Consider the following 104,034-nt stretch of genomic DNA (forward strand, 5'->3'; position numbering starts at 1 on the left):
TGGGCAAAGAAGAGCTTCTTTAAATAAAGTCATTTTAAAAGTTAAATAGGGCTTTTCTGGCTTAGATCTTTCCACAGGAGCATAAAACAATATATTTTATGCTGTTGTGCTATTTTTTAAATGAATTTGTAAATACATTTCACAGATGCACTTAAATCAAGCATTGGACTTCAGCTAGTTGGGCCATATGACATTCTTGCTGGAAAACATAAAAAGACAAATAGATCAGCAGATGTGAACTTCAATCTTCACTGGAGGTTTTTTTATGATCCTCCTGAATTCCAGACTATCCTTGCTGGAGACAGCAAAATGCAGTATCATATGGGATATTTTAGGTAAGTAATGTGTCTACCTTGGAAAAATGGTTTACCTAGCACTTCTATTCCTGTCATTGCCTTAAAATATACATTAGGCACTGCTGATTATTACTTTCAAGTAGCTCTACCCAGAATAGGATATGAGGCCAAGGACCAATTCCAGCACAACATTTGGCCATTTTGATGATAATCTTTCACCAGTATGTGTCTACAGGTGGAAAAGTGATATCAGAGTGTGTTGTCCATATAATTGGGCAGGAGAGGCAGTTTCCAATAAATATTGCATCTAGCAATCTTGTCTGCATAGACTGTTTCCATATGCATTTTCCATGCAAAGTTTCGCTGGAAGTTTTCAGAAGCTCTCAGGTTCATGCCAAATTTTGTAATCGTCCTGTAGTCTCATGTTGGCATACAAAGGCATCCCATAGGACGAGGAAGAGAAGTTTTTAATGTTTGATGTTTTATTGTGTTTTTAATATTCTGTGGGGAGCTGCCCAGAGTGGCTGGGGAGGCCCAGACAGATGAGTGGGGTTTGTTTGTTTGTTTATTATCTGAGAACTGTTTATAAGGAACTTAGGGAACTTATTCATACTAAAGAAATAAATTTATATATTCAGCAGGTGGCTCCATACAGTAATTTAGGCAAATGAAAACCACCTGAGAAATCTTGCTTACTTGCTGATTAATTTTTATGGCAAGCATAGGCAGGAAGGCCATTTTCAAACTGAAAGTTAGAATTCTTGATTTAGTGTTTAAATTGGATAAGTGTGTTTAACCCAGTAAGTGTTTTTAGGATCCTAGGCTTAATCTGTATACAGTCATACTTCAGGTTGCTAACACTTCAGGTTGCTTACTTTTGGGTTGCGTACTCCGCAAACCCGGAAGTAAAGATCACCGCGCATGCGCAAAATGGACACTTGGGTTGCATACTTCTCAGGGTGTGAATGGCACCCCAGAACGGATCAGGTATGTAACCCGAGGTACCACTGTACTGTTTAAATTCATTATACAAATTAAGGCTAGGATCCTAAACACACTTATTGGGGAGTAAGACCCATTGAACACAGTAGGATTTACAATTATAGGGTTGCAGCATGGACATGCTAAAAAAAATAGTCAATATTTTGAAGTTTTAATAAAATTCAGTACACTTTTAAAGCCTATTCTAATATGTTTCTGTCTTGACTGGGTCACAGAAGTCTGAAATCTTAAGTTATGAAGAAATTAAATTTCCTACTCACAGAGTGAAAATTTGAGAGGCTATTGTACAGTCCTCAGAGAAACAAGAACTCATGCTATCACTTTTAAAGCCTATTCTAATATGTTTCTGTCTTGACTGGGTCACAGAAGTCTGAAATCTTAAGTTATGAAGAAATTAAATTTCCTACTCACAGAGTGAAAATTTGAGAGGCTATTGTACAGTCCTCAGAGAAACAAGAACTCATGCTATCACTTTTTTAAATACTATTTTGGGTTGGGAACAATCTGGATTACCTTTGTAACACCACAAAGAATACTGATGTAATATGTTTAACTTTAGGACTTTGTATGTGAATTTTTAGGGATATGCCGGATGAACTGCCTGTGTGGGTTGGTGAAAATGAAGCCAAGAAGGGCTGCACAATTACTCAAGTTGGTGACAATGTATTTGCTGCTGTAAAGTAAGATTTAATACTGGATTAAAAGCAAACATGAATCTGGACCAAATTAGATGAGACAGGAGAGCAATTTCTATGTTTATGCTGGTTGTTTTTTAAAAACTGAAATGTAGTTGCAGGGCAAGTGCAAATTCGACTAGAGCAGTATGTATATATGTTCAGATATTTACCCACAAGCCATTTTCCAGTAAAAAAATGCACCACAGCTATGTTTCTTGATGGAGCAGAACAGGTACCTATTTACTTTGATCTGTCTAAAGTGCCCCTTGCCCTCCTGAACAAATTCTCCTGCATTTGTCACAAGACTAGTGTGGGGTGCAATATATCCTAGCCGCTGTATCATAAGCTTTGGTATACTTACTTGTCCTCCAGAAGCTCCATTTCAGTTTTTGTAAAAAAAAAAAAATGGCAGACCAATCACATGGCTTACCTAGTTTGGTTCATAGAATTTCTAATTTGGCCACTCCAATGACATTTAGTGTGCAATCCTACACATTCTTACCTAGGGAATGAGTCACAATGATACAATGAGGCTTACTGTATTTTCCGGCGTATAAGACGACCCCCAACTTTTCCAGTTAAAATATAGAGTTTGAGATATACTCGACCGCAGATTCTCCACCCGGCGTAGAAGACAATCCCCGACTTTTGAGAATATTTTCCTGGATAAAAAAGTAGTCTTATACGCCAGAGTATACAGTACTTATGATGATACAGTATCTTGTATCTGTTAGTTACTTGCCAGTTGCTCTTGTATAGCTGTGTGTTTCAGCTTTTGTGAACATTACACTTGATTTCCCCCCTGATTATTGTAAGCTAGCAAAATTTCCTAAACACTTTAAAGAGCAAGAAGGTAGTCACTTTCCTATCAAAGTTTTCTGTATACCCTGTATTATTGTTCATATTATGATTCTTAGGAGTCTAGGAAGGGGTGGGGGAAATAACATAGCTGTCATTTATAGCCAAGTTTCTGCTTCAACAGCAATATTTGAGGCTGCCTTTGAATTATCATTTTCAAGTCATTACTCTTTGTAAACACTTTATGCATTTTCAAATTGTTAGCTCAGAAATACCTTCAGCCATCCAGTTCAGTAGTTTTATTGAAAATTATGCATAATAAAGGGGTTGATTAATGTACCGTGACCTGTTCAGTTTGCACATATTGAATGTGATTTTCTTTTTGACTAAAATAAAACTGAAGCAAAATTGTAAACTTAGTTTAAAAAGCCAGTAGCTAAACAATACTGAAATCAAGATTCCCCATGCAGCTGTTGTTTTTATCTGTTTCTCTTGAATTGAGACAACTTGCTTGTTGAAACTTCTACCTTGTGTGACAGTACAAAACAACACCTAGTCTATTGAATAATCCATATTCTGGCAATCAACTGAAAGGGCTGATTGTGGGACTATTTTGATGTGATCTTTGTACATTGATACTTCTTTTAAAAGTGATCATGTGAGCATTTCCACATGAAGTAATTACGTGGTGGCTAGTAATCCATAAATACAGCTGTTTAATCAGTGAGCAAGACTTAATAAAATCCTTTGGGAGAGGTTATATTCCCCACTTAATTGCTGCTTTCCCATGGAGGCACTTGTGATCATTTCAAAAGCCTGTCTCTCAGCACCAAGCCTGACTCCAAAGTAGTCCTTTGGAATATTTACAGCTAAAGTTGGTTAAAAGTCATAAACATTCATTCATTCATTACTATGTTTTGCTTTGCTGATTAAATCCATGCTAGATTCTTTGGAAGACTTAACTTTTCATGCTTTTATCATTCTAGAGCAGGGCTGGGGAACCTGAGGCCCTCCAGATGTTGTTGGACTCCAACTCCCTTCATCCCTCATTATCAGCCTAAGCTAATGGAGTCCCAACAGCATCTAGAGTGTCCCAGGTCCCCCGTTCCTGTTAGAAAGAAAAGTGGATGATACATGTAACACAAAGTTTTCTTTTTGTTTCAGATTACTTTTGTCTAAAAGGCTTAAGGAATTGACAGACAAAAAGAAAATCAGCATTCTGAAAGATATAGATGAAAAACTAACCAAAACAGCAAAAGAACTTGGTTACTTGCTTGAGCAAAAAACCATGAAGATGAAACAGAGAGACAAGAAAGTATGGCTTGATTTCTTTCTAGGTTAATAAAGAACTCTAATGTATAGGCCCGCTCCTTTTTTTTCCTGCTCAAGGCCAGCTTGTGTTAATTTTCTGTAAGTTTACAAGGTAACTTATCCTAGGAAATAAGTTCTCAATGTTTTAATCACCTTTTTACTGTGAGGAAATGTTGAGTTGCTTTACGTATGCTTAAAGTTTGATCGTTGTTGAAAGGTACGAAGCTTTGCTTGGTTGTAGGTATTTTTAAAGTTTTAGGAGCCGTAATAAATTATGTTCAGAACACAGAAACATATTCTTAATGGCATCTGACAGCAATGCCTTTTTTATAAATTACAGCATCAACACTCTTCATGGCAAAACATGAGATAACCACTAATGTATACTTTAAAGATCCAAAGAACTTAAATAACAGAACAAGCGGAAACAATATGGAGGACATAGAAGGAAGTGTCTCAAGCTCAACCCATAAACCAAACACATCAGGAATGACATAGATTAAGACTTAATTCTAAAACATGGATTTAGAATATGAGACATGTTTGTCCAAGTATGTTAACTATAACTAAACTATGTTCACCAGCTATAGGCTATGGATGGAAAAGTGTTACCTTAAGCAACCAGGATACCAGTTACTTGTGCAACAGTCTTATGTTTTGGAATGACAGGTGCAAATTCTGTTCATATTGATCTATGAATTTTCAGAACATTTTTATCTTTAAAAATCTTAAATTTAATTTGGGCAAGACAGGAGCAAGTTATAAATTCCCCTTCCCCCCAGTTGATCAGGAAACAGCTGAACAGCCTCAAAGAGGGGATTCCTTGAGAAACGGCCAATTCAAAACATTGTAGGTGCCTGGTGGTGGTAACCTCCAATGGAACTGGCTTCTCTGTCTTTTCCCAATGGAATCACCACTTCAAGAGGAAGGAGGTGGAGCACTGTTTTCAATGGATTGTCTTAGTGCTCTGGAAGATTACATGGATGAGGAGCAAGGAACACTGAGCAATGCTCTATAATCATTGCTGTCACACAAAAAGGTAGGGAGCTGTCTACTTGGTACAAAAGGTTTTAAAGGCTGGTTAATGATTCAGTTAAATGTAAATACTTGTAGAAAAATAACTTGTCTTTTGAATAAATGCAGAATTAATATTTTAATTCAGATGTGGTTCCGTGTAGTTTGACAGGCCTAGGCTTAATTGTATTTGTCTCTTTCTCTTTTCAATACAGGTAGTAACCAAGACATTTCATGGAGCTGGTCTGGTTGTCCCCATAGATAAGAATGATGTTGGGTACAGAGAGCTTCCTGAAACAAATGGTAAATTAATTCTAGTGTTTCTGTTCTTCAAAAAAGAAAATTGAATTTTGCTATTAGTAGTAGAGTGCATTTAGATACGTCACTGAAGTCTTGAAAGAAAAATGAATAAACAAGTCTTGAAAGAAAAGAATAAAAATTTGTATAACTTATACTACAGGTAGGCTTCATCTTACGCCAGGCCTCAAGCCAGAACAGTCTTGCACAACCTTCCCCTGACCCCGTAAAGTATAGTGCTTTTTAAGCCCCCTGCCTTGCTTAGTGGACTCTGGGACAGTTGCATGAGGGCTCCTGCAAGATCTCAAAACTGCCCTTTCAATGTTTTCCAGCTGCCCTCCTACTCCTTTTAATTTATTGTTTGGTGATCCATATAAAGCTGCAATCACAGAAGTGAAATCAGCTTAAGATGTGATCTGTCTGTATCCGTTGTTGAACTAGATGGTTAGATATCTGGTAAAAACAATAGAGTACAGTGGCACACATTTAAGACAAATGATTTTATGGTGACTTGATTTTCATGCCATATAAAATAAGTTAATATGTCACAGGACTCTTGGTCTAAAGCAAAAAATATGTTTGCCCTTTTGGGATTCATTATCTCTTGGAAAAGGAGTAAGTCATGTTTCAGTTTTCTTGAAGACAGCTTGTTAAATACATAAACATCTTATGTGTACTATCTGATGTGTTCTTCCTTAACTTGAAAATACTGTGCTGTTTTCTGTAATGCAGTTTTTAAAAGAAAAAATAAACTTTTGTGTTGTGGAAAATAATTATAAGTTATGTTGAATCCAGACTTTTGCTCCTAGTAGCAGGAGTATTCCCTGAGTGTAATTCCACCCATGAGATGCTCCCACTGGAAGTAGGGAAAGGTCAATTTTGCTGGTTCTCCTCTCCTTGGGTGACCTCATAGAACAATGGGAGAGGTCATAGCAAGGGCTGCAGGGAGGGGGAACTGGGGAAAAAAATTGCTTAACAACCGCTTTCACCAGTGGAAGCATCAGAGTCCAATTCCATAGCTGTAGTGATCACTAATGAGCAACCTGTCTGCCATTACTGATATTCTTATTGAGAAATCTCTGTTAAGTTCTGAGGAATCCTAGGCAACATACAGTAAAACAGACAAAACTGAATGATAAAGGAAACTTGTTCCAATTTAGTTCTCATGTGAACTTTCCTCTGCAGCTAGTCTCAAAAGAATCTGTAAAGCCGTTGTAGATGCTCCCAATGATGACCAGAGACTGAAAGCCTTTGCCCCTATTCAGGAAATGCTAACTTTTGTACAGTTTGCTAATGATGAATGTGACTATGGAATGGGATATGAACTGGGAATAGACCTCTTCTGCTATGGGTCACATGTAAGTAAAATAATTTTCTCTGCAGAAACTCATTCATTTTGTGAATGAACCAGAAAGAACAAATGAGCTCAACCAAGCAGCTCTCGAAACTAACTATATAGGAAATGTTTGACATGAAAAACTGTATGAGTGTGTAATACCAATTTCAGTGAGATAATGCGTTCTTTTAATCTTTTCTAGTATTTTCACAAGATTGTTGGCCAGTTGCTGCCTCTTGCTTACAACTTGCTGAAGAGGAATCTGTTTGCAGAAATCATTGAAGCTCATTTAGCTAATAGGAAAGAAGAGAATGTAGACCAGCTTGCAGCATGAAATAGTGTCATTAAGTGAAGTATTGAGTCGCCTTGTTTCGGGGTATTTTCTTGTTTTTTGGTACTAAACTGGTGTAGTTTCTATGTGAGATAAATAAACTTGTTTTGCTAAAGAGTAGCAGCTTATTGACCGGAGTGGGGGATCCAAATTATATTTCCACTTTCATTTTGCACCCTACATTGCCATACACTGTAATATTATAAGATAATGAGTTGCAAACCATGAGGTGGCCTTCTAATGGCAGAAAAGCTGTTTAAAAAAAATACAATGGACTATGAGGAAAGCTCTGGGCTGGTGGGAGGTGAAAAACCTACTTTCTGTGTTACCTAAGCAGTAGAGTTTCTACTACCTTCACAGTTAACTCCTACCCCATCCTCAGCAAGTGCAGGTGGGCATAGACCTGCCTTCTGAATAACTTGGTCAGAAGCTATATATGCAATACTAGGCTACTACAGAGGTGACAGCAAACATGCCATAAAGGCTAGGGATCAATCAAGCCAGTCTTTCAGGAGGAAGAAAACTTACAACAAACCAGGAGTTAGAAATATGTAAACTTGCTTGCTACAGACAAGAGAACAAAACCAATTTTATAAACAAACGTTTGTTCCAAAACAGCCAATATAATTCCTGCATTTTCACATTTGATGAAGTATTTACTTAATGTGGTTATCCTACTTTTTTAGACTATTACTATCTCGAAGCAGCTCATGTCAATTAAAAAAGAAACTCACTGCCATCAGACTATGGAACATACACACAGAGGAAGCAAAAAAAGGTAGAGAAAAAAGTTGTTCTTTAATGCCAGAACAAAGTTGGTGGTTCTTTTTTCTTGGGTCCCTTTATTTACATTTTGCACTCTACTCTCTCTTATCCCAAGTAGTTCACAATTTAAAATCAAGTCTCTGTTAAGGCCCTAATGAAGAAGCCAAGAAGCTTACACCTACAAAATTGGGGAAGCAGTGGAGGGACAGATCCAGCCAACAAAACCTCTTCAACAGATGGCAAATGCTACTAAATGCCATTTTTTGCAGAGTAGTAAGTAAAGAATTTTTTAGCATACCTTTCCAACAAACAAAAGTTACTGATGGCAGATTGTGTTAATGTAAAAATACTCTACTGAATTTCCGTGACATTGTGCTGACTTTGCTTTTGGTCACATTCAAGGTTTTGCCTCATGGTTTTTGTTTTCACCTGAACCTTGTTTATGTGGAAGAAAATGGAGGACAGGAATCAAATACAAAAGGGTAGTTTGCAATTGATTATTATAGAGCTAGATCAATCTGCAGTATTGTTCTTCCACTTCAAAAAAGGTGTTTGTGCCCTTTCTGCTCATTCACTAAGCAAATGCAAGAATGGAAAAAGCTGTGTTTTAACATTCTTCTATTCTGGTATGTTTGACAGTACCTCCCAAATCTTCAGATAAAAGAAATGCATATGTACTTTGTATAGGCAATGGTTAATTAAGTAATGAAAAAAGTCAAAACCAAAATGGTCATACAGAAAAATTTAATACATTTTATAATGAAATCATCACAGTAATGGGTTTTTTATTTTACTGTAATGATATGCAACTATATCACACTAGTATAAATAAAAACATTAGGATTAATGTTTAATACAGGTCTAGGAAATATCACAGATTAACAAACTATGCATTCATGAACCAACTAAACTGCTATAAACAAAACAAAGATGGCGATACCCTTAAACACCACATCCTGTTCAACTTGAATAAGGCCCTGCAAATTTTTACATTAGTATATACCCTCTGCTTTTTTGCGCAATGCACAGGCACACTTAGTTCAGTTCCAGAATCTCTTAATACACCATGACAAACAAACTCAACATGTCATGTGCTAGTGAGGAAAACTGAGCAGGTAAGAACAGCAAACAGTGCATTAGATCGGCACAGTATAGATGTGAAGTATTCAAGGTGAAGGTCTAACACAGGCATCTCCAAACTGCGGCCCTCCAGATGTTTTCGCCTACAACTTCCATGATCCCTAGCTAACAGGACCAGTGGTCAGGGATGATGGGAATTGTAGTCCAAAACATCTGGAGGGCCGAAGTTTGGGGATTCCTGGTTAAGTAAGTGATCTGGGACATGAATTAGTATCTTTTCACTTCATGCTGCAGCAGGTAGTCTGAGGGCACTGAATTTATACCCCCCCCCAAAAAAAAATCATGTTAAAGCAAGTAGCTATATGAAAGTTTCATACTGAATAGGACAGGATATTTCAAATTAAAGCATGTTACTTAGAGAAAGTAAGTTTAATTTAGATATACATGATAAGAACCAGGGCAGAATTTTTTCAATTGTTTTTACTTTTAAAGAAAGTGTTAGAAGCATAAGTAGTCTCCTGAACTATGTCTATACATTAGTCAGATTCTGTTCAGTTAACACTGATTTACACAATAAAAGGCTCCAAAGGAACAAGTGTTTCAGTTTAATACCCAGGCAAGTAAACAAAGATCTCAGTACTACCAATTTTAAAAACAATAGCTTGGACCCAAAGTTTTCCTTTCTCTGACGGGGCTCCTGTCAAAGGCTGGAAATCTCTGGATTCGGCCCAATGTACTGTGCCAAAAGTATAGCTTTGGCAAAGATTCAGCTCAGAGTTCAAAGCAAAGCTTCAAAGAGTTTCTAAATCACATTGACCAATTGGGCACTGCAAAGAAATATTAATTATCGATTTTAAAAGCTATGCCTAAACGATTATTAGTATTTGGACCACTTAGCAAAGCACTTGTTTACAGTTCTTAGTTGCATTCCTACCAACTTCACCAAATTTACTCTGGTATTCCTTTGGAACATGTTTTCCTCAGACAAGATACTCTAGTGTTGAATGATTTGCAAATAAAAAATAGCTTACTCAAGCAACAGGCCTGAGATACACAAACACACCTGGTGTTACACAAACATATATGCAGTAGGTAGGGCACCTGGTTCTTTTTATTAAGAGATGCTTCCTTGGCTACCTTACACACACCTTGTGAAATTTCAATGTTTCCAAATGGGCTTATCAAGTGAGGTAGGGGATCACTGGGCAAAGTCAGGCGCTACACTGGGCAAACAGTTTACCACACAGCCCTCAATCATTCTGACAGTTTCATGCTCACCCATAATGCGTGAAAAGTAAATGCCGGTGTGATCAGGAGACATGATGCTCTGGAATGTTCACCTGCCAGTCACATCTCTAAACTCTCATTTATGTGTCAGTTTTTTATGGTCAAAACCCCCAAAGTAACACCTCCAAGTCTTTGGCCTGGTTCACACATGATAAACCAGTTTGGCTTAACTAGACTGTGCTCCCAGAGCAGCTCACAGCCTGAAGCCTTGCTCTTTCCCAGTCCTTTTTGCTGCTGCAAGCTAAGCCAAAGTTTGGCTAAGCATCTTGTGCAAATGGGCCTCATGGTTAAGCTCTCTTCTCACTGACCATGAGCTGCTCCCAAGGCCAACACACTAAGCCAAACGTTGACTTGGCTCACTGAAGCAGCAAAAAGGACCAGGGAGTAAGAGGATGTTGTGCGAACTAGGCTACTGTGGTAGTGATGTTTTGTGTAGAATACAGTGTAGACATTCCAAATACAAAGGATTGTATATTATTGGTGTCCCGCTGCTGAAAGAAGGCTATTGGATCCAGCGGGTGCTTCCATCAGCAGAATAGAGATTGGGGCAAACTTCAGTGATTTCCCTTTCCTCCTACAACCTCCCTCCAGTCGGTTCTGGAGGACAGAAGATCATTAGAACAATGTGGAAAGTGGTGCAGGGGGCTGCAGGATAATGGGCAGGTCATCAAAGATCGCTTTGATCCCCCTTCCACTGAGACAAGGCTCTGCTGCATCCAAGAGCTTTTTCTCAATTACGGGACACCAAGTGGATACAACCCAGAAATTTCTAATTGAGACAAAGAATGTTCCAGTAAATTATATCTGTTGTGGATAGGATTTAAATCCAACATAGTTGCAGTAGGAATCAATTGTTACTTGAAAAACTGAGTTATCACTTCAGCAGTTGTGTTCCAAAGCTACTGAAAATCAAAATCAAAATGATAACAGGTTTATAATTAAAATAATTGTTTTTAAATCCTGCAATATTTACAAATATTGGGTCTTTTATTTCTGCTTTGTTTAAAAACAAACAGTAATTTAAGATTATGGCCATCAATCAAGTGGCAGGCTGCAATATAAAGAAATATTAAACACTTCCCCCATTGATAAGCTTTTGCCTAACCCATCTTTGCTCATGGAGGTTTCTGAATTACTGTATAAAAAATACATTATAAAGGTAAAATTAACTGTGTCACTGTTAACTAATTTTATTTAGTATATTTTAATTCATAAAAATATAAATAAAATAATGCTCAAATATCAGTGTATATCTAGTGCAAAATATGATTACATCTTTGTAGGAACAGGGAACAAAAAGTGATGGGTCATAATTCTGAGGCAGGGGAGGAAATCTCCAGTGTTTGAGCATGCAGTTGTTACCAGACACGTTTATATAGAATTGTTCTTAATAGAGTAGCAGTATTTTCCTTACACCGCACAACATTGGTATATACCTTAGTGTTTTTAATAATACAAAAAATTGCATAAGCCCAGGTCATGTTATCATCTTGCAACAACATTCTTTTTGAGACAGGTTTTGGCTGTTTAAGCTGCAGCTCAAAAGCTACAGGATTTCGAACATGCTTCATACAATTTATTTTACCTGCTCAATCTGCTTCTGTTGCAGTAGATCAGAACTGCCATAATAATTTCATGATATACAATCTCAAGTTTAAATGGCACAAGAAATACTTCTTTCTTGTGAACAAACTCAGCAGGTCACAGTACATCTCAATATGAGAAACTACCATTTCAGAAGGGCACATCAATTGTAAAGAGGCTCTGTTAGGGCTCAGGAGAGAGAAATAAAAGCTCTTTTGGAATGTAAAGAGGTGATATAATAACTATGCACTTAATGAGTTAACACAACAATTGTCTGTGGTAAAAAGGGCAAAATCTTCCAGTATTCAAAAGATGGCTCAATTCAAAATGATCCCTCCAGAAACAGGGACTAGTAATCAGTTTCTTCAACGCTAAAGCAGCAGGGTACAGAATGGAGCCTTCCATCTTCTGACACAACTTTGTTACTGCACTATCATGGCAGATCTAGCAACTTAGAACGCATCCAGTGCAAGATTGCAGAACTTCGCTCCTACCCCTCTTTGTTACTGTGAGGACCATCCTTTTTCCAACTCTGCGCTTTATCCTAAATCAACTCCTGAATTCCAGCGGCATGCTTCCCCAAAAATCCAGCTTTCCTCTTGCACTGCAAAACAATGCCTCATGCTAAAGTGTTGTGCTATTCAACAAATGAACCTCCTCTTCACTTTCCTCTCTCTCCTCTGTTACTGAATTCAGTTGAACATTATTGATGCGGGGTCTTGGTTTGCCGTCTGGGCCATATGACGGAGGATATCTTTTTTTGTTATGATGCCAAGGAGGCGCCTGGAAAGAGACACATAGAAGATGGCTAATTAAATACACGAGCCAGAAGAAATAGCCACGCTAATTTTATAGCCAAATCCTTTTTGTTGACAGGAACAGAGTGCAGTAAAGCCTGATTTTCTTATTCCAAGAAACACATTTTGTTGCCATTAAGCAATCATTTTGTTTAAAACAACAGCAGTATTAAGGTACTAAAGAGGGTAGTCACTAAACTGTAACCCATTTTCAACTTCCAAGTAAAGAAAAGCCAAGCCTGTGCCCACTAATAGTTATTTTTTTGTTGCTGATTATTATACGCCAACAAAAAAGTAACAAAGGAGGACAAAGAAAAAACAAACGTGTGAATAAGTGATACTGATCCCATTACCAAAAGAAATTATGGTTGAATATAGCTGGACTCAAAATTGTTTGACAGTTCAATTTGAGGCTCTGTCCAGCATAACCTATTAGTTTGGGTGTCTTCATAAGAGCACTTGCACATACGTTTGAAGAAGAGATGATCACAGATTAATTTATTTCAGGTTCAAATTGGAAAAAAACAACATTTAGGCCCCCCTTTTTCTTATTAGAAACAGTGCTCTTATGATACAGGTTTTATTACTAATATACCAAGGAGTGAAGCTGTCCTAAAAAGGTTTATCACAGGAGAGGCAGAAAAAAAGAATGAGCTTCTGACCTTGTCATTCTGGTTAGTAGTTTTTTGCTGTAACTTTTTTTAAGAGGATGCATGAAACACTTGTGAAGTATTAGAATAAAATGCAAGTTCAATTCGCATGTAAGCAGCCAAACTTGGGATACAGGTTTTAATAGCAACTACTGCAGAGCAGCACTAGAATCTAAATAGCACACAATACAGCAAGAAGGACAAATGACAATTTCTATCACTGCTGATGTTATCATGAAATAAAGTGCCTTCTAGTAGTCCGCTCCACAAAGTGCTGCAACTGGGCAGGAAATAGTTCTAAGCTGAAATATGTCCTAGTTCAGATGTCAAAGACTACAATGAAGTTTGCATGCTGATTGGCAGCTCTTGTTAAAAATGAAACCCCAAACCTACAGTTTTTGTGGCACATGCTTATTTTACACAGGTCAACAAAACTTGTCAGAAAACGGATGAACCCTGGAACCTTTGGGAATAGCAGAATTGTCTATCATTGAATCGCTAATCCACTTTCTTACATAACGTTCACTTTTAATTAACAGTGAATGTTCAAGCTCGTGTCTTCATGTTAGCATATTTTCCCACAAATGGATTTGCTCACATTTCAATTCATAAGGCCTATATACTTGTTTATGGAGGTTTGCTGTTGTTCAGCTGTTTATAAGAGAACACTGGAACAATTCACAAGTTTCATGCTTCCTGATGTCTAAAGTGTCCTAATGAGGAGATCTGATATATCTAATCACCAAGGGGTCGACGTGCGGCTTTAGTTTGCTCGAGATGCTCTAATATGTTCTTCTTTGTGATGATCCCCAAGACAATCCGAAACGATCATGTTATGCTAATACTGTGTGTGAAATCAAACAAAAGAGCTCCAATCATAATGAAAGAAGTTAGGGGGGAAAGTAAAACGAAACATGGACTGCAGAAATGCTAATAATGGAAGGTTAACTGAAAAAGTATTTGAAGGCCACTGCATCTTCTCTCAATTCATATTAAACTTTAGATATAGACCCTTGTTGCACACTGACATCTAGATGTTTTACCATTATTACAACCAAATCTTTCCACATTTCCTGCCATTATAAATATAAATGCAAAACAAGCTTAACTGTTTACTCCTACGGAGGCACATTTACCTTCTTAAAAACATCTGATGGTCAAAATATTAAGTCTGCCTCTGCCTCTATTTAATCACATTAACAGTCCTTAAGGGCAGGCAGCTAAATGCTACTCCATACCCCTCTCCCTGAATTCTGCATCTAGAATAAATTAGATCAGTATGTTCACGTATACTTAGTTGGGTTTGTTTGTTTAAGCATAAATGGTAGAATGAAATAGGCAAGAATGGGGAAGACGGGATAATGTCTTATAATAAAACCAGGGAGTAGCTGAAAACAGCAGATGGCAAGATGTTAAACAAGATGGCAAAACCCCACATTCTGACTCCTGGTAGTCCTACTTAGTTTCTTTCCATTACTTTAGATTTCACCAACACCTGTTTCATCTTTACATTTTTCTTACAGGCCATCAGAACTGGAAGCTTTTTAAAAATAATATTAATAATAATAGTAAGATTCTAAGCATGCCACACACTGGACCAATACTAAATCCTGCACATGTACACAATTCCCTAGAATATACACAGCCGCCATAAAAAGCAACAGAACAATTAAGATACAAGTAGTATCACCAAAATGCAAAACAAAGAAACCAGAGCTTTCCTTCCAAACCGCAAATAATTTTAGAGAAACATCCTAGCAATCTGCTTTTCAAGGTCATGAAAATTAACAAATCTTTTGTAAACCAGCTTCTTAATATAAAAGGGTGATATCGTAGTAGACCAACTGAAATCAATGACTTGCTTAATGGGTCCAATCTGAATATCACTACACTGGCTATTAGGCAAACTGCTTAGAATTGTGTTGGGGGTATAAAAACTTGTTTTACTGTTCCAGCTGCTGTGACCTCTTTCCTAGGAAAGGAGATTGAAATTTCCAGTCTGCATACACGTTTCCTTGACTGATGCAGTCACATGCAGCAAATATACAAGTCTGCTTAGTGATCTTGATAATTTGGGTGTATGCCCCCAACTGACAAGTGGAATGAGATCTGGCCACTGTTAAATTATCAAATGCAAAGTAACATTAACAAGCTGAAGCAAGGAAAACAAATACAGACATTACACAGCTGCAGATTAAGAGCAAGTAACTTTTGCTATGTGTTCACTTAATAATTCATTAAGAAATATAATAGAGTAATTCTACATTGTTAATAATCACCATTGGAAAATGAGGGACTTCCAGTTGTAGAAGCATATTTTGCTACACTTCAGATCCATTCTACAGAGGGAGCATCAGGCCTCAACAATGCTTTTAAGTGTTATAAAAGCATTTTCTTGGAATGCTATAGTGTACTCAACCCCATACATGCATAGCAGTTTAGCTTTCGGGATGCAATCCTACTTACCTGGGTGTAAGTCTCACTTAGCCTAAGGAGACTTACTTTTGAACATAGTTTTGTTATTTTAATTTGGGCTGAAGGCAAGTATAAATACTTCCCCCTTAAACTCTATTTAAGGCAGCAAATTTAAGTACCGGTAGTTTATTGCAAGATCACATAGTGATGTCCAGTCTCTAGAGTCTAATATACATTAATAATCTAAAAATATTAGACGGTATCCAGCATTGGTCATATTCTGGGTAAACTCACTGCCACTGATTTAAATGAGCTTCTCCAGAAAATGGGTATCACTCATGATGTATATAGTTTTAAAGTGGAAATAGTTGTAGTTATTATTGGTGTTATTTACAGCTTATTGGCATGTGCTTTGCATGCAAAAAGATCAAATTCTATATTCAGCATCTCCATATAGAACTGGGAGAGGACAATGTCTGAAATCCTGGAGAGCCACGATATTGCCTATATTGCAAATAAACCACACTGAGTTATATCATTAGTCTGATTCAGTATAAGGCCGCTTCCTAGTCATGCACTTGGCATGAGTAATGTCATATCAGAGGGAAGGCATGTAAATGCAACAGAATGGCACCTGTGCTGTAAGCAGGGATTTTCTGTTTCAGAGTGTTGGGAGGTTCATGGAAGCTGATGTGCAGTTTCATAAACCTCCAACACTGATGTCATGCTGCTCACTTGAGTAGGCCACTCCCATAAGCAGTTCCATGTGAAAAGTTCCATGTGAACCAGCTCTAGGACCCAGTAGTTTCATGGGTCATTCTGAGAAGGCAAGTATGATTAGGCTATGAGAAAGCAGAAAGTGGGGAATGAGCTCACCATGGAGCTTCAGCTGTTGGGGGCAGACTCATGTTGCTTGCAATATGCAGCCCCTTGCTCATTTGTTTGAAGGGTATACAATCAGTTGAAAAGGAGGGAAATCACAACAAGAAGAGCTGCAGAACTAGTGGCAATGTAGCTTTCATTATCATAACTGCACAGAGACAATGCAAACTATGATAAAGCTGCTAGGGCCATTTTGTGACATGAGGGCTCTTGCAAAATGCAAGAGGGGAGGAGGCACCACTTCCAAGAAAAACACATATGCTGAAGAACAGGGAGTAGTGTTCAGTGGTGTCGATATCTTAACTGGAGGCAGAAGTATATACATCCATTCCATATTATGGTTTTATACACAAGCAATATGGAACCATTCCCATATCTTAAGAACAAAATATAACCTCCCCAAAATCATGAATTTCTGTATGGCCCTCTTCTCATGGTAAACCAGTGAGAACAAGAAACCTTCTAGTGTTATGAATTATCCTCAAATGATTCTCAGGACTTATTTTGGGCTGCTGGGAGAAGATAGTGGGAAATCTGCAAAGGGCTGTGTTTGCTTTGAAAAAATAAAATAAAATTAAGAGAAAATAACTTCTAAGTCAACACCCTGCTATACAGTTGCCTCATGTTTAATACTTGAACAAGTGTTAGGGTGTTAAGACTTATGAAGGAGCAACAGGACAAAGATAGAAAAACAAGCAATTTCAAACCTTTGTGATACAAATAGCAGTTCCCATCATTGGACTCACCCATTGTGTGTTACAAGGCACTGCCTCAGGCCCAGTTTGCGGAAAATATCAACCACTATCTCCATTGGTGTGTGATCCGTCACAGTAAAAGGGCTCATATCAAGAATGCTTCTAAGCTTCAAAGGTCGAGGGCTTTCTGCTGGAAGTGATGGGGTATGCTGGGCAAAACAGACTCTGGAACTGCCAACAATGCCTTCTTGCTTCTTCCTGGCACTTTCTTTAATCAGGACAATAGAAGACAATTATGCGAAGGAGAATGAATTATTCCCTTATGTCTAAAACAGTGAAAACTATATTTAAAAAGAAAAAGAAAGGACTATACATGGTGGTGTTCCTCACCCCCCCCAAAAAAACCTAACTACAAAAGATTATTTTCTCTATTAGTAATCCCCATGTTCATTTAATAATCCTAAATAAGAAAAAGATATATAATCCTACAAAATTGTTCAATTCAGGAAACACACTGTAGCATTTCAAAACACTAAAAAATGGTAGAAGGGGGTGCAACATTTTGTTATTAAAATATTTTTAACCTGCCTTTTGACTAAAAGTATCCAAAGCAGCTACCACTAGAAACACTTAAGCACAGTTCGAAGTTGTACCAAATTTTAAAGTTAGCAGGACAGTAATCCTTAATGCAGAAAAAAGAAAGGAAGCTAATCGGGGCAACCACAAAAGCCTTCCAGAAGAGGGTTGTCTTAGTCCAGAATCAAGAAAGAAGTACAGACAACTCACAATTTGTGCAAGGGTGAGATGCCAAGGACTGTGTGTAAAGCTGAAATCGCATATAGCCAGAACAACCCCTGTGCAACCATCCCCACCTTTCTGAAACCAGTGTGCAAAGTGGCGCTTGTGCCCCAGGAAAGGTGGAGAGCTTAAAAGCTCTTTCCACAGTGGGAAAAACTGGAAAGCTATCTACAATTTACAGGTCAACGGTAGTGAGTTCCACAGCTCCAGTGCCATAGCATAGCCCATTACTCTTCAATCAGTGGGGGGAATACAAGGAAAATCATAGAACACAAGTAGGTTCAAAAGAGAGTAACCAGTCCTTGAAGTATCTTGGGCCCAGACATTTCAGAATTTAAAAGGTCAAAACTTTAAATTGGGCTTGGGAATCAAGAGGAAGCAAAGTTATGTGTGTCCTGCACCCTGCACCACTCAACACTTTAGCATCTGCATTTTGAACCAGCTTGTTTCCTAGGTGGGTGTGTGGGTGTGTTCATTCTTGATTTATTCTCCAAACAAACAAGGGGAAAAACCCAGCACACACATAGTAATGTTAGAAATAAGAAACTGTGCACAGGTCAAAGTCAAGTGACAAGAGAAATGTGGTGGATCATGTGGCCATAAATTAGTCCAAAATGATATTTATAACCTTAAATGTTTAAAATCAGAGTGCAGCTTATCTACATATTGAGTGTATTAAAGAGGTCCAATCTAGATGTAACTAAGGCATGAATCATCATGGCTAAGTCATTCCTCCTGCAATCCAGCCTATGTAAACTCCTGGGTACTGCCTCACCTGAATATCCAGGGGTAATATTAGATGCAGGAGTTCCTCCAAACTGCAACCCTGAGTTTTCAAGTTATCCTATCCTTACACTGGATATACTCCTAATCATCAGTACTTTCATCTGGCCTGGATTAAGTTTCAGCTTGTTTGCTCACATTCACTGAAGCATTCCAATGTTTAAATCCACAAAAGTAATGCAAGCAATGCTGCTTCTCTACACAACTATACTGCAAAATTATATTCTAGGTCTTCAAAACTGCCCCCGAGCCATATCTGTGTGACAATCTCCTTGATGGTGGAGGGGGACACACAAAGACATTTTCAATCACAAAGATTCATGTAGCACGCCCCTATTGCAATAATTAAGTTGTGCCTGCCACAAACTTCTAGATATCTGGACTTAAAAGTGGCAGTCAAACATAGTAACAAGGTACACAATAAAATTCACTTGAATCTTACTAGGTAATTATGCTGTGGTATAATTTCGTATCAATCAGTTCTGGAATTTTATGCCTTTCAAATCTCTGTATGACAAAAGCTGCAGTAAGTGTTTCATTTGGTCTGATTCCCCGTCTCACTGCTCCCAATGCTACTCTGCAGTGATAGAGCTTCCATATTTGGCTACATAGGAATGTTAAGAAGAAGAAACACTTCACTGTAGGATTCTCTTGGTGTGAAAATGGAGAGCCTGACGCTGCTCTTCAAGGATCACGCCCCCATTTCTACCTCCAAATTCATGTAACCCTCAGATTTCTCCTATGATTGCTGTTGAGCTAATGCTTTTTTTGGGGGGGGATATGGGGGAGGACAACACACTCAGAATACAAAAACGCAATTACCTATTGCAATAGTCAAATCTCTCCTTAGAGCAAATCCCACTAGCCTCTGGGATTCTTTGGACATTATAACAGGAAAACCGTTATAGCTGGTTTCATTGATCATATTTTCTATATCATCCACCGTCATATTATCTTGTGTCAACACTGCCAGGGGTGCATCATTTCTTCGAGGTCTCATGACATCAGCTGCCAATGTTGTGTGGGTAAATTCTTCCTTGGCATCCAAGAAAGGATATCCATTCAGACGAATGTGTGCTTCATAGATACCTTCCCTGCCAAAAGCATCTCCTACCCACTTGCTTGTCATTACTGCAGCCATGAGGGGCACAATGTATTCTAGCCCACCTGTCAACTCAAATACAATAACCACTAGAGATACAGTCATCCTTGTCACACCACCTGAAAGGTGAAAAAAGAAGGTTATTGATCAGTATGTCCTTGTGAAATAATGTATCAATGTGGTGTTCCCTGGCCACCTAGATAACATTAGGTGCCAGCCAGGTATTAAGTCAATGACCACAAGACTTCAACATGGAATTAGCAGCACATAACTTTGAATGTATATTAATGCTACACAATAATAATAATATAATAATAATAATAATAATAATAATAATAATAATAATAATAGTCACTGGGACAACCCACAAAAAACCCAAAGGTATAGTTATCTTAAAGGAGGGGAAATGATAGACTGGTTTTATGATAAATAATAATAATAATCCCCAAACTGCAAACTAACATTAGCTGGGAGTAAGTCCCATTGAGCTCAACAACTCTTACTTCTGAGAAGACATGCCCAGAATTTCACTATTTTTAAGTTTCAAGATTTAATAATGTGCTTACGTGGTACTGATAATTTCAATAAACAATTTAAATAATAATAATATGCAATCAGATGGTTTGAAAAATCAAACTGGAATACAAAAAATGCTAACTTAGCACACTGGGAAGGAAAATCGAAACTGACTGATCCTCCTTTTTCACAGCTTCCTTCACCAGAAGGAAGACTTCTGTTACTAGTTTTAACATTTTTCCAAAGAGGAACTGACTAAAGCCTGTCTGATCGTTTACTCAAAATTTAATCTGCCAAAACTAGAAGTGGCAGCACCAGTTGCCAAGAGTCATCTGGTAGTAGAGCCAATTTGCAACTCTAAGTTTGTATTCGTAAGGGGTTTTATTATCTTCCACATCATGATTCCCAATGCATAAATAGCTAAATCTATGTTCATATATCAAAGTCAGGGCTGGGAAACAGCCCAAGGATGTTTGTGGATAAGTATTTCAAGGATTACCATACTTTTAATCAATACTAATTCCAATTAACATTCAAACTTTTAGAGATGAGGGCTGATTTTTTAAAAGTGGTGATTAAATACAGCATTGCATGCCCATAAGATGGGCTTATGGAAACATAGTCATTGTGGTTTTAATTAATTTATCTTTTCAGTACTGTACATGTTTCCAGTTCAAAGCAACATGCTCTTCAAGCATTGGGCATATCCATTTGTTCTGCTTTATCCCTTTATAACTTGCCTATTTAAGCAGTAAAAAGGGACTAATCCCTTTCATTTACTGTGTTCTGATTTACCGGTAGTTACCTAAGCATGCAGCAGCCAACCATAGCATAGAGGGGGTTATACAGTCTGCTCCAACTTCACACCACTCCTTGAAGATAAACCAGTCATGGTGATAATATGCAAGTTGCTCCACAGCAATTCCCACGATTCTCCCAGCTATTGCTCCAATGGCCATACTAGGTATGAACAAGCCTGATGGCACCTAAGAGAAAGAGAAACCCAAGGAAGACTGTGAGCATGTAAAGGAAATGTTTCCACCTTCTAGCACAGGAATAGGGAACCTGGGTATCTGGACAGCAACAGGTTCCCATCAGCAGTGCAGCCACATTAGAGCCACAACCCCACACAAAGTTTGGATTCAGCTGCCTCTTTCCTCCTCTATTATGATGGGATGGGAAGTTTACTGAAGAAGTGTGAAAGCCTCTACTTCCCTACCCTGAATTCTAAGCTAACTGAGGCTCTACTAATGTCTGGGAATAATCACTAAACTGTTGAGGCTTCATGGTGGGGTAGATACTACATGAGGTGCAGCTGAACCAAGGGCAGTGCATTTGGAATGCCATTTTCGGGGAGCACAACCCAATAGATACAATACAGCTCTCTGTAGCCATGCAGACACCATCATCGTTAGCTCTTGATGGGAAAAGCTGTCAAAATCCACTTCCTTAATTACACAGATTCTCTTCCCATCCCCGACATGGGGGCAGTCAGTGCTCCAGTATGTTTACCTCCTCCTCACCCCCTGCCCCAGTTCTTTTCACTGCAGTATATCAGAGTCAGTGCATTACTGCAGCATACTTTCCCACAGAGGCTGCCACAGCTGGCAACAATCTTTCTACTGAATAACGAATTGTTTCAAAGACAAAAAAAACCCTGCATTCAAAATATTCTTAAAGTCATATCTAACATTACATCAAGTCTGTGCTGCTTGTTTATTTCTTCAAGTTCCTAGAAACCAGCACACACATCTAAACCTGGTTTCCTTCTAGATCAGGCATGTCCAACAGGTAGATCATGATCTACCGGTAGATCACTGGTAGATCATTGGCTCCCTCCAAAGAAGCTGAACAACTGTGGCTCCCCTAAAAAAAGCTCAACATTTTACCTCCTCCCTGAAAAAAACTCAACAACTTTGACCTGAACCCCCCAAAAGGGGGTAGATCGCTGCCAGTTTTTAACTCAGCAGATCGCAGTCTCTTGGGAGTTGGCCACCCCTGTTCTAGATGATGCAGCCTACAATCCAAAATAGTACATGATCCCTATAGAATACTGTAATATAGCATACTGTAATTTGACGCAATGCTTGTCCATGTATCTAACTAGGCCTTCAGAAACCTGGAATACACCATTTTAATTTTTAATCTTATTAGCCAACAAAAGAACTAATGCATGCACGGAAGATATGTGCAATGTCTAACTGAACATTAACATCCATTCTTGCTTGAGTTCAACATTTATAAGCAATAAAGAATTTTGCTTCTGAAAATAAGCCTTCCCATCCCACACAATTGTGCAAGAGAACACATCCGTGTTTGTCCTCCTTATTTGGAATCTCCAATTACAAATTTCAACATGTTTGTATTCCTCACTGAACAAGATATCATTTGTGTTCGTACTAAATTAAACTTTGCTGCCTATCTTACTAAAAGGCACTTGCAATACATCAAGATAGGCTTTCTCAATAATGTACCAGCTAAGAATAGGGGGGAAAGGAATAGAAACCCAGTCTTTAATGAAACTTTAATTATGTAGCGCTCTTTCCTTCTAAATTGTATCTACCTATATATATTAACAGCACAATCCTATGCTTGTCTACTCAGAAGTAAATCCTATTGAGTTCAGTAGGACTTACTGTCAGGTGCGTATAGGATTGCAGTGTAAGAAAGAGAGAGCTCAAGATTTGAACATGAAAACAAAAAGGGCAATGGCCAGAGAAATATTGCTTGTTGTATCTTACCTTGATACCGAAGGTGAAGACTGTCATTATAATCTTAAATATAAGGGCTAAACACAGCTGCCATATAGCTGAATACACTCCTGTGCCTGCTGGACGATCAGGAATATCATCTACTATTTTACTGACATTCATGTCATTTCTGTAATCACAAAGGGAGGAAGATTCCAAGGGGCCACAGTCTGTGAAGAGTTCTTTAATAAGCTCACTGGTGTTGACTCTGGTGTATGGATTTGGAAAAGCAATGACAGCGGTTATTGCTGCTACAATAATGACCTCCAGAACTGGGTATTTTCCAAATTTTGTTGATTTGCGTCGGCGGCACCAAGCGATGTTTGCACGGATGAAAAATGCTCCCCACAGCCCACCAAACACCCCCAGAAGAATGAATGGCAACAGTTCAAACAGGTACCATGGAGTATGGTATTCAACATAGAAAAGAACTAGGCGACTGTTACCAAAAGGATTGATTGATCTCAACACAAATGCAGCCACCAAAGCAGCAAAAAAAGATCTCCACAAAGTTTTCAGTGGAAAATAATAACTGACCTAAAGGAGACAAAAAGAGAATAAATAATACAAATGGATCTATTGTGCAAATCTGCTCATTTCACTAAGCTTATAACAGGTAAGTGAAACTGTGTATTATCAACATCAGCAGCTAATGCTGAATGCTACTTTATGCTTTGTAATAACATAGACATCACTTCAAGCATTGAGAGAAATGACTGACATTAGAATATTTTAAACTAGAGCAATGTTTTAGCAGTCAGGATAATGGGTTAGACATGCACAGATTCTGCACCAATTTCTACAGACGTATATGGCAGATACAGGATAAGCCTGACCTGAAGCAGTTTCACTATTGCTTAACTGTATGTCAAGCCCAAGAACTGTCCACAAAGCACCTCACATTACCAAAGTTACCGAAAACAGCATAGTGGTGTCACAGTAAAGATAAGACTGAATTGCAAGCTAAGGTGCATGAAAAACCACCTAGCTGCTACATCATGAGCTGGATTCTGTCAACCCATGCATGTCTGCACCACTTTGGCGTATCTGGAATGCGCTATCAAGTTCACACCAAGCACTGCCTGCAATGAGTAGAGCTTCACTGAAGACAGGAAGAATGGAAACATTACATGCAGAGAATTTCTGAGGAGCTTCTAGCTGTTTAGGAATAATAGCAATAAACAGCTACTTGCCTAGTACCCTATAACAAGTAGAATTTGGCTCAGGTGACTAGGCAAAGGAAATTTTATAAATCAGAAAGGTTATTCTTTCTTTTTGTGAACATGCCATAAATGGCTAACATCAGGTTTAGGCAGTGAATCTAGCAGTATCTTTTGTTGGCTAGTAGTAACATCTGGTCACCTTATTTGCAAGGGTTGTACTACAAAGTTAAATTTATCTCTCATTTACCACCAAATAGCCCTGTAATAAGTACACATTGAGTGAAACTGTTCTAAGCTTAGGCCTGCATGGTTATGTACGTAGAGAGACTGAGTTTGAGTGGGTCATGTAAGATTACAGTAATAACGGAATACACATTTTTTTCCAGAGATTTTTATACGTACTTCTTCTAGGCTGAAAAGGACTCCACCAATGGGGGCACCAAAGGCTACTGATACGCCAGCTGCTGAAGCAGCTGATAATACCTGCAGAAAGGATTACATAGCTTTAGATTGTTTGAAATAAAATCTCAAATGTAAATAGTTCACTGTTATGTCTTATCCACAAACACTGGGCATATATAAACACCATAGCAGCAAAAACCATCTTTCATAACTGATTGGGGTCATGTGGCTTCTTCTTAACTTAAGATTGGGAGATGTTGCTTTCTCTAAGCTAGTCACAACTGGCCATGTGTTCGAAAACCGCTTTTCCCAAGACCAATTCTAGAATTCAGAGAATATAATTTAGGAAGAGCTCTATTATCTGACCAAATGTGTTTTTAAGAATGTGCTCCTGAGGAAGGGAAGACTGTGGCACTGGAATCCCAGAGTCTGGTCTTATGCACTCACATAGTTACGATATATATGTGCCAAAAAATGTGGCATAGCTGTCAAATTGTGTTCCAGGTTTTTTTTTTGGGGGGGGGGGTCTATTTAAGGCGCCTTGCTGCACACTTTTGCAAGAGCGAATTTATACCAGCAGCACTGAAGGCACAGGGCCATATACACACTCCATAGGTTGCTGAACCCTCTTTGCATCAATGAAAGCTCCTTGTGCCACATGCAGGCCTTTCCTTAGAACCAGATTACACCATTGGGATGAAGCAGCCTGAGGCCCAATCCTATGCTCTTGCCACTGCAGAACAGCAGACTGCACTGGGCCCTGGAGTTCATACTGCCAATTTATTACAAATATGAGAGCAGTGCAAAATTCTACATGAGGTAAGACCCTGAACAATTTCAAAACACCAGTATTTCTAGAATTAACCTCTTCATTTATTCTCTGTAGCTTACTACTTTATTCTATTAAGAAAAACAGCAATTATTTTAGCCACAATTATTTAACGGCAATTGGATTAATAAACATGTTTATTCACTACTTCCTTTTCATAAGAATGAATTATTATAAATGTATATTTTTGTAAGAAAGACACACCTCCCTTTTTTTTGCTTCATTTGTGCTATACTTCGGAAAGAGGTAGGAAAATATATTTCCACAGCAACAGGCAACATGTACTAGAGGACCCTCTTTTCCTAAACTCAAACCTGAGGCTACAGCCAAGACTAAAGTGACTGTTTTTATCATCAAGGTCCACTTGCCCAGGTATCCTCTAATGATGAAGCCACTCAATATAGTTTTGATCTAGAATAGAAAAGAAATAGACATTAAAATAATAATCTAGACTTTTCATGAAAATTTTGAACACGTCTCTCAGAAACATAACTTTTTTCAAAACTTAAATTACACAGCTGCTGGAACAAAAATAACCGCTCTAAATTTTCAAATCCATTTTTAAAGTCTTTTAAAAGCCTGAAATATATTAGTTTGTGATCCTGCACAACTACCACACTGATAATTATTCAGATGCTTATATTGTATTGTATTAAACTTTCTACATGCAATTTATTCACTCAAAATATAATTAAGTGTGCAAGTTTAACCTAATAAAATTAATTTCCACAGCTGTTTTAACTTCTTTTCTATATCTAGTCCTAGATTTATATTCCCCCACCCCCACCCCGTTTTGGCTATTTCACTTTGTGCTATGATGTTTAAGATTTCAATCACCTGTATCGGCTATATAACCTAATATAAATGTTATAGTTGGCATAGGCAAAATATAAGCTGTCATAAGTGGTCATCATATTTCTTCCACTCTGTTTCAGATCTATCTCCAACATCCAAAAAGGAACACCAATGTTTTCTTATGGCCCTTGATACCCCTTCCCAGGGGTCACAGAACTGCAGCCTTAAATACACAAATTAAGTCCTGAACCACAATCAGAGTCCCAATACTTTATTTTGTACATTTTTATTTATAAACATGTAGTTAGTTCTATGTGACAGCATTCCTCTCTTTACCAACTTTCCTTAAACACTTTTAAGGATAATTGTAATGGAAAGCCTACCTCTGGAATCCCAGAGCCACATGCATAAGGTGCAAACACCTTCACCAAAGAAACGGCTAGGAAAGCAAAGCTCAAGGCCCAGAAAATATACATGATGTAGTTCATGATGTAAGAGCCTGGGCCCTGAAAGAAAGCAAACAGATAAAAACTATTAACAAATTTTAGTTAGCTACCACATAGTAATTTAATTTGCAGTGAGTTTTGACACAAAATGTCTTTTCTTTTTAAGAGAAGCAATTACAGCAAACAGGATAGGGTGAGGTGGTCATTGGCTATAGTACAAGCCTACATGTCAGCACTCTTCTCCCATAATGCCAACAAGTTATTTCTGGATACGAAAGGGACTGCCAGAAGAAGGGAAACACTGGTACAACAAACACACAGACACACACCAGTGATTAAAGCAGAGGTGGAGAACCTGTGCCCCACCCCCACCCCCGAAACTTGCTGGACTGCAGCTCTCATCATCCATGGTCCTCGCTGGCTGTGGTCCTAGTGTAAGTTGTCACAGGTTCCCTCCCCCTGCATTATGGGATCACTCTGAAGTTCAAGGTCTTTTTCAAACACATATAACAGATTGTGCACAAAAAAAACCAAACAGCAACAACAGCAGTAACTGGCAGCCAGACATTTAGGATATTTTCATAGTTTCTGCACCTACAGCTTTCATTAAGTCAATTTTGTAATTTCATTGAAATATTATCATGCATACATGTTTCGGCCTGAATTTCTGAAAAATGCCAAAAATCCCCAACTCCCACTCTCCATACCCATCAGCATGTGCACAAGGCACTGAAATGTTCTCTGAACATAGGATGCTCCTTAATCTTTCGTTACATGTTAAATCATTACCATTTCTGTTTTTGGATAAAATACCATCTGCAGGCATTCATAGACAGGTTAAGTCAGTAAAGAAAGAACAGTGAAGAAAAGTTGAAGAGCTATACTTGCCTCTGCTTGACCAATTATTAGTTCTGCCCACGTTTTCCATAGAGGACATTTGTCTCGCTCTTCAAATGTTGTTTCATTTGAGGCCCAGCAACACTGTTCATGGTTGAACCACAGGGCACTAAGACAAATGCCTTCCTTTAAATCAGTCATCCAGTCTGCAGCAATATCTATCAACCCAGCCAATGCACCTATTTCAGTAAGAGAGATGGCTTAGCATTTTTAAAACCCCTAAGTAGACAAAATCACCATCAATTCATGCAGAATGTAATAAAAACTCAATGCATTCAAAAACAGACCTAGCTGAGATTAATCTTCTATGTTTTGAAGAAGAGTAATGTTAACAAAATCAATCACTTCACCCAGAATGCTAACATAACATAAATGGTGTCATTAATTTAGAAATTTCCAACACAGTTTTACATTACTGACTTAGGGAATTTTTTTCTTCACACTTAACTTTGCTTTTCAAGATTAAATCTGTAAGATGAAGTCACTGACAGCCTGATCTTTTCAAGATAGGCATGCACAGCCTTCAGGAGCTCCTCTTTGAAATGCCTAACAGTCTCTAGGGAGTCGGATATTAATCACATTTATTTAATAATAATAATAATGATGATGATGATGATGTTATTTATACCCCACCCATCTGGCTGGGTTTCCCCAGCCACTCTGGGCAGCTTACATATCTAAAAACATAATAAAAACACCAACCCTTAAAAACTTCTCTAAACAGGGCTGCCTTCAGTTGTCTTATAAAAGTCAGATAGTTGTTTATTTCCTTGACATCTGATGGGAGAGCGTTCCACAGGGCGGGCGCCACTACCAATAAGGCCCTCTGCCTGGTTCCCTGTAACTTCGCTTCTCGCAGTGAGGGAACCAGCAGACGATCCTCGGAAGAGGACCTCAGTAGGGAGAGATAGGGGTGGAGACGCTCCTTTAGGTATACTAGGCAGAGGACGCTTAGGGCTTTAAAGGTCAGCAGCAACACTTTGAATTGTGCTCAGAAACATACTGGGAGCCAGTGAAGATCCTTTAGGATCGGTGTTATATGGTCCTGGCGGCCACTCCCAGTCACCAGTTTAGCTGCCGCATTTGGATTAGTTGCAGTTTCCGAGTCACCTCCAAAGGTAGCCCATGTAGAGTGCACTGCAGTAGTCCAAGCGGGAGATAACCAGGGCATGCTCCACTCTGGCAAAACATTCTGTGGGCAAGCAGTGTCTCAGCCTGCGTACCAGATGGAGCTGGTAAACAGCTGCCCTGGACACAAAATTGACCTGCACCTCCATGGACAGCTGTGAGTCCAAAATGACTCCCAGGTGGTGCCCCTGGTCTTTCAGGGACACAGTTACTTGGTTCAGGACCAGGGAGTCCCCCATACCCGCCCACCCCATCCCCCCAAAACAGTACTTCTATCTTGTCAGGATTCAACCTCAATCTGTTAGCTGCCATCCATCCTCCAACCACCTCCAGACACTCACACTTTCACTGCCCTCAATGGTTCAGATTTGAAGGAATGATAGAGCTGGATATCATCTGCATACTGGTGGACACCCAGCCCAAACCCCCTGGTGATCTCTCCCAGTGGCTTCGTGTAGATGTTAAAAAGCATGGGGGAGAGGACAGAGCCCTGAGGCACTCCACAAGTGAGAGCCCAGGGGTCCGAACACTTATCCCCCAACACCACATTCTGGACACAGCCCAAGGAGGAGGAGCGGAACCACTGCATAACAGTGCCCCCAGCTCCTCTAGACAGTCCAGAAGGATGTCATGGTTGATGGTATCAAAGGCTGCTGAAAGATCCAGCAGAACTCGGAAGCAGCTTTCGCCTCTGTCCCTAGCCAGTCAGAGACTAGTGCGACCAAAGCAGTTTCAGTCCCATAATGAGGCCTGAATCCCGACTGGAAGGGATCCAAATGGTCCACATCCTCCACGCATGCCTCGAGTTGTCCAGCAATCACCTTGCCCAAGAATGAAAGATTTGAAACTGGGCCATATCGGCTGGGTCCAAATATGGTTTTTTTTAAAGAATTGGTTTAATAACTGCCTCTTTCAGTGACTCTGGGAACGCATTCACCACCCTGCAGAGCCCATCGTCCAGCCCTTCTTGGCTCACTTTTATATGCTAGGATGTGCTTCTTGGGAGGGGGGAAGACCAAGTTGATATATAATGGAGTCAGCAACCAGGCTTTGCTGAAAACACAAGCAGGAGTTGCTGTCCCCTATTTTATGTCAGCAAAAGTTCCATCTACACTCGCCTAAAGAAATCTGAGTGGTTTGGAGCCCTGCAGAATTTTACAACTGCTTTGTAAGCAGGACTTAAAACTAGTTTCCACATTTTGATATCACAGAAAATTGTGGTTTAAGAAACATCTCCTCCGAAGCTCAGCATATGTAAAGGAAAAGGAAAGGAAACAGGGTGAAGAACTCAAGCTCATTGCTTGCTCATGCTCCAACTATCCGTATTTTGTTGGATTGGGAGTGTTGCATTAGGACTAGGCCATAATCTAAAGGGGATGATTCTCAAAACCTTTAATAAAACATTCTTTACACATTCTTTTAGTTCTAAAAAATAAAACAAAACGTTTATAACCAGCTTGACTTGTTTCGTACAAGGAAGGAAAATTTCACTGTTTCCCGCATGTGTGTTAATATTTAACTTGGCAGGGCAACCAAAGAATACCAAGATCTTCAAATGTTTCATACTCTGGAATATTCCAATATTTGATGTTGCACTCAGGAAGTCAATGAACATTCATCTAGGTGAAGTGAGTAGAGACACAAAATGGTCTGGATTTATGAGGTGGAAGGGTGGCATATGTATGACTTACTGCACTGATCATAACTTTCACCTTTACTGCTGCCTCACATACTGTAGATTGCCAATATTATAGTGATCAAAGGTGAGAGTTGCACTCCTGTACCCACTTGTCTGCAAGTAAGCCCTGCTGAACTCAATGCAGACTTATGTCTGAGTATACATATATATATGATTGCACTGTAAATAACACAAATTTCACCAGGAGTTCTGCAAAAACTGGACAGCTCCTTCAAGTTGTCCCTACCTGATGCTAATCCAGTTAGTGTTACAACCAGCCATCCTGACCATGCATCATACAAACTCTTTGTCATCTCCCAGGCCGATTCTTTCTTCTTGCTATTGATCTGTAGAAACAAAATATTACCCTGGTATATTACAAATTACAAATTATATGACAAGTTTGTGTTCTGCTGCTGAGCTATGCCCTCTTTCTGAATTGTGTGGGACAGGATCCTGAACGCTGTCATGTTCTAATGCCAATTATAAAATGCTTTTTTCAAGTTGTCCAATGATGTCCTCTTAGACCTTTTGTTCCAAGGCTGAGGCCATTGACCCCCTAAGCAGAATTCCTCCTTTCCTGTTCATCTGCTACCCCCACTGCTCCAACTGTGTCGTCCCCTGCCCCAGCAACAGCCTGATATAGAGGGAGGCAAGTGTTCCTACATCTTATGCTCAGAAGAACACTCAAGAGAATAGAATTTTTTAAAAAAAATGATCCAGCAATGAATCATTCCAGTGTCAGCTACTACTGTGACTCAAAATTCAATTTGCACCAACACACTACAGATGACACCTCTCCTGTACATTTATATAAATAACCATTAACCTGATCAAACAGTATGTAAAAGCAAAAGTTAAAAAAAAACAACCAGTGCCCTAGAGTTTTTACCCGTCTGTGTCTTTCTCTGTCCTTGCACTTCTCTCGCACCCAATCAATGGTGTGGAAGTCATCGTATGTTCCAACCCCAGGAATGGGCTCATCCAAGAGGTCCAGTAAATGTGTAGTACTGTTAATGCTTCCTCCATTTGTCATTGTATAATGAGTTCCTGCTGTGGAAAGATAATTATTTATTTTAGTTTCTGTACAAGAAGATATCTATTTAACTTATGGCTGCTGCCATTCTAAACTTAAATGAAATAAAATCCTTATTATATCGTAGTCTGGATTTGAGATGATACAGCACACTGCTCATCAGGACAAATCCTGTGGGCTCATCCATGATTCAATGGCTATATCAAGAGCACCTCAAACTTGTGTATCTACAACGTACCTCTTTCAACCGTCTATATAAGGCTTACTCTACTACTACTACTACTACTACTACAACTACTATTTCTTAAATTTCTATACCGCCCTTCATCCAAAGATCACAGGGCAGCTGACAATATAAAAACACAAAAAGGTCTAGGCCCTCCAACTGTTAAATATGATATCCGTATCTACAGTGCATGAACTGCCTTTTTCACTGCTACAGAAAATGGGTTTCTACAACAACTCCATCTGTGCACATCTCCACTCCATATGCCTCTCCAACGTCCCTATATTTGGCAGCAATGCAGGTAAGAAAGCATTCACCATGTCACCTGTGATGAATGTATGCCTCTAGGAGCCCATACACACACCCAATTCCCAGTTAAGCTTCTTTTTGGTAGAAGAAAGCATGCAAGGCACAAACCCCTGCTGTGTTCACACACCTGGGAAAATACCTCAAAGCTAACTTCCTGCACTTATTCTTTCTCCCTCCTACACTTAAAACATGAATGTAGTTGCTACTAGTGTTGGGTCACTACACAAGCTTTACCAAATACTGCCCATTCTTGGTCTTCTGGAAGCTTAGGGCAGGGATGAAGATGAGCCCTGAATCAGAGTAGGGAGGAATCAGGAAAACACATGTCTTTGTTCATATCACTTATTTCTACTGTAGTAAGATTTGCTGTGCCAAATTAACCCACTGTATGAATCTAACATGAGACAAGCTCTGCCTCAGTCACATCACCATAGTTCAATGTTCAGAAACTAGATATCATCTAGATTAACTGGGTCTATTTTCTGGGTGGGTGTCTGAAAAAACCTGAAGTCCAGATTCATTCTCAAGCAGACTGTGATTCCGAGTCCCCACTCACTTAGCAGAACACCCCCACAACTTACTGAGGAGACAGCAAGGAGAACTTCCAGGAATACTACAACAAGGATTGAGCTTCAAACTCTTATCAAGTGCATGTTTGCTAGCCCTCTTAGTATGCTGGAAATAATGAGAAATATAGTTCCCATCTCCCTGGCCCCTGCCACACATGTTTGACCCATACTCTTCTATAAAGTGTGTGTTGTGGGGGGGGGGGGTGGTGTGAACACTGTGGCAGAAACTGGAGGCAAATTATTTATTTATTTCACATCAACAATAACTCTGGAGAGTCAGGAGTCTGATCCCAAATAAATTTGTGGTGCCTAAAATTTGGTCTCTGAAGCCCCATTTCTGATAGCTGACTGATAGCTGCAAGCAATCTGTAAATGATATCACAAGGTCAAAAGAGATGGCTGTAAACACCTGAAGTATATGTTTTAAATAAACAGAATGGGTGTACAAATTTTCAAGAAAACATATTCATGTAGACTAAAAACCCTAATTATTATGATCAGGCTGCAAATAGCAGAATTGTAACCCTGTAACAAGCAGTGTTTTCTTTGAACAAATGAGATCTATAAACAGATTTAGACATCTGTTGCAGTGTCTCAACAGTACTGCATTAAATATGGCCCAGCTATGGCACAGGCACCAATCATTTCCTGCCACACATCTCAGTTACTCTGATCTAATGTTCTTACTCTGAGACAGGTCTCTTCTTCGGTGGAATATTGAGTAACTTATCCAAATATCATATGGAGGAAGTATTCCTATTTAACAGGTACGGTAAATCCTGATTGCTGCTTTCCATCCAAATGGGATGACTAAGAGCTGCAACAATACCAAATTGCAGCTACCAAAAAAAGCCCAAGTCTGGATTCAAAATAATAAATTTCTGAAATACAATTTCTCTTTCCCCCTTATGTTTCAGAATTTTAGCACAAGTGACATCACATTTGCAGCACAACTGTAAGTTCAAGAAATACAAATAATTAGGAAAATGTCCATTTAAAAATATTGCTCAACGTTTGCAGTTGTTTTAAAACCCGAAGGCAAATGGGTTAGAATGTGGTCAAACAGATTCCACAAACCACCTCAATTCTATTACAAACTTATAAGCAGATTATTTTTACTATACTCAAAAAAAGATATCAGGGGGATTGAAAAAAGGATGTCTTATCTCACAATTTGTTTTAATTTGTTTTGTGTTCTGTAATATCACTTATGTAAATATTCCTCCTATTTCCCTGCATATTTCAAGCAAACCCCCTCAATTCTATGTACAGAACTTATAAGCAGATTATTTTTACTACACTCAAAAAAGATATCAGGGGGGTTGAAAAAAAGGATGTCTTATCTCACAACGTGTTTTAATTTTTGTGTTCTGTAGTATCACTTATGTAAATATTTCCTCCTATTTCCTGCATATTTCAAGGTCCACCCCTCCCCCCCAAAAAAATCCCACACAAATAATTGCCTTCCATTCACCACTATGCTATTAGCAATTCAGTATAGCTTGAGGAATGTTGTGAAAATGTCCTTGGGGTCATGACTACACTATGAAAGTAGGTCACGCTGCAAGTATATTAACTAACAAGTTCAAGTAACACTTTTTAAAACAGGAGTGAAGAGATACAGTTCAACACCTTAAGACACTGGGTTTTTCTGTTTTTGACCAACCACAGCTGCTTGTGGTTTTTGTCCAAACTGGGCAAAAGGTGGGCAATAGTAATAAGGTTGCTTCAAACAAGCCAACTTAAAGCAATGGTTTATAAATCTACCTTGTTTCAACAGGGCACTGTTAAGAATAAACCAGCTTATAGTTTGGGTGAAATCAACAATGGAAGTGAAAGCTTCCATCCTCATCCTCACAGCAAAGAGAAAGAGGAGTGAAATGGCCAGGAGGCTCGCCTTTGTAAGCAATGGCAAAGCACATGCAAGGTTTCATACTTCAACTGGTGCCCTAAAAAGATAAATAAACTCCCAAGTAACTGCCAGTGATATACCAGTAGTCTTTCTATTAAGGGCAAGTAGAAGCCTAGCTGCTGACAAACAATCAGGAGCCTTAATTTCTGTACCCAAATGTTCCTTGGCAAACCTGCTGTCAATGCTGATCAACTGATGGGCAGTGACAGCAAGTCTATTGGAATTAGCTGTGGCTACAAAAGTCCGCATCAGGATCTGTCTAGTGTGCCTACCTCTGCCAAAAGCAGGGCCTGAAGTCAGCACCAATCAGCAGACTGGGTCAGTTAAATAAAAAGGTGAGTTGCTGCAGCACATGGATAAATTTTCTGGTGGGATCCTAAAAGAGCAGACCACCTAGTGGGGAAGACTGAACAATGTTGAAATGTGACATGCATCCACATCTGATAACAAATGTTGGAAATGCAAAGAAAAAGAAGGGACCTTTTACCACATGTGGTGGATGTGCCCCAGGATAAGGAATTCTGGGAAAAGATTTATAATGAGATGAAAAAAGTGCTGAAAGACACTTTTATTAAGAAACCAGAAGCCTTTTTAACTGGGAATAGTAGGAGAAGAAATACCCAAAAGAGACTTAACATTCTTTTTGTATACCACAACTGCTGTGAGGCTACTACTTGCCAAGAATTGGAAGAGCCAGGAAATACCACATAGACGAATGGCAAATGAAGATGATGGACTTTATGGAACTTGCCGAACTAGTGGAAGAATCCGCAATCAGGGAGAAGAGACGGTCGAGGAAGATTGGAAGAAAGTTAAAATTTGAGTAAATATTATAATATTTAGTGTCGCCTTAGGAGGTAGCAGTGGTACCTCGGTTAAGAACTGAATTCGTTCAGGAAGTCTGTTCTTAACCTGAAACTGTTCTTAACCTGAGGTTCCACTTTAGCTATTAGGGCCTTCCCACTGCCACCGCGCCCACTGCCACACAATTTCTGTTCTCATCCTGAAGCAAAGTTCTTAACCCAAGGTACTATTTCTGGGTTAGTGGAGTCTGTAACCTGAAGCATCTGTAACCCGAGGTACCACTGTATAGGTTTTGCTATATTCTTTTGAAATAGAAGAAGAAGAGGAGGAAGGAGTTTGGATTTGATATCCCGCTTTATCACTACCTGAAGGAGTCTCAAAGCGGCTCACATTCTCCTTTTCCTTCCTCCCCCACAACAAACACTCTGTGAGGTGAGTGGGGCTGAGAGACTTCAGAGAAGTGTGACTAGCCCAAGGTCACCCAGCAGCTAAACGTGGAGGAGCGGAGACGCGAACCTGGTTCACCAGATTACGAGTCCACCGCTCTTAACCACTACACCACACTGGCTAATTATATGTTTTAGAAGTATAGTGGTTAAGATGTTAGTTATAGAAACTGTTAGAGAATATTAAGGAAATGAAATTAAGATGGGGGGGGGCCGAGGGAAGTCATCCAATAATGTGATGCAAGTTATGTATGTAAGAAGAACCTATTGTTCTTTTTTTTTCCTTTTCTTTTTTATCTTTTTTATCTTCTGTATAAAATGTAGTATGATGTTACCCTTTTTATAATCTTACAAAACTAATAAAAATTATTTTAAAAAAACAAAAGAAATGTGACATGCACCCAGTTGTAAGGGAAAACTCATCCATTCCTTCCCAAAGGCCAATTAATGGTGGAATTATAAGTGCTGTCTGTACTAGATAAATGGAATATCACTAGAGTATCACTCTACACTAGATACTGGAGTAACTCTCTCTCTCTCTCTCTCTATATATATATATATATATCCCCACTATTGTAAGCCTCAGAATGTTATAGCTTATTTAAAAAATGCTTGTTGAGCTATTAACAATACTTTTTACCTACCTGATGAGGTCTATGAATGTGCCGGCAAGTTTAAATGTGGTGAAAACTCTGGTTTTAATACAGGAATATCTTACCTTTCTTTTCAATTTTGGTGAAAACTACAGATGCAGCCTCGACAAGCCTGAATTAAAGTATGCTTTCATAGCTTTGTTGAGTTCTGAGTGTCAGGGCAAAAGTTATTAAGATGATTCTGCCCCACTAAAGCATATGGTAGCAAGTACTGGCAAAATAATGTAGTGCATGGGCAGTTTAAATTTTGAAGCCAAATTTCACCAGCACTATAATGTTAGCAGAGGGAGACATATAGTGGATGCTATGGTGCCTATTCATTTTGTTATGCAATATGGTAGTGTGGTGTGCTGACTAGACAAGGATTTGCCATCCTTTGAGGGATAATTCACACATTTGGAAATGTGAAAAAAATGTGGACACCACCCACCTCATCTCACAATAACACAGCATGCAACTGTCAAACCATAACATTTATTTCTTTCAATGTTCAAAAATATGATGCTATGCAGTTACTGTTTTGTAAACTACTCAAGATAATTTTTTAAAGTAATAAAGCACTATATAAATTTAGTTAAATAAAAATAAAACAAACATAGGATCTAGCCCAAATGTTGTGCACGTTTTTGCTGTAATACTGTGAAATGCAACTGAATTTGTTGTATGCAGCTATCTGAACAGGTTGAAATGCAGTGTATACCTTGGGTATGAATGGAAGCACATGTATAATACAGAACTTCCAATTATATTCTAATATTACCTTAAGGTTAACAGAACCTAATATTTTAATACAGGGTAATTCACTTATTTATTTTTAAGAAACTCTGCTAGTTAAAGCACTTCCTAGCTGTAGCTCATGTTTATATTCATTTTGGTTATAGCCTGCCCTAAACCTTTTGATTTGCAGGTTGCTATTATTTATACATTATTTATACATTCAAAACTATTAGTGTGGCAAATAATATTTAAAAATAATAAAAAGAAAACCATCTAGATCAATTTTAAAGCAACTAGGTCACAACCACATTTGGAACAGCTTTTCTAGAACATGTGTTGCATATATAACCAAAGCAGCACATAATCTCAGCCTCCAGCATAAGATGACACTACCAAAACATTTATAAATCCAAGTAACTGAGAATGAAGATATAGTTCCCTTTACCCTATGAACAACCCAATGCTTCTATGCAATCAAGCTGCACAAGCAGTTTTCATTAAGAATTCCCCTCCCCCCTCCTGATTTTGTTTTGTTCTTGGGCTGTAGAAGCAATGGGGATGTAATTCGATTTTAAAGTAACTGTAGAATGTCAGTAGAATAGGATAGAATGGATTCTGACATATAGTACTGTGGCAAGAGAAAAATGGTACAAAGGCAAACTAAAAGAACCTGAGATCATGCATTCAATGCATCATTTATATTTAATAACTGAAGAATGCCATTCATGTCTACCAACTGTTAAGAGGAAACTTGTTCAAGTCATGCTTGCTAACTGGATCTGCTATTTGTTATTATTAAACCCATCACAGTACTTTATCACAGTACTGTTGCAATATTCAAGAAACCTGGAGGGTTGGATTTTCAGTTCTTCTAAAAGTTTGTTCCAGATTAAAGCAAGCACAAAGTGCAAGTAAATAAATAGGTACTGCTCTGGTGGGAAGGTAAACGGCATTTCCATACACTGCTCTGGTTCACCAGAAGCGGCTTAGTCATGCTGGCCACATGACCCGGAAGCTGTACACCAGCTCCCTTGGCCAGTAAAGTGAGATGAGCACCGCAACCCCAGAGTCATTCGCGACTGGACCTAATGGTCAGAGGTCCCTTTACCTTTAATATGTCATGTGACATTTAAAGAAGGAGAAATGGGTTCAGTAGATCTACTTGCAGTAGAACAAGTAAGAAAACTATGGATGGATCTATTCTGGGAGCTTGAGATCCCATGTATCATTGTTACTGAAACAGTGAGCAGTCCATTCCTAAGTGGACCCAGGAAGGAGGTACTAGGAAACCACTAAAATGTATGTGGGAGAAACAGTGGTAAGTGAAGAGGAAGAGGCTCAGCATGTCAGACAGAGAGGCGTAGCACGGTCGATGGGGCCACAACTGCCTGTTGTGGAATAGGGACATAAGGACACCCACATTCAGATGGAGCCATTACTTTAGACTCAGAGAAGGTGGTGCAGAAAACCATGGCACTGCTAGTGTCCCCAAAAAAACAAAGGACAGGCTCCCCTATGATTAAGCATGCCAGTACAAGAGAGACCAAAGAACAGCATTAGAAGAGCATGCAGCTCCTTACAAACCATAATTATTCTTCCCCATATTCTTTGGGAAGTCAGCATGGCATTTCACTGAATTTGGCTTTTTAAACACTTTACAGTGGTACCTCAGGTTACATACACTTCAGGTTACATACTCCGCTAACCCAGAAATAACGCTTCAGGATAAGAACAGAAATCGTGCTCTGGCGGCGCAGCGACAGCGGGAGGTCCCATTAGCTAAAGTGGTGCTTCAGGTTAAAAACAGTTTCAGGTTAAGAACGGACCTCCGGAATGAATTAAGTTCTTAACCCGAGGTACCACAGTACATTATATAGTTTAATGAAGAAACAGATTCAGGTATCCCTTTTAGTCTATTGCTGCAAATACTAAGAGTCTTGTGGAAAGCTCTTGAAGTACCACAATGTCCTTTGTTCATTTTAATTAGAAAAATCCTTTAATATCAACTAAATACACTTTCGCATCAGATAAGTCAATAACCACTACAGGGAGACAGTTAGCACCAACCATTAGCACCTGCTCCTTAGTATGGATGTACCAGCAGCTCATAGGTATAATGTTTGGAATATACTGAGGAATGTCTAGCAACTAATGCAAGAATGCAACCTGCAAGAACTGGTAGCTCCATTAGCTTTGTAAAGGCTAATCATGCCAGCTGAAAGATATCGCAAAACCAACATAATCTAGCCTTGACTTATAAGAATCTTTGGGATCAACAAAAGTAGCAATTTAAAGAGCACAAAAGAGTTTTGTGTAACATAGATGTTAATCTCCAGATATAAGTGCAATACTGGGTATAGAGTAACAGATCCAGGTGCATCTAAAGAAAAGGCCTTCCCACCCTTCCAGTTGAGGAACCGGATTTCTCTCCACCCATAAGCACTTTATACAGACATGAGTTTTATGACACTGCTTTTAATGTCTTATGACACCTGCAAAAGCTGAAATACAAGAAATTTCCTGGTCCTTTTCCAAAGACACTTATTTGAATAGATATATATATTATAACTTGCTTTGGAGGGCCATTTTTATAACTTCCCATTTCTTAATTTAATATCCATGTGACATTCACATGAACGACCTATTTAAGAAGTGGCTCAATAAAGGTGTAATTTTGCCAGTTGTGTTAGGCTTAAATTTGAACCTTTGCAGGAAAGCTAATGAAGTGACTTATTTTTAAAAAACATGGAATAAACAGTGGAAGAATAAACTTTAGTTGCTGCTAAAAATATTCTTATTTTGAAAAGCCTACCTAAATGTTTAGAAAGATGATGAGAGTTTTAATTCATTTTCAGTCTATTATTATTTTAACTTTTCCAAGGTCTTAAATTATTGTTGTCAATGTTATTGTTTTGTCTTTTCTTGTAAACCTCTTTGAGGTTTTTTTACAATCAAGCCGTGTATAAATTTTAAGAATTAATGAATGAACAAAGCTTTGTTGAATATTTCACTTCAAATTTGTGACAAAATTGCTGAATGTAGTTAGATTACTAAAATAACTTGAGCAACAACTGGAGTTTCCTGAATGCCTTCCTTTCTTGTTAACATTCCCTAAAACACCACCCGCCAAGTTTACACTCCCTAAGAAGATCAGTTTCCTTAAAGCCTGTGTAAAGTTGCATACATTTTGTGCCAATCAGAGCCTTCTATAAGAAAAATGTGCTCAGTAGAGAAACACAGAGCACCTGACTGCGAGTGAATCATAAGATGGAATTTCTGACTTCAGATTTATGTTCTACTCGCTTAAGGCAGGCTGCTTCTGTGCCTCACTGCAAAATTAATACACCTCAACAATCTGAAAGCTGTCCTCTTTATACATGTTGAATGCACCAGATCAGCACTTTGGACACCTCAAAACCCCTTTGCCAAAAAACAATCACGAAGCCCCATTCTATGCATATTACTCAGAAGTAAGTTTCACTAGGGGAAGGGCCATAGCCAAGTGGTACAGCATCTGCTTTGCATGCAAAAGGTCCCAGGTTCAATCCCTGGCATCTCCAGGTAGGGTTGGGATAGAATCCTGTCTGAAATCTTGGACAGCCACTACCAGCCAGTATAAATAATAATGAGCTAAATGGACAAATTATCTTCCTGTGCTCTCATTATGTTCAGTGGCACTTATTACCAAGGAAGTGAGCAAAGACTACAAGCTTAGTTTCAAAGAACATTTTTTGAAAATGGCACGTCAGTGTGTATTTATGGAGATAAAGCTATTTTTAAAATGTATTATTTACTAAAGATTTCTTGGTTTACAAAATATGTGCCATGTCTCTTTTTTCAATTTACATTTTCTACAGATCAGTTTCATTTGTTGAGACATTAGTGTTACATTAGGAAGAAAAGGGGGTAGAAGGTGGAGGGGGCCATGGTGAGTGGGGGTGGAGTCGGGTGGCGATGTTTCTATTTTACTCAATGTATGTGTGGGGTTTTGTGGCAGCTTCACTTGTGTGGGTTCTCTTTACTATTCACCTGTGTTCCTTTGGTGGTGAGAGCGGTTGGGGTTGGCCTAGGGTGCAGTTGTTTGTTTGTGATTGGCTGTGGTGAACTTTGTTTTCATGTGTGAGTGGGCTGGGTGGGTGTTTTTGAATCAGGTTAGCCATATTGATTCGTATGCTGTTGGCAGATTCTTGTTGTTGTCTTGTTGGGCTGTGTATGTGATAAAAGGGAGCCATACCGGGGTGAAGGCGTTTCTTCCATTTGTCCCCGTGTCAGTTTCAGTTTACTGGTTAGTTTTTATAATAAGGCTGTTTCCCATACTATTTGGTAACATTGGTCATGCTTACTCCTGACAGGTCTGAAAAAGCTGCTACTTGTGAGTAGCCTAGCCTCAAGCTCCCAAAACACAGTATCTGAAACAAAAAACACACTGACAACATTCTATTTTTAGTTCTGTGATGGATTTAGAGAGGCTTGAATGAAAATTATCTAGTTCGGTATATATAAATAGAACTTCAGGGCAAACTCAGCTTTCAAGTAATAAATATTTAAAAATTAATAATAGATTCCTGGCTGTAACTGTATTTACACTGTATGCTTTAGTACACTTAGTGTCTTCGGTACAAAACAAAATTCTGATTTAAACTACATTCAGACAGCAGCCCCCGACATACATCCAGTTCTAGGATTCACTGATAAATGGGAGAGGAAGCAGTACGACAAAACAGAAACACGAACTTGTCTTCCGTTTTGCACAATACTTCCTTAGCAATGTCTCATTTAGTGTGTGTCACCCATACTGATTCTACAAAATGCACGTCTGCCATTTGGACTAGTGGTGGTGAAAAGCATAGTTCCTGGATAATTTTCATTATGTTGGGTGTACTGATTTAGCAGTCAATACCCCAAAACATCTTGAAAACAGGCTATATCCCTAAAACACCTGAAAGCACCTGCAATTTCTCTGAACATGTACACATTTGCATGGGGGGAAAATTAATGGACAGCATGTAATTGTGATACTCTTCCCTTAAAGGTATCTAATTTCCTGTGAATTGAAATGTAACAAATATAGCTATTATATTTTTAGATTAAAATGGCTGTTTTGAGTCATGCAGTAAATTCATTGCACCAAGATTGCAGAATGCCATGAAGGAGTTAACTATAAGAGCAAACACAGAAACTTCAAAGCCTAGTACAAACAGCATTCTCCTTTAAGTTCTCTCAAGAGAAGAAACAGCTTCCTTAATTAATTCTTGTCAGTCAAGCTATGAGCAGCCATTACTACAGAGCTTATTTCATGACTAACATAAAAGAGAAAGGTTGGGTTTTGCGCTCTTTAAGAAGAATGCCAGATAGCGAAGATGGAGTCACTAGCCAGTGTGATCTGAAGCAGAACTAATCTGTCAATTTTAAAAAAAATGCTGCCAAAGGGTCAGTACTGCCTGTTCTCCACCCCCACCCCCACCCCCGGTATAAAACATATTGGAGGGGCTTGACAAATCAGTGCAGCATTTAATAAGCAATTAATAACTCATCTCTAGATCTGAAAGCAACCTGCCACACACACACACACACACACACACAAGAAGGCATACAAGAAACTGAATCACAACATGAATCTGATATACCTCTTTTATGCAACTCTCGCAGTGGAATGCCGTCTCCTCCCCCATCGTACGGTAAATAAGGATCAGAAGATACTTCCATGAGTGTAATAGACAAACAGAGGGCTTCTAAGATCCGAACGACCGAGTCATTTCTTATAGAACAGCAGCAGACTGGGAAGCTGCCATATTCGATCAGGATTTGGACTGTGTGCTGGCTTGTTGCAGCAACTCTGTTCTTCCACAATCGATGATGTCATCAAAGGGAAATTATTGCAGCCTGGTTGCTACTGGCTACAATCTAGGAGTGCTTAAAGGTGGAACGGCAGACTTAATCTAAAAAGCCTGCTATTTCTGAAGGTGACTACACTTGAAGTAAAACAGAATGAACTGGTTTAGGAGAATATAAACTAAACCCAGCTGCCCAAGCTAACACTAATGTAAAAATAGCAGCACTGAAAAGGCAGCCATGTTTGCCCTTGTGCTTTTTTTTGACAAACCAAATACTTAAATTTAATTGCTCAAAAAAAAAACGAAGTGGGGTGGGGGAGAGAAGACTTATCTTACTCAATTCACAGTCTTTTATTTTAAATACACAGATCCATAACTGATATGACCAGTAATAATAGCACAAATCAGACGAGTAGCTTAGAAACAGGAACATTTTATCATACCCAAAAAGGAGGGAGGGGAGAGTCTCTCAAATTACAGAGACAGATTTAATGCAGTTTAGCCTTTCTCGCATCATTACATTCACTTCGACAGAAATGTTATTAAAAGCCGATATCGTTGGCACACTTAGAAATCCAATTGAAACCCGTGAGATTTACTTCAAAGTAACTATATGCAGAACCAGGCTGCCTATTATCTTCCCATTTGTATCTCATTCAACATGGATTGCCATTTGGTTCATGGATGTCCCAATACAGTGGTACCTCTGGTTACATACTTAATTCGTTCCGGAGGGCCGTTCTTAACCTGAAACTGTTCTTAACCTGAAACACCACTTTAGCTAACGAGACCTCCCACTGCTGCTGCGCCGCCACAGCATGATTTCTGTTCTTATCCTGAAGCAATGTTCTTAACCTGAAGTGCTATTTCTGGGTTAGCGGAGTATGTAACCTGAACCTGAAGCGTATGTAACCCGAGGTACCACTGTACACTGACTTAGCAAACTGCCACTGTTCTACAATAAAATGATCATATTGAAACACATAATGTAAGGATTCCTGGAGATTTAAGAATGAATTTGAATGCTGTTTAAAGTCTACTCTTCATCAGAAAGGCTATATATAATACATGGTAACTGATTTTAGTGAAAATTTTGATTCTCTGGATATGGAGGTTTGACACTAATTTTTTGTCCAGAAATAAATACTAACACATTCTGACTTGTGAACATCAAAACTAGCATTAATTTGCTCTGGGCAAATGCTAATAAAATAAATAAATAAATAAATAATAATAATAATACCTTTATTGTCAATGTACAACCTGTGTACAATGAAATTAACCAAGCCTCCCTCCCCTGCCATATAAACACTCAATCTGTTGTCCTGTTGTCAAATACTTGTCCTGTTCTAGCTTCTGAAGCACAATCTTGCCCTGACATCCACAAATTGGTATACTTTCACCTTAAAAAATGATAATATTCTGAAGAAAAAAAAATGCAGATTGCTGGGTTTGCAGTGGACATGCAGGCCGCATGATGATTTGGTTGTGGATGATGTCACTTATTGTAGTTGTGGATGTCACTTTTTGTATATATAGTCCAGTAGATAGTGCTGGGGAGGAATCAGTGGTCATGATGTATGTTGACACCAATCACATGTGGAAGTATGTATGTACAGTCCTAAAGCAAATTTTAGGTTGCAAGATACAAGGTTGCAAGATAAAATTTTCAAGGTAGCTTTCTCTGAAATCTGCCTGTTTCACACACAGGGTCAGCTAGACAAGTGCAGCTGAACAGTCTCAGTGAATGGATGAAACATGGACATTGGGAGATGGGATTTTGATTTGTTAGGCCAGAGCTTTCCAAACTGTGTGTCGCGACACATTAGTATGCAGGTGTGTCATGCAAATGCTTCCTGTGCTCCTCTAGGGGCTAGAAAGGGGTTGGTTTAATCTCCAGTTTGCTAGTAAAACTGAATTACTGTGTCACAAAATTATGCATGTCTAAAAAGTGTGCCATCAACATGAAAAATCTGTAAAGCTTTTCATGAAGAATACAACATGGTTACAGGGGTGTGGGGCATAACATAACATGGCTGTTGTGGAGGGCATGGGTTAACACAAAATTACCCAAGGATGTAAATGTGTTAACTGTTATTGGCAACTTCAAAAACATAGCACTGAAATCTTCAGCCACGCTTTAACCTCCAGTCATTGCCTCCTGGATTAACCTGAATATAAGTAAATATTTATTTTATTTACATACTGCTCTTCATTTTTAAAAATCTCAACGGAGAAGATCCAATCAATTATCTCATGTAAAAGACATTGTTCTTCCTATAGCATTGGTACTGACAAAAGAGCATTCCCTGCCATGTTTGTTTTCTTAATTCAATATATGGTACTCTACACATTGAGACAAGTTTTTAATTTCTCTGAGTTCAAAACAGCACCACATATCTATGCATGATTGCAACAGTTTATGGTTGAACAATATAAAACTAGAATGCTGGAAAATAAGGAGACCATTGGGGAACCAGAAGTCTCCATAGCAGCAAGTACTTCTTCCCCGCAGGTAAGCACCCATGCCCAGCATAATGATTCCCTTTCCAAACATGGCAGGAAACTCAGAGGAGAAAGGGATGTTTGTACTAAATGAGGTAAATCAACTCTGCACCCCTTCCCATTTTTCTGGCATGCCCCCAAAATAGGATAAAAGCATATCTCACTTTGCACAGGAGATATCTCAGAAGAAAGAGCAAGACAAACAGCAGACACGTACACGCAGGCCCAGAATCAAATTTCCACCACAAAAGCAAAGGATCTGAGATCTAAAATACAGTGGTACCTCGGTTTTTGAACAGCTTAGTTCCCAAACAATTCGGAACCCCAATGCTGCAAACCCAGAAGTAGGTGTTCCAGTTTCCTAAGCTTCCGTTTTCACTGTTGCGCAGCTCATTTGAGTCCCCCGCATAGTAATTAAGGTTTTTTTCATCCCGTGTTACCCTTGCACAGCAAATTTAAGTCCCCCCCCCATCATGATAAAGGCTTTTTTCATCCCTTTTGTATCCTTGAGCAGCTAATTTAAGCCCCCCCCCCAAATCGTAATTAAAGCCTTCCATTTATGTTTGCAGTGTTCTGAGGTGATATTTGGTGCTTTTGTTTTTGCTATTTTTTGCGTTTTTGTTTGTGTGGCTTTTTCATTTTTGTGACTGTGGCTTGTTTTTTGTTTTATGATTGATTGCTTGATTGAATTGATTGTGTGACTGCGGAAATGGATAAAAGCCCCCCATCCAAACAATGACTATCATCAGTGCAAATAAGAAAAAATAATAATTTTTATTTTTATCATCTACAATACTGTCTTAATTTATAGTACAGGACATTGATTATTGCTTTCATTTTATGGATCAATGGTCTTGTTGGATAGTAAAATTCATGTTAAATTGCTGTTTTAGGGGGTTGTTTTTAAAAGTCTGGAACAGATTAATCTGTTTTGCATTACTTTCTATGGGAAATGCGCCTTGGTTTTGGAATGCTTTGGTTTTGGAACAGACTTCCAGAACCGATTAAGTTTGAGAACCAAGGTACCACTGTACTGCTTCTCTTCCTAGTTAGTACATATGAGGAAAATGGCTCTATTCCTCTCAATACAGAGAACAGAGATTGGCAGGACAGTAAGGATATGACAAGGCTAGATAAAGCTCTGATGGGTTAGGGAAAGAATTTATAAAGAGTGATTTTGATGGACAGGTGAGCCAATGAGCTTGAACAGTGTGAAAAATAATATTAAGTATCAGGAAAACTAGTACATCAAAATAGTGGCCTTTTTGACTGTCCATTCTAGGAGTGGGGAGGAAAGAGAGGCCTGATACTTACTGGAAAGTTTCATAAGCTACTGCACTGCAACCTAATATATACTTAACAGAGGAAATATCCCCTTTCAAGTGCCTACTACTTAAATCAGGGATTGCCAATGCAGTGCCTGCTGGCACACATTTGCCCAGAGAAGTTTTCCCTGGTGCTTGCAGGGTCTCTTCCTACTGAAATTAAGACTTGAAAGAAGCACGTCATTGTAGTCAACAGAATAGGTTGCGATGCAGTGCCCACAATAACCCCAAGTATGTTGTTGACCCCTGACTTAAATTACAACTAAAACTGCCAGTGTGTGCAGTTGTTAAGCAGCTGTTAAAAGAATCAAGCTTTGTTATTAATAGTTACAGTTCTATTCCAGAGATTCAAGTCAACTATAACATTTTAAATGTGTGGCACACATATGATGATCATAATCTTCAGGGACATTATACTCCTTCACAAGTTTGGAAAGGTATTTACTAACGGCTCTGATTTCTGCAACTAGTTCCTTCACTATATGAATGTTTGTGCCTTATTTGCTAAAACGAATTCATCTCAAGCTATTGTTCTTTGACAAGCCCTGACCAATGTCCCATTATTTTCCTTGTTGATATTTCTAGGAATAAAAACAATTTAGCACAAACACAATGTCCTTCAACAAATTAACACATTTTATCTTTCCCTTTAAAGCTTTTCTTATTAAAGCTTAAAAAGAACAGATTTGCACATTTTCTTCCTGCAATTTATGGACAGCTAATTTAGTCACGGCAAGTCTCAGTATTCATCCGTTATTGTTCCCGTATATTTTGTTCCCAAATAGCCTCAAGAAGCATCTGTGCTTCTTGAATCATGGAGTAATGTTAGTCATTAAGTTATGTCAACCATATTTAATGAAACTGTAAAAAAATTAAAACATGTTAGCTTTGAAAAGCTAATAATACAGGCAGCCCCATTTACACGTGTTCAATATGTACATGACCATGCATCGCACCAAACTCGGAAACATCATAAAGTCATCACTGAAACATCTAATGAGAAAGTCCTTTTACAGTTCACGACACTCTGCAAGAACATACTATACTATATTAAAGTCTAGTTCAGGTATTGCAAAACCATTGTTTTGTTGTTAGGGTTGTGCCTTTGGCTCATGTGCACTGTTTATCCCTGCACCATTCATCCTCCACCACCTCCTTGCTACTTACAGTTAAATTTTATCCTGCTCTTCCTATTGTTGCTGTGTCCAAACTGGGAAAACTATAGTTACCATACCATACAAATCCAGCTGAAACCCTGGGGCAAGATTCAGCACAGCACAAGCAGGCATCAGTTTGGGCAATGGGGCCTCTCCTCCTCACTGCAGCCCCCACCCCTAAAGATGCCCTGGATGGTTGGGAGACCCTCCTGAGCAGATATGAGGGGGGAAAGAGGAATGGAAGGGAAGAAGAGAAACCAGAACTCTCGTTGCATAAAGAATTCTACAGTGTGAGCAGGCAGACATCAATGAACGTTGTCCATGGCTTCCAATTGGAGTTTGGAGGCAAGCTATGGTTTGCAGTACAACAGGAAGCAAGGGTGAGAACTGAAATGAATCAGCCCAAGGTAAGGCCTCAAATGCCAAACTATAGTTTGGTTATGACAACTGAACTGAGATGAATTTTTGTTTTTATGCTCAAAACACTAAAAGCATGTTGCAATGCCACAACATGAGGATCCTAAAAGCCCAATCTACCAGCATATAAGTACAATGAGTTAAAAAGAAATACCAGTGGTTTACTGACTTACCAATACATGCATCACCATCTAACAAATTGTCATCTTCAGAGGTCTGGAAGTCCATGATGACACCGGCTCCATCTAGAAGTTCTTCATCACTGCTTGCACTAGTTATGCTGTTGTAGCTATTTCGGTAGTAACCTCTATGGAACAACTGCTCAGACTCCATTTAGCTGCTTTAATTACCTGAAGAAGAAGAAATACAAAGTTACAAAGCATTGCCCAAGTACACAATTCACATTAAAGTGAAGAATACAAAGATTTTTCTTGAAGTATTAGGAAAATTCATTATAGCTCAATGAAGGTGCAACTACCATAAATATAACTCAAAAGCAGCAGCAACTACCCATGTAAAAACACTCATGGTTTGTGTTTAATTCTGAAAACATGCATGCTTTTGAAGCCAACCTACAATCTTTATCATAGTACTATAATATTTATTTTTCATTATGAAAACATTATGCTTATGCTACCTCCTTTTTAAGATATGAACTTAAGCAGACGTTACAGTTAGATAGGATGATGTGACTTCAAAACTGAAGCGTTTATTAATAAAGGGAATAAGAAAGGACAACTACCTCATGCAGTCAGTAGCTCAAAAAGCAACCCTACGGCTTCCTATAAAGGCAACTATAAAAAGTGGGTAGCATATGACCAAGTCACACTCATAATAGACCCACCAAAATCAATGAACTTAAGTTTGTCAAGCTCTTTTATTTCAATGGGTCTGCTCCATGTATAACGTAGTTGGCTACAATCTGTAGTTCCTTTTGTGGAATGGGATGGTGGAAAGCATAGAAGAAATTAAGTGTGAGAAGAGCATGTGGGAGAAGAGGTAAAAGCGTGAACAAAAGGCAGTCTTTCCAATAACCCTGGAACATCCATTCTGCACCTCAGGCGATTATACCAATTCACCTTTTCTCAGCACTGCATCTGTATACCTATGACAGGCTGCTTATCTTAATGATACACAGTACTAACTACTTCAGTTAGACATAATGGCTGGGACACCAAACTTGTACTAGCAGAAAACACTTCTTACAGGTCTTGGGGTGCTGCTCCAGAGGGCCCTTCAATCTGGAGGAAGAAGTTGAAAGTTGATGTGTGTGTGGAAAATACTGCACATGAAGCTGTGGATCACTTCTAGTTTACAGTATAATTGTCTATTTGCAAAACTTTTTTTAAAAAGCCAGTTTATAAAAAGCAGACTGTTCATGTTAAGCTTACGATAAATATGTAGGTTTCCTCATGCTGATCCAAAATTTATTCATTCAGAACTATTATTTATTAATCATCTGATTTATATCCCACCCTTCCTCCCATAGGACCCCAGGATGGCAGATAGAACAATGCTAAAACTTTTTTTAAAATCTAAAAACAGTTCAAAAACTTCATTTTCACCAGTGATCAAGGCTTCTATGAACAGTGTCTTTCAGCCATCAAATGTTTAAGTAAATAGGAACGTTCATAAGTTTCTCTTGAAGGTAAATGATGAGGGAGACAGATGTACCTCACTCACAAAGGAGAACATTTCCCAGAAAAGGCTCTGTCATGGATCAATACCAACCAAGCAGCCCCACATGGTGGCATGACCAACAAGACTTCATCAAGATAGGGTGCAAGATGCTCAGTACTAAGGAAGGTGCTCTTTTCAGTACTTTGGTCACAATACTGAGTCATTTATTGGCCAGTAACTTAGGTTACACAAGCACAGAATTTCAATTTTAGTAAAGAGTACGTACAAGCCATGTTTAATCAAATTCATATAATAAAAATGAATAGAACTGCCTAAATAATGTACAGGAGAACACAAACCACAAAAATCACAAATGCAATGATTTGATATCTCAGTGACAATTTTATATGTGCTGATATAGGAGTTAAGTTCTACTTAAGCCAAAGATCCACTTCTAAATAATGTGCAAGACTAAGGCAGGATAGTACGGTAAGTATTTTAACTTCTACAGCCATATCGTTAACAATTTAGGTAATACTTCAGACTTCTTTATGAAATCAAGAAAACTTTAGGTATTATATACCACAGAAATGGTTGTTTTACCTGTAAAACCTTTTTTTTTTTTTTTTGGCTAAAAATATACCAAATCCAATGCCTGTATTTTATGGTGCCTTCATTCACTATTCTTTGGTCTTGAAATTAAACTTTCAGTCTTCTTATATAGAATCACAACTCGTGCTCTGAAGTCATATGACTTTTAAGAACTATGGAACCATTATGAAATTTTTTTGTATCTTTGGCACGGCTAACAGCGGAACTACGGGAATGTACCATTGATGCAGGATAGCTGGGAGGATTCACGGCAGGAGGAAAGGAGGGAATCCTCTCTCTATGGCCATTTCTCTACCCACCTATTTTATTTTAGCAGATATTCTCTTGAACAGCAAAGCAATGTGCAATCATTTTTATCCCAGCTAAAATTAAATGAGGGCCCCACTGGGGGCAGTGGAAGGAAGAAGAGAATGGCTTGTGGAAGACAAAAGAGGTTCAAGACTATCTAAATGCCTTTATTCCACCCTGGTTCCCTCCTTACAGTTGATCCACTTATAGGAACTGCCCTCTAGAGATCCTGAAGATACAGGGGAATATGGAAAAAAATCAAATTACAATACTCCAACACTTTCATTAAAGCGGCTGTCATCTCTGTCATCATTATTTAGAAAAATATTTAAAATCTACTGCATGCTTTTTCCTAAGATGTATGGGTTGGAGCACTGGTTCCCAAACTTTCCTGCTTGGGTCCATAAATTCATCCCCAGTGCTCCCTGCCCTACACTATAAAAGCTTTATTCAGAATAGTTGCTTGCACGACCTGCGAAGGAACACAATAATGGAACTCCCATCCAAAACATTCACCTTGCCTAGCTCCCAGACCTGGGGAACCACAAGTCTTGTCAAGATTCAGTTTCAACTAATTAGCTCTAATCCAGCCCACCACCGTGTTCAAGCACCAGGTTAGGACCTGTTCAGCCACACCCAACTCAGATGTCATAGAAAAATAAAGTTGGATGTCATTCATATATTGGTGGCACCTTGCTCCAAACCAAATTAGTATTAATGACATTCAGTTTAGACGACTGTAATATGCTTTAAGTTTGAAACAGAAACTGCTACTACAACCAAAATGCTGCTGCCAGAATTCTGACTGGAACATGGCAATCAGACCATATTTCACACATTTTGTTTGATCTACATTGGTTCCCAGTTATTTCTGGGGCCACTTCAACGGATTGAAGCCTTAAGCGGTTTGGGACCTAGGCACTTAAGAGGACTGCCTTCAAAGTGCTCCACTGTATTATCTGAGGTATCACTCTGGATCCATTGGTGATAGGAGGCCTGCAAGCAGCAACAAGGGCAGTCAATAAATCCAGAGTGGTGCCTTCAGTTTCCAAACTGGTAGAACTGGAAGAGTGGAGATAAACAGATTATAATGAGGAAAAACATCTGAAATACAGTGGTACCCCGCTAGACGAATGCCTCGCTAGACGAAAAACTCGCTAGACGAAAGGCATTCGCTAGCGGAAGGCTGTCTCGCAAGACGAATTTTTCAATGGGCTTGCCTCGCAAGACGAAAAAATTTCCGATTTTTTTTTTCTTTTTTTCGTCAAACCGCTATTCTCTCGTTGGTGCTTCGCAAGACGAAAAATTCGCTATACGACAGCACTCGCAGAACGAATTATTTTCGTCTAGCGAGGCACCACTGTATAGGGTTGGTGGGACAAGGCGATGGGTAGATTTAAAAGTACAGTAAGGACAAAATGTTTGTGGTGGTCACAGAAAGGGAAACTTGTGAAAGGCTCTTGATATAGTGCAGGCACATCCAACAGGTAGATCACTGGATATCTGTGGTAGATCACTGCCCCCCCAAGAAGCTCAACAAGTTTGGCTCCCCCCAAAAAAGCTCAAAAATTTTGCCCTGGACCCCTAAAAAACATGGCTTTACCCTCCCTAAAAAAGCTCAACAACTTCAACCTGAAGCCCCCCAAAAGTGGGTCTCCCTAAAAAAAGCTCATCAACTTTGACCTGAACCCCCCAAAAGGGGGTATTGCCAGTTTTTAACTAGACAGTAGATTGCTGTCTCTTGGAAGTTGGCCACCCCTGATATAGTACAACAAATAAAGGGGTGCCCCATCTCTCCTCTGCAGAGTAGGAGACGTTCTTGTATCACACAGAGCTTTTGTACAGGCAGAAACTTCATTTATTCCAAAACTCAGCAAGGAAGGACAATAAGTTTTCTACAGAGAAGAATTTGTTATTTGGCAACTTGTGTTGCAAGTCCATTTGGGATACATGAAGCTTAGCTTCCAATAAAAATATGTTTAGGTAAGCAAAGGCTCATTAAGATAGTGAGTGAAACTTCTTAGAGCAGACTTTCCCCCAACCTGGTGTTGACTAGATGTTATAGACTACAACAGTCATCTGCCCTGACCAGAGTTACTAGTCCAAAACATTTAAATGGCAGCAGGTGGGGGGGGGGGAATCCAGCTGCCTTTGTGAGACTTAGGATGAGACTTGTGAGAACTTCAGGCCTCTGTAAGTGTATTTTTCTACCCGCCAACAAGTTAATGACAGCCATTGCTGAGGAGTACAAATCAACGCATACTGGTAATTGCCACATACTGTATTAATGTTGCAATACAAGCTGCCAAACATCAAGGCCACAGATTTGCTTGGGAGTAAAGAACACTACAGCACTTCCGAGTAGGCATGTATACAAACCCATCGCAGAACCAACTTAGCTTACAGTTGCCTGTGCAACTTTGGTGATTTCAGAAGGGCACTGGACTTCTTTGCTCAGAAGGAAACCCTACTAGGGGGCCATGCAGCTGGAGGGCAGCACCATTGGGCCAACTTGAGGGGGAGCCTTCCCTTTGGCAAGAGGCAGCTTCCATCAATAGAAACGGGAGGCGCGAACGCAAGGAGGGCGGCCTGGCCATTCTCCTCGCCCCATGGATACCCTCGGGCCGATGGAAACTGCAGGATGCGGCATGACGCTTCCTTTTCCCGGCCAGAGGCGAGGGGTATAATCCAAGGGCTCGCCCCCTCAGCGCAGACGCCTCACCCTCTCGCGTCCTAGCGGGCGCCCCTCCGCCTCGCCTCACGCCACAACCACCTTCCCGCAGCGGAGGGAGCGCGTGAGGCGAGAACCGCGTCCCGCATCGCCCGCCCCGCTCCCCCGGCCACTCAGGCGCCGCCTCGGCTCCCTCGCCTCAGCCGCATCCCGCCCTACCTGGCCGTGTGGCGCCGCCTGGTGATCCCAGCAGAAAGGCTCACGCATCCTCCCTCCGTCGGGCTGGACGGAGAGACTCGGCCGCCTCCCGCCCAACTAACGCGGGGCGGCGGGGGGCGGGGCTTCACGCGCAGCCCACGCCTCGAGGTCACGCCTCAGCCAGCCAATCAGCGTCCAGAAATCGGCGCTCGGCTCAGCGGAACTCCGCCCTTCGCCGGCGAAAGTGGGGCGGGGGGAATAAGTGACTCCGCGGCCGCGCAGGCGCAGCCGCAGGACCGCCAGACTCCCCGTGCCGGGGACGCGAGCGCTTTAACTGGGCGGTGTTAAAGGCAGGTGGGCTCGGGCTCCGCGCGTGCGCGCTGTGTACGAGGTTGTTAGCGCTGCTCGCTGGTTTTCGCAATGTCCACAGGAATAGAGCTCTGAGTTTAGGTAGAGCTCGGCTGAACGGGACTTTCAGCCGCCTTAAGTCAGCCTCAAGTTTTGCCAAGTGACAGGACTGAGCCTTGCAGTTAGCAAAGCTGGTGTTCCCCGCGGCATTTTGAGTTTTCAGTCTTAACAGCCGCGTCGCGTGATTTGTGGTGCTTGTAAGGGTTTGGGACTTTTTAATTCTGTGTGGTACGAACGGTAATCATACATGTTTCTTTATTTTAAATGTATATATACTACCGGTATGCATCTAAAATAGGGAAAATATAGAATACTCCTTGCCCGCTTTAAGGTGCAGTTCAGATTACCCACTAATACAACAGTGCTGCTCTTGTCTACTCAGAAGTAGGCCCTATTAAGTTCACAATGAGCCTTAATGCCAGGTGACTGTATATAATATGTAAGATTGAAGCCTTACTGCACGGTTCCTGAAAAGTAAATCTTAACAAGAGTTATGTGGACATTTGTAGCAATAGGACATTTTGGCAGCACACACTTTGGTTGTAGATTATTATCCCCATCATAACGGGGAGGTACTTCAGGCCTCTCAAGCAATGACTTTAGCAATGCCATATGAAAGGGGAAGGCGGATTGAATAAGAGATAATCTTCAAAATAAGCATGTGTTCAGGCAACAATTTCTTTTTTTATTAAAAAAAACTGTACTAGAATATGTGTTTAATGCAGTTACCCAAACATAAACGAGGTGGCAATGCAGGTGGGAGACAATGAAGGAAGATTCGGCCACATACTAGCATAGATAGATAAGTGGAAAATGCTTATGCAGGTTCCGTGTACTGTGTTCCACCATCCTCCCTCTCTTTCTCTACGGGTGCTCGGACATTAAGCAGGCCGGGAAAACATTAATTGTACGCAATAATAGGCAGGAGTAGCCGCATGCATTGACGGGCCTCCCGCAGCTCACCCTCCTTCCCCATCAGCAGCTCGGCTTGGTACTAGGGTCACGTGACCTTCTCTCTCTCCCGCGTTACCAGGGTGAAGCTGTAAGCAGGCGCTGACGGCGCTCCCTCTGTGGTGCATCCGAACCTTCAGGGCCCCGGCTTCGCCCAATGGCAGGGCGGGGGTTTGATGTCGCCGTCCTATAGCAACGCGAAAGGGGTGGGAGCGGAGCTCGGGTTCGGTTGGAGCTGCTGGAAAAAGGGTGAGGTGGGCTCGGGGTTCGGCAATGAGGTGGCGGGGCCGGAGAGTGTGAGGGTCGGGAGGGAAGAAGCCTGAGGAAGGGGGCCCCCTGGCGCTTTGCTGGCTGAGGGAGGGGCGCAAATGTTCCTTTCCCAGCTCGCTTTGCAACAGCAGCAGCAGCGGTGCCTGGCTGGTTCTCCTCCCTGCTTCCCGTGCTTGAGGCGCCTGCTGAGTAAGTTGCCTCGCTTCGTGCCTTGCTCTGCCCTGTTTGTTTGTCGTCGCCGACGCTGTTGCTGCAGCGATGGGTGTGTCGGGGGGCCGCAGTGGGGAGGCTCCCTCCTCGAAGGCCCCTGGGTGTAGGAAGGTGAGCCCCTTCCTTCCCTCCTGGGACGCTGCGGCGCAGAGGTTCATGGAGCGGGCTCCAGTTTTTAAATGCGGGGTAATTACCCCGAAGTAACTCCCACGGCCTGAAAGTCAGTTAACGCAGGCGATTTTTGTTGTTGTTGTTAACTCACTCCACTCCATCCAGGGGCAGTGAGAGGAGCTTCTCCCTTCGCACCCGTTAGCATCCTTATAGAGAATGGTTTTGTTACTGGGTATTGTCATGTATTTAGAAAACTTAATAGATGCGAGCCACTTTTTACAGGGGTTTCAGAGAAGTGAATCAAAATTGGTTCTAATTCATTACAGCGTAGACGAGCTTGTAGAAGTTAACCAATTTTTATACCTTTGAAAGGCCCAAACTCCATATTTTCTCAATTTCAGCAAAACTGGTTTTACAGAGTGGTAGATCAAAATATTACTAAAACAGCAAAAGTGGTGTATGTGCTATGCTAATCTTATCAATCATTGTAGCCTTGGGCTGCAATTCTATGCACCTACCTTGTTCAACATGCCACGGGCAAATTTGCTGGGATCAATCATACAGAAACTAGAGGGCACCCCACCAGAATTCCACCTTGCCCAAATCTTGCAGGATAAGGACGCTCATACGACCCTGAAAGTGGCAAGGTTCCTGGTCGCTGTCCTTACCCAAAAGCGACGCCAAGGAGCACTACAAGCTAGCTAAGGCTTAGTTTGCCATTCTATTTTATTGTATTTTATTGTTACTGTGGGGTTTTAGCAGCTGTTGTTCCCACTTGCACAAACTGTTTTCTATGTGTTTTTTATTTGTATGGGCCTATGGCCGTAAATAAAATTCTATTCTATTCTATTCTATGCACCTTGTCTGGGGAATGCATTGTGTTGAACAGAAGGACATAGGAAGCTGCCTTATATCAAGTCAGATCATTGGTCCATCTAGCTGAACATTGTGCTGATTGACAGCTGCTCTCCAGTTCAGGTTGCATCTTTCCCAGCCCTACCTGGAGATGCTGGGGATTGAACCTGGGAGTTGGAGTCAAAAAGCATCTAGAACATAGGAAGCTGCATTATATCAAGTTGGACTGTTGTGCCATCTAGATCTGTTTTGTCAACACTGACTGGCAGAGGCTTTCCAGGGTTTAAGGCAGCAGTCTTTACCATCCCTCCTTGGGGACACCAGTAATTGAATGTGAGACATGTTACTGCAAAGTGTGTGCTCTACCACTGCAGATCATGAGTTCCTCATCCCAGGTGAATGGAATTGACTGCCAAACTTTGTAGGGATTATAAAGGGTCAAAACACATTGTACCTCGAAACTAATTAGTAAGCAGTGCTGGTCTTTCACACTTGAAATAAAAATGCCCCCTATGGCCATAGTAGCCAGTGACTTAGCAGCCATGTTGTAAACAGTAATTTCCTAGCAGTCTTAAAGGGTAAGAACAAAAAAAAAATCCTTCCAGTAGCACCTTAGATACCAACTAAGTTTGTTCTTGGTATGAGCTTTTGTGTGCGTGCATGAAAGCTCATACCAAGAACAAACTTAGTTGGTCTCTAAGGTGCTACTGGAATGAATTTTTTTATTTTTTATTTTGTTTTGACTATGGCAGACCAACACAGCTACCCACCTGTTTAAGGGTAAGGTATGCCCCATGTATAATATATCACATCAGTCTAATGTAGAGGTTATCAAGGCATATACAGGTAGAACAGCAGCCAAGACTTTTATCACTCAATATGTCATGCCGACTTTATATTAATCACACTGACCCCATCCCCAAAGTCATGTGGTGGCTATAGTCAGCAATTTCTTATATGTGTTTAAAATAGCATTAGCAGCTTGAACCTTGTGGATTCCCAAAGAATAATTCCCCTATTGTAGAGCAGAACTCTTCCCATACCATCTTCTGGTACTTGACTAGTCAGATAGTTGCAGAAGCATTCCAACTTCCATCCTAGCAAAGCACTACAGAAAGATAAAATTGATGAAAGCTTATGAGAGTTCCACAAGAATCAACAGGGTCACATACCCCTTATCTATATCCTGATGATGGTTATCTTCAAGGGCAGCAACAAAGTTTGAAAATGCATCCAAGTGGTTAGCTTAAGCTCTGCTACCAAACTAGCAAATCAATTCGGGTTATCATTTTAAGGCTGCAGTCTTAAATAAGTTTACTTGGAAGTGGTCCCATGGAATTCAGTGGGTCTCATTCCCAAATAAGTATTTAATCCTGATTTGGGAATAAGCTTCACTTTAACCCAGTGGAACCTACTTTCAGGTAAGAGTGCATTGTGTCAGACTATATAACATAGATCTGACTATATAACATAGCTCTTTACCTTTCATAAATACAGCAGTTCTCCTTTTCTAATTTGTGCTTTGAGGGTTACTTGCATCTTGGTATATAGTTTGTCACAGCTTTTTAATCAGGTAAGATATAAATATTTCTGTGTTCCTTTGAAAAGCATTTTCCATAGTAATAGCCATGGGATAGAGACAGTGGATGCAAACTACTGTACGGTGTATTTGAAGCAGAAATAATTGCATTCACGGGCTTAGAGACCTTGTAATGAAAGGGAATGTTGAAACATTGATGGCATCTAAAAAGACAAGTGATTTGGAAACTGGCTTGTGATGCATAAATTGATCTGGCAGATACAAAAAGAGCAACTTGGTTATTCCGTTAAAAAGTTCACTTTTTCTCCCTAGCCCATACATAAGGATGCCTTAGAAAAGTACCATGGACAAATATATTAAGGTGCAAAAGATTGGTGAAGGATCTTTTGGGAAAGCAATTCTGGTTAAAGCAAAGGAAAATGGCAAACAGTATGTTATTAAGGAGATCAATATATCCAAGGTGAGTCTCTTGAGTTTGATTTCCTTTCATTATTCATCATTCCATATATTTATGTTTTCACAAACAATGCTTTTCTTTTAAAGATGTCGAATAAAGAGAGAGAAGAATCAAGGAGAGAAGTTGCAGTATTGGCAAACATGAAACATCCAAATATTGTGCTATACAGAGAATCATTTGAAGGTTAGGATTAAAAATAATTTGGCATCTAAAATAAAAAGCTGAACTGGACTGAAGTGCCTGAATTGGGGTTTGTTTGTTGCCTTTAAATGTCCAGTTTTCTGTTTAGTATTTATTGTTGCATACTGCAGTTCTGTGTGTGCTTACTTAAAAGAAGGGATGGAGAAGAATTTCATTAGGCCCACATTACTAAGCAAACTGACCTAATTTCCATCTCCCAGACTAATATGCAAATCAGAACACAATTATCTTTTGGATATCACACTTCTCTGAACCTTTCTATACTGTTCTCAGCTCAAAAAAAATAAACCAAAATATATGTGCTTTTTTTAAAAAAAAATACTCATTTTATAGTGAAGTATGTTTAGAAATGACCTAACAGTCAGGGGTACCTTTACCTTTACCTTTATGTTTAGAAATGCATTTCAGATAAGATACATGTCTAAATACAAAATTTTGCATTAATTTTCTTTTCTTTTTTAATCAGACTAATGTTTAAGTGTGGCGATGACGATGATGCTATTTTATTTGTACCCCACCCATTTGATTGGGTTGCCCCAGCTCCTCTGGGCAGCTTACAGCATATATAAAAACCATAGCAAAACATTAAACCTTAAAAAGCTTTCCTATATATGGCTGCCTTAAGATGTCTTCTAAAGGTTACATCCTTGATATAACTTCATATCCTTGATATCTGAGGGGAGGGCATTCCACAGGATGGGCGCCACTACTGAGAAGGCCCTCTGCCTGGTTCCCTGTAGCTTCACTTCTCACAGTGTGGGAAATGCCAGAAGGCCCTCAGTGCTGAATCTCAGTGTTTGGAAGGAACGATGGATGGAATGGACTTATATAAATAAACACATATGAAATTGGCCTGGACCAGAAATAGCATGATATGACATCTCAACTTAAAAGTCAGTCAAATTGATCAGTAGGACATCCTAATAAATATGGTTGGATTGTGCAGCAAGTCTACCATTTTTCATGTCTCCTGTATGAGTTGGAAAATGCATAGTAATGGAAGCTAAACAAAATAAGGGACTGGCCAGTGTGATACAATGGGAAGTGTAAATTAACTCGTGTGCGTATGTGTGTTTATTTTACAGAAGGTGGCTGTCTTTACATAGTGATGGACTATTGTGAAGGAGGAGACCTGTTTAAAAAAATTAATACACAGAAAGGTGTCTTATTTTCAGAAGACCAGGTAAGAGGATTTGAGATTTATATTGCTTGATAACTGCAGATGTTCTAGCTCTGATAGACATCCACTATGTCCACAATAATGGCTGGCATTGGTGCCAACCAAAATGTATGTGGTTGCGATTCTGACTTTTGCTTTGCCTCTGAAATGCAATGTCAATTCTAACTTCTTTTAGATCATGGATTGGTTTGTACAGATCTGCTTAGCACTGAAACATGTGCATGACAGAAAAATTTTGCATCGAGACATAAAGTCACAGGTAAGTTCATTGAAACTTTTTTTAATTGAATGTCAATATTTTAATGGTTAGGCTTTAGCCTACTTTCTCCGAAACACTGATGAGAGAACAAACCTATGTCAGGACTTTCCAGAAAGAACAAGGGATTGTGCACTTACAGACCAAGGCTTACCTGTACTTCAGATATAATGCTAAAAGTATGGTTCAACATTATATGAGCACCAAAAAGGCAGCCCCTTCCTCTCCTCCACTTTGTGTACAAGAGGAGAATAATGTAGTTTTTGCAATGGGTTTTTTAATAAACCTTGAGTTTCCTGTTATGTCTGAACCTGAGATTCATTTATTCTAAATATGGTTAGTTTAGACAAATCAAGATGGAATGCACACCTTCCCATATTTACAGTATAAGCTTATATCTTGGTTTAGAGTTCATGGGATTAGCTTTACATATTACAATTATGTTCATGAGCTTTAAGCAAACAGATTTGTTGTTAATAACAGCTGACTAAGAAATGTTAATATGCATTCAGCTAATAGTGGTTTCTTGTAATGATTGGCAAATTCGGTATAAGTTACTTTCTTCTCTACTGAATTTAACTTTCTGTTAGTATACTGTATTTTTCTTGTTTCTACTCCAGAATATATTTTTAACCAAAGATGGAACAATACAGTTGGGGGACTTTGGAATAGCTCGAGTTCTTAATAGGTAATACTGAAATACGTTTTGCGCAATTCACACAGTACTACAAAACATAGTCTAATTCATTATATTTTTATTTTTAGTACAGTGGAACTTGCTCGAACTTGCATAGGAACGCCGTATTACTTGTCGCCAGAAATCTGTGAGAATAAGCCTTACAACAATAAAAGGTAGTATTTAGCTGTAGGCTTAACTTATTTTCAGTTGTATGTAGATGCCATGGTGTTTTACTGCAATGCAATTTATCCAACTGACTTCATCATACTGCTGTGTGAAAATACAGAAGCCAACCCACTTTTATCCAGCCTCAGCATTGGTTATCATTCTGGGGCACTTGCGTAACTGAGAGCAATGCAGAGTATCTATTCCATGTAGGGAATGCGCTGGTGAAGCAGATTGCTGCAGCCAGCAGTATTGCACTCTCCACTAGCTGGTGAGCAGAGGGTTCAGTCCTGCTGGGTGCTGATTTGCCAATACATTCCTTGCAGAGAACATTGGCAAAGCAGACTCCCATTCCCACTGGTCAACACTTGACAGGTGGGCAGGGTCACCCACCTCTGATGACATCAGGTTACTGATAGATTACTAATAAGTGGGTGATCCCACCCCACTGTCAGAATTAACTCATGGAGTTAGGGAGAGATAAAGGATTGGCCTGCTGGGCCAAAAATATCCCTTACCCATTATTGCTTCCTTCTGACTGTTAAGAGTAATAGCTATCCTAGGCCAGACTGATATGCTTTGAGCCCAAGGCCAGTCCAAGATGTGAACCAGATGTGGGAAATCTAAATGTCTTCCATTTAACAAAAAATATTATAATACGACAATTTGGTATTGTTTGGTCATAAATGACAGTTTGCTCATTTATGGAAGTGTGTACCCAATTACACTTCCATGAATAACCTACCTTAACTTTGCACCTGGCCCAGAGAAAAGGGCAAATGATGGCTGAGAAAATCATCTTATCTAGAACCAGTAGAACAAAAAGCTATAAGCAGGCTGATAAGGTCCACATTGTTGCTTAGATGGTGCATGTTGCACAAGTGAACAGAATTTCAGCCATTGCAATTTACACGACCATAGAAGCTTGGATAACCATTTGGATGGCAGAATTTGCCCCAGCTGAAATGTACACATATAGGCATAGCTGAACTTAATAAGGTGACCAAAAGTAATACAAGCCAACCCAAGTTTCAAGGACAAGCTAGACTATTGATCATCTAGGGGTCTGTGCAAACTAATGTTCTGTGTCTTGTTTCTTCAGTGACATATGGGCTCTTGGTTGTGTTCTCTATGAAATGTGCACACTGAAACATGCAGTAAGTCTACATTTCTAAATACTTCATAAACGAAACTCTCTTTTCCAATGCCCAGAAAATGCAGTATTTTTTAGTTTAGGTATTTTGACATCAAAATCACTTGTGTTCTGCTGATCGTATACTTTTTGTAGTTACGTGGAGGGGGTGGTAGGAGAGAATTGAACTACAGTAATAGATAATTGCATACCCATGATAAGATTTAAAGTAACAGCATGTGACACAAGTCAGGGCCCCAAATACAGCCGTTAGCTGGCTTGGATAATGTACCACATTGTTGATGGGATTTTTAAAAGGGAGGGAATTTCACTTCCCCAAAAGATTCTACCCCCAAACTGCAGCCTTAGAGCAATTACAGTAAGCCCGCAACTTGCACACATTTAACTTGTATGCATTCAGCTTTACACGTGTGGCATTTTTTTTTAAAAAAAAGAATAAATGGAAAGAGGGTGGGGTTCTGGGAAAATTTGATTTGGCAGTCACACCCACCATTGAACCCAATGCGTTTTGGCCAGTCATTTTTTTCTGGGGGGACGCAGGGGTACACATACCCCTAAACATTTTGTGAATCTAAGTTTGGCCTCATTGAGGGGCAGTATTTCAATATGAGTAGGAAAATGAGAGTACCCCTAAACATTTTTTTAGAAAAGAGTACTGGTTGCAATTTTGGCTTGTAAGATAAGAGGGTAGTGGGAAAACAATATGGAAAATCTTTAAGGATAAAATGCAAGACTAAAAGCAAATTGAGAATATTTTCTAGAGCACCGAAAATGCATATAAAAAGTAATTTTGATTTTTGTAGCATTAAGAAATTCAGTTGTCTTTTTTTTTTTTGCTGTTTTGCTGTCGCATTACTACTGTCTAATACATACATATTGCACTTATCTCTGCAGTTTGAAGCTGGAAATATGAAAAATCTGGTACTCAAGATAATTTCTGGATCATTTCCTCCTGTTTCTGTGCATTATTCTCATGACCTCCGGAGTCTGATTTCACAGTTATTTAAACGAAATCCTAGGGATAGGCCGTCAGTCAACTCCATATTGGAGAAAATTTTTATAGCTAAGCGTATTGAAAAATTTCTAACACCCCAGGTATGTACTTGGACCTATTGTTACAAATGGTCTTCTGTGCAGTAAGTTTAAGAAGCTCATCATAAATGTGCTGCTTCTGTTAATTAATAAATCTTTCAGTTATGTGCAATATATCTTTGTATCTTAGCAAATTAGTTACTACTGTGTTTTTATGATTATTCTTCTATAGAATAAGAACACTAAAATGCCAGTGTACAGCAGTATATATATTTTAATTAACACACCATTTTAAATTCACACTTTAATTATTTAAGATACTTATACATAAACAAAGTAGTTCACATATACAGGGGTGGGGAACCTCAGACCCCGGGGTCAAATTCACACCTCTCTATCATGCCCTTGGGACTTCGCCCAGGCCATCTTCCCACTGCAGTCACACCCCTCATGGGTCCAGTTCTGTGTCTAGTGATTTTTTACCTGGCTGGAATGTATCCATTAACAGTGATATTATCCCTTGCTTACCTGAAGAGTCGTGTGTGCCTGGTCACACCCTTTTGCCACATCCACCTCTGGAAGGTTGCCCATGAGAGAATGTTCCCCAGCCCTGACATAAAAGAGAGCCTCGAAATTTTAGATAAGACTTTGAGGTTAGAGTCATAGTCATATGTGTAAGTAACTTGAATAGAGCGTGCGAAAGCATACTTGAACAATATTTTTTGCTAATACTTAAATACCTCTCTAATTAGGTACATTTTTAAAAGCATAAAATATCTTAAGTCAAAGCTTAACGGGGTCCCCTCCTCAAGGCACATGGAGAGTTTCCATGGAGGGTTCAGACATGCACCTTGTGACAGCATGACCTTTCTTGGCTCATTGAAATGTTGCATGCTGGTTGTGTGTTCATGGCCATTTATGTGATGAAATGTTATAAAGATTGCAATCTGTATCCAACATGTAATTACTGAACACTGTATGTGCACTTTGTCTCTGGGACAAGGTGAATGAGCTTTATACATTTCTTCTTAAGAACTTCCCATGAGTTTGAGTTCAGGTTCATAACTAGTAAACAGCTTTTTAAAAAGGTATGAACATCCAAGTTAGGGTACAGCTATCTCTATATATACCATATTTTTTGTTCCATAAGACGCAGTTTTTCCCTTCTAAAAAGGAAGGCGGAAAGTCTTTGCGTCTATGGAGTGAAGGCACTGGACGGCAGCGGGATCCCTTGGCTGCCACTGTGTCGCAAGCCGAGGGATGCCTCTGCTGCTGGAGCCATGGCTTCCGGCAGAGTGGAGGAGGCACGAGCAGCCCAAAAGGGCTGCTTTCGGGGCTGCCCGTTCCTCCCCCCCACCACCACCACCAACAGCGTGCTTTTCCCTGCACGCTGTATGGAAAGAAAGCAGCAGCCGCTTTTCTTGCTGTACAGCGAGCAGGGAGGAGGGGCACATGGGGCTGCCATGCATCCCTTCTCCCTGCTCACTGCATGGAAAGAAAGCAGCAGCCGCTTACACGCTGTGGGCGGCTGTCGTGCACAGCATGTAAGCAGCTGCTGCTCCTCTTGCTTCAGAATATTTTTTTCTTGTTTTCCTCCTCTACAAACTAAGTGCGTCTTATGGAGCGAAAATACTCTTCTATTTTTGTAACAAATGTTTATGGAAACATTTATTCAATTTATTCGCCATTCAGTAACTGTTAGACTCTGTGTTACTCTCTAATGTAAAATTATTCTTTTAGCTTATCGCAGAAGAATTTAGCCATAAAGTATTTCAGAAGTTTGGACCTCATGCTGGACCAGGTAATATATGAAAAAAAATCCTCTTAGGTGCATTTTAGTAGATTCCAATGCATCATTGACCTGATCTCTAAACAGAGTATCGGGTGACAGTAGCAAATGCAAAACATTCATGACGTTTAGAGCCCCTAGTTTAGAATTCATTTTTATTCATCCAAGATAGCCTATGCATAAGGAAAGGAATCTTCATCTAGAAACTTGGTTTTGAAATGCGTTTTCACATATCAGCTTTTGTGCATGATGGCAGTACAGTATTAAAGGGAAATTTCTCAAGTTATAAAACTTGCTTATTGTTAACTTATATTACAAGTAATTAGTTTGAAACAATGCAATGTTGCTTCAGAATCGGTTCCAAATAGGTAGCTTGTAGCCAGAGCATTTTGATTTGAGATAATAAGCTATTCCTTTTGCCAGGTATATAGGTGAAGATTGCTTTTGGCACATGGCCAGGTGGGGAACAGGTAGATTTGAAAGAAAGAATACAAAAGGTTACCAATCTTTGTCATAAGTAAGTAAGGAATAACAGTTGTGACTTATGACAATCTTTGTCATAAGTAAGTAAGGAATAACAGTTGTGTCTTCCTCTTTTCAAATAAGCATTCAACCAGTTCAGTCTTATGTGGAGTGTGTTGTACCTAAGCCGAATAATATCAGCATGCCTAACTAGATAGGAAGAGAATTATTTTTGAATCTTCCTCAGTCTTAGGACACATTCCTAAAGAAACCCAGTGTTGTGTAAAGGAGTTCTTTTTGTGTGTGTGTTCTCTCTTGAATAGCAAAGAGACCAGCTCAAGGACAAAACTTGGCCTCTGCTGCACCAGCTCAAAAAATCACAAAACCTGCTGCTAAATATGGAGTGCCTTTAATGCTTAAGAAGTCTGAGGATGCAGCTAAAAAGCCCTATGAGAAGCCTTCAATTAAATGCCGACAGGTGAGAGAAAATATTCAGCAATGAGTATATATTTTTGATGAGGGGGGTGGAGAAATTGTATGTTATATGTTGGGACTTTGGTGTTTGCATTTTTTAAACGTTAACTGGATTTTGTTTGTGTCAACTTGTCACGGGCATAGTTTCAGCAACTGATAGATTCCCTTGCGGGAGTGGAAACACAGTATGTAACTAGTCTTTGCAATTGCACTGTGATGCACATTCAGGTGCAAGGCATCCAATGTGGCATCTGCTGCCTTTCCACCCACATTCCCGTATAGATTGACTGTGAATAGTTTTGGACTTGCTCACATATCGCTGCATGCAATTATATCTGCATTAAGGCCCATAACACAGCTGGGAGGTGTTGTTGTGTGTTTTGGTTCCACCCAGTGTAAACAGTGTACAAAGACCATATAATAAAATAACAGCAAGTAAACTCTGCCAATAAACATTCCTGAAAAGAAAACCTAAAATTCTATAATAACAACAAGCAAGCTTCAAAAACTCAGTGGAATCAAAGTGTTGATTTGGTACTTCAAAGTATAAAGTGGCACAGCCTAGTGGGTCTTCATGAGTAAGTTATGATGTTATACTGACCCTGTTGGTACATGCACCGTCTTAAATATTTAGGATCTCATTTGCTTTTTATTTGACCAGATTTGTTTTATTTCACTTTTTCAATTTGTGTCATCTACTGTTGACTTCGTCTTTTTCTTTATTATTTACAATATGAGATGCAGCAAGATTGGCTTGGGATCCAATGGATGCTAGGCTGCTCAAGCCCAGCCTTCCCAAAAGCCGCATTTTAGGGTTTCCTGCCATTTTCCACCACCAGGAATCCACTCTGTCGACTGCATCAAGTAATCTTTAAGCATACCAAAAAAATAATGATTTTTTTAGTGTCACTCTAGTTGGGAATTCTGTAAAATATGTCCTCATTTTTCTGTGCTAAAACAGTGATAACTTTTAGCAACTTTGAAATGGTCCACCATAGACGCATGATGTGAGACCAACTGGCTTTTACTTGGCATTAAAAATAGCATGCAGTCTCCCATGTGTAAGTTGGTATGATGTGGCAAGGGAGGAGGGATAGAGATGCACTTTATTTATGTTTTGTTTTCTGTTAACAAAATAACTCTGAAAACAGCAAAATACTTGTGTCAGTATTGCTGTCTTTGGCACACTGTTGGGCAATCAGATAAATGAATGGATGAAAAATGGTGTTCACTTTTGTCTGTACTGCTGAGAATACATTAAGGCTTCAGTACTTGATGCATTTACTAGAGAGTCAATAGTACTGAAATCAAATCAAGTCCTAAGTGTAGTTTCCCGACAATAAGATCCACTGACCAAAGTGTGGTTTTTATTTCTCAGTGCACATGGAGAGGCCGAAACTGTAAGATTAATAGCAAGTTTGCAAAGTTAACTTAGTTTATTCCTGCGTTATTGATTCTCCATGCTCAGTTACCTTCTGCAGCACATGGTACATGCATTCCTTCTAATTTGTAGTTTCACTCTTTATTTAGGCCCCTCCACCTCCAGTGAAGAAAGGGAAAGCAGTAGAAGAAAGGAGGAAAATGTTTGAGGTATAAAGACATGGAAACAAAGGAAACTAAGCAAAATACTTTTAAACACAAAACAAAACCTTCAAACCTTTCCTCCTTATTTCCTTCCACTAGATATCCTCTAACCTTACTTATATATATCTCTATCTCTCTCTGTGTGTACATATATATAGATATTAAAACCTCTAGAATATGACTCTTACTATGAAGTCCTAACCATCCTGACCTAATTCTTAGGGAATAATGGCTCAGGGTTTGAATCTGTATTTATTTTCCAGGAAGCTGCTAAAAAGAAAAGACACGACATGTTTGAGAAGGACAAAAGACAGCGTGAACAGGTAAATTAAAGAGAGTCACTATTTTTGTTCTGTTTTTAATAATGGAATGCAGGAATATGTCTCATATGTTACCATAGCAGTCGGTTGGTGTAATATGTTACCATTTCAAAACATCCTACAGATCAGTTTCCTCAAGGCTGAGCAGATGAGAAGACTTGAGAAGGAAAGGGTAAAATGCTTTTGACTTTTCACTTCTAATTCTAAAAGTTTCACCTTCAGAGCATTCATCAGTTTTTGGAGTCCCGTTTTCTCACACGCACACGTCCTCTTTTCCAGATGGAAAGAATAAACAGAGCCAGGGAGCAAGGATGGAGGAATGTGCTCAGTGCAGGTGGAAGTGGTGAAATCAAGGTTGGTAGCTGCTGTTAAATGTATATGCGGACACACCTGTTCTTCCTTATTTCTTACCTTATAAATAATCTGTTGGTGCTTGTCAAGCTCTTACCAGCACCCTTTAGTCCAGAAGTGGGGAATGTTTTTCAGACTGATGCAGCGTTCCTCTGTGGGAAATCTTCCATGGGCTGCATGCCAGTGGTCAGCAGGACCAGAGGCAAAAATGGCAGAGCAACAGGTGTTGTTGGCATCCGTCTGTCTCAAGAGACAATGGAGTGCACCTCTGGGGGCAAAGTGCAACTGCTGTGTTAGCAACACCCAAGTGATCTCCCCGGGGCAGAAGCCCGGGCAGTGTTTGTGGAGGTTCTGGGCTGCCCAGATGATGAGGTCCTCCTCTCAGCCTCGCTGATGCGGTCCAAAGGAAAGCAAAGCAATACGTTTAGCGCCAGCTTGGAGTTGCCAGAAGGAGGCGTAAAAGCCACCATCCAACAATCCTGGGGACTCTGCTCCGGATTTGTGTAGGTTTCACTCCTTAGCCTTTTCTTCTCCCAAAGATATCCCACAAGACAGCAGAGGTTTAGGGTCAGAGTTTTCCTTCTCCTAGATGAGCTACTTTGCCAGGGTGACAAGTCCCATTTGCCCCTCGATTCCCTCTACAGCATGTGCAGAAACCGCCTTCTTGAACAATAGACCCAATGTTGTTACCTTTGTACAGTTGGTTCCATTCTAGCCACATGAAAGTCATATATACAGTGGTACCTCTGGTTACATATGCTTCAGGTTACATACTCCGCTAACCCAGAAATAATGCTTCAGGTTAAGAACTTTGCTTCAGGATAAGAACAGAAATCGTGCTCTGGCAGCGCAGCGGCAGCGGGAGGTCCCATTAGCTAAAGTGGTGCTTCACGTTAAGAGCAGTTTCAGGTTAAGAACAGACCTCCGGAACAAATTAAGTACGTAACCAGAGGTACCACTGTACACACACAGACCTCCCTCCCATCTAAGCAGGCAAGAAACATTATCACAGTCCAAGAACACACTGCAGCCACAAATGCTTCAAAGGCTCTCAAGACAAACGTTCTTGGGGCATAGTGCAAAGCTGGGGGGGGGGGCTGAGGAGAATCCTGAGGGCTGGATAGGGCATTCTGGAGGGCCATGTTTTGTGTTGGGTGCAAAATAGCATAATATACAATGAACCCCCCCCCCCAAAAAAAAACCCCACCTTTGCTGGTGTTTGTTTTTTAGCCTTTGTTAAGTTGTAGTTCTCAACTAGGTCCAATCCAAAACTCTGCAAGGATGAAGACTGTACATTTTTTTCATGTTACAGTGAATTTATTTGTGTGGGTTTCTATAACCATTGCAGAAGATGCAATCCTACGAATGTACAATGTTGATCAGAACATGCTGTGAGATGAATGCATGTGTAGATCCTATACTCTGGTCAAAAGAGAGACATTTAACAGTGCTGTAGATGGCACTCTTCATCAAATAATACGTAACATGTCTATTTCTTAAAGGAAGCCACAAGGTGGATAGGAATAAATACACGAGTGTGTGTGGGTGTCCGTTGCTGATAGTAATCAGATAATTGTCAGAAATTACTGAAAGCCACTTTATATCGCCAACTAGCTGGATACTGTAATACAGAAGTCACTTTTATGTTTAGAGGTTCTTAATTACAGTATCTAAATCTGACTTAATACCTTAAGGAGAGCAGGTGCTGCCAGTTCTCATTGGGATCATAACATGAGAGCTTATTCTTAAATTCCTAGGCTCCGTTTTTTGGAGGTGGAGGAGCTATTGTGCCTTTACCTGTGCCTGGTCGAGGACAATATGAACACTATCATGCTATTTTTGATCAGATGCAGCAACAAAAGGAAAATATTAAAGTAACAGAGGGAAGAGATGCTGAATTGAGAGAGAAACATGTTCCAGAACCTATTGAAAGGTATGTTTGCCGTCGTTAAAAAGGAAAGAACATGTCATTCTGGATGAAAGTAATGAAAATTGCTATGCATATTTATCTACAGAGGACCACCTGGAATTCATGCAGGAGTTCCTAATGGGCCTGCAGTTCATCATCATTCACCTGATGCTGATGCAATTAGGAAAAGAATGAAAAGATTGGAGGAGGTGTCTAGACAAGCCAATGCAAACAGGTTGGACTGATGATGTGTGGATCTGTCCTGTGTGTGTAGGTTTCTGTCACTGTCTGTTTAGTTTAATAACTAACACTAGTGTGTGAATGACAGTCATAGATACACCATAATCATCTGCCCACCAATCTAGATCAGAGTTGTTATTACTAATTTCTTTAGGAACCAAAATGCTTTCCTATTTACTATAATAACAGATCATGATGTGCAAGCAATATAACAATTGCAGAGCAGGGTCCAAGTAAAAAAAAAAGTGCCTAAGTATCCTCATTTTATATTTCCTAGATTATATAATCCAGAGCAGTAAACTTCATCTTTTTTCAGATTACACAGCTTTAACCCGAACATTAGGGGATTCATTTCTTAGTGTTTTACCCATATATTTGTGTGGTGAGCCACGCTAGGGCAAGGCCCAGTAGTTGAAGACCAATGACCCAGTGGATAGCAACAAAATTGTTGTATCTGGCTGTTGTCCAAGAGGATACATTTGTATTTACAATGGTACCTCGGGTTAAGAACTTAATTCGTTCTGGAGGTCTGTTCTTAACCATGAAATTGTTCTTAACCTGAGGTACTACCACTTTAGCTAATGGGGCCTCCCGCTGCCGCCACGCCACCACCGCACAATTTCTGTTCTCATCCTGAAGCAAAGTTCTTAACCCGAGGTACTATTTCTGGGTTAGCGGAGTCTGTAACCTGAAGTGTCTGTAAGCTGAAGCGTCTGTAACCCAAGGTACCACTGTACTTCACACATCATGGGTTGCCCCTTTTTATGGCCTCTAGAGTTGCTTGCCTGTATGACAGGCAGGATGAGGCTTGAAGAACATGGATTTAAGATTTTATTGTACACTTCTGCTGCAATACCGCTGTTGTCTTTTATAATTGTAATTTCTCCCTTAAACAAAAGTAGACCTCGTTTTAGGACATCAGGATTGCTTCTTGTGTTAATTTGTCTTCCAAAGCAATTCCAAGAGGGTAGAAAAACCTTCCCAACCTCGTTCTCACCAGACATTTTTGACTGCAACTCCCCTCATCCATGGCTATCAACCATGCCAGCTGAGACTTGTGGGAGTTGGGAATCTAAAACCTTCGGTGGGCACCAAGTTGGGGAAGGCTGGGGTAGGCATTTGTGTGCTTTCATTGCAATCTAAAAACTCTCAAACAAGTGAAAATTGCAGGAAGGGTGTTTTTTCCTTGAGGACCAGGGTTGGAATACCTGATGTCCTCTAGAGGTTGGACTCCAGTGTGGTGTAGTGGTTAAGAGTGGTAGACTCGTAATCTGGTGAACCGGGTTCACGTCACCACTCCTCCACATGCAGCTGTTGAGTGACCTTGGGCTAGTCACACTTCTTTGAAGTCTCTCAGCCCCACTCACCTCACAGAGTGTTTGTTGTGGGGGGAGGAAGGGAAAGGAGATTGTTAGCCGCTTTGAGACTCCGGGTAGTGATAAAGCGGGATATCAAATCCAAACTCTTCTTCTTCCAACTCCCATTGCCCCCAGCCAGCATGGCCCAATGGTCAGGGATGATAGATGGCTGAAAGCCTGTCTAAAGAGCATCCATGACCATCAGCTCTAGGACCTTGCCCAAGAAAGAACTTACACTTGACCCATGCTGGACAGTGGTTAGCAGAATATATTTCTAAATGTACTTGACTGTCGCTTGCTAGCCATCTGTTGTATTATGTGCTTATCATGGATCAATAAAGTGCTGAATGATGTCTCTGCATTTATTTGAAGTCTGCTGAAATCTTAAATTCAGTGTATTTTTCCTACTAGTTTCCAGTTCCTCTTCTTGGTTATATATATGTATATTTCAAGTAAATCAAACTCGTAAAATGTTTTACTCAGGCAAAAAGGATGGGTAGCTGCAGAAAGAGCTAAACAAGTTGAGGAATTCTGGCAACGGAAGAGAGAAGCCATGCAAAACAAAGCTCGTGCTGAAGGACATATGGTACGAAATTTTACTTTCCTACTGTATCAATATTTGAATTCTATTTTTTAACAGTTAACTTTCACATGAACTTGTAAAATCTATTAATCTCTGCAGCAGGACACTAGTAATTCTTAAACTTTAGGATTGTGTTAGAAGTAATCCACAAAAATTAGATTAAAGTATTCTGCATCTTCCCAGTAGTTGACTTGCTTCCTATATCTATATTGAATCTTTTTTTTTCGGGCTGGTGGTATGAGACAGTAGCTTACAAATCATGCAATCCAAAGAAGTATCTTTAAGTTAGCAGAAAAACTTGAACAATGAAATTTCTCACTCGTCCTGATTAAGGCTTCAATCCTAACCATGCCATGTCTACTCAGAAGCAAGTCCCATTGAGTTCAGTAGAACTTGCAGTTAGGAAAATGAGGCTAGGATTGTATCTGAAAAGTTTTTTTCCTGGTGTTGCACCAGTATTTAAGGGTGGCTTACCAGGTAGTGTGGAGAGCTGCTCTCAGGAGGAGAAACCCTTGCAGTGTATATAGGCATTGGTATGCAGCTCTTTGGGGTGACCCAGGTACTATCTTAGACCTCAGTTCAAAGTTCAGCTACGCAGCACATGCTTTTAAAGCCACTTTTAACCTATTGTGCAACTTGAAGCTTTGTATGTGAAAAATTCATTGACCTGTTTCAGGTTTAATGGAAAATCATGGCTATGAGTATGCCATGCTGAACCTCAGGCTCATGTCCTTTCCCTCTCTTCCTTTTTCATGTGCAAGAAGAGAGCAGAAGCAAACAAGCCACCGTTCCCAAAGTATAGACATTACAGGAAGCCCTGGTTTGTTCAAAATTGTGACCAAAAATCTTAGTTAGCTTCTAACACGCAAAGGGGAGCAGGATGGGGGAGTTCACAAGACCAGAACCTACTGTGATTGCTTAAGCACAGGGAAAGCATAGTTTCCCTACTATATATATATAAACTGTATATATATAAACTGAGCCAGTACATGAGTGGTGCTGTGGTCGAAACCACTGAGCCTCTTGGGCTTGCTGATCGGAAGGTCGGCAGTGCGAATACCTTACCATAAACTGAGCCATTGTTGTATTTTCCTTCTGGTTCATGCCATGCATAACCACTGTGCTCAAGTATTCATGTTACTTTGGGCATAGGGGAAACAACAACAAAACCTGAATTAAAAATGCTTTAATTTCTTACTGCAGATCTGTTGCCAACTTTGAGGGTTCGGCACTCAGATACGGAAATCAAGTTTAAATCATTATTATAAAAAGTTTGACTTTTCTCCCCAAGGCATTATAAATCCAAAGGTAGCCTGAGATCTGTTTTGGTTGATATTATGGTGGTGGCTTCTGTGGTCCACACCCATTCCATGTCACAGACACATGTCTTCATGCTTTAGAGCATTTCCTGGCAGATGCTACTCATGACAAAATGAGTCTACACCATAAAATGAGAACATTCCTGATAATCACTGCAGGTCAAAGAGTGAGAGGTGTGGCTAGACAGAGTAATATTAGTGTAGAAAGAAGAATTTAATGATCATTTTTATAGTTTGCATACACTTAAGAGTTTCCCATTGCTTTAAGAAAAAACTACCATTAGCATATGAGTTACACTGTCTAGGAGGTGGCAGTGATCTGTACATGCACAAAACCCCATTTCCATACAAAGGAAAATAGAGCAATGTTTTATTTTCCCAGATAGGAGGAGCAACCTTTCCTGTTCGCCTTCCTTCAATCTCTGATAGTGAAATCTGTGTCATGTTTTGCAGGCTGGAATGAACCACCCACCTGTTTTTGAAAGGGTAGCTCCATCTAAAAAGCCTACAACTTACATTAGGACAAGTTCACACCCTTTTCTTCTTTGTCCTCTAAAGTAATAGATAATTTTAGTGAGGTTTTAAGGTGCTGCTATCAGTAAATTAACATGAGAGAAATGTGAGCACTCTGACAGCTTGGAAACTTTTATGCACTACAGCCAATATCATCTGTGCATGCAACACAGGTTTTTGTACCAGTTTTTAATACAGTATCTGCCTGCATGCAATTATGAGCCAGTTTGAAAACAGCGTCCCATTCGAATGGAGAACGGCTGTGCAGAAACAGATATGAAAAGCCCACACTTTAGAAACAGTGAGGGGGGGGGGAATGTTGCTTGCTTAGTCTCCCCACAATGTGGATGAACTACTTGACTTTCTGTCTTAGTACTCAGGGAGTGTGGCTCAGAGCTTGTTCTGGAATCAGGCAGACTTTACTCGCTCCAGATCAAACTATCCTATCACAGGACCCAAATCTTTGCTGCCTTCTGCAGAAACGAAGCAAAAGAAGAGATCACCTCTGTGATTATTACCCCTATGTGGTATTGGTAAGAATTTGGCTGACTAAACAAACCATTGCCTTTCCAAAATTACCCAAGTGCACAACATTAAACCAATAGCAACAAATTTCAGTACTTTATCACCTATAATAAGCCACTCTGGCAGCAATATGCATTTATGTAACCACAATCGCTTGAAGATTTTCGGAAGGTTTCTGAGGGGGATTTAACCAAAAGCATGTATAATAAAACTTTGTTTTCATTTAAACAAAAGTGTTGACACTTTACTAATTATACAGTAATAATCCATTGTGAGTCAATGGCAGTGAAGTTTCAACAATGCATGCCAAAGTTCTAAACTGAGCAGATGTTATAGTCTTAAAAGGCACAGTCCAAAATATGAGATACAAAGGAACAAGGAAAGTGAAGCTTGGGTAATTAAATAACGCAGAGTGCATTTTTGCTTTATCTTAGCCATTCATTGAGGGGAAAATATTAGATGTTGATAAATATAAGGTTAGATAATGTGGTGGCCCCAACCATTCTTGAATTTAATACATTAAATGGTGAACAGGGCACCCTGCAAAACCTGACAGCTATCTATGGAGGCAGGCCCATTTCTTCAAGAGGAAGGAAAGCCAGAAACAAGGAGGAAGAGGTATGCTTCCTGCATGTTTTCTGCCTTCATTGCACATATAGAACCCTTTCCTGCCTCATTTTTTCTGCATGGGTTGTCATGTATAATCAGAGGAAAGGGCCCCTCCTTGGCATTCTAATTAGTTTCAACTTGCAACTCCTAGAGATGTCCCATAGATGAATTAACATACCTGTCACATAAGTTAGTCACCAGACGTGAATCATTCCTATTCCCTTAAAACAGAATTTGCCATCATTGCCTTTTAATAGCTCTCCTCCACAACTCCTGGTCCACCAGTGATGGGTCCACTGAAATCACTTAGAAATATAGCATTGCTACTCTTCCATAAAAGAGTTGTTCCATTAATTTCCCACTTTGTGAAGTTGACATACATTAAGTTATGTATTACTGCAACTTTCCTCTGACACTTTTTTTTAAAATTTTATGTTCCTTCAGGAATACTTGGCAAGACTAAGGCAAATTAGACTTCAAAACTTCAATGAACGCCAGCAAATTAAAGCTAAACTTCGTGGAGAAAAGGCAAGGATTCTTACCATGAAGGCATTTTATTATAGCTCCGTTTGCCTTTGTTTTCTGCTTTGCTAAATGAAACTGAATTGTTTATTCTGAAGTTGTCAAGTGGAGCTCCACTGATTCTGATGTCGAGGTAGCAATCTTCAAGGAAAGGCTTTAGACCAGGGGTCAGCAACCTTTTTCAGCCGTGGGCCGGTTCACTGTCCCTCAGACCATGTGGTGGGCCGGACTATGTTTTGGGGGGGAAATGAACGAATTCCTATGCCCCACAAATAACCCAGAGATGCATTTTAAATGAAGGGACACATTCTACTCATGTATAAACACGCTGATTCCTGGACCGTCCACGGGCTGGATTAAGAAGGTGATTGTTCCGCATCTGGCCCATGGGCCTTAGATTGCCTACCCCTGCTTTAGATCGCCATGGTTGCATGCAAAGCATTTGCTTTACTGAGCTATGGCCCTTATCAGTGAGCCAAGTGTACAAATACTCATGTGACTGCTTGGAAATTTGAGGCAGAGTTCTAAGAGTTGATGCAACATGTGGCCAGGCTACTCAAGATTGGCTCTTTTTGATCCTGCAGCGCTCAGTCCATATGGCTGCCCAGTGTTTATAGTTGTCTCGTGGCAAGTTTTTAAACGAATACCATATTGGAGGGCATCTTGTAATTCCACCCTAAGATATTGCTTCTCATTTCATTTCAGTTATGAAAATGGAAAAAGACACCCCCCAAAAAAGGGGAAAAGACTCCATACTTGCAAATGGATAGAACATGGGTAGGCAAACTAAGGCCTGGGGGCCGGATCCGGCCCAATCACCTTTTAAATCCGGCCCATGAATGGTCCAGGAATCAGCGTGTTTTTACATGAGTAGAAATTGTGCTTTTATTTAAAATACATCTCTGGCTTATTTGTGGGGCCTCCCTGGTGTTTTTACATGAGTAGAATTTGTGCTTTTATTTAAAATGCTTCTCTGGGTTACTTGTGGGGCATAAGAATTTTTTCTCTGCCCCCCCCCCAAAAAAAAATATAGTCCGGCCCCCCACAAGGTCTGAGGGACAGTGGACCGGCTCCCTGCTGAAAATGTTTGCTGACCCCTGGCATAGAACATAAATGATTATATTAGACTTCAGAACTGGGAGTTGCAGAGACTCTGATATAACTAATTTTAATTTACTGGAATATTTGCAAGCATTTTTGGAAAGTGTCCCAAAGTTCCTGTTATGTCACATTTCTTTGGGGTTAACTTATTAGGAAATTCTCTCAAATTGTATGCATTATCATGCTTCCAAATCCTGCCAAGACTATGAAACTATAATATACAGCCTCAAGAGCTCCGTGCATGAAATTTAATGAAACTTATGAGATTTAAAATATTATTAGTATAGCTTGTAGTGTTCTCTTCTTTTATTAGTCTGCTAAGTATATAAATTTGAGAATAACTGTTTTACAGAATGAAGCTTGTGGTTCTCCTGTACATGAAATAGATGAAGAAGCAGAGCTAAGGCGTAAGAAAATTGAAGCGCTGAAGGTAATGGTGAAAGAGTGGTAGAGGACAACTTGCTGCGTTGATTAAAAAAAAACAACTGGTGGGTGAAAACAGAACAGCCAGTAGAGCTGTTTTGTGCACTGTTCTGCACATACTAGCATTAAGAGCTTGCTGAGTGCCACAATGGATGGCAAGTTACATCACATTTTGAGAAGTGTTTTCATGGAAGATCAATGCAGGAACAATTATGGTGTAGGACCAGGAAGTGAAGTGAGATGGGGAACAGTACAGGGACCACTGGTGCTGACCACATTGGTGCACATGGCCCTTGCCATGCCTGCTGCACCTCATCAGTTGCAATTGAGGACCTCCAGGAGCATGTTCAATATTCCTTGCCTGGTTCTGCTGTAGCTCCTCATCTTTCTGTGCCTCTCCAGCTACTGTCTTGTAGCGCTATACGAAGCTGCAGCAGTGATGAAGGTATCACATTGATCCTGAAATGTGTTTTCTGTAAAGTCTGGAAATTATTGAGCGAAAGTGTGTATGAGGTTTTCTAATGTACATTTCAAGAAGAGCCACGTAAATAATTGCTGGTGCAACATATTGTACATGCACTGGCCTTTAGAAAGCAGAGTGCCCCTTGCTGAAAAGTTGCTGTCTTTTTTGGTCACATTACAAGGCACAAGCAAATGCCCGGGCTGCAGTCCTGAAAGAACAGCTAGAACGGAAGAGAAAAGAAGCATACGAAAGGGAGAGGAGAGCTTGGGAAGAACATGTAAGAAAGATGAATTTTGACTCTTACTGTCTTCTGATGCAATTTCCACTTAGAAGCTTAGATTATTATTGTTTAATTTCTTCTTGTATCTCCAGAGGTCTTGAAGTAAGTGTGCACAGCCCGATGTCTTTTGCTTACTAATTTTCATTCATTTTTTAGCATTAGTGGATAAGAATAGAGGATCATCACCATTGCCCACATAAACATTTTAAAGAGCCCCCAAACTGCTTCTGCCTCCCCAGTTGCACAACACCAAAAATATACAAATAGCACTACATCACTTCTGGAGTGATTGGGGATGTTCTAGGAACTCTTTAAAAAATTACATATTTCATAAAAATTAAGTATCCTTTTTGTGTTTAATGACTCTGTGCTATGCGGCATGTGGAGATATAACAAGTTGTCAGAGAGCAAAGAACACTCACCACTAGAAACCCAAACTACTGCTCTAATCTAATAATAGTAGATCCAGGGAGTTCATATCCGACAGTCATGTCCATGGAATAGGGCCAACGTTTAAAAATCTAAATAGTTGAATGATCATGTCTTCATTAAAGAAGAAAACTAGTGATAGAATTTAAAATGGTAGCTTTTGATTTTAGAGGCTGTCTTGCATAGGAGAGTCAAAATCTCAGAGGAAAGTTAAAACTACAAGGGGATGTTTTTCATCAAGTTGTGCCCTGGAGGCTCAAAAGTTCAGCCTAGGAACCTGATTCATTAAGACGAAATAGAAACTTAATCAGGAGTCTACTGTCTTTACCATTAGCCAAAAGGTTCAGAAGGGGAGTGAATATATTGCATAGATGTGAAGCTAGAAAATTGGGTGGTTAGTTGTGAGGTCAGGAACTTGAAGAGTTGCAAGACAAAAAACAGTCTAGAATATTTTGGGTGCTGAGTGGTTGATGGCATAGCTGGACACTGCAGCAGACAAAAGCCAGAAGAAGACCACAGAGTGACCCATTAGCTAAACAGAGGGATGTAAATTAATAAGCATTGGTGTGGTTAGGGAAACAGTCTAGACTACGTATAGCTGGATGCGTTTATCTCTGTTTATATCCACTTGGTGGCAGTGGTGAAGAAGGAAGAGCTGGTTGGTTTGGCTGGTTTGCTTGCCTCCCTTCCCTCTCACAATGCAGCCTGCAGACTGTGCCGTTACACTAACACTTTGCCATGTGAAATGTAGCACATTTTACGTTATACCCACAGCTGGTAGCCAAAGGGATAAAGAACCCCATGGGAGCTGCAGAATTAAGTCCAACACATGGCAAGCAAGAAGGTGGAGGTTCCCCTACCAGGCTGTTGAAGCCCATTTCACCACAAATCATCTCCATGACATCCGCTTTGAAGGAAGTGGGTGCGGTAAGTCGTATATTTCAAAGTAGTAATCACATGTATGTCCATTCAGTGTGCAAGTGTAAGGAAGAGAATATGATTCTCAGTGCTCCTATCAAGAATGAAAATTGTGTGTGCACGCACAAAACCACTATTGTGTTCTACATGCTTTTTAAGCACACAAATGGATTTGTGTGGAAAATTGGCATGAAAATTGGCCTTCTGTTTCATAGATTAACATTGCCATTGTAGAAATTCTGCCTGTGAGGAATGCGTCAACAATAGTATTCTGAAACATTGACTGCACAGCTGTTAATGGCAAGCATTGTTTTCCCCACTGTTCTTTCTTGTACTAATTACTGTATTTGACACAGTCTTTCATGTTGTTTTGTTGCATGTTTTGGATTTTAAAGGATGAAAATGCGTCGGTCATCCAGGAAGCCTCAATAGAAGCAAAACCTGATGTTGCTTTTCAAGTAAGTTAAATTACTTCAGCTTTGTTTTGTACTTTGTTTTTTTTAGAGGTTTTGCTTTTTATGTAATGGGTTGTTTTGTTTTTTCTTTCCTGCTTCAGAACAAGCGAAACATACTCCGAAGACTGAATGAAAACCTTAAAGCACAGGTAGAGGAAAATGAGCCTAAAGACATCTGTGAGGTAGCTCCGCCTGATGAGAAGAACCAGCATCAAGAGGAAAATCATCCGCTTCCACCTGATCGTAAGAAATGGGAAGCTGGGGCTCAACTTGTGGTTCCTCTAGCACAATTAACAATGGAAGCATCTTTCACTGGTACAGAGGGTAAGTTGACTTTGTTTAAGCTTGTTAACCAAATCAAGTGAATTGCAAAGATTGCACTTACTAGGTAATACAATCCTACTTAAGTTAATCTTGAACTTGCTTCCTCAAAGATTTGTAAGTTGCAAACTGTTCAGTCACATAGCTTGAATAGACCCAATCTTTCTCCTTTTCTCCTAAGTCTCCTCTCCATTCACAAGTCCTTTTCTTTCACTTCCTTCCTCCCTCACCCTAATTATGTCACAAATTGTTAGCAGCTGTGTGTTCCCCAACTGGCAGTGAACAAGGTGCAGACCTATTGCAGTGTTTCACATCCAGCGGTTAGCAGCTTGAATCTTAATTATATATTACCTCCCATTTTGTGGACTACATGGTTTCTGTGATATTTCTGTGCACTGGAATACCCAGCTCACTTATAAACCTTGGGTTGTATTCAACCCTGCTGTTCTACTAACACAGCAAACTTCCTCATTCACCATGGAACTTCCCCTTCCTCTTCGCTCCCCTCCTGTGCATCCTCAAAATCGGCTCCAGTGATTTTGAGGGTGTGGGAGGAGTGGCAGGGGAGCAATAAATAACAACCCTTTGGATTCCTGTGCCGTAAGCTTTGACATTCCATTCGGAATGTTCCTTCTCCAGTTATATTGCTTCTTCTATCTTCTAGTGGTTCCCTCACTGCAAGAAGTGAGATTGCAGGGAACCAGCCAGAGGGCCTTCTCAGTAGTGCCACCCACCCTGTGGAATGCCCTCCCATCAGATGTCAAAGAAATAAACTCTTACTTTTAGAAGACACCTGAAGGCGACCCTGTTTAGGGAAGTTTTTGGTGTTTGATGTTTTATTGTGTTTTTAATATTCTGTTGGGAGCTGCCCAGAGTGGCTAGGGAAACTCAGCCAGATGGGCGGGGTATAAATAATAAATTATTATTATAATAAATAATGATGATCTAGATTTTGGAGGAGTGACAAACGGCCCTACCACCCCACTCCTAAAGAGAGCTTTTTCACTTAGTGGAGAGAAAGAGAGAGAGAGAGAGTTGTTACCTTTAAAAATTTCTGTTCTCCGATTCATTGCTTTTGCTGTAGAAAATATATAAAAGAAAGGAAATATTAATTCTCAGATTTCTGTAGCCAAATCTTGATCTAATTTCATTTTATTTAATCTAATCTAATTGCACTGAATCAGAATGTTTTGTTTTAATAAACACTTGTATTGGCTTGCATCTGTGTATCATAGAAGGATTTGCAGCCCATTTTCTCTTTATACCCTTCAGGAATAAATTAAATTGGGATGGTGTGTTCTTTATTGACAGATCATTACTCTTTTGTCTTTCAATGAAAACAAGGGGGGGGAGGAAGCCCTTCCCAAAGCTTTTTATTTCAACATGTTGAATATTTCCCTACAGCACAGACATTGGGAGAGGTTATTAAGCTAGACGCTGCTGAACCCCAACGAAAAGTCTGGGGCAAAAGCCCCACTGATTCAGTGTTGAAGATACTTGGAGAGGCTGAGTTACAACTTCAGACTGATCTGCTAGATGACCTAAGTATTACCAACGGTAAGGAGAAGCTGAAGCTATGTTAAGTTTTAAAAACTTGTATCAGGCTTATATTTTTCACTGAATCTTTCATGAGTGGTGGTTTAGGAAATTAGGATAGACCTTTGGACTACTAATTTTCATTTATCCTTGATTTAATAACAGAGTAAAGCTTCCATTCCTAATAAAACCTGTTCTTGTTCTCTTTAACCCCAAGCAGTAGCAATTCAAATCCACAGATCATTGTCAAGAATCTGTTTTCTTTCTCCTACTTACAGTGACACATTAAATTGGACTTTAATACATGGAGTGAAATTATAGGGGAGCAAAACAGGCATAGTTTTATTATGATGAAAAATCAAATTACCATTTGATAGGTTAATAATTTTAAAGCACACTTTCATTTGTTGAAGTGTTTTCACTATTTAATACAGACTTGATGCCATTTTAAAACATGTGTTTTCTTAAAAACTGTTCCCTTTAATATTCTGTAAAAGACTGGAACTTAACAGTCTCATACAATAAAAAAATGCATACAATTTCTAGCTGTTTATGTAAGACTAAAAACAATTCATTTTCAGACCCATTTGAATGTTGCAATAAACCACAGTTTGTCTTAAATTGGGGTGGCTGACCCCTTGTTTGGTGGCCTTCAAGCAACTTTTTCTTCTCATCCAAGACCCTACTGAATTCAGCAGTAGCCAAAAAAAAAAAAAAAACATTTTTAAAAAGTAGGCGTAGCACTAGAGGTGGAAGGGGAAGTTTAAATCCAGCACCCTGATGGGAATGCAATCACTCAATAGACAATGATCAGCTAGATCATTTGATGAACAGGGAGGAGGCAATAACTCTTCTGAACTGATGTGCATGTGTGTTTTATGTGTGTTCACAGGTTGAGGTGGCCACACCTATTGCTGGCATGCAGCCCCAGGAGGACTGGCAATGGGTGAATGCAAAAGCTTAACCATACCAATCATGATTAAGCCATGCTTTAAGAACATGTGTTGCCCCTGTCACAGGGAGGAGCTTAAACAAGCCAACGCAGAACATGGTTTCCTTTTTTCCCCCAAACAAACCACAATAAACCAAAGTTTGCTCTTGGCTTGTTTCTGGCTTACCTCTCTTGATTTGTTTGGTACCAAACCATGGGGCCATGGTCAGATGGCACAACAAGCTGTTGGAACTACAGTTTGTGTGATCCATGAGCAATAGAGGAGAAGCCGCACAAGTAGTCACGCAGCAGGGAGGAAACATGTTCATTATTAAACTATTACTTAAGACAGACTGTGACTTAAGACGTGTTAACAAGGCTACTGTAAGGATCTGTTTTCTTCCTCTTAGTAAAGAAACCTGCATTTGTTAAAGCTTACCTTTTTATCACACATCTGTGCTGCAACATATTCAACGAGGTGTATATTTAAGTGGCAATTTATTACTTTGCTATAGAAGTTTCAAAGGAAGCATTAACAGTGAGAGACAACAGTGAAATGAAAGCAGAAACTCATGCCAGAGAGGAATCGTCGACTGAAGTTGAAAATACTGAAAAGGCAACACAAGAAAGCACTCAAGCATCTGAATCTACCCAGCTGACAGCCAGGCCTGATCTGATAAACGGTATGACTTCCCAGTTCCAAATTTATTCACACACACACACATACTCCTATTTTTAGTAAGGAGCAGAAAAAATGCTGTTAATGGAAGTTTAATAATTAGTAAATTAGGGCAATACAATGTCAGAAATAATTTATGCAAAGGTAACACACTGAAGAGTTCTAATAAAATTCCAAAGTTCTCTTTAAATTTGGCCTCTGCTTGTAGTTGCTTGTCAACTGTGCATCTTAGCATGGATGGCTAATGAGAGTTAAATAATTGTTTCAGTGCCTTCCCATGGGACATATGTGTTTATGCATAACAATTATAAGTAGCTTTTGCTCCTCCTGCTGAATTTTAATATCCCTTAGGAATTGTGATGCAAGTACCGCTTCTTTCATTCGTGAACTTGTTTCTACAGAGCCTGAAGACTTGGAATCAGAATTGTTGGAAGAAACCAAAGAAGATAAATGCAAAGCAAATGTATTCCCTGTCATTGCTGATGTGTGGGTTAAAGAAAGAGCAGAAGCAAAGGAAATTGTGTAAGTCACCCTCCCTTTATGCTTCCACTGGTATGGAGTTTCATTTTTGAGAGTTTAATGCAGAAATATATATTTTGTGTGTGTGTGTTTATTTCCTGGCTTTGGTCATCTTTCACAGGTCAGAAGATCCTACTGATAGTAGTCAATATGACAACGAAGATCCTGCAGAAGATGGGCTACTAAAAAAAATGCCACTCCATGATGAAGCTTCCGTAGGTCAGCTGTCATATTATTAATACTTATTATAATCTAAAATGGAATGAAGAGATTTTGGGGTATTGTGTATGTCTTCTTTTGCCAACATGAATTGGAAAACTTAGGTTGCAATTCTGTGTCCCACCAAGCCCTGCTGCTTCTGAGCAGACATGCAGGATTGAGTTAAACTTAATATGTATTGTTCTTCTGGCCTGTAGGGGGTATAGTAGACAGCAGAAGGTTAACTTCCCTTTAAGAGGAAAGCCCAGGCCAAATAGCAGCAACAACAAAATGTACTGTATATACTTGAGTATAAGCCTAGTTTTTCAGCACATTTTTTGTGCTGAAAAAGCTGCCCTCGGCTTATACTTGAGTGAGGTGGGCGGTGGGGGCGGCGATAAAGAAGCCCTTTCTCTCCGCTCGTGCCGCCACCCGCTCTCCCCAGTCAACCACTCCTTAAGAAGCGTACAAGAACGGTGGTTCTTTACTCTCCCCAGGCAGCTTGTTCCATTCCTGAACTACTCACATAAATGCAAACTTGGCAAAGGAGGAAAAGGAAGGAGCAGCCCAAAGGGCTGCTTTCAGGCTGCTCGTTCCTCCTCCTCCTCCATAGCGGCAAAGGTGAACCGGCTTATACTTGAGTCAATAAGCTTTCCCAGGTTTTTGTAGGAAAATTAGGTGCCTCGGTTTATATTCAGGTCGGCTTATACTCGGGTATATACGGTATGTCTTTCCTGGACAGGAGGAATCTTCCAGTTACAGGACAACTATTCAGTGTAGAAATTTCTTATTGGGGGTGGGAACCATAAGCAGATAATCACATTTATCAACAAAAGAACAGTAGTGAAGAAGAAAAAATATGGAGGGAAAAGGAGGAGGAGTCCAGTGGTGTCCCTCCCTAACTGAGAACTGCTAAGGAAAATGGTGCATCCTAGATTTGCAAACGACCCTCTGTGTTTTACACTCTCTGTGGTTCAGTTGTTTCTATTTAGTGCAGGCAGACCTGTCTGCTCCACTCTCCACTGACCAGAGGAACAATTCATAGTAAGTACAGCGTTCCACTCTCGGAACAGCGGGGGATCAGACAGCAAAAGGATATCATCATATCAGGGTGGGAGGAACAACTCTTTATAGCTACTGATATTGTACTTTCCTATGGAAGAATATTTGAGGAGAAGCTTGTTGCATGAAGGCGGACAGTTGACCTATTGATCCTCCTGTTGAAGGTTTCTGCTAGTGTGCTGTGACCAAGCCATCCAAGGTAGATGCTCCATGCACAGAAAAGGCTGTTACACCCTTGCATGTGCATGGCATTCTAAGTCAGGCAACATGTATTCAGACTCTTCTGTTCATTATGTTTCTTCCCTGTGTGCCAGTATTGAAGCAGTTCTGGCATAGGCTGGGAGTCTTGGCCCCTTGAGGAAACTTCTGGGTGCCAGACAGACATTGGGCTTGTGTCATTCCATATCCTGGGGAAATGGGGTTAAGGTGGTTCTGTAGGATTTATATTTCTGCATACCAGGAGAAGGCACGACTGCAACCTGTGGGCAGTGGCTGGCTTGGAGTTATCTGTCCTAGGGGGTTGTTTACAAGGAACCATCCAGACCCAGTTAACAATGGATGTAACCATGCTGGACTGAGGAACACATGATATGCTATAATCCATACTTTTAGCCCTGACCTCATTGGCTGCCAAGGTGCAGGCAGGAAAAGGTGTGGTTCTAAGCATGCATCTACCACCATGAGCAGAAATGTTACCCAACTTATGTAAACCTTACAGAAAACTACATTTTGATGACGTGTGCATTTCAGCAGTTCTTTATGCTTCGAAACCCGGGAGACAAAGTTTCAGTCTTAAGGTGACATTGGTAACCTCTAAGAGACTTGCATAGAACAACTTCATAAATGTGGTTCCAAAAGTTGTGGAAAGAACTACAGTTTCAGGGAAAAGTTCAGCTAGAGGGCCATCCACTAGAGGGACCTTTCAAGCCACTCATGGATTCATGAGAATTATTATTTATTTAAACTGTAGCTATCTATAGAAGCGCTTTGCTCTTGCCCTTGGAAACAGTTCCTTGACCCCTGAGGACTTGGGGAAAGAGCCAGTTCACTAAATGGAAGCAATCTGCTGCTCCTATTCTGATGGCTTCAAAAAATAACCCTGTTGCTTCTGCCCAGATAGCTTGCTAAAAGTTCTTGTCAGACCTATATTTGATCTAGAAGAACCCTGGGCTCCTGAGTTATGAACTGTCTTTCAATAGACTAATGAACAGAAGGGTCTATTCATTCAGTCTCTCACACGCATTTTCTCAAGCACACAGACACTATAATGAGTATTATCAAAAACCTGGTGAGGAATGGTGACCCTTAACACCTTTTACCTGGAAGGAACTGGCAGAGGGGAAGAGAACGAGGGAGCCTGGAAATTGCCATCCATCCCCATTTTGTCTTTACATAAAGGCTAGGCCTCAGCAATGTCATCTGGTACTTGTCACAATCTAACCCTCTGCCTCTAACACACCAGCCACACTAACAGGTGACAAATTGGAGAGGCCATTTATGGGTAGGGGAAAGCTATAGCACCCTTACCCATGTAGTCATTTTGCTCTTAAAAGCTTGAACTCTTCCATCCACCACCCACTTTGAGGGATTTGGGGGCAGTCCCACAATTAATTAGTAATCTTCAAGGTAAGGTAGCACAGGGTGCAGCATCGGCCTACAGCATATCTGATTTCTGCAATACAGTAAATTATTGAACTGCACCTAACCCTTCTTTTCAATGAAGCTTGCTGGAATGTTAACCTGTACATGTATTCGTAAAATGGCATGTTCTCTCTCACTCCAGATACCCATGATTCCATGCAACCTGAACCCTTTTTTCAGAAAGTGGTACAGCATCAAGCAAGATTAACAGCTTTTCCTGTTCTGTCGGCACAGTCTTCCCTTGATGATTCCCTTCCAACAAGGTCACGCTCTGTATCGCCAGAAAAAACAAAAGGCAAAAATTCATTGTTGATAGGGCTTTCTACTGGTCTCTTTGATGCAAACAACCCAAAGGTAAGCGTTAAAAAAAAAACCCAACCTAAAACGTTGCACATGGGTGTATTTGCTGCATGGGTATATAATGCTTACGGAATTGTTGCATTTTACAGTCTACAAAAGGAGTATACACTTGCACCCGTGCAACTGTTCTTTGTAATATTAGAAATGCACAAAAAAATTAGAAGTGCTACTTGGGAGATTATTTTTTTATTATAAAAAGATGTACCTGATACTAGTATACATACTAGTACATACATATGTATACATACATATATATATATATATAGCAACATATACTTTTTTTGGAAAGTAATAAAGGAGAATTCATAATCTTAGCATGAAAACTGTTCTTGATTCTTCATTCTCCCACCCCACCCCCTCCCAGAAGAAAACAAACAGGAGCTGCTTGTTACTGTCATAACTATGCTAATATAAATTTACAAGTTATTTTTGTTATTATGGCCACACGTTCACATTCTTGCTAGTTGTTCTGGTCTGGTCATTTAATGCAGTATTCCTTTTTAGCTGCTGAGAACCTGTTCGCTCCCAGATCTTTCCAAGCTATATAGAACACTAGTTGATGTTCCCAGTGTTGCTGATGTTCAAAATCAACACAGTCTCGAAATAGATGACATGGAGGATGAGCCCATCAAAGGAGAACAATCTGATTCTGAAGACATGTGAGCAAAAAAAAAAAAACCCTCTCAAAAACTGAAAAAGTATCTCCATAAAGCATTTACTTAAAAAAATTTGTTTTAAAAAAATATTTTACAAATCTAGTACAGCTAAATCTAGTACTAAAATAACTGGCTATATGGTAATATCTTGGTGGCTTTCCTCAAGGGAATAAATAAAACCAATGCTATGTAGTGAAAAGCAATGAAAAAGAAGACTTGAAAATGTGTTGCAGAGTTATATCTTCTGTTTACAATAGGCTGAGTGCTGAGTGTACATATTACCAAATCACTACTTCTTTTGCTGTTGCTGTCCTTCACAGAATGCTTAAAATGTTCAAGCTGTTGAGTGTGGAAGAGCTAGTCACAGAATTGTGATGTTCAGTGCATCTGCTGCTGAGGGAAATTGAATGCCCTTGGCTAGGGAAAGATACTCTCTGGGCCCATTGGAAGTGGGGAGAGAGTAGAAAATGACAGAGGGCTGGTGAGCTGTTTAGGAGGTTACTGTCTAGGGCCTTTCCACACTTCTCTTTTATCACAATATAGTTGCTGGGTGTATTTTTTTTATTTTATTTTTTTGGCGTGCTTCCACACAGTATCATCATTAATCAACAGGTATTCCAGAAAAATGTAGTCATAAACCGCTTTTTTGCCTAGGAAAAAAACACCCTAACATTCTGTGAAAGATCTGGAATGGATCCTCAATAAAAAAAAATTGTGTGTGGAAATTGTTCAAGCATCATCCTGCTTTCTCTGTTGGGAGGTGCTAGGGGCTGGTGGATATTGTTCTACAGTTTTGATCATGTTTTCTGTCAGGCCCAACGTTAGGCCAAGAAGCAGCTTGTCTCCTTTTCAGTCGTTAATACAGATACTGATACCATGTCAACATATTGCCGATGACGATGATCATTATCTGCAGATAACATTCAGTCACAATAATAAGGTTCACCGTAACACAAGACAGACAAAACCTGGTCCTTCCTTCTATTCTTCTGATATACCGTAGGGTTTGAATACCCAGGCCTTGTGCAGAAAACAAAAATGGGGAAGAGATTTTGGTACCCGGCATGCATGTTCTCTGACATTTGCTGGTTAGTGGAGCACAAGAACTAAATGATACATAAAGTGTGTGCCTGCAACTCTTCTCAAACCAGGTACAACCAGCCATTGCTGTAGATGGGAAAAACCTCACTCGGCCTCCTATGTACAGCTATATTTGACTGAATACCCTAAGTTCCAAAAGTGCTGAAATAAACATCGGACCCAACAGTAACTATACCAGTATAAAAGCTAGATGTGGAAAGGCCGAGATTTTATCAGTATGTGCTTTTTTTAAAACCCTACTGAAAGATTCCCTATCTTCTCTTGGCAGTCTTTTCAGTTGCCCAGCTGCTCATATAGTCCTTGGTTTTTAAAGTGGTTCCTATGTATTCAAAGCATACATCTTGCTATATCTTTAAGCTTCAAGGGCTTGGGAGCAGTTGTGTTTTTCTACTGTAGCTAATGGTTTCATAAACATGAGTGATTTTATTTGGGAGGAGAGAATTTTTCTGCATACTGAATTGGTTAGCTAAACAAACTTACAGTAAGCATTTCTTGCAAATGGTAGAAGCAATTAAAATTTTCATGCTTTAGCCACTCAGCATCCTAACCACAGATCCACCCTAAAAGCAGGCAGTGGTCCACAAACCCTTCTTACCAATAGTGCCATCTTCCTCATCAATCTTTCAAGGCCTTACCTGATGTGATGTGTTTGGCAGTGGGACGAAGAGCCATATTTGGGTTTCAATTCCCCTTCCCTGGTATCTTGAGACACTTCATTGGCTTTCCATTCACAGCTTTAAAATGGCATAGCGTAGAGCTTCTTTTTCCAAGCCTGATATTTCTTCATTCCCCATCATGACAGGCTAAAAATCAAGTTAAAAGCTGAATTCTTCAACTACTGTCTTTAAGCAATATAACCTCACACAGAAAGTTGGAAGGCAAAGGTCCAATGGCATAAATGGCATTTAGTTACACACACATACACACACACACACACACACACACACACACACACACAAATCATATTCATTTCAATACATTTAAGGGCTAATTCATATGTTACCTTCGGCAGTGTAACTGCTGTTTACTCTAGATCAGGTCTTATGCTATGGTGGCAATTTATAAATATTTTCTGTTCTTTGGTACTTTACATTGTACTTTCCATAAGGATGTTACCCATACAGCACGGCAGCAATCTGTAGAGGAATGTTTTTGCTGCTGCAGCCACAAAGTAAGAGTTAGTTCATGGCTCAGCCCTTTGCAAAAAACAAAACAAAAAAAACCCAAACCCTAACCCTGTTTAAGACCTACTTCTCCTGGAATGAAGTAATGGTATACAAACATTTTGCATTGCAGTATGTTTGGGGAGGCAGATCCAGATTTGCAGGAGCTTCAGGCTTCAATGGAGCAATTACTTAGAGAGGAGCCCAGCGATGAATTCAGTGAAGAGGAAGAAGCAACGTTAAAAGCTGAATGCCTAGCAAATGGTACAGAAGGGGATGAGGTTGACAACAATATCAGCAGCCAAAGTGTGCTTAATGAAGAATGGCATTCAGGTATATCTTCATTCCAGTTGAATGGTTTGTTCTTACAGAATCGTAACTCTGAACGTTTTTGTTCCGTGTGTGTCTCAAGCTTGGAGATAAACTCACTGATGACCCTGACTTGCTGCAAATGATTTCTACAACTTGGAAAGGCAAACTCCTAAAATAAGTTATAGAAATGGTGCTCATCTTGTTGGTGGTGTGTCTGTTAAGTTAGTCCTCCTGTTGTATCAGTCTAATAAGTTATGTACAAGGTGTGTTCAGCATTAACTGAACAGATATCTAATTTGAGACAGCACTACTGTTAGCATAGTTAACTGCAAAATGTACATTCAAAAGAGCAAAACATATATTGTACTGCCATGCAGATTGCAGTACATGAAGCACATTACGATGCTAGATCAAACCAAAGATCTGTGTAGTTCAGCCCTACATCTACAGGTGTTGCTGACTCCTCAGTGTCCCTCAAAATTGTGTTTCCCAAGTTGTACACGTGCAGTGCATTGATCTACAGGCAGGGGAGCCCATTATACAATTCCCGCCTGAATACCACAAGAAGACAGGATCGCTGATTTTATGCAAAGTATATGAGAATGCACAGCTTTTATAGGCTCTTTCCTAAATATTCTATGTATGTCGTGAATGTGATAATTCTTTCTGAAGTTTTATTCTATAATTTTGCCTCATTCGGCCTTCCAGAGAAAGTATGCTCATAGTAAGTACTGAAACTTCTCTGGATGGGGTGAAGGAAGTGTCCATCCACTAATGGAATGTTCCCTAGCTTAGTTCATGTGGGGTGGATCTACATTGGTCTGACTAGGAAATCAAAGTTGGTGACATTTTTTAGGGCAGCTGGCCACCAGGGATGGGAAGTGGTTCTGCCCCCCCCCTGCAGCACCCGTCCATCAAGCACTGTGAAGCCCTCAAGCTCCCCTGCCACCCAGAATCCCAACCCCCTACACACAGCAGCCACTGTGCCGCAATACAGACCCCCGTGCTGCCCTAAGACCCCCACCAATGCCCTACGGAGCCCCCCACACACACACACAGTGCAGACCACCCCCACCCCTGACTAGCTATGCTACTGTGTTGATGCAAAGAATTACTACAAAACAGATGGAACATTAAAATGCTTCCTTGTGTTTCTATTGCATAGACAACAGTGATGGTGATAATGCCAGCGAATGTGAAGAGTATGACAGCGTGTTCAGTCACTTGGAAGAGCTGAGATACAACCTGGAGCAAGAAATAGGCTTTGAGAAATTCATAGAGGTTTATGACAAAATAAAGGTTTGTGGGATATTTTACACAAAGGAATCTGAAGGAAAATTGTCGTTATTAATTACAGTCCATTGTTGCAAGGTTGAACCTAAATTAATTTGGTTGTATCAGTTAGTTGTAGGGTGTTTGGGGAGGCTGCACAAGGTAGTTTGTTCACCTTTGATCCCCACTTTGCACTGAGCTCTCCCCTCTGGCTCTTAGAAGCTGCCTGCATGAGACAGTGGCCACACTCCAGGAATGGCTTCAGCGGGCTGGCTAAACTAGGGGAAAGTAGCCGATGGGTCTCAAAGCCTTGGTGCATTAGGGACTTCCCCTGCATGCGAAGATGAGCTCTAGCAGATTGAAAAGACGAGACCTATAGTGGGTCCAATGGTCAAGAAGGCAGTTTTTGCACGTGCTATAGAAGGAAGTGAGGGACAGATGGGGCTTGTCAACCTGGGAAGGTAGGCTATCTAGAAGAAAACTGTGATCCTATACCTCTGTTGCCTTGTGGAATATCTTCAGGAGAAGAAAAGCCTAAGGAATAAACCCTACACAAATCCAGAGTGGAGTCCCAAAAACGGATGGATGGCACCTTGTACGCCTCCTTCTGGCAGCTCCGGCAGCCAAGCTAATGCCAAACGTATTGCTCTGCTTTCCTTTGGACCACATCAGTGAGGCTGAGAGGGGGGTCTTGTCTGGGCAGCGCAGGACCTCCATACACACTGCCCAAGCTTGTACCCGCAGAGAGGTCATTTTGGTGCTGCTAACGCAGCAGTTTGACTTCATCCCCGGAGGCATACTCCATTGTCTCTTGAGACAGCGAGTGCCAACCATTAGTTGTCATATTTTGGCTTCCAGAGATGATTACACCAAGTAAAAAAAGAAGCAGAAATTGCATTTCTTTCTGGATTATTTTGAAATTTTTCAGCATTTCAGAAAGCACATTTATGATCCTTTTCTCTTAGGCTATACATGAAGATGAAGATGAGAACATTGATATTTGCTCAACGATCGTTCATAATATTTTAGGAAATGAACACAAATACCTATATGCCAAAATTCTTCATTTAGTAATGGCAGATGGTGCTTATCAGGAAGGTAAATCATCTGTTTACTGTATTCATGCAGTGCAATACATTCTATGCCCCCTGTTCCATAGATTCCTGTTTTGTTTGTTGCTGTTGAAATTGCTAATTCTAATATACACTGGGAAGTTACACAAGGCTCCCCACTTACAAATGTTGTTTTTAAGTGTAATTATTGATGTGCATACACATTGTCCCTCAGTTTTTAACATCTACTGCCAGATTTGTATAGTAAAACCAATAGAATATATACATTTACAGTTTGTGTACATTACCAGCTTCAAGGACAGAACAAATTCTTATGAGATATTGCCAACAAATTCACAGCTGTCCTAAGAATGGCTGTACTTCTGTAAACTACCTTTTTTTTGTTGAAATCTGACTATTTCGTGTAATAAAGATTGTAAAATGGATGGCTGCTTATAAATGTAGCTGTACACTGGTTCAATGCAGACTTAACTATGAATGAAAGGTCAGAAATGTTAAAAAATGGACAAAGAAGGGTATCATGGAGCTAACCATGATCCACTCTTACATCTGCATGCTGTTAATGCTAACCAGGATTGGTGGTACTCGTACTAATTTCAAACTGCTTTAAATCACAGTTATGTTAACAGTAGCAGATGTAACACTGCACCGTGGTTAACTTCAAAAGAGAGATGGAGAAAGGAATTTGCAGGAGGGAAGTGTCTGAGCCTGCCACTTACTCACAAGTCTCCTAGCGATAATCACATTTATTTGTTTAATTTATTGCATTTATACACCTTTCTGCCAAGGCACTCAACAATTTTAAAACACCAAAATAATATAAGATGTAAAGACGGCTTTGTTTCATGGGGCATTGTGGGGAGCAGTCTGACTGGGGTAGACCCAAATGTTTTCTTTGCCTCCTTCACTCTCCTCTTCCTTCTCACAGAGTAGATGGTATCTGTTCATCCTGGGGTGGCAGAGGATGCTATATCTGCTCTACACCATTATCACTAATATTTACATTCCCCCCCCCCCCATATGCAGAGTTTGAAATCTTTGCTGCTTTAAGTTTAGAAAAACACATCAGTCACGGTAGCTTATAAGGTTAAACTGAGCAGCCTTCAAGTAAAATGCACAAATGGGAGGTGGAGTTTGTTGAATATGCAATATTCAAACATCACTGTCAGTCAGTCATCTTTACTCTTGGTGAATTTTCTGCCCTGCGTTCCCCCCCCCCTCCCCTTAGCTTGAATATGAGGTCTTTTAAAAGTAGATGCATTTGGTAAACTGTTTTCCTCACTATACTAAACATTATAATTTTTTCTTTCTTTCTTTGCAGACAATGATGAGTAAAACGCCCTGGTGACATTCTCAGCTGCATGTAGGTGTGTGGATTTTGTTGAGTAGAATAATGAGACACAATGAAAAAATAATAGTTTAGTGGGGCAGGTTTATAATCTTGTTGATTGCACGGAGACGGAAAAAAACATGACACTTCACTGAAAGGCTGTTTATAGATTTCTTTTGACATATAGCTTCATTCCTTCAACAGATAACTGAAAAGGCTACATTTCATTTAAAATGAGTAGCAAAGAATAGAAAGGCTGACTCAGAAACAATTTAGCGTTTGAGAGATTATCATGTATGAATAAGCCTATGTTGTATTAGGCGATACTGTTTGTTTAAATCTAAGCTGTTAAAAAGTACAGTTCAAACCACGACCTTTTAAAGCTCATGCCCACCATTTGGGGAGGGGGGGGAATCCTGTTTGGTACTAATGAAATTTTCAGAGACTTCACTTTCTGTTCAAGAGTTTATAATTTCTCTGTAATGGCCCCTCAGGTCTTAAACACACATAATATGAAAGTGAGCCTCATTGAGAACAATGGTGCATTTCTATATGGAGTGGTTTAAGATCAGGGTATTGAGTATTTCACCTAATGTGTTTGTGGAGGAGTGTGTGTGTGTGTGTGTGTGTGTGTGTATAGAGGGGGGGAATGAATACTCTTTGGAAATATCAGTATTTTTATCAGGGTCAGTTTATTATTTTCCCTCCAATCAAAGCAAATAGTGCATCATTTTTTAAGACTTCATTTTATTTCTGTCAAGTGGCTTAAGGAACGAGTTTGCAGCTGGAGGGAGATTCTGCAATTTTCTCCTATAAATAAAAGCAGCTTCAATATGATGGGGTTTTTTCTCTGTAGTACTATGTACTGGACTATGCCTGCTGCTCATTTTTGGTCTGTAATTAGGACCATCCTAGCAGTGGCTGAGATGAAAGTTGCTACAAATGTTTTGCTGGTGGTGTTTTGCAAACAAGCTATGTATCTTGCATCCGGATCTTCCAGAGGAAACAAGTTAAATTTTACTTTATGTGTTTGTTCTCTTTCCCTTCTTTCCTCCCTCCCTCTCTCCCATGGAGGAAGGGGCACTTTATGGGGGAGAAAACAAATTCCTGTGAGATGATGACTTAAAATATTTTTAGTGTGCAACAGGTAATATCAGCGAGTGAGCTGACTCAGCTGTAATGCTTAACAGCTAGTTTTTCTGTTGAAAAAGTAGCTCTATGTCCCCTGGGTACAATGCCAGGTGGAATGTATGTATGTATGTAAACTCACCGTGATTCTAACACTACATTTAAAAGTTGTTTTATTTCTAACCACATTAAATAAATGCTTGACCTTTTTGTATGATTATGTGGATTTCTCTTTTGATTTCTTCTTGAGGAAAAATGGAACAAAATAAAAAATATTATTTATATTTTGTTATACTCCTAGACTGCGTTTGAAAATCCGGCCCTATATTTGTGACTGTGTTTAGATGTACCCTTTTTAAATCCTATTCTCTGTCCTTCTAGTGGTCAGTGATAGCCATAGAATATCTATTATTTATAGTCTACCTTTTTATCTCAAAGACACAGGGGAAGCAGTGGTATTATATAGAAATACAATACTCCGTTGTCTTTTCCTTTGCATGTAAAATAAAGGCCACAGACTAAGAATGGGATACAACATGGTGCTAACAGATATCCATTTATGCAACAGGGCTTCTCTTTCCTCTTTCTCATCATGCAGCTCATTGTGTTCCTACAAAAATCTGCTTCAGAAGCTCTAGACTTTTGGAGGCACAGAGAGAAAAAGAGAAACCAGAAGCCCAATTTCACAAGTAGCCCTAACAAAAGACACAGACAGCCCAAACATGGATGCAAGAGGGACACCACTATCTTGTTGTAAAAAAAATAATTTAACATTCAAAATGTCCAGGAAAGAAGAAGTCTCTTTGTGTGACGCCAGCAAGATGGCAGTGTCCCTGGGGATTACATTTTCCTTTCCACTTCTGCACAGATGGCTGGTACCTCATTTGTCCCAAGTCTCGGAAAGGGAAAGAGTTACTAACCAGCACAGAAGGTGCTATTCCAATGTCAAATGATGCTAATGAAGAAAAGGTTGGAAACACTGGGACAATGTTTGTCCTACTGGTTAAGAAGATGCAAAAGAGGGCTAGGTGGTGAAACTTGGGACTGTATCCAACGCTGCAGTTCTGCTGGTATAAGGGTCTTCCATGCACACAATGGAACATCATCTCCTGTTCCCTCTACCCTACTATGTTCCCTCAAAATCCTTTCCTTTACTTCCTACCGTTCTTTAAGGTGTCACGAGACTGTTGCTTTTAGGTTTCTCATCACTCCCAAATTAATTTCTGCTTCCCTGTGTACTTGTTGGCATTGTAAGTCATCACCCTTTCAATCTGTTACCAAAATCTGGTTATTATAGTTCCAAAATCTGGGGACAAAGGGTAAGTCTAGATTCTCTGTCATAAAACACTTCAGAATCAGAATTTAAGACATCCACCAGCAATATTGGCTATAATAATATTCTTTTAATTCCCGAGACAATGACAATGCTAAACTTGTAAAACTGATAACATATATTTAGAAAGAATCATAACAATTCTATTTTAAGTAACTAAAAATTACTTCAAATTTTAAATGTTTCCAAGGCTTAAGTTCTTTTATTGTGCTTAGAAGAGCTAGCAATACTCGTGATGAACTGCAAAGAACAAGATTAACATTACTTCTGCCAGTCTCACTCTATGTAGCAGAAAGCAAAATGAAATTGACTTGATGCTATCAATTGTCGTTTCATGGTCCGTTCCACATTGCTAGTAGAGCAGCAAACTGGAGCCAATAGGTTGTGCCCATTTTAATTTACTCTGTCCAGGAGTGTGTTCTACAACATATGGTAGAGAAATATATTAAACAGTTAGCAGATTTCTGCTTTTGGTAGGGTTTTTTTGTGTGCAAGTCCCCTAGTAGCACTATGTCAGGATTAACATTTTGTATTCTAAAGATGATGAAGGGGTCCTGAGGCTTTCATTCAGGATATTCTGTGATTATTCTGCTTCTGGAAGAGAATGTGTACGTTATATTCAGCATTCTCTGCAAAACAACCAAAGTCTTCCTAATGTAAATGTTTGTGGAGCCACCCAGCTAAGGGGAACCATAGCTTTCTCTTTGTTATTGAAAATGGCACTGGCCACAAGTATTTGTGACAAGGTGAGTGCTGGAATCCAACTATGTCTCAGAATGTCCATATAACGGGACCTGTTACTGCCCTATGAAAAGGAATAGACTGATTTTGAATAAGAAATCTCTCAACCCATTACAGAGGCAAATATCACTTAAGGGAAGGGAAGCTACAGGGTCTTTCAGGTCCCTAGAGCAGGCGTCAGCAACCTAAGGCCCATGGGCCGGAAGCGGCCCACGGAGGTCGTTTGACCGGCCCATGAGCTGCCCCCGAACTGAGCTGCCCATTCACACGCTGCACTTAAGTGGTGCAGGGACTCGCTTACATGGCACCGAAAATCGCGTCTGTGCAGGCACCAAAAATCGCAGGTGCGCGCATTCACATGTGCAATCCGGCCCACAGAGGGATCTCCGTGGGACCGATCCAGCCCAGGCAAGGTAAACCTTGCTGACCCCTGCCCTAGAGGAACGTAATACAGTCGTACTTTGGTTGCCGAACGCAATTCATTCCGGAAGTCAGTTCAACTTGCAAAAATGTTCAACAACCAAGGTGTGGCTTCCGATTGGCTGCAGGAGCTTCCTGCACTCAATTGGAAGCTGCAGAAGCCGTGTTGGACGTTTGGGTTCAAAAGAACGTTGGGTTCAACACTCACTTCCAGGTTTGCGGTGTTCGGGAGCTGAAATGTTCGACTTGCAAGGCATTTGGGATCCAAGGTACGACTGTACATAATGCGTGGTTCCAAATGGGGGTCCAGATCAGTGCTGCTCATGCCTGTGTATTTGTTCACAGCTTCCATGTGATATAGGATGTCATTAAAAAGCCAGATCATACCTTTTGTTTGCATTTCTTCTGGATTTCCACATACTGCAGATAATCCAGTGCGGTCACTGCTGGCATGGTAGCTTGGTTATCATTTTTTTTTCCTTTTTCCCCGTGCTGGGTGGTCTATTATTTATGTGGTGTCATTTCAGTGGGTGGTCTCTGTTGCCACACCCCCTCATCCTGCTTGATCATCCTCTAAGCACAACCTAGCCATTTTGTTTCTGGCAGCCCCCAATATGAAATGAAATACACCAGTTTCCATTGATTGCCACATGCCAGAGGCATGTCCAGATCTGATAAGATATTCTCTCAAGAGCTCCACGCAGTAAAGGTGGAGGATTAACTGTGAGGTTGCAATAACTGCAATACATACATCAGTTGATGATTATGCCTTGCATAAGACATCTTTATCATTATTGCACAAGACCTTAGAATTTGCGTGTGTGTGTGTGTGTGTGTGTGAGATGGATATTCCTTCCTACTCTCCTCATCCTCCAAAAATCACAAACTTCATTTTGCCTACAGTGAAATATCACAGCTGGCTGCATAAGGACCATAGTGTTTCCTATTGCAATCACGGATATTTTTTTAAAGGTGCATATATATGCACAGAATGAAAAATGGTAGTTGAGAGCAAAAGAGAAGTGATTGACAGGAGGAACCAGATGCATTTCATGAAGCTCCACCCAGTGCTGTGGACAGTAAGTGGCTGCATGGTAGTGAATATTGTGATGCGAGGGTGTGGAAGAGACCAGGCACCTGAGGAAGCAAAGGCGCCAAATGTATGCATAGAAACATCAGATCTGTATGCGAGTCTGGAAGCACTCGGTGAAACCAAACTGCCTGGAATCACAGTCTCAGGTGGAACCTATAAGTATCCATTCTTGTACAGATAGCAACACTGACCTGCAGTGCCAGCATTGTGTTAATAGTCCTCTTTTTATTGTAGTGTGTGGGGAAATGTACAACAATGCACCAGTTCTTCAACAGATATTGTGCATGTGAATGACTGTTATCAGATCCATGTTTGCAAATGTCTTGTCTTGTATGAGAGGAATAAGTGATACAAGCAAATTATGCAAATGTCATTAAATAGGTTACAAAGGCAATAAAAATACTCAAAGGTTAAATGAATGGCAGCAGGGGGACAAAGGAGTGGGGAGCAGCACAGTCCAGATTTAACCAGGACTTGCACTCATGCAAAAATAAGCAGTGCAAAATCAGCATAAGCAATGCCACTGGTAAAACCAACAGCTGTATCAAGAGAGATCTGTGTATTAGGAAGACATGACAAGCTATTAAATTTGAAGAGAAACCATAAGTAAGATTACAGCTTCCAGCCATTCAAAGATGTGATGATCAGGTATTACACCTGGATGAACAAATGTATATAAATTGATATCTGATTGTATCCCCTTAGTGGTTTGGGAGACAGCAGGGAGAGAGAGGGAGACAGGGGGAGTCACTATTTAAAACATTTCATACTAGTGTCTCTCCTCCAAGGTAAACTCCGTGCAATTAAATTATTTTGATTGGATTATCTTCAAAACAACTAAACTGCTAAGTTAGGGCCACAATCCAGAGCACAATACATCAGTTCTGTGTGGCTGGTTGAACTTCTGCTGCATAGCAGTCTTTTTTCTAAAGAATGAGCATACATCATTGCACAGCTATTCACCTAACAAGAATTTTTTGTTGCTCTGTTACTCCTTTGAGTATTTATGTAGCAGCAGTACTTTTGTCCCTATTTATTTGCTGTTTATTTTTCATCAAACAGCCCCAAAGGCAGCTAACAATCATTTCAAACATTAATAGCAATGTATAAAGGGTTTGATTGTGATTCTAGCAAGATGCTATGTAACAGTAAATTAAAAGACAGACCCTACGAAAAGATTTATAGCCTACTAAAGACCTGGGAGGAAATAAGAATGGTGAGTCAGAGAACACAATGAGCAAGAGATAGGTTTTGAGGAGTCACCTAAATGGGGGACCTAATGGAGGAAAAGAGTTGGATGACACAAGTGGATGAGCATTCCAGATATAAACCGTAGCAGGGGAGAAGTGTGAGGGTGGAGAAAATGATGGTAATCAGTCTTGACTAAATTGTTGTTGTTGTTGTTCAGTCGTTCAGTCGTGTCCGACTCTTTGTGGCCCCATGGACCAGAGCACGCCAGGCACGCCTATCCTTCACTGCCTCTCACAGTTTGGCCAAACTCATGTTAGTAGCTTCGAGAACACTGTCCAACCATCTCATCCTCTGTCGTCCCCTTCTCCTTGTGCCCTCAATCTTTCCCAACATCAGGGTCTTTTCTAGGGAGTCTTCTCTTCTCATGAGGTGGCCAAAGTACTGGAGCCTCAACTTCAGGATCTGTCCTTCTAAATAGTCAGTGCAATAAGAGTGAAGAACCTGGAAGAGAGCTTTGGAGAGAAAAAGATCTGAGGGAACAAAAGCATTCTGGTATTGGAAGGGATTTCCAGGAACCTTAAAGTGAACCTCAAGAAGAAACCATTGCAGAGAATAAAAAGAAAGCAGTGCAATCTAAATGATAAGCAGACAATATCAAACAAGCAGTTTGTTTATTGTTTGTTTGTTTGTTCGTACATACATACATACCCCACCCATCTGGCTGGGTTTCCCCAGCCACTCTGCGCAACTCCCAACAGAAGATTAAAAACACGATAAAACATCAAACATTAAAAACTTCCCTAAACAAGACCACCTTCAGATGTCTTCTAAAAGTCAGATAGTTGTTTATTTCCTTGACATCTGATGGGAGGGTGTTCCACAGAGTGGGCGCCACTACCGAGAAGGCCCTCTGCCTGGTTCCCTGCAACCTCACTTCTCGCAGTGAGGGAACTGCCAGAAGACCCTTGGCGCTGGGCCTCAGTGTCCGGGCTGAACACATCTATGATTTCTAGATTCAGTTAATGATGGATTCACCAAATAATACAGTAATCCTAATCGGCCAATAATAACATGACATCACTGGGGTATGAAGGAGGTTTGATGATTTCTGGGGATCTTGATCTTGTTATAACATGAGGTGACTATAATCCACCAACAGGACATAGCAGCCAATAAGACAAAGTTAACTGATACATAAACTATAGTATATTGAGCAGGGAATGGGAAGGATAAATTACCCTTGTTCAAGATCTGATAAATCACCATTTGTAAAACTATGTCCACCATTCCATGTTCATGAAAGAATGACTTCAATTTGGAACAGGTTCAAAGAACAATTGAAATACCGGTAACTGGAGGAAAGGACTAGCTCCTGGAGAGCAGAGGTTACTGGTAAATAAATAATCTCTGTTGTTCAGTTTAGAGGATTATATAATGGAAACCCAGTAATATGGGAAGAGGTAGGATAATTTTTTTCACCGAACCCAAAGATTCATGTGTGCACACATCTTAATTTATCACAACTTACCCTATATCTCAGTTTCAATGTAGGGAACTGATTCATAAGCACAAACAGAAGAGGGCATGGCTTGTCTGTTAGCATTGAAAGTAGCAGGGAAACTATTGAGCAGGATGACAATCAACATGTGTTGGAATTCTCACTCCCAGAAAATATTAATGGAACAGGCATTTGTTTAGAAGGGCCAATAATTATACTCTCTCTCATATTACAGTGAAAGAGAAGTCATAGGTATAAAGCTTTGGAATTGGTTTTTTTGCCACCAATTTAAATGTTAGGAACGTGGTATTAATCTGCATACAATTAAGATCTGAAGAGCCACTGCCAATCAGTGTAGAGAGCTTGGTATAAGTAATTTTCCTATAATTTTATTCCACATACAAACTATTGGTGCTGTGACATACCATAAATGAATTATATTAGTCGAGTGAATTCCTATTAGAACCTCACAGATGTTTATTATGCTATTACCAGAGAGGAATTAATTAGCTGTTATCACTTTGGTGCTCTTTCCCACACTATTTTGTACATTCAGCATCATCTGTTGCACAGTTCCACATAGGAGCTGTGTTATTACCAATGTTTTGATATCTTGTGCTTTTCCGTTGTTGTTGTTTTTAGTGATGTTAATATTACTGCAGATGTTCAGTAAATTGAGTGTTGCCAGATTTCTTTACAAGCTCTCTAGCTTTACAAGCCTCTGAAAGGCCTAAAATTTTACATTTCCTTTTTGACTACTATCTGTATACAGCTGCCCATCCTTGTCTTTAGGAAGAAGTTGTTTTGTTTAGGTTTTTTTTTAATAATGTTGGCATTCCTGTTCACCTGAGCTGCCAGAAACTCACATTATCATATTTGCTATGCATCAGTTCATAATACTTTATTTGGAAGAGTTTCCCTTTTATATAACTCTCTTTGCAACTACATAATAACATTATACAGAGCCTTGTAATTTCCTTGACAAGAAATCCTAGGAGGATTAAGATCCTAGATCTCATTACAAGATTTGAGCAATGGATGCAAATTCGGTTTAGTACTTAAACACTTGAGAGTGGGACAAAATACAGTCTGAACCTATGCAGAGTACAGCATGCTTAAGCCAATTGAATTTAGTGGGCTTAGACATGCCTAACTCTATAAAATATTTCAGCCTTAGCTATTTTGTGCTTAAAGTGTTTATTTTGGAGCATGTTACTTTCATCTGGACAGAGGTGTACCAAGGGGCTGGTGAAATTGGCCCCTGCCAAAATGAGGGATTGTGTTACACACACCTTCCCCTGAGTAAAAAATAACTTTCTCATGTTTACAACATTTTGTACTCTTATATATGATTTTAGGACTTCTTCTAGAGCAAAGCACTGTTTGTCCAGCCTGGGGATGAGAAAAAGATCATCTCAAGGCGGGGGGGGGGGCATTAACACAGCCTTTTGCCCCTTCCTTTGATTTGGAGGCTCCATCAGCACCTGATTTAGGGTGGTGCAAGTGGTTCCCCCTCAGAGGGCTCCAAGCCGAGGGTGTGCCAAAAAAAAAAACCTTGCCAAAAGGAATTACAGTATTGTGAAAATAATAAATATGGGGGGGGGCACATTTTGTCCTCGCTCAGGGCACCATATTATCAAAGTCCACCTCTACATCTGGAAAACCCTTCTTCACATTCATTGCCTAGCTTTTACTTAAAGAACTACATGCAATTCTGTCCTTTATAATTTAATCATGAACAGGGCTAGGTTGCCAACTACGTATTTTACTTGCTGCATTGGGGGGGTTGTTCAATAAAACAGGGTCTGGGATTAATGTTTATTTTCTTCTGACCTCAGTGTTTCTAGGTTCTGCCCTTGATGAGCTGAAACTTAGTGAGCTGCAGAGTTTGACATGAAAAAATACTACCGTGGTGCCCCGCTAGACGAAAATAATTCGTTCTGCGAGTATTTTTCGTCTAGCGAAGCGGCAATGTAACCGCGGTTTTCGCTAGACGGAAAAAAAAAGACGAAAAATTTTCGTCTTGCGAGGCAGCCCCATAGACTTTTTCGTCTTGCGGGGCAGCCTCCCGCTAGACGAATGCCTTCATCTAGCGAGTTTTTCGTCTAGCGAGGCATTCGTCTAGCGGGGCACCACTGTACTTGGCACCCTATGAACCACTCAAAATGTTGTGCTCCATTTTCTAAACCCATAGTGGGACATAATTGTGGAGCTGCTCTCCCAACACTGGTGTTGCTACAGCTTACCTCTACAGGGCTGGTGTGGGGGCAATGTGGCAGCCAGACAGATTACGGCTTCATAGATGCTCTGCCAGAACCAACCAAGTGCTCCTGCTGATGCACCTGCTCAACCCCAATCTTGTCCCCATCCTGCCCCTTCACAGCCACTTAATCTACAGCAACACTAGTGTAAAGCTCCACAGCTCTAGCCCCCCCCCCACTGGATGCTACCTGCTCTGAACCTCTCAAAACTTAAAAGAATAACCCTGTTGGATCAGACCCAAGGTCTGCAGTATGCTATTTCCACAGGAGCTCACCAGATGCCTATTGGGAGCTCACAAGTAGACCATGAATACCAC

At 40.0% G+C, this 104,034-nt stretch overlaps 3 protein-coding genes across 17 annotated transcripts in view; 2 read left to right on the top strand and 1 right to left on the bottom strand.

The window, feature by feature from the left end:
* LOC117052828 (histone PARylation factor 1) overlaps positions 1–7,177 on the top strand; it is an 8,830-nt gene extending 1,653 nt beyond the window's left edge. For 2 of the 4 annotated variants that reach the window (XM_033160123.1, XM_033160126.1), the window contains 6 exons: positions 146–335; positions 1,880–1,978; positions 3,938–4,088; positions 5,314–5,401; positions 6,581–6,753; positions 6,934–7,177. In XM_033160123.1, coding sequence (XP_033016014.1) covers positions 146–335; positions 1,880–1,978; positions 3,938–4,088; positions 5,314–5,401; positions 6,581–6,753; positions 6,934–7,065 — 833 coding nt within the window. In that variant the 3' untranslated portion in view covers positions 7,066–7,177. The remainder of the gene's footprint in view (positions 1–145; positions 336–1,879; positions 1,979–3,937; positions 4,089–5,313; positions 5,402–6,580; positions 6,754–6,933) is intronic. The other 2 variants (XM_033160125.1, XM_033160124.1) reach the window with 2 other exon arrangements.
* Positions 7,178–10,291: 3,114 nt separating this feature from the next.
* CLCN3 (chloride voltage-gated channel 3) lies at positions 10,292–53,930 on the bottom strand. Of its 7 annotated transcripts, none has more exons than XM_033161326.1 (14): positions 53,825–53,930; positions 48,588–48,764; positions 31,397–31,554; positions 30,752–30,851; positions 27,690–27,877; positions 26,739–26,861; positions 25,765–25,971; positions 24,732–24,812; positions 23,158–23,703; positions 21,222–21,402; positions 19,621–20,019; positions 17,270–17,485; positions 13,969–14,046; positions 12,433–12,561 (listed from the first exon to the last, which is right to left on the bottom strand). In XM_033161326.1, exons 2-14 carry the CDS (start codon positions 48,745–48,747, stop codon positions 12,542–12,544), a joined length of 2,457 nt encoding a protein of 818 aa, XP_033017217.1. In that variant the 5' UTR covers positions 48,748–48,764; positions 53,825–53,930; the 3' UTR covers positions 12,433–12,541. The 7 variants fall into 7 exon arrangements, with proteins under 7 accessions (XP_033017220.1, XP_033017219.1, XP_033017223.1 ...); XM_033161325.1 differs by having other exon boundaries at positions 31,397–31,557; XM_033161329.1 differs by lacking the exon at positions 13,969–14,046 and having other exon boundaries at positions 10,292–12,561; positions 17,269–17,485.
* A 208-nt stretch (positions 53,931–54,138) lies between these two features.
* NEK1 (NIMA related kinase 1) lies at positions 54,139–95,400 on the top strand. 6 transcript variants are annotated; one of them, XM_033161320.1, is made up of 35 exons: positions 54,139–54,157; positions 58,461–58,608; positions 58,692–58,788; positions 59,892–59,989; positions 60,162–60,245; positions 60,863–60,930; positions 61,008–61,094; positions 62,189–62,243; positions 63,134–63,334; positions 65,012–65,072; positions 65,846–66,000; positions 67,527–67,586; positions 67,844–67,903; positions 68,025–68,072; positions 68,180–68,254; positions 70,009–70,184; positions 70,267–70,395; positions 72,242–72,344; positions 75,233–75,316; positions 75,752–75,835; positions 77,283–77,360; positions 77,998–78,093; positions 79,300–79,452; positions 79,839–79,901; positions 80,000–80,222; positions 81,624–81,776; positions 83,202–83,369; positions 83,767–83,887; positions 84,006–84,103; positions 86,928–87,139; positions 87,650–87,804; positions 90,199–90,398; positions 91,543–91,676; positions 92,615–92,747; positions 94,044–95,400. In XM_033161320.1, the coding sequence occupies exons 2-35, from the start codon at positions 58,492–58,494 to the stop codon at positions 94,055–94,057; spliced, it is 3,843 nt and encodes a 1,280-aa protein (XP_033017211.1). In that variant the 5' UTR covers positions 54,139–54,157; positions 58,461–58,491; the 3' UTR covers positions 94,058–95,400. The 6 variants fall into 6 exon arrangements, with proteins under 6 accessions (XP_033017211.1, XP_033017215.1, XP_033017210.1 ...); XM_033161319.1 differs by lacking the exon at positions 54,139–54,157 and adding an exon at positions 55,259–55,411; XM_033161323.1 differs by lacking the exon at positions 54,139–54,157 and adding an exon at positions 55,259–55,411 and having other exon boundaries at positions 70,099–70,184.
* Positions 95,401–104,034: the final 8,634 nt, after the last annotated feature.

The sequence above is a fragment of the Lacerta agilis genome, chromosome 9 (genome assembly GCF_009819535.1).
Source record: "Lacerta agilis isolate rLacAgi1 chromosome 9, rLacAgi1.pri, whole genome shotgun sequence".
Lineage (NCBI taxonomy): Eukaryota > Metazoa > Chordata > Lepidosauria > Squamata > Lacertidae > Lacerta > Lacerta agilis.

What these genes read in the sequence shown, in the direction of transcription:
- CLCN3 (XM_033161325.1), bottom strand. Translation starts at nt 48,747, where the DNA reads ATGGAGTCTGAGCAGTTGTTCCATAGAGGTTACTACCGAAATAGCTAC. An exon ending in GTGGCTCTGGGATTCCAGAG is followed by an intron (nt 25,972 to 26,738) that starts GTAGGCTTTCCA and finishes TTTCTATTCTAG; the next exon opens with ATCAAAACTATATTGAGTGG. An exon ending in GTGCCTTGTAACACACAATG is followed by an intron (nt 14,047 to 17,269) that starts GGTGAGTCCAAT and finishes CATGATCGTTTC; the next exon opens with GGATTGTCTTGGGGATCATC.
- NEK1 (XM_033161320.1), top strand. Translation starts at nt 58,492, where the DNA reads ATGGACAAATATATTAAGGTGCAAAAGATTGGTGAAGGATCTTTTGGG. An exon ending in AGGAGATCAATATATCCAAG is followed by an intron (nt 58,609 to 58,691) that starts GTGAGTCTCTTG and finishes TTTCTTTTAAAG; the next exon opens with ATGTCGAATAAAGAGAGAGA. An exon ending in TGTGCACACTGAAACATGCA is followed by an intron (nt 62,244 to 63,133) that starts GTAAGTCTACAT and finishes TTATCTCTGCAG; the next exon opens with TTTGAAGCTGGAAATATGAA.